Raw genomic sequence first — 144,179 nt, 5'->3', positions numbered from 1 at the left:
GGATACTTGAGCTACTTTAATATATCTGATGTATGATCCAAAATTTGATATTTCTGACATCACTGATGTGTCTGCAGTGGGCCAAAATCCCCAGATGGCTTTTGAAACATTGAAAATAGTCCCCTAGAAGCCCAAAAAAGGCCAAAAAGGTCCAGCCTATCAAATCACTTTCATTTGTATGGGTTGCTTTCCAAGCCTTTTTGGGCTTCTTTAGGCTTCCGGGGGCTCATTTTTGACATTTCAAAAGCCTTTTTGAGGGTTTTTCTCCTGCTCCAGATGTGCCCGTGATGTCAAAAATATCAAATTGTGCACTGTACGTTAGTGGGGTTATGTCATATTTTATTGTTTTAGAGGAAAGAAAAATAAAAAAATCATGAATTTCTCTCAGGGCCCCAAAATGAGCTCCCTTTTTTCCTAATGGGTTGCATCTAGAACTTAATAGCTCTTACTAGATGAGAGTACACACATGTTTGTGGACTCTTATGTAGTATTTTATAATTGTGGCCTCTCTTGGATGTTTTTTGGTACCAAAAAGCTCCGACTACTATGTCCCACTTCTCATAGGTCCCAATTATCCTTAAATGTTTCCTCAACCTTGTACTTAGGTTTTGTGCACTACAATAGAAAGTATGGGTCATCTTCCTCGTTCTCCCAAGAATCTGCAACAATTGCAAAGTTATCCCCATCTTCCAGGACAGTCAATGAGGTCCTTGAAACTCTTCTGAAACTATGGCAAGTCATTTTTCTCTCCATTGTTTGTGACTCCATCTGAACGTAGAGGAAAAACTTGAACTCAATCCCATGTCTTCGCAGTTGCAATGTTCTCACAACCATCATGATCCCCTATGATGCACGCACTATAGAAACAAGAAATTTTTCTCGTTTTGATCAGTTGGTTGTTTGAAAACCCCATATGTTGTGTAGACCACGAACTCCTTTAATTTTCTCGCAAACGTGCCGGCTTCTCCTTTGCACTTCATCCACTTTCACTTCATGGAACACTCTGTGTACTATAGTATTCTTAAGGCTTTGTTTACCAATCTCCTTCTTGTTTTGTGCTGGGGCTGTGGACTTTTTGGCCTTAGCCTTGCCTTTGGATGTGAAAGGTTAGTTGTAAGCCATGTTATAGCATCATGGGCATCATTCAGTTTTTCTTGAGGGCATGCTAATTGGTGTTTAAATAGAGCTTGCTTAATAACATCACCACATCCATCATGTTCACCCTTGCCATGGTTAGACCCAAAGAAATTCCACATCATGTCTACACCAGTCAGGGATTTGAACCTTGAGACGAAGTAGAATCCACGTGCATATTTAAATTGAGAGGCAGCACCATCTGACCACACCCAATGTTGTTTTATATTTTGTACATGGCGATTTTCCTTTTTTAGCCATTCCCAATGTAGTAGAAAAGCATGCTGCACAAATAGGGTGTCATGTTTCCTATCATATGAAATGTAGAAATGGTAAGTGCATTGCACTGACCTTAACTCCTGTGAGTCATCAAGCAGATTGGCATCAGGCATGGAAGAATCAAGTAAATGACTATACATGATATGTACAAGAATTGTTATGTGCTTGTTGTACTAGTGAGCACTTTGTATCTCATCTTATTCTTGAAAATAATATTTTTTTTCAAAATGTATGATAGATACAATAGTGTGAAGGGGAAAATTGGTAAGGCACGTCCTAAACTGCTTATCCTTCCAACTGGCCATTATTAGCTAGAAAAGAAATCAAGACAAGAGGCTAGAGGATAGGTATGGCGATGCTCGAGGGCCATAGAGGAATAGGGAACGTGAGGGGAGGAGCATTAACATGAGTGGGTAAAAGGGATTAAGAGGGGAGGGAAAGAAGAGGGGGACTATGGCACAAGGGGAGAGGGAGAGGGGAAAGATGAGTATGTACATGGGTGGAGGAATGTAGAGATGGAGACATCACGGGAAGAGAGTCATGCTTTATTTGAAAGGAAGGATGGGCAGGAAATCAAAGTACTAGCTAGGTGGCTTTACAAGAATGGGCATGTCCCATCAATAAATAGCCCCCTCCTTTTATAGCCAAGAGAGAGGGTCTCTCCTAATAAATGCATCCTCCCACATGCATGGTGTGTGTGGAAGAGTCTCCCATGTGGGCTAGGCGGTTACGCACTCTCAATTGTGTGCGACAATGCTTGACCACATTTTTCCACATATATCAACTCCCATATCCCAAGTCTATGATACTCCCTTGGTCTCTTCCCAAATTTATAATACGTTCAAACATCTAGGAGGACAAGTGGAGGGTTGGCACAAGGAATCTTGCCACCTCATCCTACTTTCCCCATTATTTAACTTGCATCCTTGGACTATCTATACCCCCCCCACATGGGCCTATCCTACATGGAGGGAATAATCCAATATAATATCCATCTCCACCTATTTCATATTACTTCTCTCATGGACTTTAGGCCATACCTCACTAAATGCAAACATGGGACTGCCTAGGTGGAGGGGTGGCACATGAAGGAACCATGCCACCTTATATTTTATAATATTACTACCATGGATTATGTACATCACACCTTATGGGTCCTCTTATGTGGAAGGGTGGCACATGGTCATGCCCTACCACCTTGACCCTGGGCCCTATGCACAACATGTTTTATTATACTATTGCCACACATACAAACACACACACATAGTTATGCCTTTTTTCCTTAGACAAATTTATCATGCAGCTCCTGAACTTGTACAGACCCATTGCTACATTCCTTGATGACTTTGTATTGACCGGTCCACAATGGAAGGAACTTCTTATCCATTTGGTGGTCCAATCTGTTATCAAAGCATAGCACAGCATCCCCCTCAGCAAAGTGTCTTTCCCATCCCTTGTGAATCTTAGCATCCAAGCGGGCCTTTTGTTGATTCTTTTGAATCTCTATTTGATGTAGGGCAAGGCGTTGGGTTTTGTCTAGCTTCTCAAGTTGCACCAACCGGGCCTCTACATGTTCATCTTCTATCATCCTCTATTCTTGTGCCAATCTCAAAGCCGGAATCTCTACCTCTAGTGGTAAAATGGCCTCAGTACCGTACACCAACTCAAAAGGAGTGTGACCTGTAGACATTTTATGAGTGATGTTGTAAGCCCATACGGCTTCTGTGACCTTCTGATCCCATTGGCTCCTGTTCCCTATAGCCATTTTTCGGATGGTTTTACAAAGGAGGCCATTGGTCTGCTCTGTTTGACCCATGGATGCTTGATAATAGATGCTAAAAGTGTGATGATCAATACCCATGTGATCCATGAGTAACTCCACTGCTTCATTTAAGAATGGACTCCCATTGTTAGATACTATTTCCATGGGTGTCCCAAACCTTGTGCAGATACGTTTAAATATGAAATTTGAAACTGACTTACCACTTGCTGTGGGGAGGGCGATAGCTTCAGCCCACTTAGTGACATACTGAGTGGCTACCAAAAGATACTTCTTTTTATGGGCAGTCATGGGCAGGGGCCCGACAAAATCTATTCCCCATTTTTGAAACGGATGGATGGACATCACTGGGTGATGTTGCCTAGGACGCAAATCCTTCCTACCAAGTAATTGGCATGGTTCACAAGTTTTGCAATGCATAGTGACATCCTTCAACAAGGTGGGCCAATAGTACCCAGCATGTAAAATCTTCTTAAACTGTATAGTCATTGGCGTACTGGCCTCCACAAAATCCATCATGATAATCCTTCAATACCTTAGGTACTTCATCTACATCAATGGCCCGTCTTAGTACCCCATCCATGCCTTGACGGTACAACACCCCATCAAAGAGGGTGTAGCGCCTACTATCTCTGTGGATCTTCTTTCTCTCATAGCTAGTACTTTTTGGAGGAAAGGAGAAAGCAGTTAGAAACCTATTGATACTGCCATATCATGGATCCCCAACTTCTATGGCCACTACAAGGGTTACATCAAGGCACTCCTCTAAATCAATCAAAGCATTCTTCAAGTTGGAACAACCCCTTTTTACAAATTGGAAAGAAAAATCATATTCTTGTAAAGCTGCAAACCATTTACAAGTTTTTGCAAGTCTAAGCGCAAAGCATCAATCTATAGGGGCCCTAATCTCCAATACTTCTAAGCCACAGGCTTTGCATCAGGCTTCAGCTCTATCTTGTCTCTATGGCAGTCACATGGCAAAGCTGGTGGTAGCTAGTTGTGAAGAGGTCAGGGAAATCTTTGAACATTTCTAGGAACTCGTCTTTCTCACTTGGAGTGAGGTCTGGGGAAAGCATAGATTAAAGCTGCTGAGGACTAGCTATTACCTTTTCTACAGGTGGTAGGGTTGGAGACACCCCCATCATGTAAACTTCCTCGTTTGGGAACTCCTCCCCCCCATCTGATCCTTCCAATGATTCAGACACTGAGGATGAGAGAGTATCACTGTCTTGCTCTTCTTCTTCTAGTTCCATGGCACCTGGTTGCACCGAGATCTTCTCCTTAGAAGCACCAAAAGACAAGTGTCCTATCTTCCAATAGCTGATTGCATTACTCTCTCTCAACCATGGTCTCCCGAGTATGGTTGGGTAACTCCTGCCTGTATCTTCGATGTCCACTACATAGAAATTCACGGTGGTGGTCAACCCATTGACAGTGATGGGCAAATCCCCAATGACTCCTAGGGTGGCGAGTCATCGACCATCTGCTACCTTGATTCAAGTAGAGGAATGCCTTGTGCATTTCAAATTCAATTTCTTCATGATTCGGGGCACCATGATATTACATGCAGCTCCCCCATCAACACACACACTTTTGACATGGCAATTATCTATGATGACATCTACTGTATGTGGGTGCCAATCAATCTCTTCAGAGATAGAAGAGACCTCTCGTACCTTTCCCTTTTTCTTGCTCCTCCTTGTTGAGAGCCCTTGCTGTAGCTCACGTCTCATCTTAGGACTTAATGTTATTAGTTGAGGGAGCATGATGCTCAAATACCGATGAGCAAGGTTCTAAATGACCAAATAGTCCTCTTGCCCCAAGTCGATTGGAAAATCCAAGGGCGACCACTTACTCCTGCAAGATCTTTTATTCTTCTCTATTGGTGGGTTTGCCATCTCAGCATCTAAGGGCTCTGAGAAGGACACCTTCTTCCTGGGGCAGCCCGATCCATGGCTTGGAGAGGGGTTTGAGGTGGTACGACTTCTTTTCCCGAGGTTAAGGATCTCTACGTCAGAATCCTCAGTGCCTGATTCACTTAGAAGATTCACCCTTGGAATATTGGGACATTCCATGCGATAATGACCCTTTTGTTGGCACTCGTAGCACACAACATTGGCACGCTCTCTTGGAGGGTAATTTGATTGATTTCTAATGCCCACCATCTCGATTCAGGGCCTTGGCTAGGTCATTGACTCCAGGTTCTTTTGCAGGAGGGGCCTCTTTAGCTGTAGGGGCCGAGGGAGTAGAAAGGAGGGGGGCTCATGGGTGAGGCTGGGGAAATCTTCCAGGATGAGGTTGAGGATATACTCCTTGTTGAGGGTAAGCATCTAAGGGAGGACCATACATTTGAGGTGGAGGCAGTGGATACATCCCTGATGAGGGGTGGAGGTATGCCCCTGAGTTAGACCCCCTAGGTTGTTATTGCAAGAATTGAGGGGGTGGGACAATCGTCTTCTTTGAAGCGGGGTCAGACTGAACTTTATCAAACTTTTGAGCAATCTCATGTGCTAGCACCATAGTTTTTGGATTCTTCCATTTAAGCTTGAGGTGGAATTCATCACGATCCTACTACAAGGTAGCCCAACACATGTTGAGTCATTCTAGCTCGAAATATGGCATTGTCCTCCTACGTGGCAATTAAATGGTCCAAGAGAATGGCCGCTCGATCCACATATCGATGCACCGTCTCACCTTCTGACTGCTTCAAGTTTGCCACCTGCGGGTACACATTCTCTGGTTCCTCTTCTTTGCTAAAATACTCAATCATTGCTGTTGTTAACCTTGGCCAGCTTTGGTGAATGTCGTCGGCTTGCTTCTCATACCACACTTGAGCCCAACCCTCTAGAAATGTGGGAAGAACCAACAACCATCTATCTTTAGTAAGAAAGTTGAGAGAAACACAATAGCACTTGAAGGCCACAAGATACTCATTTGGATTTTCTTCAACCCGTCCAAAGAACACGGGAATTTCAGCCATGCTTGGAAAATGGAAAAGAGAGAGATGAAATGAGGCTTATCTATGGGCAAACAATGGAAAGATGTAGCTTGAACTGAAAATCAGGTGAAGATACATCCACAAAGCACACATACGCAGGGTAGGGTGTGACTGGTGTATTGTGAAATACTACACGGGAAAAATCTTCAACATAGAATAGCTCATAGACAATCTTAAAAGGACCAACCCTCATGATATCCCATCCATCTTTACAAGCCAGGGTTAGAGACATGGCACTGCATGAGGTTCTTCATGAAGGCAAACCAGAATGCCATGACAAATGTCAATAGTTGGAGATCTTGCACATCTCCTTCAGCTTCTTCCAGTTCTTGTAATCGCCATGCTATTTCTTCAAGGGGTGTGCGGTCTGGCATCCTTCTTTTGAGCAATGTCCTTGAGGACCTTTCTGATGATCTTCCAAAGTCGGTAAACTCGTATCAAATATGCCCAACACTTAGTTTCATGATGACCACAATCTTTGCATTCCTTACAAATGATCACCCTCCTTCATGGCTTGCGGCTTTGTTGGGGTGTTGCTTCCACTTGCGTCATGGAGCAGAGGACCAAAGCACCAAATCCTTGAACTCGTGGAGAAGTGACATAAATATCCACCCTTCTCATGCGGCGTGTGTCCAAGGAGTGAGCTTAAAAATTTTTTGAATCTGCGATCTAGTAGGAGATGTTAATAGAGCACATGAAATGAAATACTTTTGCTTTTTACAGCAAGAGGAAACTCCTCACAGTTAGAGAGTTATAGTTCTCGAGATTTCAATATATAAGCAAAATCATTACATTTTCATCACTTCCTATTTGTTGGCCCAATGATAAGTCACCCTTTTGTGAAGGGGGAGGTTTTGGGTTCAAATCCCACTCTTTAATAAAAAGAGAGGAGAGGAGAGGAGAAGGAGAAGAGAAAGAAAAAGAGAAGGACAAGAAGAAGGAGAGAAGGGCGGGGGGGCGCAGGATCTGTTATAGTTTTGCAGAAGCCTAGAAAAACTATCCATGACCAGAAGATATAGGAGCCCAAAAAACTGTCGTGATCTATCTGCGATGCGCGCGGGTATACACAATAGACACGTGAATGTGTGTGCAGGAAGTCAGAGGGAGCACGGATGTTACAGTTTTTGCAGATGCGGCCAGTACGAGCAGAAGATTCACTAGCTAGAATACATATAGGAACCGTGAGCAGAAAAAGCAAGCAGACTGGAAGCGCAGAAGCAAGGAGGTTTTGCAGCCATAGAGACAGGGAAGGCACACAATTTGGATGTGCAAAAGCAAACAACTGCGCATGGAAGAGGCCATAGAGCCGCACCTAGTTGTAGGAGTAACAGATTTTACACCACTAGACATGGAGATTTTGATCCCAGCAGCCACACCATTTCTATTAGCCGAAAAAGAAATCAAGACAAGAGGCTAGAGGGTAGGTATGGTGATGCTCGAGGGCCATAGAGGAATAGGGAACATGAGGGGAGGAGCGTTAACATGAGTGGGGAAAAGGGATGAGAGGGGGACTATGGCACAAGGGGAGAGGGAGAGGGGAAAGAGGAGTATGTACATGGGTGGAGGAATGTAGAGATGGAGACATCATGGGAAGAGATTCATGCTTTATTTGAAAGGAAGGATGGGGGGGAAATCAAAGTACTAGCTAGGTGGCTTTACAAGAATGGGTGTGTCCCATCAAGGAATAGCCCCCTCCTTTTATAGACAAGAGAGAGGGTCTCTCCTAATAAATGCATCCTCCCACATGCATGGTGTGTGTGGAAGAGTCTCCCAGGTGGGCTAGGCGGTTACGCACTCTCAATTGTGTGCGATAATGCTTGGCCACATTTTTCCACATATATCAACTCCCATATCCCAAGTCTATGATACTCCCTTGGTCTCTTCCCAATTTTATAATACATTCAAACATCTAGGAGGACAAGTGGAGGGTTGGCACAAGGAATCTTGCCACCTCATCCTACTTTCCCCATTATTTAACTTGCATCCTTGGACTATCTATACCCCCCCCACATGGGCCTCTCCTACTTGGAGGGAATACTTCTCTCATGGACTTTAGGCCATATCTCACTAAATGTAGGCATGGGACCACCTAGGTGGAGGGGTGGCACATGGAGGAACCATGCCACCTTACATTTTATAATATTACCACCATGGATTATGTACATCACACCTTATGGGTCCTCTTATGTGGAAGGGTGCACATGGTCGAGCCCTGCCACCTCAACCCTAAGCCCTATGCACACCATATTTTATTATACTATTGCCACACATACAAACACACACACATATTTATGCCTTTTTTCCTTAGACAAATTTATCCATAATGCCGTGAAATTGTGAAGCACGTATTTTGGGATGGATTAAACCACATGACGTACAAGCTCCCTTGACTGGCTGCTCTTATATGACAGTAGCCATATCTTTTTATCGGATCCTTCAACATTGACATTTTCAAATCTCCTCCATTTTAGAGCAACGTGGTTGTCTTCCCTCATTTCATTTTGACAGACATTGAATGGCTTTTTCTTTAGCTTCAAACTGCAATGCTTGCATGTTCTGTGAATGCATTCAATCATGTGCCACTCATGATCTCCCTTTGGACAAACCACTGGCTCCCACAAAGACCTCAGGCTACAAAATATGCCCTCCCTTGCAACACATGATGAGGATCTAGGTGGCCTATAGGCTACGCAAGAAGCATGGGCATCGATCCCCATGGAGCATTTCTCCAACACGACCAAATCTCAAGTCATTCATAGCTTTCCGGGCTAGGTCAAAGTCTATGTGTGTTTTGCAACAACAAACATTCTTGTCTTTGAGTTTCCTAATGTACCAGGGCTTACAATGCTCAAAGCTCCTCTACCCAATCGAAATGTCTAGATTCTAATCCACAAACTTGAGATACAACTCCATCTGCTTACCCAACATGCGGGAACAACAAAACAATGAGCCTCCTTTTTGCTACTACTAAAAGGATACAAAATGCAGTCTAATTAAAGTATATATAATGAAGTAAAACAATTTTCAACCACCGCATTAGATTAGGGTAGTCACAATTTCAATCACCGGGCTAGTTTAGGACACGTTTAGGACTATCACAATTTCAACCATTGGGATGGTTTAGGACACTGTCACAGTTTCAACCAACAGGATGGTTTAGCCTGACAGTCTCAACTTCACATATTAGAAAATAACAAGTATATTTCTTTTCATTTATGAATTTTGCCATCAGAAAATAACAATATATTGCTTCTCATTTCTGAATTCCACGATTTAATAGTGGTATATGACCTGAATAGCAGGAAATTAAATTTAACGAATTTAAGCACCAAGAAACACAATAATTCCAATCACCGGGCTATTCAATAACTAATGTCCATTCAACCATGCTGGTTTAGGATAATCACATAACTGGTGATTGAGCTGAAGCAGCCATGGTTGCAATATGTTCCAACCACCGGGCTGGTTTAGTAAAATAATAATATATCGCTAATTTTTGCTCAACCATGCCACCGGGTTAGACAACAACTAATGTCTATTCAACCATGTTGGTTCAAGACAATCACATATTAGACAATAACAAGTATCTCTCAACTTCACATATTAGACAATAACAAGTATATTTCTTTTCATTTCTGAATTTCACCATTAGAAAATAACAATATATTGCTTTTCATTTCTGAATTCCATAATTTAATAGTGGTATATGTCCCAAATAGCACGAAATAAAATTTAACAAATTTACGTACTAAGAAACACAATAATTTCAACCATCGAGCTGGTCAATAACTAATGTTTATTCAACTACATTGGTTCAAGACAAAATCACATAATTGGTGATTGAGCTGAAGCATCCACGGTTGGATGATGTTCCAACCACCGGGTTGGTTTATTAAAATAATAATATATTGCTGTTAATTTTTGCTCAACCATGCCACTGGGATGGATAACAACTAATGTCTGTTTAACCATGCTAGTTTAAGACAATAATATCACTAACGATTGAGCTAAACTAGTCTATGGTTGCATGATGCTCCAACCATCAAGCTGGTTTATGACAATCACATTTAGTCCAAGCCTAGTTTAAGAAAAGAAACAAGTAAACTTTCCCAAAGCTCAATACAAACAACCACCAGGCTGGTTTAGGCACCACTGACTTGCATTGTATCTAGCATTTATATGATGTGCTTCTCAAACACCTTTCATCCCATCCACTTCTTACAAATGTCCTTTCTATTTGGAGAAACTCTAGTATTTTTGTGCCAAAATGTCGTCTATGTAGCAATGACTTTCGCACTTAGGCTGTCTCTCCTTTTCTTGCATTCTGTTGAAGCCCACAGACTTCTCGGATTGGGATGATCGTGCATTTCTTCTACTCTATGTTCAACCACTGGAGCCATGTTGGTCCTTCTGATTGACAAAATCTTTGACATTGTGCACCCAAGCTATTTCTCCTTTGTTTCAGGGGACACCAACATAGCTAATGTTTCCCTCTTTGTAGCTAGTTGATCTAAACTGTGCACCCCTTTCACTTTTTATAGGCCATTTCTCAGGTTAGAGAGCATCAGCTCTTGGGCGTGCATCTCTTGAGTGTTGGTAGGGTTGTTTACAAACTTTAGGGTGCAGGCTAAAGCTTATGAATACTCAAGCCTAGTAATCACTTGCATGGCTTGATGTTGCTACCTCGAATGCTCCCACCAATCATGACACCACAACTCGTGTTCTTTGCTCTAATGGCAATGATCAAATGCGTGCATCTGCAACCGCTTCTTGTTGTTGCTCTGCGAGGAGTCTTATTTGTTCTCATTGTTTCTCCCTCCACAAATGTTGCAAAAGTATCTTTCGTTGCCGATTTGATACCATGCCTACGCTTTCCTCGACCCGCACTCTGTTCCTTGTGCCTTGACCTAGCTTTTTGGCTTTGTTGTCTCGTAGCCTCTATCTGCTGCATGTTTCCATTGATGCCATGGCTAGGATTAGATTCTAGAATACACCCAGAGAAGCTAGCTGGTGAGGCAAGCAAAGAATAGAAGACAACTTACTCGAAAGAAGACAATGTGCAAGGTCACATCAAGGCATGTCCGGGTTGTAGGGCATTTGCATGGCAGGGGCAGGTTGCAGGTACTTAAATCTTCCAAGATTTGATGGGCGAGAGGTGTGAAAATTTGAAATTTGCAGGGATAGTAAAATTTTAGCTGTTGGTTTTTCCCCCTCCGACGATACACATCAGCAGAACTGGATATCCCAAACAAGTGCAATGTGGCCTCAAATGCTTCAAAACACAAAAAGGACCAAGGGAATGCTATCAAGTTTGATGCTATGTATTATTAAATTCAATGACCTTTGTCATGCTTATGAGCCATATAGCAAGCAAGTGCATGGAAGAAGAAACAATTCAAAATTGTAAATAGTGTTGAATTTATTAAAATATCTTTGCACATGCACAAATTGCACTTTTTCAACTTCTTCCATTTTAGGGTGAGTCTAGATACCAATACCAACAACTATCAATGTTTTAAGACCACCATGCACTAGTACCAATAGTTTGGATTCCAAGTTTTCAATCCGTTTTGGTTTTCAACAAATCAAAAGAAAGTTTTGGAGCGTGCCCTCAAATGGGTATGCATCACTTTAGCACAACATTAGAGGCCCATTAATGTTAAGATAGTGGGAGAGAGGGAAGGAGTTTCACTTGTGGCTTTCTCACATGAACAATTGGGGGAATACACACAAAGGTGGAGGCTGAAAACAGTTTTCCTCTTCTTAGTTGTGAAAGCCAAAAGAACTCTGGTACAAAGAAAATAGAAGAACCCTATATGTGGGTCTCAAACCAAACTCAACTAACTAAGGTGGCATACTAACTGAGCCACAAACTAGAGTAGATAAGGATAGCTATCATCCAGCTATTATTCGTGGGCGGTGTACCAACCGCATCTCCAGCTAACAAGTCGGTGACATAAATGCACAACAGTCACCCTGGCATATCGCGAGTGGAGCTCGATATCTCAACAATTAACACATGCATAATGATCTTATTTAGGTGTGTCCTTGGGTTGAGGAGAAGCTCATGTAGTGTACTTTAGAATGATTACTTGATTGCATGTATGTATAGAATAAAATTTTAATGTTTTTGAATAAATTGCTATATCTTATAGTCTTCAAAATGCATGCTTCACATGCAACATAGCAATTATAATGCTTTAACGGTCTCATTCCAAATTCTTATTCCATAATATTTTGCTCTCATGTTCAATTTTGGAATGTGTTCTAGAACTTGAAGACAAAGTTTGTCGAATTCCACTGAGCAATGCATAAGTTATGGGTAATGCAAGATACCCATATACAGAAAAGTCCCTGAACCTCACCAAAAATGGCTACACCCAAGCAAACAATGACCCCCCCTTACACTTCAACAACTTCACTGCCTCACATGGTTAAATTTTGTGATGGAACAACACATGACACCTATGGGTATGACTAATGTAATGTGCTAGAAATTGATTCTAAACAAAGAACTTGTGAATGCAACCACTTAGAACTTGAGAAGAAAATTAATCAATGTCAAAGGGATCTTGCATAGTTTAAACAATAAATTACAAGACTACTTAAGATATAAACTAACAACTTAATGAAAGGATGTGTGGATCCTTACCACCACATCAACCTACCTTACCACCACATCAATATCCTATTCTACAATTTATCTTCTCAGTTGTATAGAAAGTCCTCTTGATTGCATCTGAGTTTGTGCAAGCGATTGAAGCTTCTTTCTTATGTGGTATATATGTATGTTTAGTGCTTGCATCCTTCAAAATTACTAGTATGGCAATAATAAATTGCTATGCATCTTGTTCTTGCAATCCCATCCCAAAGATCGAATATCTTTGGGATTGGGGTCAACATCAAAACCTAGGAATGGCCCCAAGCGTCTCATCCTCCCTTAGACAAAAAATAGTTTTGATGTCATGGCGGAATAGTTACTCTTGTCCATTGTGATAATGAGTGGTCCCAATGCCCAAATTTATTGTTTCTATATTGAAGGACATTTGCTAGTTGAGGGCCCTGTGCTAAATGGGAGATTGTTGGGACTACTTTAGAGTAGTTGCAAGGCTTCCATTTTTTGCCTCTCTTCATTACCTCTTGTTAAGTAACTCTTTCATGTAGAGGCTAGAGTCCATCTTGAGGGGTCACTAAAATGTTGGAATAATAGTTAGTAGGAATGTGTGGGGATGAGGGCTTTTCTTATTGTTAGACTTCTTGAAGAAGGAAAATGAAGGTCATTTTGTAGGAAAGCGACCTAGTGCTTATGTTTCCTACCTGATGCCAAAAGAGTCATTAAGTGAAATTAGGACCTTTGTCAATCACTTTATAATATTTATCTTTCTTATTGATATGCACTTAGGAACAAACATGGTGTAAACTAAGTCAAAATTAATGCATCTTTATAGGGTATGGAGAAGAATCAATAGCACATAAACTCTATGATCCAATTAAGTAGAGGCTGATCATATCCAATGACGTTATCATCATTGATGATACTTTGACAATAGTATCTATACCAACCCATCCATCAGTTCCAATGATGCAATACCCCTTAAGATAGAGTAGAGTCAATGACCACTTCTAGAGTAAAGTCAAAGTCAAGGTCTTTTTTTTGTGACAGAGAAAATGCTGTTAAGAATTTGGGTTGTTTGTCCTTAATGGAGTCCATGAAAGGGCCAACATGTATGTAAGCAATGTGATAATAGGTGGAAACAAAGCATGCATGAAAGTTCAAATTTTGAGATTGGAATATGAAATTAGGTAGATCACTTGCAGTTATGTGATTCGAACTTCTATGTCAGCCTATATTCATTGATCTTTGGCACGTTCTACTCACCATCTTCTCTTGATTGACTCAGGTCATTATATTTATGTGATCTCATGTGATGGATCATTGTAGATGTGCATATCAAGTGTCTTTTTGGTCATGTTACTACCTAGCTCTCAAAGAAGCTTTGCAGAGATGAGGAGGTATGGTCATGACCTTCCAATATCTCTAACTCTATTGATGTTGACAGCCTTTTTCTTACCCTTCGAATAGATTGATGTCCAAGTGCTCAACTTAACATAATTGTTCAATAGACTAGGAAGAGGCTCTCTCTTGCAATCTTAAGTTTGCTTTGCTCAACTTCCTAATCACTCAATATGAACAAATAGAGACCATATGAAGGTAGGTGAGTAAAACACTCGAGCATGATACAAGTAATGCATAGAATATAAGAATTAATAATTTAAATATGTGCCATACTAGTGTTAATTGATAGATCTATTGAATTATAATCAATCATGGCCATAGAACCAGTACTGAGACACTCACTATCACTCTCGCTCAACTTGGATTGAGACACGTGACTCTGAGAATCAACATCTTGACTCAATCCTTCTAGCCTATTCTCAACAAGACATGACTAGAGCTAGTAGCTATATATCACTCCAAATCCCTACCCCTCCATGCAAATCAACAAATACTATAATTCCATAAATATTTTTTATGATAAGTCATTTTGTTATCATGCCATCAATGGACTCTACACACACTCTTGCATTAATTATTTTCTACTCAAAGCATCTTTTGTGAAAAGAAATGCACATGAAAGAAGACTTACAAATAGGTTTTGAAAGGAGACTTAACATGAAAAACATTTCATATTGTTAGAGGCAATAGTTGCCACAAATGTAATGCCAAACCAACTTCCCACCAAAATTGCTCAAACAACCTTGTGGTTTCTACAAAATTTGAAAAAGTGCCATTGGAGAGAGTTGTGGTTCATGGTGGATGCACATGTTGTGGTTTATGCAAGACCTAAGACCACAATGTATACAAAGTACATATGCTTTCAAGCCATGAACTTCCCTTTCTCAAACGTTGGACAAATTCAACACATATGCATTGTGGAATCTCACTTGTAGTCACATTGTAAGTACTTCCTGAAGGAGTTGATTCATAACTTTCAATATCAAATACAACCTTTCTAATCTAGTTAATGCTTTTCTCTTGCACAACCACAACTTCCAAATCTATTGCCTTTTTTATCTTGTCATTTGTTGAAGCAAAAAAGGTTCTTCTTTATCTTCTTATTCCCCTTACTACAACCTCGCTAGGGTTGGGAATATTTTCTAACACCAGTTATTGGCTTGGACCTCCAATATATGCCCTCCTTTGTTCAATGCATCAACTTCCTCTTGGCTCATGTTGGTTCCATTGTAACCTGGCCATTGTTGTGTGACAGTGGGGTGGATGTATAATGCTTTTGTTTAGTTTCCATGTATGAGTCATATCATTTGGATAGAATCACATGAATTGTATTGTGTCACCCCCATTATAGGATCACTTCCCAAAAAATCTTGGGGCCAAATTGTTCTCTATTTCCCTACCCAAGGTGATTGCCTTCCTACTTTTTTCTTGCCACCGCTCATGCCCATGCATATGACTTTACTACCTCTAGGAATCGCCTAATCGCACATCGAATACTACATTCTAATTTGCCATGCCTCATCTTCCATGAAGCCATGGATTTGAACATCCATCAAGCCATGGTTTCTCATCACAAGATTTCATGTCTCCCAAAATTTTATTTGAGCCATTGCGTCTTTCACTTTCATTTCACAAATGGCTATTGTTTGTAGACTTTGGTTAATCACAACAGCAAAAAGGTCTTTTAACATCATCTAAAAAGTTAATTTTCACATCAACTTAAACGTGCTCAATGTGATACCTTGGTCCAGACACATGTGTCACCATTGTTGACCACCCATGCACCCTTTCCATATGATCAAAGAAAACCCTAAAATATTGCAAATCCCCTTTTCTTTTGAATCTTGATCCTCACTAAATCAACACAAGATGTTGGACTAGTCATGGGCATTTTAAAAATGCAACATCTTTCATTGACCAAGTATCCCATCAATTGCCTATAGGAAACAAGGAAGCATGGAAGTACATACTGACAATTTGTTTTTAGCTTTAGAATAGAATCAATTGAATCATCAATTGGATTTGAAGCAAATTTGAATGTCTCTATCCATCTTCAAAGTCCCTAGAAATAAATATTTATCAATCCTTTTATGAGAGTTTGACATTGAAAATGAACTGTAATTATAACATCAAGGACCCACATACTCATTATTGCTAAAACATCTGCAATAAAGAACACATAGGAAGTAGCCTGTGTAAAATCTGTGATACCAAGGTTGTGTAAAATGTTAATGAAGCAAGCATCTATGGAGTGCATTTCTTCCCTGAGCACAACTATCTATCATGCTACTGCTTGAAGAAAGTTTCTATTCCAAGGAACTTATGAAGTTTTATTCTCTAGGACTATGACGCATAACAAAAGGCACATTGTATACAAGTGATGCATCTCTCTTCAAAATTTTTAAAACCCCCTCGTATTGTGTGTGTGTGTGTGTGTGTGTGTGTGTGTGAGAGAGAGAGAGAGAGAGAGAGAATCTTACACCCCCTTCAGCATAGCTCGCCGGCAACGAGCTATGTTGGAGGGTGCCAAAAAATAAAAGGAGAATGACTTTTGGAGACCGTTTCAACATAGCTCACATCATACTCCTTTTATTTTTTGGCACCCTCCAACATAGCTTGCCGGTGAGCTATGCTGGAGGGGGTCTCCATAAATCATTCCCATTTTATTTTTTAGCACCCTCTGACAAAGCTCGCTCGGTGAGCTATGCTAGATAGGCTCTCTGAAAATCATTCCCATTTTATTTTTTGGCTCCTTTCAACATAGCTCACTGATGCATGCTCGTATTTTAGACTACATTCTAGATATATGTTTGTTGGGTCTCATGACTTACACTCATGAGAGAGAGAGAGAGAGAGAGAGAGAGAGAGGAACATAGAGGTGTGAAGCAAAAAAGTAATGCTACCCTCTGGTATAGCTCTCTAGAAAGATATGCAAGAGGGGGAAACACAGAGAAATTTGTTGACTTTTTTTTATCCCTCTCTGGCATGGCTCACCGGTGAGCTATGTTGAAAGGGGACCAAAGAGAGAAATGTGTTGTTTTGTCAGAAATATTGTGAAACTTGTGAAGCTCGTATATGCATTTTGGGAATGGGACATTTTTAAGTTTTGTATAGTGGAAGCATAGCCACTAGTTATATGTTTCAACTACTCATACATAGCTGGACGTTTTGCATTCTTTAGCTACATTGTCATGTCTTAGATGGTGCAACATACCCAAGGAAAACTCATGATGTTTCTATTAATTGGGGTATTTTTTACTTTTGTGTGATGAAAGCATAGTCATGGCTTGAACGTAAAGCTTGAGATTGTGTGTCTTGCATATCTAGATGTTTGGAGACATTGTTCAAGTGATGATGCAACGAATCTAAATGAGAGCTAAAGCTTAATCTCATACATGTCCTTTTGAAATGGAAATTTACCTCCCCCCAACCATCATAGTAGTTATATGATTTTCTATCCCCCTTTTCTTGTACAACATAGCTAGCCACTAGCTATACATTTTGAGGATTGAAAACTTGCTATAACTCACAAAACTCACAAAAATAAAACTCGTAAAATGGCAAAACCCTTTCTGGTATAGTAGACCTCAAACTCACACTCAAGCAGTTTGAGCTATACCACCTTCCTAATTCATTCCTTCAAACTCTCTGAACCACTAACTTTGGTCTTTTTATCAACTCTCTTGACAGTTTGCCCTTCTTTGAAACTTGGAGACACATTGCCTACCTATTGGTTCCTACCAAATCTTATTGCTACCTGGCATTGTGGTATCAGTCTAAGATGGCCTACTAGCCTGAGTCATTATGACATGACCCCAGTTGCCATGCTAACTAGTGGTTAACATTTGCACTAGATTTTCTTATGCTAACCCATCTCCTTGCCAATGATATGTTGATGCTTTCTTATGCACAATCATATGTACCTTGGTCAATTTCTTGATTGTCTTGTTCAGGAAGTGCCCTCCTTGATCCAACACTAACTTGATCGAACATATAAACCATGTTACGATGTTTTGTTAATGAAATTTTGCCATGTTTTTGCAAGATAATCCCAAAATGCTTGTGATTGTGCTTGTACCCATTTAGTGTAGTAGTCTATGGCTACCAAAATGTACTTATTTCCACTATGACTTCCAGCTAGTTTAAACTCCAAAGCCTTAGCCCCATTTTTGGAATGGCCTAGTGGAAAAATGGTAGTTTGCATACTATGGTTGTCCATCTCTTTATCAATACCATCATTTCATTGTTGCAAACTCATGGGAATCCTTGATCAATGGTCAGGCCACTAGACAATCCATCTTGAAAAAAATTTCTGGCTCACTATTTGGTCTATCCCCTCTTGTACAATGTTCCTAAATCACCATAAGTGGTCTGATTTTTAGGGCCAACCTACGCCTATGGTCTTTTGTTAAATATTTTGGGGGAAATCCATCCATTATGAATTGTAAGATTCTGTCATACCAATCCATTCCACATATGGTTTCCACCTAAAACAAAGGTGCATCATGAAAATCATCTAGAACACCTTGTCTTGGATGCTCTTTGAACTGCAATCAATTGAGATAGTCTACCACAATGTGTTTCCTTCCAGGTATGTGCACTATTTTGTAGTTGAATTCTTGCAATACAAGGATCCACCGTACTATCCTTCTTGATAGTCATGGCTTATTAACCAAATACAGTAACGACTGATGATCCACATGAAAGACCACTTCATTCCCTAAAAAATAGTCTCTACTTCTCCCATCCATATCCTCCCCCATCATCTCACTCCACCCTCGCTTCCCCTTTGAAACAAGATCAACTTCTAAAGCTGCAAAGAGAGCTTGCAAGAAATAGAGACCAATTAGCTTTGATTTTTGCATTTCTCTCCTATCACGATTGGTTCGGCTCTATCTCCCACGTCTTTTTTATCGCATTTCAACTTCCATACATCTTCAATTGTAAATTTGTATGTTTAAGGACTTAGGATGAATTTCTATCGATTTCTAGGCAAATTGTTATTTAGACCTCGCTCTGGCTTCTCACATCTGTCTAAGATGAGTCAAGAGTAGGTTATTTCTTTCATGAATTAGTTGTTGCCTACTTAGAATGCTATAGCTAGGGCTACATTCAAGGAGACAAGGAGAGCTCCAGGGGGTCACTATATATGAACCCTATATATCACATGCATTCAAGGTATATTTATAAAACCCGTTACCTAAGAAATTTTCATTAATTAAATGCACCCTTTTCCTATTAAATCTACAATTTCTTTTCCAAAATACCTTTTTTGGCACTCTTTTGTCCATGAAAATGTGAGAACAAATGAAATTAAATATTCCCTTATGTTGAACTCATGTGATAGTCATACGGATTATTGAGTCAAGCTTGTGAGGGCCACATTCCCTTCTACCAATCATTCTAGACCTCCTTCTAGACACAGGTGCCTACTTTGAGACATCCTTGCCCGATCCCTGATATCATCATACATGTGAGAGGAGGACTAGGACAAGTGGAAGGTACATGTTGTGGTTGTAGATATAAGGAGGTAGTCTCCCCAATGCATGTGCAATATGCTAGTAGGTCCAATACCCTTATCCTTAGTCAATCTTTGACATGACCTAACATGCTAGTTGGGACTATATCCCTTGTTATAGTAGGTTTGTGATATAGCTTTCTAGCAAGGCTATTAGCCTTATTAATAGAAAGTATGTACTGGTAAGAAGAGTAGTGTTTATGGGTGTCAAACTCCCACACTACCATTATTACAAAGTGGATAACAAGTCACATATAAGTGAGGATGAGAGAGGCTCTTGAGTCATGACACACATGCACTAGTAATTCGTACTTACATCCAAGAGTTTCCTCCTTATCCAAAGGTTATGTGATAGCTACCTTTTTGATGTGTTGGTAAGACCATTTCTCAAGTTCCTCACTAAGCACATTGAGCTAAATAATGACAATTGCCCCCACCATTAGATATCCTGGTGCTGAAATCTCTCTCAATGTGTAAGATTTTCCACTTATCCATCTTTGATATCACAAAAGGTGAAATATTTGTCATACAATTTCCTTTTACCCAACTTGCCTATAGCCACCCAAAAAAACGTCCTTCAAACAACCCACATTATCCCCTTTTCCTATATTCTTCCCACACTCAATCTTTATGACAAGATGCATAGGCTTATTTTGCTAAATAAAGGAATTGCCTATGTAGTCCTGGCTCTGATGCATGTGTTATGCAAAATTCACCAGTACACTAAGGGAGCTCCCTCCTTTACTCCCATGGTGAGGATCAATGCAAGGCATTTGTCCACTTGTGTCCACAAGTAGCTTCCAAATTGTTGCAATCATTAGGGGAGGAATGGGGTCCCAAAGGGGACTCCAATTACTAGTTCCTAATTTCAAGGGGTTAGAGAGGGATTTGAGGTATACCAGTGAGAGTGCTCCTTTGTGTGGGGCAATGGTATGTTGAAGTGGAGGGATGGTAGGCATGCAAAGAGCCCCTATTGGCTACTCCTCTTACATTGGGGACTAGCCAAATAGTCCCCCCCCATTAACCCATGCTTGACCCTCCTCCCATGTGCACCTATGCCAGATCAGCCCCAAATCTCACTCAAGGTTATGTGGGCCCATTTGGGTGAATTTCTCTTCTCCTTTGGTGTATTGTAGGTCTATACCCTCTTTCTCTACTCCTTTGCTCTGGTCCAACTATCCTCTCCCTCCATTATGGGCCCTTTTGGACAAATTTCTTTTGTCCTCTAGCCTACTATAGGTTTGTCCCCTCTTTCTCTTCTCCTCTCCTCTTGTCCAACTATTCTCTCCCTCAATTTTTCAAAATTTGGGCTGCAACACCTCCTACAATTGATCTACTCTCTCTTCTCTTCCCCCTCCCTTTGCTTTCTCTTTCCTCCCTTGATCTAGCCCCTCTTGCTCTGTTCCTTCTTGCTTTAACATCTCCCATGTGTGCTCTTTCCCCTCCAATAGCTGCTTTCTCCCATCTTACCTTTCCCTCTCGTACAATAACTATTTTCCCTACTTACAACCACTTTAACCCTCTTGCTTTTCCCTCCCATATAGGATACAACTACTCTTTCCCCTTCTATAGCTACTATTTCTCCAATAGGCATGGTCACAAACAAAGTGACACAAGTTGGAAATATTGTGAGCTCCCATGTGTTCTAGAGGCATGGTTAGGCACAAAGTGATGCAAGCTAGCAATATTGTGAGCTCCAGTGTGTTCTAAAGGCATGGTTAGGAAACAGTGACAAAAGCTGGCAATATTATGAGCTCTAGTGTGTTATAGAATATTAAAAGTGTATTGGATGGTTGGATGACTTGAGCTTACAGCTTGACTAGCTAGACAGTCATGGAAGGTTTTGGTAAGTGTCCACACAAGCTTGACTAGCTAGATAGTCATGGAAGGTTCTACTAAGGGTCCACACAAGCTTCCTAAGAGCAAAAGAGGTGATGTTTTGCATGAGTTAAAGGTCCACATCTTGAAGCTAAATTTTGGAGAGAAAGGATGTCTTGCCACATCTTGAACTTCAAGCTTGGAGAAAAATCCAAGTTGCAACATGTATACAAGGCAAAGGACACATACCTTGTGATTCATTCTTTTTGTGTACCTTCCTTGTCTATCTTCTTTACTTGTGAGTGGCAAGAGTCTATTTGAATGTGAGGGTTTAGATGTTACTGACAATGGACTCTATCTAAGTTATGTGAAGGAATATCTTTTAGTCATGGTAGGCAAGCATCTAGAGAATTGCATTATCAATGTTCGTTTCATCCCTCATGCAACATTAAACAATGTGTTTGGCTAGTGCAAGCTCTCCATAAATTCTAGGTTGGGAATTTTAGCATTTGCATAACATTTCCTCATGACTTGTAGGACATTAAAAACAGTGATGAAATGTATTTTGATGGTTTTACTGTGTGGTTTTCTATCTAAATATTTCAAGCAACATGTCGCATTTGTTTTACAGTTTATATTTATTTGTTTTGGGATTATAAAGGGGAATCTTACTTCATTTTCTTCTAGGAACTATCATTGTGCTTTGATTTCATCATACAAAGGTCAATGAACATTTGAAGAGAGTAAAATGTTTAAATATCAATCATGATTAGAAGAGAGGGATGCATAAAAGGAGACAATGCTATCATGGTAAGCAACCCATGTATTGATTTATTTTTTAGGGTCTTTTAATCTAATTGCTTTGCTAGGTCTGCTAATGTAATAGTTGTTGAATTGTTGCAGAAGGGATTTGAGATTGATGAGTCATCTCCTCAATAGGCCAACGTTCATAGCACATTTGGTTGAAATCACACATTAGTGCACTATATCAGTATAGTAGGAGGGCCTACTTAACTACTGAGGTGTATTAAAATATTGATAGTTTGATCATTGTGATCACATGGATTCCCCTAATGCATTTGTATCCAATTGGCAATGATGGAATAAACCTTTTATAGAGGATATCCTTAATGATATTTGTATTAGGAACTTACTTGGGGATTTCAAAAGCCTCTTTTTTATGTGTTAGAGGTAGCAAAGAGGAGGTACAAGCATGAAGAGTCTTTGTATTTAAATGAAGAGATTATAATACAAACATGTATCTTTTATTACATTATCATCCTTTTAATTATTTTATTGATCTATGGTTAAATTTTGAATGCATTGTTAAGGCAATGTTGCTTTGAATTGTAGAGTATTGAGTACACCACCTCCAAGTTTGTTGTGTAGATAGGTGATCCTTTTATATAAAAACTTGTCCCTTTTCCTTCATTACAAATTTATGAATTGTGACTAATTTTTAAGGGTCTTCGATATTGAATTTTAACATTCAAGCTGTCAAATATCATAGAGCTACTCGTGCTCTAGATTTGGAACTAAAAAGCCTTGCAATAGGAGTTATAGTGCAAAAGTTATAGCTATTTTACTATATCTCTTCATATTCCATGCAATTAAATTCTATCAATATTATATATTATTTTAAATTCAATTTAGGGAAATATTATGAATATTCAAAGGTAATAAAATCTCTAGACTAAGTTTGGTCATTTTGATGACCATTTCTAGCAAATCTAGAAGGAATTTGATCACAGTGTAGAAAGCAAAGTTAATCCAGAGGTCATGGGGTGTCCAAAATGCCAAAACCCTCCACAGAGTGGATTTGTCCATTTGGACATCCTCCAAATAGCCAAATTTTTGCCATAGAGGGTTTTGACATTTGTGGACACCCCATGACATCTCGATCAACTTTTCCTTCAGTGTCGTGGTCAAATTCCTTCTAGATTTGCCAGAAATGGTCATTAAAATGGACAAAGCTGTTAAATTCCTTCATCTACCCCTTCAAAATATATATTTTTTCATCAAAATCATGAAATGCATCAACCTTTATGAGGCGATAAATTTATTTTCCAAAAATGGACATTGAAATGGCCAAATTTGTCAAATTTCTTTATCGACCACTTCAAAATCTATATTTCTTTATAGAAAATCATGAAATGCATCAACCTTTATAAGGTGATGTAGCCAACCTAAAAATTAAATTAAAAAATGGCTACAAGGTTCCTCTGTGAGCAAGAAAACATAGGAAATGCCATTTTTGCAATGTGATGTAGTGGAAGACCGAATTTGTTGAACTCCCCTTCAAAATATATATTTTATCATGTAAAGCATGGCAAAAATGGTGTTTAATTCGTAATCGACCATAAAATGCATATAGCACACCTAGGAGCATGTTTTTTAACAAATGTGCATCACATTGAGGAAAAAACAGTGTTTAATGCTTGATCGACAATGCAAAGCCTATTTGATGGGCACACTACTTTGCACGTGCCTCAACCTACATGGTATTGTTAGAGCACCGAGCAAAAAGTTATGAGCAAAATACTGCAAGGGGGCCAAATAGTCCTGAAAGACACCTATTGTTTCTACTGATGCCGACTCGGGAGAATACTCCCTCCATCCTCATACTTCATCAGTGATCCAAGTCCCATAGAGGTTTCCTAGGAGGGAGGCAAGAGCTCCCTTTGTGGCTTGAGAAATGAGCGCACTCCTCAGATCCCTCATAATGACCCCTTGATCTATACTTATAGGCCAAGCCCCGGCTACCTTTAGCTATGAGCCTATTAGTTCATTTGACCCAATGGAAATACAAAAGCATAAAGTCAAGAAAACGTTTGTGTTAAACCTGAGGATGGCAATTATGACATTGTCATTTACCTCTTTCTTGGAGTTTAAGAGGATTGAAATGTCCTCTTCATCGAATAGAAAAGTAAGAGGTTGTTTTTGAACTTGAAACCAAAAAATGACCTACCTATGTCACAATTACTTCCATGAGATGCATCATATGCAATGCGCACATTGATTTATGTTATCTATTTTGATGTGTAGATCGGCTCAGAAGTTGGTAGGTGCTATAGATGCACTTATGCAACTGGAAGGTGACTTAGAAGATCAAACAAGTATGTAACATGCCCAGCAGTGAAGCAGAATGATGGCCGCAATTGTGGGTGGAGAGTCAGATATAACTGCTTATTGCTCCTTGCTCAAATTTTTAATTTGACCGACGGTGAAACTTCATTATCGACATATACAAACTTGCATCTACACACATTTATGTCATCTACCATTAAGGCATTTATTGATAATATGGTGGATTGTCTAGAGGAAACATTGGCTGCTACACCTATAAGTTGTCCTAATGTAACCATTGTATGGATGAATGGGGAGATCTTTTGATGTTAGGGTTATCATTAGCCCAGTGACCTCAGGTTGACAATCGGTAGCGAGGAAGTTACAATCCTCTCCGACCCTTTGAAAGAGGCTAATGACAAAGTGACTATGGCCATCCTCAGGTTTGATATGAACTTCTCTTGGCTTGATACTTCAATCTTTTGATTAAATTTACTAGTAACATCTGTTTATTTATTGCTACAGTATGGTTATATCTCACTTTCCTAGATCAGTATAGAATCATGTGTGTATGCTCGATTCTCTCCTTTCAATTGTACTTACTGATACCAAGAAGATGATAAATGATGTTTGTATAATGTTACAACCTTTAGACTTGGATGGCATGCTAGTTGTCTTTATGCCATATTATGAGAAGTAAGTATCATCTCAACCTTTCTTTTACTCTTTTATTTGTAATATTGTGTCAATAAATCTTTTTTCTTGACTGGTGATGTAGCTTACATTGGAACCTGATAGTATGGGATCTTGATGACAACCATTGTTGGTTTGTCAATTCATTTAGAGGCTTTCATGGGGTGTTCAAGTAAGTGTTCTTTTATCATATCATTATGAACATGCATCTTACTATTTACTACAAAAATTCACTTTTTCATATGTCATGATGGACAGGTCTGCAAACAAGTTAGTATCTACGATTAGAAAAATCAAGTAGCATTAAGACCTACCAAATTTCTGGACACATATTGTAGTGGAGCAGAAAGACGGGTTTAGCAGTGGGTGGAGAGTTGCCTACAACTTCATGGTGTTCCTCGATGAAATTTTTGAACATGTTTCAATAGAAGGATATACAAAGCTCTAGCTACAAGATTTTATGGATTGTTCATGACCTAACTGCTACCATTGGGAAACAACATGATGTCAATGAAGAACCCAAGGGAGCCACAGAAAAACAAGAGACAATTCAGTCTCCTTGTGCATCACAATCTCAAGCAGATTTGCAACTTGCAAAGGAAGAAGAGAATGAGTCTATAGCAAAAGAATTACAATCTCCACTTGAATTAGAGACTCAATGCATTCTTCCTACATAAGAAGTAGAGACTCAATGTGCATCTACAGCATCACATCTTGCAAAGGAGGAAGAGCTTGAGTCTCAACCCTATCGCTTGTTATAGATTGCACCAAAAGTAGAAAATGTACACCATCTACATGAGACGTAGAGACTCAATGTACTCTTAGAGCATCACAGCCTTAAGAGGATTCATTAGACTCTATTCCATTGTAAAGCATGTAGATGACCTAAGAAACACGAGTCCTTGAATATTTTTACCTTGTTTGTATTGACTAATGATGGTGTTTTTTATACTTATGTTAAATGTTACAATACACTGGGATATTTACTTATGATATTTATTTGATTTGTATTATTATTTGATTATATGTGCATACATAAGGGGTATTCTCTTATGGACAAACAGTTGGTGCATGATTGCCAAAAAAAATATGAGCAATGGCTCAAGACAGTAAGGGGACTGATATTATCCATTCAGACTATTAGACTCTTAACAGGGCCCCTAAAGCCTCTCCTATCCTTGAAAGAGTGGATGAGGAAGGATCATGTGGTTCATTAGGTTGAGGCTTGCTCCTAAGGTATAGCATGTTCAAGGGGGACCTTGCATGTCTCCAAGCTACATAAGAGGACCAAATGTCCTTTTATGGCTTTGAAGAGCAATAGTTAGTGGGCCACAAGCCAATTACACAACCTTAGCATGTGGCTAGACTAGCTGCATTATTATCTACTGAGTGCAAAATACCCATTGCAACATTGTATTGGGGAAGCCAACCCTTTAGCGGGATCTCTTTGATTGGATGAATGGGCAAATGGTCACCCCCGAAGATGTGACCCTTGAGGTTGCAGAGCCCCTCGTTGAGGATCTAAATCTCCTTAAAGTGCCTCAATACTTTTAAAGTGACAACACCAACATAGTACTTCCCATATCCAACCAAAATAAGAGTGAAATGACAATCTTGGATGGAGGAGCCTATGTGAGTTTAGTCACCAAACAGTGCTAGACCAAGTGGGGATGACCCAAGATGAAAAGTTCAAACCTTGTGGTCAAGCTAGCTGATGGAGCTACAGCTCAACCAATAGGAGTGCTAAGAGATATCAAAATCAAGACTTTCAGTATAACTTATCGAGTATAGTTTGTTGTTTGTGTCCATAACCAACCAGAAGGTTATGATATCATATTAGGAAGACCTTTCATGCGCACTGTAGGATTAGTCCATGACTAGAACTCGAACATAATATACTTGCATAAGGACAAGCAGATCATGAGGGTCGACCTCAACCTTAGAAATCCCATCATATGTCTGGTAATTTATTTGTGGATACCGCTTAGCTTACCACTTCAGTGAACGTGTTCTAGGCATACAAAAAAAAGGATGTAGGAGAGGATCCGGATGAACATTGGTATGCCTCATTTCCAGAGCTGGAGCTCTCACAAAATTAGATGTGTATCCTTGTGTCCATAGATGTGCCAAATAAGAGAGGAACACAAATGGCTACTTATGATGCCAAGGTGCCCAAGACTATATTCCCCTTGAACATGATCAATATAATGAAGGTACCTAAGGAAGGAATAGGAGTAAGGAAGGGCATGGTGCTATGTTGCAAGAAAGAATGGCGACCTTGATAAGTGGTGGCCATACTTCCTTGGTATCTCTTTGGTAAGAGGATAAGAGTAAGAGATCAGCTCTATCAATGGCGCCTGATGTAATTTCCTTGTCATTGGTCCCTACTATTCCAGTAAACTCTACAAATCCTTTCTCCTCGAAGTCTCCACCTCAACCAACATAGCCACACATCAAGAAAATTTAGAAGAGGAAAGACCAAGTACCAGACCAATAGGTACTGAATGAATCCCACCGCTCGTTAAACCCATGACAATATGCTTATGGGTTCTGAATGATTCCAAGGATACTACCAAAGGCAACCATCAACTTTGGTAGCATGTTCCGATTCAACTGCAACAACAAGAATGATGATCCAAGTATAGAGAACAACCAACTTCTCGGTGCCTGCCACAGACACCGGTAGTAGAAATACAAGAACCTACTGAGGGGGTTAAAGGCCACTGTGCCTTAACCCCGGTTATGAACAATACTCAAACACATATATATATATGGATGACATAGAAGATTACAAAACTTATGTGGCTCTCTCTTCTATCTCTCCCCTCTCTTAAGAACCGTCTTCCATTCCACTTCCATTGTTGAGATCTCTCAACTGGTATCAGAGTGTGGGTGTTCTAGTTGAGCCTGAGTGTGAGCCTGGAGCTCGAAGTCTGCTGTTGCAACTCTATGAGAGGAAGAAGAAGCTCCGTTGGGTGACTTTACCTACATATTGGTGTGTAGAGTCCTTGCAAAAACCTTTGGAAAGTTCTCTGAGCAATTTTGGAGCCAAAAAGATGTTTTTTGAAAATTCCCCTATTCCTTTTGATGCGTTGAGAGTTCGGAATGACTTACAGAGGCAACCATTGCTTGCTTTTGGTGTCCATTGCACTTCGAGAGCTCAAAAACTCCTTCATTCTTGAATTTGGGATCATTTCATTGGATTTCTGACTCTCTACTTCAACGTTTTTCTGCCAACGTGTTGGAACTCAAGTTTGAAGCAACCATTCGCAAATCTGTCAGTTCCGGTGGACTCAAAAGGTCCTAAATTTCTGTGTTGCTCATCATTCATAGTATGGTGGTGTTTACAAACAAGTATGTTTGCAAAACGTTTTTTGGTCCATGTGTTGGACCCGGTGATTGGGACCATGGTTTCCAAAATCATATGTGCCATGCATTCGAGAGGCCCAAAAACCCCTACTGTCAGCTCTTGCACGATTCTGTGGAGATTTAGAGAACTTCTGTCTCTCTAAGATGCTGAATTATTTGTTCTTTGTCAAAAATCCATTCAAAGATTCAAACCTTTGATTTCTTGATTACACGTCAATTGCAAGTGTTGACTCCCCATTTCCCATTCATCGGTTGGGATTTTGGAGTTCTACCAGAAGAGAGATAGTTACAGATTCTCTTGTTGATTCTGATTATGCAATGAAGCCCATTTTTCGAGGCATCCTTGGCTCTATTTTCACTAGCGAGATCATTGTCGTGCGGTCATGATATCTTGGATATACCCATGTGCACTCATTCGTGGTTTGTAGTGGGTTGCAGTGAATGCTTGACAAGTTATTTAGATGCATTATGATCTTTGTTGGATGCGTTGATAGGCCTATTTTGCCTTGTGGGATGCTTTATTGATGGATATTTAGTACACAGATGCTATTTTATGCTGAGAGATAGCTTTGACATATTGCATTTGATGCACAGGTTATGCTATGATCTCTTGGATGAGATTTTATTGATTCTTATGCCCATGGATGGTGTTTATGCTTGAGGCATTTGGACGGTTTGCCATTGTTTTATCATTGTAGGTTGACGTTGTCTTTTGGGCCAGATTTGCTCATATGGATGCATAGTATATGCATATGAGTTAGATGCATCTTGATGCTTTGAGCTGTTGAGGTTTGGTGTATGACCTTCCATTTTGGCATACACATTTGGATGCACTCGGTATTTGGTGTGATTTCTCTTTTGTAGGTACTAGCATTTGGGATTTTGCTTTATTTGTATCATGGCATCCTCTTCCATGTCTGAAAATGAGTTTTTCAACATTAAAAAGTTTAATGGGACAACTTTTCTTTGTGGAAAGAATAGATAAGGGATGTGCTTATTCAAAAGAATTAGTTAAAACCCTTGGCAGGGATTGAAGCTAAGCCTGTAGATATGTCTGAGGATGATTGAAACGAGTGGATGCATTAGCAAAGTCTACTATTAGACTTCATCTTGCAGAGTCAGTCTATTTCACAGTAGTAAATGAGTAGACCACAAAAGATTTATGGAAGAAATTATGTGCCACTTATGAGAAGAAAACTGCCTCTAATAAAGTTTACCTCATGAAGAGTTGTTTGAGCTGCAAATGAAGGAAGGGGTCTCCATTGATTCTCACTTGAATGAATTCAATATTATTTTCAACTAGCTTCAGGCTCAGAAGATGAATTTTGATGCGGAGACTAACGCAATATGCCAAGGAGATTAGACGAAAGTCTATGGATGGCAATAAGCAGGATGTAGCCTTAAATGTGCAAAGGGGTACATCACAGTTCAGGGCAAAGTCCCAACAAAGAGGCTAGTCCCGTAGCAAATCCAGGGCACAAAACATTGAGTGTTTACCATTGTGGCAAGAAGGGCCACATAAAAAAGGATTGCTACAAGCTAAAAAGAGAGCAAAAGGATAAGAAAAAGAATGCAAATTGAGGTGCAAATAAGAAGGAAAAGACTCCAAGAGAGGACAAAGGAAAAATGAAGATCGAGGAGATCAACGCGGTCACCGATAATAGTAATAATGACATTCTCTTCATGTCTAGTATACCTACGGACTTGCTTACCACTTCAAATGATGCATATTCCTAGGATTGGATTTTGGATTCTGGTGCTTCATTCCATGTTACTCCCCATAGGAAATGGTTCTCCACTTATGATGGTGGAAAGACAGGTTTTGTGCATCTTGGAAATAACTATGCATGTGATATAGTTGGAGCAGGTGACAAAGTTTTCTTTTGCAAATGGGTCTGCATTTGTTTTGAAAAATGTGAGACATGTACCTAAGCTGACCAAGAGTCTTATTCTAGCGGGTCAGCTAGATGATCTTAGTTTTCAGATCACCTTTGGTTTTCAGAGTTGGAAAATTCAAAAGGGCTCTATGGTTTTGGCAAGAGGTGCTAAGTGTGGTACATTATATCCCTTACATGTATGAGCGGTGTCTGATCATGTTGTTGCAATAACCGAGAAATCAACTACTTCTTTGTGGCATTGCTCGTTGGGCCACATGAGCTAGAATGGAATGAAAGTCTTATGCCGTTTCGGTTATGTACTGCATTTGAGTTTTTTTTATTTTGAATTTTGTGAGCGCTGTCTCTATGGGAATCTCTATGGGAAGTAGACTAAATCAGCCCATAAAAGAAGGGGAAAGAAAGAGCTTGAAAAGCTTGATTTGGTGCATTCAGATGTATGTGGTCTCATGCCCACATGATCATTAGGCAGGGCTAAATACTATGTGACATTCATTGATGATGCAACTAGGAAAGTGTGGGCTTATCCTATAGCTCGAAAGAGCGATGTGTTCTAGGTATTTCAAAAATGGCTAGCTTTGGTTGAAAATCAGTCAAGTAGAATGCTTAAATGTCTACACACACTAACAATGGTGGAGAGTATCTCTCTCATGACTTTTAGCATTTCTGTGATACATGTGGGATCAAGAGGGAGCTCACGTCCCCTCGTACTCCCAAAGAAAAATCCAGTTGTAGAACAGATGAACCGCACCATTAAGGAAAGGTTGCATTGTATGCTTTCTAATGCAAGCCTTTCTAATGGGTTTTGGCCTGAGGCAATGAAGACTGCAATGCATGCGATCAATAGATCACCTAGTAAGAGTTTAGATGGTGGTATTCCTGAAGAGGCATGGAGTGGCAAGGAGACCTCTTACTCTCATTTGCGTACATTTGGGTGTGAGGCATATGCACATGTGCCAAAAGGGCTTCGGAAGAAGCTAGATCTTAAGTCTAGGAAATGCATCTTTCTAGGTTATGGTGAAAGTGGAGAGATGGGCTATCGTCTCTGGGATTCAGAAGCAAAGAAGATCATATGAAGCCATGATGTGGTCTTCAATGAGAAGAAGATGCATAAGACACCCATGAAGGATGTGGAAATGAGGAGAATCACTTTCCAGGATGTGAATCCACCAGCATATGTTGATAGATAGCAAGTTGTCCAGGATGTGAATCCACCAGCATATGTTGATAGATAGCAAGTTGTCCATGCACCGAATGTGCAGGAAATGGTGCCACCAGGTACTCCCACAGGTACACAATCAAGGGCAGATGATGGATCGTCTATTGGTGGAAATGATGAGCCAAATGTGGCTGATATATAGACGGGATAGCAAGCTGAAATGCCCTTGAGAAGACCCCCATCTAGAGTGGCTAGACTGTCTAAGAGATTTGTTCCAGGGGCAGACTATGTGATGCTTATTGATTGCGGGGAGCCTTCTTGCTCTATAGAGAGGCTATGATGCGCAAGGATTAGCGCAAGAGGGAGTGTGCTATGCAATTAGAGATGAATTCACTTATGAAAAATAAGACTTGGGACTTGGCTCCTTTGCCACATGGAAAGAAAGCATTGCCATGTAAATGGGTCTACAAGATGAAGGTCATAGGTGATGATGTGCCTAAGTACAAGGCCCATTTGGTTGCTAAAGGATTCAAGCAAGAGAAGGGTGTGGACTTTGATGCGATCTTCTCTTTGGTTGTGAAGATGACTACACTTAGATGTGTACTTGAACTTGTGGCAACAGAGGATATAGAGCTTATGCAGATGGATGTCAAGATAGCTTTCTTGCTTTGTAGAAAAGGATAAAGAGCATTTGGTTTGCAAGCTGAAAAAGAGTCTCTACGGTCTTATGCAAGCACCTAGAGAATGGTATCAGAAGTTTGATGCTTTCATTCGGTCCTAAGGTTTCCGAAAGAAGTGAAATTGATCACTGCCTCTACACTAAAAGGGCTTAGGATAATAGCCTGATACTCATGGTACTTTATGTGGATGATATGCTATTGGTTAGTAAGAACACTTATGAGCTGGATACCTTGCAGGCCAAGTTGCATGAGGTCTTTGACATGAAGGATTTGAGACCTGTAGGTCATATTCTTGGTATTCGCATCACGCGTGACCGGAGTAGGAAACTCTTTGGCTTTCATAGAAGGAGTATGTTACAAAAGTGCTGCAATGTTTCAATATGAAGGGGGGGAAGGTAGTAAGTATTCCATTGCCTCCATATGCGAAACTGAGTTAGGCAAATATTCCTACATCAAGTGAGGAGACATAATTTATAGATCCGAGTGTGATAGTAATTGTGGCTAATATAAAACAATTGTTAGGGAATCCAAGTCTTCCAAAAAATGAGGAGGACAATATATGTTGCTCAGAGCATGCTGAGGACAAGGTTGTATCGGTCATAGAGAATGAGGAAGATGAAAATTGCTCTGAGATGGATGTTGGGTTGGTAAGCTATATTTATTGGAGTATTAGCTACAGAACCCATAGATGTGCTGATGAGAGTATTCATCGGGGTACTTGGCTTGTTTCAATAACAAGGACAAATTAATGGGTATGCAATTTTCTTGTATTTTACGTGATGATTATAGTAGGTTTGGCACTCTATGCTTGTTAGGTTGGAGGGTGAAACCTTTTAGGTAGGTATAGGAGAAGCATTCTTAACACAGGCACTTAGAGCTTTTTGTTGGTTCGTGGACCTAGTTGGTATGGGCAGTTCCTTATGCATCAACGGTTGGGAGTCTTATATGTATGCTATGATAGTTACTAGACCAGACATTGCATTTGCAGTGGGAGTTGTTAGCCGATATATGGCTAATCTAGGAAAGAGGCATTGGGAGGCAGTTAAGTGCATCATGAGGTACATGAAGGGTACCAAGGAGATGTGCATCTGCTTTGGCAGAGGAGAGATGCATGTACTTGGGTACACAGATTGAGACTATGTAGGGCATGTGGATAGTAGGAGATCCACTTCTGGTTATGTGTTTACCTTTGCAGGTAGTACAGTGTCGTGGATTTCTTGTGCACAGAAGTGCATTGCTTTGTCTATCAGAGAGGCCGAGTATGTTGCAACCGCAAAGGGTTGCAAGGAGTCTATATGGCTGGATCGACTAGTGGGAGATTTGGGGATCGATACAGGTGTACCAACATTGCATTGTGGTTCCATGAGTGCTATTCAGCTAGCACGGGATCCGGTCTTTCATGCAAAGACCAAACACATTGAGGTCAGGTAACATTTCATCAGGGAGGTACTTGAGGACAAGCGCATAGAGCTTGTCAAGGTTCATACAAATGATAACCCTGCAGATATGCTGACGAAGAGTCTACCTAGTCATCGGTTTGAGTATTGTCATGTATTGATGGGCATTGGATAGTATGCTCACTGGCTGTTCTCCCTTAAAGGCACATTGTCCTTTAAGTGGGAGGTTGTGAGTTAAAGGCCACTGTGCCTTAACCCCGGTTATGTATAATACTCAAACACATATATATATGGATGACATAGAAGATTTGGGTGTTTTGCACCCACCAAAACTTGTGTGGCTCTCTCTTCTAGCTCTCCCTCTCTCTCACCTTCTTCCATTGTTGAGATTTCTCAAATAGTCCTAAAGAGGGGAGAGTACCATAAGAACCTAGTGTAGGGGCAACCTCGTCTTTACAATCAGGCCCTCGACAGATCTCCACCCTTCCCATCTTGAACGAAAGTGTTGCACTAGGAACCTCGAGGAGGTGGCGACACCCATTGCCCACTCAGTAGAAACACAAGAACCTATTTCAAAAAACAGGGTAGCACTACAAGAAATTACAAGGTTGGACCAGTCGGTGCATTTGGATGCAACCTTGCTACTGCGGGAAGAACATGCTGCACCAACTAAAGTCCTCATGGACAATTTAATAGAATCTATACCAAGCAATGCCCCATGGTTGTTGGCGTCCCGGTTAACCAACCCTTTTGCATCATGGTTGGCAACAAGGTATGCAACATTCCAGCACTCTTGATAAGTAAGCACCTCCACCCTCACTCTCACTAAGCTGCAGCAATGTCAACTTATGCAGGACCTGCATGCTAAAAGGGCGCGAAAATAATTCTTTTCAAGCGATTGGTGATGAACTTAATCAAAGAGCCCAAGCTGATTGAGCCACCGCAATCGAACTCGGGGAACGACTGGCCAAGGTAGAGGCCATGGGCGAGCAGCTCACATACCTTGGCCGAAGGCCTTGGGTGGCTGCAAGAACACAATCGACAAAAAGCGACTTGGACAAAAAATTACCTCCACAATAAGGTGACCCTGTACCACCCGAATGGCATACTAATCTCGTACAATAAAGTTTTAGAGTCCATGCTCATAATGCTCAATACACGTTTTAGTCACTTCAAAACCGAGTACGTGGCATATCCTACTAACTTAAGCGAGGTGGAGTCAGACACTGCACTGGCTATTTTTGTATCCACAGAGCATTCCTCTCTTGAATAAATTTGAGTCTTTTCCTAATCCCTTCTGCCCGAGGCTTCCTTCCTCATTCCCCTCCAAGCATACAAGGAAGCATGCAGCTGATCAATGCACTTATTCTCTATGCTAATACAGGAAAGAATTTGTGCTGAATACATACAAGAAGCTACTAGCAACTCTCTTTCTTCCTCTCTGTGGTGCATATGCATACGCCTCGCAGTAAGGTTTAAAGGTCTTGCTGCGATTACACGATCATTAATAGTTGCATGTTACTCTAGTCTGTGTGTGTGCGCGCGCGCGTGCACGCGCCCGCTCTTCTTTTCCCAGTCCATACAAATGATCCCTTATCAGCAAGGACACGAGAAGCCTCTAGAGTTTTCCCAGTAGACATGGTCTATCATAAAATAACACAGTCAATCAGAAAATTCAAAACAAGTTTAGAAAAACTGAAAGTATGAGCCACATTTCAGGAGTTCCCCTATTTTAGGGTCCATTATATTGTTAACGTCATGTTGGAGATTCCTGTCAGTCTAACAACTTAGTTCTCATAAAATCATGCATTATATTCCAGCTGCTTCATGGTGGCACAAATTTGATCATGTGCAAAATTCCAAAAGGGTAACCATCATAATCAAGAGGGAACCGTAGTAGAGAAGATGCAAGAGGACCAAGAAGTCTCAATTATAATTTACAGAAATCATAAGACTCTGCGTCATAAAATTTGTAGTCTTGATTTCTAGAAACTGCAGATTCCGAAATCACACCAGCTAGCAAGAGGTTCACCGTGTTATGAAGGCAACTCAGTACAAATCATGACTCAACGCAAATTCATCCGCCTTGGAGTACATTAAAATGTATTTCCATGCTTCAAGCAGGAACACCCAAAATAAGAGGAACACTTGCTCCTCGATGTACACTGAAAATGTATTTCCATGCTTCAAGCAGAAACCCCAAATAAGAGGAACACTTGCTCCTATGGATGCACTGGCATCACCAAAAGTCCCCACAACTAGACTTCTCTTTTTAGGGAAGGATAGTTTACTGCTCTTTCTTTAATATGAGCCCATGACAATCATCGCAAACCCAAAGAGTTATGACCAACCTGGATATCTTCCTGGGAGTATCGATAAAGGCACAGCATCCACATAAACAGCCCATCTTTGCAGCATTGGATTTTCGACGATACAATGCACGTCAAGGGCATGGTGTTAAATCAACACTTCAAGTGAGATATCATCTAGCTTCAAACATAAATCTTTGCTTTGGGAATATCTTGTATCTTGCAGCACAAATGTAGTCCAAATATATCCTGGCTTCTTCCAAATCACTCTCAAATGTGGTCTGAATCTCGTCCTCATGCATCTGAGCACCTGCATAGATATTTGACATCAAGACATAAGCTGCAGTATCCTCTTCATCCAATTGCAGTGCATGTCCAAAGGCCTGTCTTCCAAGCTCTACATGAACCCACTTCTGGCAAGCACCCAATACAGTATGCCATACTACAAGATTGGGTTGGAAAGGCATTCCCTCCACCATCGCTACTGCCTCTTTTAATTGGCCTGCACGGCCAAGGAGATCAACCATGCAAGTGTAGTGCTCAATAGTTGGAGAGATGCCATAGTCTTTGGTCATAGCCTCAAAGTACCTCAGACCCTTGTGCACGAGACCGGCATGACTGCATAGAGTGAGAACACTAAGCAATGTCACCCCATTTGGCTTTATGTGTTCGACTTTCATTTTCTTGAGCATATGAAAAACAAATTTACTTTCGCCTAGCTGGGCATATCCTGCAATGAGTGCAGTCCATGACACTACATCACGAACTGGCAGCTTATCAAACCCTTCCTGTGCTTTTGTAAGTGAGCCACATTTGGCATACATGTCGACCAAGGTGTTGCCAACAAAAAGATCTGTTTCCAGTTCCTGTCTGACAATCCCAGCGTGTATTTCTCCGGCCTTGTATACGGCTCCTATGCTGCCACATGCTTTCAAGCTGCAAACAAATGTGACAGGATTCGGAGAGATGCCCTCCAGTTGCATCCGTTCAAAACAATACAGTGCTTCCTCACCATGCTCAGCATATCCTGCAATTAGCGCAATCCATGAGAGTACATCTCGGACTGGCAGCTTGTCAACCATTTCCCATGCTTTTGCAAGAGAGCCGCATTTTGCATACATGTCAACCAAAGTGTTGCCAACAAAGGGAGCTATTTCCAATTCCTGTCTGGCAGCCTCACGGTGTATATCTCGGCCCTTGTCTATAGCTCCTATGCTGCCACAAGCTTTCAAGCTGCAAACAAACATGGCAGCATTTGGTAATATGCCCTTCAGTTGCATCTGTTCAAAATAATTTAGTGTGTCCATATCAAGCCCATGTTCAGCATATCCTGCAATTAGTGCAGTCCAGCAGAGTACATCTCGAACTTGTAGCTTGTCAAACACTTCCTGTGCTTTTGCAAGAGAGCCACATTTTACATACATGTCCACCAAGCTGCTGCCAACAACAAGATCTGTTTCCAATTCCTGTCTGGCAATTTCGGCATGTATCCCCTAGCCCTTATCTATGGCCCCCATGCTGCTGCAGGATTTCAAACAGCAAGCAAACATGAGAGCATTTGGAGAAACGCCCTCCAGCTGCATCTGTTCAAAACAGTTTAGTGCTTCCTCCACAAGCCCATCTTCAGAATACCCTACAATTAGTATGCTCCACAACACCACATCTCGAATTGGCAGCTTGTTAAACAATTCCTGTGCTTTGCCAAGCGAGCCACATTTGGCATACATGTCCACCAAGGTGCTGCCAACAAAATGATCTCTTTCCAATTCTTGTCTGATAATCTCAGCATGTATTTCTCGGCCCTTGTCTATGGCTCCTATGCTGCCACAAGCTTTCAAGGTGCAAACAAACGTGGCAGGATCTGCAGGGACACCATCCAGCTGCATCTGTTCAAAACATTTCAGTGCTCCAAGCCCGTGTTCAGTATATCCTGTAATTAGTGCAATCCATGAGACTACATTTCAAGCCAGCAGCTTGTCAAACACTTCCTGTGCTTTTCTAAGAGAGCCACATTTGGCATACATGTCAACCAAGGTGTTGCCAACAAAAGGATCTCTTGCCAATTTATGCCTGGCAATTTCATTGTGTGCCACCTGCTCACTTTTTACTGCTTTCACGAGACTGCAAACTGCCAATCACCAACATTTCCTGAAGCATTTGAGGCATAAGCTCCAATGAAATAGCCCAACAATTCTGAAAAATTGTTGTCCTAAAAATTCCCTTAGTGGGAAGAGTAGCACTCAAATAATCCCTTCTTGGGATACAAGACAACTTCAGAAAAACAATGCCCACTTATGCTCACTTTCTCAGCCAACCAAAGGCTCAAAATGCATCAATTGTAAGCAATCACCTTTGTTTGATATGCATTAACTTGAAGGCATAAACCCAACTGAAATCTGAATGCACCAACCACCTTTGATCAACTGGAGTCCGCCACAAGCAAAAGACGTTTTTGCTTTCAGGCCCCAAAAAAAAAAACTTCCAGTGGTTGGAATTGTAGAGTAGCAGGTTATTTTTATTGTAGATGGATAATATTCCTTCTCCCCCGCTCAAATAAGATAATAGACTATCCGAAAAGATGGGGCTGTTGAGATTCAGCATCTCCAGGCGTGGCCAGCCGACCAGCCCCCATGCAGCAAGGGGGGCCAGAGGGGGTAGGCTGGCCGACCAGCTGGTCGGCCCAGTTGGCCTGACCGACCAGGCTGGTCGGTCCAGCCAAACTGGCCGACTCCCCCCCCTTGGCCTGCCCTATAAAAGGGCCTCCTTCCCTTCATTTCCTCCATCACTTCTTGCAGCTCCTCAAGGCTCCAGCATACAGCCTGCTGCTCCTGACCATCCCCTCAGAGCCCCCTCTCAGCTGCTCAGTTGGCTGCCCACACTCCCGCAGCAGATCTTGCCTCTTTAGGGCTCTTGCCTCCCCGCTCCAGGCCTCTACAGTTCCCTTGTTCCAAGGTTCCTGCCTCTTCACCCAGGCTCCTTCAGCCTCCTCTTCTCTAGGCTCTTGCCTCCTCAGTTCAGGCTCCTCTAGCTTCTTCACTCCAGGCCCCTGCCTCTTCGTTTCAGGCTTCTCCTGCCTCCGTGCTCTCAGGCTTCAGCTTTCTTGTGTTCCCCCCTTTTTCTCTGCTTCAGTTCAGCCTCTCCTGCAGCTCCTGTTTTCTATCTTATTCAAGATATCTTGTATCTCAGTTGCTGCCCTGGTTTAAGGGCTGATTTACAGCAGATCAGTGGTGGTACATTTTGTTATCTCTAGTGTTCTCTGTGTGGCTCTATAATTTCAGTTTGTTTGCATCTTCCGCTGCCATTTTAATATGGTATCAGAGCACCAGGTTACTCTCTGATCTGGGAACTTCTATATTGATGAAGTTGAAGAAGTTTGTCCTCGTCAGCAACTCTCCTTCCCACTGACTACAGAGCTCTCTTCTCCCCTCCCTATATATATATATTTTTTGTTTTTTTCCGCTAGCCCGGGCTATCAATAGCAGCCTACTGCTTCATCAAGAGCCTCTCCCCCCCTTCCTTCATCGCGCATCGGGTCGGCTCCCGTCTTCACCCGTACGACTTTATTCAGGGGTTTCTGGCAGAACTTATTGGCTCTTGATCTTTGGGTTCGATTGTTGAGATTGGCCTTGTTCTAGACCTTGATCTTTTCACCAGCCCCGTTCTCTTCAGCCCCTTGTTGCTGTCCATTCCCTGTTTTCAGTTATGGCTGATGAAACAAAGGATTCTACTCCGGATCTTCGCGTATCCCCTATGTCCAGTTTCTTTCAAGAGTCTGACAAGCCTGTACGTATTCCCACTCTTCCTACATTTCCAGATGCTCGGCAGTTAGATGGGACCAATTATTCTCTTTGGAAAATTCAGATGGCGTCTGTATTGGAATCTTATGATCTTGCTGAGTTTGTTGATCCCGGGATCCCTCGTCCGTCACCTGAGGAGGAGCCACATGCTTCTCTTATCTGGGATAAATTGAATGCTCGTGTACGTTCGTTCATCTTTCTCAATTGTCAACCAGGGGTTCTCAATCATATCAAGCATCTTACTTCTGCACGTGCTATTTGGGAATTTCTTGATGGCATGTATCTTCGCGTCACTCCCATGAAACGTATTTCCTTGGAAGTTCAGCTTCGTCGCCTCGATCCAACTACTTCTCCTTCCATACGGGACCACATCAACAAAATGCAGAGCATGCATCAGGACATCCTCCATGCAGGCAAGGCTATCTCCTCCGAAGATATGGCTATTACTCTCTTATCTCATGTTATTACTGACAGTCGATATGCAGCATTCTATTCTTCTCTTATTACCTCTGGCCGCCTCAGCACCATCACTTGGGAGGAACTTGTCCCCATGATGATGGATCAGGAGGAACAGTTCACTAAAACCTCTGATGGTTCTTCTGAGGCTCTTGTGGCCCATCGTCCCAAATCACGATCCAAGAATGCCCCATCCTCTGCCAATAACTCATCTCCTTCAGATCCCTCCAGTGACCGTCCTGCTCCCAAAGGTAATTGCAATCACTGTGGCACTCCTGGCCATTATTGGCGCAATTGTCCCTACCGCAAACACAAACGAGCTGACGCACCTCTGGCCGCTGCGGCTGATGCTTCCCTTACCCCTACTCCTGCATTTGTTCACCTTGAGCTCTTGAATTCGGTCCCCCTTCCTGCAGCAGAGTCATTGGCTCTCCATAGCTCCGATGCTCGTGAATGGATTGTTGATAGTGGGGCCTCTCGGCATATGATCCCCTCCTCCTCACTGCTCCAGGATCTCACTCCTCATTCTGGTCGTGTCTGCATCGGCGATAAGCACTCTATTCCTGTTCATTCAGAGGGCTCTCTTGATATTATTCCTGATGGCAAAGGGGGTAAACACTCTTCTCGTGTTCTTTATGTTCCGTCTCTCGGCTTTCATCTCCTTTCGGTTCATCAGATTTGTCAAAACAATATGAAAGTTGAGTTTGAGGCAGCCTCTGTCACCATCCGCGATCGTGCCACCGGACAGCCGGTTTGGACCGGCCATTCTACTAATGGTATCTACAAGCTTGTTGCCCTTCCCTCCCTTACAGGAACCTCTCTTGGCGACCTTTGGCATTATCGGTTTGGTCATTTACACATTGATGCTCTTCATCGTGCTTTCCGTGATCAGCTTGTCCTCGGCCTCCCTAACGTCGGCACTCGCCAAGGTCTCTGTCCCTCTTGCATATTGGGCAAACAACATCGCGAGCCGTTCGCTCATCATGCCTCTCGCCGTGCTACTGTTCCGCTTGGTCTTGTTCACCTCGACCTATGTGGCCCTATGCAGATTATGTCCCTTGGGGGAGCCTCGTACTACATGCTCCTTGTTGATGATTTCAGTCGCTACTCTTGGATCTATTTTCTTTCCCACAAGGATCTGGCTTTCAGTCGTTTCCAGACCTGGCTAGCCATGGTGGAAAAAGAATCCAATCACTCCCTCAAAATTCTTCGTGCTGATAAAGGTGGTGAATTCACCTCTCTCGAGTTTGATCGGTTCTTGAGTAGTCATGGTGTCAAACGGGAATTTGCCAACACAGGTACCCCTTCTGATAATGGTGTGGTTGAACGTAAACATCGTACCGGTGTTGAAATGGCTCGGACCATGCTCACTCACAGTCAACTCCCTCAGTCTCTTTGGGCCGAGGCCATGATGACCGCCATCCATACTCTTAACCGCTCTCCGACATCAGCAGTCCCAGGCATGACCCCTTATCAGGCTTACTATGGATCTAAGCCCGATGTTTCCCATTTTCGGGTATTTGGTTGTGATGCTTATGTTCATATTCCTAAATCTGATCGTGGAAAGCTTGATCCTAAGTCCCACAAGCTCTTGTTCGTAGGCTACAACTCCGTCTCCACTGGCTATCACCTCTATGATCCTCGCCGCCGCATTATCTCCGTGAGCAAGGATGTTCTTTTCGACAAGCAGGACCTTCCGACATCCTCCGACTCTCCTCCTGTTCTTGGAGATCCGTCCGATGCCCCGGAGCCCTCTCTCCCTCCACCTGCCTCGTCCCCCGGTACATCACCTCCTATTCTCTCTCCTCCGCCTCCTTCTCCGGCTCCACCCTCGTCTGCTCCTCCTTTGGAACCCCGCTCGGTACGTGTTCCGCGATGGCTCATTGATACTCTCCGCTCCTCCGGTCTTGAGGATCCCTACTCCGAACCACCCCCTGATGATGGACCTCGTCGCTCTCATCGCCATCTCCCACCGTCCTCTTCTGATCCCCTTCATGTCAATTATGCCCTTATGTCTCGCATCCTCGCCACTCGTGAGCCCACTACCGTTCCTCAGGCTTTGGCCCAGCCTCATTGGAAACAAGCTATGGAAGCGGAAATTCATGCTCTTCTTCGGAACCACACCTGGGACCTTGTCCCTCATCCCTCACATCGTTCCGTCATTGGTGTCCGGTGGATTTTCAAAACAAAATACGCCTCTGATGGTTCTGTCGACAAGTATAAAGCTCGGCTGGTGGCTAAAGGCTATGCCCAACGACCCGGCATCGACTATGGAGAGACCTTTGCACCTACTGCCCGGATGAGCACCATCCGCACGATCCTCGCTCTTGCCGCCCACCATCAGTGGCCCATCTTTCAAATGGACGTCAAATCTGCATTTTTGAATGGTGATCTTCATGAAGAGGTATATGTGGATCAGCCGCCCGGCTTCATTAATTCTCGTTCTCCTTTCATGGTCTGTCGCCTTCGCAAGGCTCTCTACGGTCTCAAGCAAGCTCTTCGGGCCTGGAATCAGCGTATTGATACCTTCTTCTGCCTTCAAGGACTTCTTCGCTCTCTGGCTGATCCCAATCTTTATCTTTTTCATGAAGGACAGCTTCATACCTTCATCATTCTTTATGTGGATGATTTAATCCTCACCGGGAGTCATACCAATCATATCCTTGCCATTAAAGTTGCTCTTCAAACTGAATTTGAGATGACGGATATGGGCCTTCTCCATTTTTTCTTGGGTCTTGAGATTTGGCAGACTAAGAGGGGGTATTTTGTCTCTCAGCAACGCTATGTTCAAGAGCTCCTCGAAACTTTCCACATGGCTGACTGTCGGCCCATCACCTCTCCCATGGATCCCAACGCTAAACTCTCTGCTTCTGGGTCCACTGCTTATCCTGATGCCTCCCTCTACCGCCAGCTTGTTGGATCTCTTCTTTGGCTACTTAACACTCGACTGGATCTCGGCTTCTCTGTCGGCACCCTCAGTACCTTCATGCAAACCCCTTCGCTTTCTCATTGGCAAGCTGCTCGACGTCTCCTCCGCTATCTTCAGGGGACCTCTACTTTCAGGCTCTTTTATGCTGCCGGTGGTTCCTCTCCTTCCCCGCTCACTCTCCGAGGTTGGAGTGACTCCGATTGGGCTGGCGACCCCGATTCTCGCCGCTCTACCACGGGCTATGTTTTCTCCTTTGGCTCGGCGGCTATCTCCTGGTCCAGTAAACGCCAACCCACGGTCGCCCTATCTTCCACCGAGGCTGAGTATCGGGCTATGTGTAGTGCCACCTGTGAGGCTGTGTGGCTTCGGCGCCTTCTTCTCGATTGTGGTTTTCAGCAATCCACTTCTACCACACTTTTTTGTGACAATCAAAGCTGTATTGCCCTTGCTCGCAATCCGGTCTTTCATGCTCGGACAAAACACATTGAAATTCAGTACCACTACACGCGAGAGAAGGTTCTTGACGGTACCATTGTGCTCCTCTTCAGCACCACTTCCGACAATGTCGCCGACATATTTACCAAATCTGTTTCTCCTCCCCTTCTCCAACGTCATACCAGCTCTCTGGGTCTTGTGCCACACCCTGGAGCTGAGAGGGGGTGTTGAGATTCAGCATCTCCAGGCGTGGCCAGCCGACCAGCCCCCATGCAGCAAGGGGGGCCAGAGGGGGTAGGCTGGCCGACCAGCTGGTCGGCCCAGTTGGCCTGCTGGTCGGCCCAGTTGGCCTGACCGACCAGGCTGGTCGGTCCAGCCAAACTGGCCGACTCCCCCCCCTTGGCCTGCCCTATAAAAGGGCCTCCTTCCCTTCATTTCCTCCATCACTTCTTGCAGCTCCTCAAGGCTCCAGCATACAGCCTGCTCCTGACCATCCCCTCAGAGCCCCCTCTCAGCTGCTCAGTTGGCTGCCCACACTCCCGCAGCAGATCTTGCCTCTTCAGGGCTCTTGCCTCCCCGCTCCAGGCCTCTACAGTTCCCTTGTTCCAAGGTTCCTGCCTCTTCACCCAGGCTCCTTCAGCCTCCTCTTCTCTAGGCTCTTGCCTCCTCAGTTCAGGCTCCTCTAGCCTCTTCACTCCAGGCCCCTGCCTCTTCGTTTTAGGCTTCTCCTGCCTCCGTGCTCTCAGGCTTCAGCTTTCTTGTGTTCCCCCCTTTTTCTCTGCTTCAGTTCAGCCTCTCCTGCAGCTCCTGTTTTCTATCTTATTCAAGATATCTTGTATCTCAGTTGCTGCCCTGGTTTAAGGGCTGATTTACAGCAGATCAGTGGTGGTACATTTTGTTATCTCTAGTGTTCTCTGTGTGGCTCTATAATTTCAGTTTGTTTGCATCTTCCGCTGCCATTTTAATAGGGGCAGGGTGAAATTGCAGAGCAACAGGTCGTTTTTGATCATAGATGGATAATATTCCTTCTCCCCCACTCAAACAAGGCAATAGACTACTGAAACAATCTAGGCAACCTGATATATAAGGCTGAAACAGTAAAAACAAGCTAGTATATGTCAAAATACTCATGCTCCTATTGTACCCTTTGCTTCAAGGCTTGATAACGAGCCTTCTCAGTTTTAGTGTTGGGGTATGCTTCCTTCAACTTGGAGGATCATGCTCATCTCCAGTGTGCAGGTACTCAATAGACTGTTTTTTTAAACTTTGTATAGGAGCCTCCATATCCTAAAAGCAAATGCCATACCTCCGCCATTCCTTCTACTGCCTATGTTTTCTTTATCATATCGTGGTCTTCAAAATGGAGGAGATGAAGTAGGCTTACGAGAGAACTCGCCCAGTAAGTTTACGTAGCTTCTCTGCTCCACGAAACTTGAGGAAGAAGCTACGTATCCACAACAGAATGCGTTCGAATCATATTCAGCAAGTTGTTGATATGCACTAGATCAAAGCCAAGCCACACCAAATCGTGAGCTACACACTATATGCAACAAGCTTCACGATTGTCGGTTTCATGAAGAGCAGCTAGTTTTCATGAGACAGCGTCTCCACTTCACGTCTACGAGGACGCTATGAAAAACAACGATCTGTTGATCTGGAGCTCGCTAACCACGCCCATATTATGTCGTAGAGGTTCGCACTAGAAAGTCTGTAACGACTCAGAGCGATTAGGCAGGGTGATTAGTCACCTAGTATATCCGTTAAGCCACCAAAGTAAAAGAGAGCCTCGAGCATCGCAGCATGTTATGCTCTCTCTCTTACGAGAGTTTCATAAACCAGAGCTTTTAAATTCTGCCGCGATGGCTCCCGCAGATACTACATTGGTTCCTCCTATAATAGCTTGATACTTCAACTCTTGCTTTGCAGCCTGCTAGTGGAAATATGTATTGTTCTTCCGATTTCTTAGATATACGCATCTCTAGCATGGCTATCAGAAAAGCACATCTCTAGCATTCTAGCTCGATTTTTTAAAGGGAGCTACGCTTGGAGGCTCTGACGTGAGAGATTTCGGTTCTCGTCTCGGTTGAGGATTTCTCTACTACCAACTACTTTATAGCTTGGATGAATGCCTGGTTTAGGCACAATGATGCTGAAAAATCTTATCGTTGGCACTACCAACAAGCTCACATCTGGTCTACCACTTCGCTCTGTGGTCTTTGATGCTTTGCCTATAAAATACTACGTAAAGGTTGCAATATGCCTATATTCTGCTTGGCCTCTTCAACTCAATTTAGGTCCATGGTTGACGCCTACGTGATCAACGCCATGTCCAATTTTTAGTTTTCATGAGCTACGTAGTCGAAGAGCTCTGGCTGGCCCTTGCTTCTGGTGTTGAAAGTAAGTTTGCTATATGCCAGTTTTAGAAGTAGCAAGAAAGTGATTGCTTATCTCCCTTGCAAACGGAGGAGCCAATTATGGTTGTAAAGAACCTTTGGTCATGCTGCCCTGCATTGCCATTCGCCCTTAAGACCCGGTATTGTTAAGGATAGGCTGTTTACACACTTACGATAGGCTGTTTACACAAAGCTCAAGCTTCATGTGGCAGTGGTAACCAATTGAAGTGAGATGAGAGAGATCCTCAAAGTAACCACGGAGGATATTTTTCATATGAAGTAAACTACGAGTTTAGAAATGACTATGTGCCTTTTCTCTTAACATTTATTAAGATCGGGTCCCTCTATGGCATTATGATATTCTTTTGGTGTACTTTAAAGGATGCAATTCTTTGCCCTCATATATAGGAATTGATGAGGTATAAAGGAGGAGGAGATGTGTATTCTTATGCCTTCTTAAAGTTTAAGCATTTATGAGCGATGAGTGAGCGATTTCCTAACCTTATTTCATTAAGAAGAAACGGGCAAAGGTAATTACTTTGGAAATAATCTTTTTAGGCACTTTGAATTTTCTTTACTATAAAATTACAAGTGGATTATGATCTGGGGTTACACTTCACACTTTGATTGACAACATTACACTTTATACTTCATATTACTTTAAGAGATCTCCCCTGGAGTTTTATTATGACTTCATGGATGTATGTCTTTTCCTTGGGGACTGATTAGTACTTAGATGTTTCAATGCAGGTCTCACTATCCTTATGGAGGGTTTCATTAATCTTTTAATAGCTTAAGTCCTTGGACTTGTAATAGAACTTAGCAAGGATTTTTTGTGCTCCTGGACTTACAGGGCTTATGTTAAACCTTTATGGCTAACCTTTATGACTTTTATTACTATAACCATGATGCCAACACTGGATATATGAAATGTAAGGGGATGCCAAGGTTATATTTGGAAATTTTCACCATGGGCTTTCCATTTGGCTTGGTTGGAGCACCATTAAAGTTCGGACTCTTATACATTAGGACTCCTTTATGGCCATGTAACTATGAAAAGGAAATGGCCACAAGAGTCTCATTATAGGCCTTATGTTATTTCATTTAATAAAGTTTAGAACTAATTTGCTAAGCATTATTATATTACTTTGGACATATATTGATAATTGGGATTTTATAACACCTCATTGTCATGGTACTTTCCATTGTTATAATTTTGATGTGGACATGAATTTAATTATGATACTGGTAATTGGAAAATGCCAATACGAAATCAAGAAAAGGTATAAGTATATTGAGATTATATCTGGATTTTTCGATCTTGGGAATTCCCTTGGACTTGGTTGGAACACCCATACTTATGGTTTATTTGAGATTCCCACTTATTACTTGGATTTCACTAACATTTCATATGCATTTTTTCATATCGTTAATTTCCCACCTCTTATTACTATTGAATAGTAAAATGCCAAGATTTGATTATGCTAATCTAGATCGAGTGACACGGATAACAACTGTGTGTCGGCATTGAAGCCTGCAGTCCCACAATTCATAGTGTGCATGTTCTAACGTGCTATGTTTGTGGATGGATGCAGGTGAGTCGGCATACCTCTCAATCAGATTTGCATTGAAAATTCTAAGGCAGAAAGACGGTGTTGGCATCTTCGAAGCATACTCTACAACGGATTATCTCCAAGTACTGGTAAATATGATTGAACATTCTATTGGAGACTAGCCATCAATATTGTTGTAATTTTTGCAATGTTCTGACATGAATGTGAGTATAAAATTTGACTTTCACTTTGTAACTTTGTCAGAAGGAATGATATGATATGAATTATTCTCACTTAGGCAGTATTAAGAGAGTGGTTAACAATGGATTACTCTCATTAAGTGTTTGAAAAGGGCAAGAGCGGATGTTTGCAATTGATTTATTTTGACATTGGAAACTGGTCTAGTAGTCTAGTAGGATAGTTGTTTGATAGGCAACACACACACACACATAGCATTTAAAGAAAGGGAAGGGGGGGGACTACAGGCATTGATACCATGCCCCCTCCTCCCCATTCTTTAAAGGAAGAGGAATGAGGCGATGGCAGTGGTATCATGCCCCCTACTCCCCCTTATTTTGTGTGGGTGGAGGTATATAAAGAGAGAGACAAGGTGGCATGTAGATCCCCCGAGCCATCCCCTTCTTTGTTTGTTCAAAGAATTACCCCAAAAGGGCTAGATTAGGGCTTAGATGTCCAATTTGTATAAATTGGTCATAATAGGTCTCACATTACGAGGTTTGGTAGTTGTACTAATTACTTTCATTACAAGTAAGAAATCATACCATGCACAGGATATAAGTCTCCCATCATCGGTGCTATACAAAGGATACAAGAATCATGGTTTTCCATGTATATGCTTAGTTTGTCTATTGACTAGAGATTAACATACTTAATATAATCAAACTAGAGATCATCCTTAGTTTGTCTATTGAGACTAGAGATCAACTTACTTAATATAATTCGACTAGAGATCATCTTACTTAATATAATCGGAATCCCATGGAATTTTTGATGAAATAGCTAGCAATATGTTTCACGAAAGTGTCATATACTCTAGTAACAAATGATGAGATTTAGACCATAAGTACTTGATGCAAAGATCTTTAGTAGTAGACGTTGTTGGTGGGGGAGCAAGAGAAAATACAATAGCACAAGCCACCACCTGGAACAGACCTACAACTGAAAGGGCTACAAAAATTCCCTTTTATTGGCAAAAGATTCAACTATTTGATGGGATGTTGAATGAGATATCAATAATTCTATGTGACGTTGAAGTTAAGGTCCTTTTCATTGTGCTCACTACTCAAAGCGGTAAAAAGTTGATCGTACCCTAGCTTACTAGCAAGGCCATGGTAATAATTGTAGGCATGATTTGTGAGACTCAAAAACAAAGACTAGTTAATTGGTTGCACGATATTAGTAAGGAAAAAAGTGTGCAAAAAATTAGCCTAAATTTAAGAGTTTTTTTCATTAAAATTTGAAATTGATTAAAATTTATGTAATTTGAAAAAATCAAATACATAGTCCTTAGGTTTGCGAATTTCATTAAAGTAATTGAAAAGTTGGGCAATTTTTTCAGTACAATGATATTCAAAAAAGGATGAATTGTTGGAGGTTGCTACATAACCAAAAAGTGTACATGCACCATCTCACTCTACAAGTGCTTTGTCTTTTGTATCAACACCTATAGTTTCAACATCATCAAGGTTATTGTCATGATTTGTTGGCAATTCAAAAGGGGATGATCCATCTTCCTTGACACTATTAGCTAGAGCATTCTCTTTGTCTTTGTGAAGACTTGATGCTCCTTTTATTTTGCAACTGTGTGAGTCTAGAGGAGGACAATCTAGCAAGATGGGTTGCATAGGATGGAAACCTTCTAAAAAATGATTATATTGTCTTCTTCATTAGGCATCCATCATTTGTCTTCTTCCTTAGGCATCCATCATTTGAAAGTTAAAAATAACAAACAAGTATGTCTACTTCTCTAAGATCAAGAACATCCAATAGTGGCTAGTTTTTTGAGCCCCTTGTGCCCTTTTCCTCTTTGGATATGCAACTAATTAGGAACATATTTCCCTTTCAATGGATTAGCATGCATAGTTGCACAACAATGGAAGTCACTTACCCTTGCATAGAATTTTGAATTCCTTCCACTTTTGCAATCTAGAATGGATGTCATAAAGGGTCCTCTTGAGAAAAAGTTGTAATCATGGATCCAACCTTCAAAACTTGTACGAAACTTGAACACACCCAAATTCAGTAGATCTAGGGAACCTTGACAATCTTGGTCACACCCTTCAACCTCTCAGAGTTGGTGCTGGTGATAGTGAGCTAGCCAACCTGCATTTCTGTGTCAAGTATTGGTCTCCTTTTTTGATGGTCGCCAGCCTTCTTCTTGTTTGGGTGTGAGGTCTCGTGGATAGTTTCTCTCATTTATCTTATTTCTCTTTCATTTGGTGGTTGCATCATCTATTGCACTTGAATCACACACACACTACTATATTCTCTAGCTATGGGATTTATGTTCCCCAGTAGGGTCACCAAATGTTACCATGTATAAAGTGTTCTAAAGCATACCAAAACATATTAGAATTGAATGCAGTTTTCACAAACACATTCAACCACTCAATGGCAACATTTCTAGTATGATTAGAAGGATTCTGAGGTGATCTTAAAAAATTACTACGCAAAGGGAAACATTCATCAACAATTGGTAACATTGACCAATACCATCTAGCAATTTAAGAAACTCGGCATCAAGGCAATGTAAGACTAAGGGGTCTTCATTAACAAGTACCATCAATTCAAAGTTTTCATGGAAAAGGACATTAGTTTCAAAAAAATATAGTCTATGCCATTCATCAACATGCAATCTAAGAAGTAATACCAACTCATGCAAATTCGAAACAAACATGAATTTTGTGAGTATCCGCCAAACACGTGGTTTAAACACTAATATCATGTGAATTTTCTTAATATTAGTGAAGCAACCATTCAACGTTAATATTTCTTGCAATGTGTGAGTCTCCATCAGTGATCACATGCACCTACATGGGTAAGCAATGAAAGAAGAGATTTTTTGTAAGACTCTATTAGAGAGACGACAACGTGGGATAAGCCTCTAGTTGTGTGAGAATCATCTTTAGTCAGTGTAAGAATGAGAAAGTGAGCGCCTCTATAGTAACAAAATGGGTATAGTTTTAGATGTAAGAACCATAATCACCAACAGTTTCAATAAGCCTTCAACAAATTATATCCTGTACAAGGTATGGAACAAGAATCACTTCCAGTTTCAATCAATAATTACACTTTAACAACATATGGGAATGTTGTTTAGGATCTAGCACAACAGTTAAATACTTATGCCAACAACCATATTTGAAAATCCACATCCACATTAACTATCAAAATAGTTTCCAATACCTTTTAAAGCATTACCATGATTTTAATAGCAACTCATGATTATTTAGAAGAAGAAATTAATCTTTTAATCACAAAAATGGGATTCACATCAAAAAGTGGTTCCAATTCAAATGATGATAAGTCAAAAGTGGTCACCAATATGCAATATTCAAATCGAGTTGTTCTTCAAATCTTGAAGAGCTATTTCAGCAAATGATACATTGCCAGAAGTGATCATTCTTAATGAAATTATGTTAGTTTTGATAATTTTGATAATTCGACCTTTTCTCGATATTGTAATCATTATAAATTTGACGATGCATCAAGATTCAATGCAAAAAGACATCCAAAGTTACGTTTCAACACCAATAACAATGCAATTATTTTCTAAATATGAAAATCCATAAGGGTTTTGATACAAATTTGGGAATATCAATAATGACATTTATGTAGATATTCACCAAATCTATTTAGAAGCACATCCTTCACAATCAATCAACAAAGAAAATCTTAAGGATAACATTTATCAATAAGAACATTAATAGGTCAACAAAGGAAACATGGTTCTTAGTACACAAATATTCATATATTCCTTACAACTCAATGAACTTTTGAAACAAAAGTATTAAACAATCCAATTGATCACATAGTTGATCTAGATGCATATATATGCAAAACCGCATATGCATCGATCAATTTCTTTGATGAAAATGCAATTATTTTTGAAAATCATTCAATATCCAACCTCTGCTCAAGTCATCTATTAGTAATTGACAAGATCAATTAAATAAGAACATTAATATAGGTTAGCAAAGGAAACCTAGGTTTTATTACACAAGTATTCAAATATGCCTTAGACACTCAATCAAGTTTTGAAACAAAGAATGCCATAACACTTTCTCAAAAATCAATCAAGTGATTTAATGCATGTATGCAAATATAATCAACGTCAAAGTTTTTTCTTAAACATGTCTAATTAATCACAATCACATGAGTGATACAAGTACATCCATCACCATGTAGTCAACTAAACTTTTATAACTTATGACAATCCACCTTTTTAGCATGATCCAGGTTTGCTACACAATCTTGGTATATCGTTATTTAGTTACTTTTCCGTCAGCCGATGCTCGTCCTATATCAATGTATGATAATGAACCTAAAGAAAAGATGAGAGCGATTTTGACAACTTGCAAGAGATGCACACCAATGTGCATCATCAAGATACAAGTCAATCGATGGACTTATTAGAAAACAATCGTCATCAACTTTCAACCATATCTTTGAAGACATGAACAAGGGGGCACACTTTGTGTGTCCGACAACACTGCCCCCTTTTTCTATGATCCTTACCATCCATATTCTACTGCGCATTAAGCTGCATTCCTTTTGTGACATCTCGTTTAATTTCATGAATATTTCTGAAAGAAACCATTTGCTGATGAAAATAGCTTTTTGATATAATTGGAGCATATTGTTTACAAGACGAGATAATTTAAAACTTATATTTGGGCAATTCATAGGAATTTGTAAATAACGTCATAAAAACAAGGAATTGCAGCAATTTCATACAAATTACAAGGTCGAATTTTAAATCAGGGCAACCACAAAAAGAACCCTCATACAAATTTCTATGTGCCTTGATGAATAATGAAAATTCAAAGCATGTAACAACTGTAGCCTGTCCTCATATCAACCTCACCTTCATGTGACTATAGCCTGGACACATCAGGGTCGAGGCATAATTCTAATGGATTCCTGCTGCAAGCTTGGCATAACATGAAATGATCTTCACCCCGCAGTAAGGTGATTAGCATAAGATTGAGTACAATTAAGACATCCTAGCATAAGCCTAAATTCTAAAATAATGTGGCTCATTAGATACTACTGAATTCTAAACATCTTTATATATTGCTAAATCCTAAAAATACAATTGTGAGATCCAAAGGAGCATGCTTTATAAAACTCACAATGGGTTCAGGAGCATCAAACTATTTGCACATCATCCATGGAACTCCTATATTCTGGCCCACTGCCATTTCAGTCGCCCACTCCATGTAAATTTTCCCGGGTTCTCCATAATAGTAATCCACAACACCATATTCATTCTCAATCTGTTTGGGAACACAGAGAATACTTATCAACAGCCTACCTCGAAAACCATTTTTCTATGTGCTTTTCTGAGCTAACTAGCACCTGGAAATAGCATTCACTATTTGCATCTACATGGGAATTCTGGAAGTGAGTATCTTTTGAGAATGTGTATTGGATTTCAGATAAGCAGCCCCGTAATGCCTTAGCTGGGCTAAGATAATGGGACCACCCTCGGAATAGAAAAGTTGTTCTTCCTTCATCATGTCCACAATTTTGGTCGTAAACTTTTGCATTTCTTCCTGATGCATATCCCAAATAGAAGTGTGATACCCGATAATTATTTTAGAAGCTAATTAAGGTTGGATAAACTTTCAAATGAAAGATTGATGCAAACCTTAAAAAGGCTCGTTATCAGTACGAAATTCGATTCTAGGAAGGTGGTGTAGCCATACCGAGAACCCTCTACATTTTGCATTCACGTTATAATACAGAAAGTGTGTCCGGATAACATGTAGTCCACCCTCCTTAGCTTTGGCTATGAGGTCCGGCCACATTTGTTTGCACGACCCAAGACATTGATTTCGATAATGAGGCAACCAGTTGTGCAGGAATCTCACCACTCCGCTCGCTGTGCGCAAAGTCCAGCTCCTGTAGCCCCGCTATTTGTGCCAGATTTGCAGGTATGGAACCTGTGAAGTTATTGTATCACAAGTCCAGAGTGTTGAGTTCCTGCATCCTGTCGCCCAGGAAACTGGGAATACCGCCCACGAAATTGTTATGAGCAAGCAACAGATAGTTTATACTGACGCAGCTATTTGCACCCAAGAATTGATACAGAGTGTCCGGCAACGATCCTAAGAAAAAATTCTCCGACACGTCCAAATAGCTCAGGAAAGGGGGAACGTCATTGATGTTTCAGTAGTTGAAGGAGAAGACTCCTTCGAAATTATTCGCGTGCAAATCAATGGTGTTGCAGTGCGGGACGAAAGGAACGCTGGAGGATAGTAGGTTGTGGGAAACATTGAGAGTACCTTGTATAGATAGGGGATTGGTGTAAAGCCAGTAAGGTAGACTGTCATATAATTTGTTGTTGGAAAGGTCTAATGTCGACAAGCTGCTCTGCTGCGAAAGCCAATCTGGAATGGGACCCGAGAGGTTATTTGAGGACAGATTGAGCATAGAGAGCTTCCCGGTTACGTTCGGCACCACACCATGGGCGTCTAGATCGGTGAGGAAATTGTTGGATATGGTGACTATATCTATATTGCAAAGTGAGACAGGAAACTTCCCGTCAGCTGATTGTTGGAAAGATGACACTGGGGAGGAGGCCGATGGGGAAGCCAGATTGGGAGAGCTTGGTGTGAGCAGTGGAGTTGTCCCCGGGCAAGGATGAGGTAGAGGAGAGAGATGCCAAGATGGGAAGAAAAAGAATGGGGAGAAGGAAGAGGGCAAGGGGAGCCATAGCCATAGCCAGGAGCTTTGTCAAAGTAGAGATCTGAGGAGAGAGGGCGCAGAGAGCAGAAATGAAATGAAAGAAATGAGAGAAGGTCATTCAAAGTCATTGAATTTAGGTCAGCAAAAGCACGTCTATCGCATGCACAAGTCGACAACATGCATGCCAAGTAACGTTGAGATCACTCAAGTGACAACAAAACCACGTGTCAACAAAACCAAATTCAAAGGGCCATTGAAATTGATGCTATAGCCTGCCCCTTTTAGGGGCAGTGCTTACAAATCATTCAACACTATCTCAAGATGTGTATATCAATCAAGACAATGGAAAATTTCAACAAGATACAAGTAGTAATAATGAAAGTAGATGTGAAAGGAGATCAGTATGTCATCAACTTCTCAAGAAGCCAACATAAATGCCAATGTCAAAGAAAATCAGCATTCAATACACTTCAAATGTTTCATCAAGCCAATCTAAAGATACGATGCATCGACATTTCATGGAAACAACTATGAAAGAAATCAATGTACATCATCAGCACCAAAGTGGAGTTATTCACATGCAATTGACTGCAATAGACAGTATGACAAGAAATGCAATCAGATAAACTTTGTTAAAGAATATCATTCAAAGAAAGTCATCAACAATCCCCTTGCATACTCTATTTCTATGGTGATACACTCATATGATCACATAGCAACTTTCTATAATGAAATCACCTTAGTAACCCTTAATGGACAGCATCCCATCTTTACAACATTAGTTCAAAATACGTCAACCAAGGCTTCTTAATCAAATGCATATATTTGATCCACGAAGAAGACAAACAAAACCAACAAACGGTTGAAATTCCATATACAAAAGGTTTAGCCTAAACATTTCTTAGTCTCACAAATTTTATTCCACAAAGCGTATTATGCTATTTCATTAAAGCACCATCTATAAAGGAGAAGGCAAAAGACTACATTTTACTATTTTCAACAACAAGGCACAACTTAAGAGGGAGAAACATGTTGTAGTTCATGTAGGCACTATGTACTCACTCTCCTTAGTCACATACTGCTTTGATAATTTCATTTTCAATTTCATTTTTTCCTTTTAGAATCCAAAAACATTTTGCTTACTTCTGCAGTGTAATTTAAGAGGGGTATTAAGAATGGTGTAAATTGCACCAATTATTAAGGTCTAGAGAGGATCGTAAAAGAAAACCCTAACCCTAAGGGGTAAGTCGTCAATTTTTCAATAGAGTTGTACATTGTAGTTTTGGATGGTGTGCTCTCTCACTCACTCTTGCCCTATTTTCTCTTCCCTTTAACAAGGGAGAGACTGAATGATGAGAAAATGATGGAGTATGACATGATCGCTTGACATGATGGTATTAGCATAAGGAATGGAGATCCTAAATGACATAATAGGGAAGCGCATGATCTATGTCATATCGCTGAGAGATCAAAATCCAACACAACAAAAGTCACCTACACTTGCTTCTTTGTTGTGTGTGGATGGAAAAGCTCGCTTGCTTGCCAGACAAAATGGTGTTGAGCTGAAAGATCCCTTGATAACAACGACAAACTGTACCAAATGTCAATGGACTCCCATTGATGGAAATTAGAGGAGGAGAAACTAGCTCATAGCCAAAGAGGACAGATCACCTTATTGTTAGAAAGATCAAAAGGAATGAAATAATTGTCATTGTGATAGAATGCTACAACTGTACCAGAGCCCAACGGCCTCCCATCAATGGAAAGTAGAATAAGTAGCTCATAGCTTCAAATAGAAAGAGGATAGATCGCCATCGCTGAAAAGCTCAAAAGAATGAAATAATTGTCATTGTGATAGGATGTTATGCCCGAACAAGAAGTGCAAAAGCGATGAAAATTAAGGTATGTGCACATGAGACGCTCTACCTTGGCCATATGCTATAAGCATTGTAGTAATTTGTGTCCCTGTGTCAATGAGTAGGGATCAAGACTCCATTTCTCATGTAATGAGTATTGAAAGTAGGGAACATCAAGTGTTGCAGTCTCAATTACTAGAGTAGAAAGTTGCTTGCTTGGATCCTCATGTTTGAAGACTGAGGCTCCTTTTGATACTCCACTCTAGTGAATCATTGTCCATATAAGTGGGTGTGTGATTCATCAAGGTTTGAACCATCGAAGCAAGATGGACTTAAGGCCCTATGTTGGTCCATCATGTGCATGTATGAGCCATGGATGTAGACTTAGTATCTATAGCCATGAAAAACAGGAGCTAGATGCAGTGTTACGCTGAAACGCGTTTCAGAGCCCAGCCAGGCCTGAAACGCTGTTTCAGGGACGAGGCGTTTCCTGAAACGCGTTTCAGGGCCCGAAACGTTTCGGGACCCTGAAACGGCTGGCTGAAACGTTTCAGCCAGCCTGAAACGCGTTTCAGGTTGCTGAAACGCCGCGTTTCAGACAACAAATGTTGCCAGGTCTCCAATGTCTTGCGAGATGCGCCGCCAGCCCCGTTTTCTTCCTTTCTGCCTCCGATTTTTGCCTCCTTCCACTCCTTCAGCCTCATAGTTCATAGTCCATCCATCCTCAAGGTTTAGGGGCCCTCCTTCAGCCCCATTCACTCCTTTCCTCTCTTTTCTCTCTTGCAGCCTGCTTCAGCCCTCCATCATCATCTTCTCCCCTCCAGCCCTCCTTCAGCCCCCTCTCTTAGCCCTCTCTTTCAGCCTTCTGTTCCCTCCTCTTTCAGGCCCCACTTTCAAGTTTCAGGCTTCAGCCCTCTCTTTCAAGTTTCAACCCTTGGCTCTCTTTGCAGTTTCAGCCCCCCTTTCAAGCAACAAGCTTCCAAAGTTCCATGGCTTCAAGACACCCTACCCCTGAGTCTCATTTGGAGGTAGAATTCACCCAATCAGATTTTTGGTGGAGTCAAGTCGATCTCCTGGGTGGCTACGACTCCAAGAAAGGAGGCACTCGCAAGTTCATGTGCAGGCGTTGTGGATTGAAAAGAGGTGGGATTCCTGATAGGGTGAAGGCCCATCTTCTTGGCATCAAGGGAGAGGGGATTACAATATGCACTGAAATATCCGAGGAAGAGAAAGCAAGGTTGGCACGAGAGGTCGAGGCATTTCCTTCCGCGAAGAAAGCTAGGACTATTGCATCCACTGGTGGAGGAGCTACTTCAGGTGCTCATATGGCTACTGCAAAAAGGATTCCTCTTCCTTTGCTGCTGCTACTACAATTTCATATTCTGGGAGTGCACATGTTCTTGGAGCTACAGGTTCTACTCCTATTGCATCTCCTTCACCTCTCCCACCTACACGAAGGCAAAGCACTCTTTATACTGCATGGCATCCACAAAGGAAGGCACAGGTAGATGCAGCCGTGGCCCGTTTCTTTTACTCAATGTGGCACGGTCTGCTTATTTCAAGGAGATGGTGACTGAAATTACAGCCTTTGGGCCCACATACACCCCTCCCACTTTTGATGCAATGAGGGGAAAGCTTCTAGAGGATGAGGTGAAGGCAGTTAATGAGGCCATTCAGCCTGTTAAGGAGAAATGGCATAAGTATGGGGTCACTTTGGTAGCAGATGGCTGGAGTGATGTACGTAGTCGATCACTAGAGGGTATTTTGGCATATTGCAGAGGATCTTCTTTGTACATACACTCCATAGAGTGCGGAGTACAACAAAAAACAGCAAATGTTTTGATGCAGATGTGGGCAGATGCAGTGGAGTATGTGGGCCCGTCTAATGTTGTGCAGTTGGTTTCAGATGGTGAAAATACCAATAGGGCTGCAAGTGCATTATTGGAACAAAGGTACCCCCATATTCAATGGAGTTCTTGTGTTGCCCATTGTTTGAATAATTTGTTGAAAGACATTGGCAAATTACCTTGGGTAAAAATTGTAATTGATAATGCAAGAGAGATAGTTGGGTTCATTACACGCCATCATTTTTCTCTCTCTTTGTATCGCACCTATGCAAGGAAGGAGCTTTTGAAGTATGCAGAGACAAGGTTTGCATACAATTATGTGATGCTTCGCAGACTCATTGAAATGAGACCTGCTCTTAATTAGGTTGTGGCAAGCCCACAGTGGGATGCATGGCCCACTTCAAAGCAGGCTCTTGGGATATTGGTGTACGATTTGTGCATAGGCAGCGATGACTTTTGGGCTGATGCATCACACTTGTATGACTTGTGTAAGCCGATTGTCTTGTTGCTAAAAAAGGTTGATGGAGACATGCCTTTTATTGGCAAGGTATATGAGGGATGGATCGCATGATAGAAAATATCAGAGTGTTAGAGAAAGATCCCCACAGGTTGAAAGAGCTGGAGGAGTTGGCTGTGACTACGTGGAATCAGTACTACTCTCCCATTCATGCGGCTGCATTTGTGTTGGACCCAGAGTTTCAACACAAGGCAACTGCACAACAAAGTGATGCAGAGGTGGTCCATGGTTGGAACCTCACTCTTCAGAAGATGGTGCAAATGCCAGAGGCTCGCCGGACACTGAAGGACCAGCTCGCCAATTACCGCAATAAGGAGGGCATATTTGGATGGCCAGATGCCCAGCATGACAGGTAATCCTAACTCATTTAAATTCTTAAATTTTACTATTTAATGATTCATAATTTTCAGATTTCATGAGCTTTGCCATATATCTGAATTTTATGATCTTTCAAATTTCAGATTTCGAGTTGGGTCTGTTACATGGTGGGAGGATTATGGAGCTGATTCCCCACAGCTGCAAGCGCTTGCCATTCGGATTCTCAGCCAGGGTTGTAGCTCCTCCTCTTGTGAGCGCATGTGGAGCAGCTTTGCCCACATCCATACAAAGAAGAGGAACCGTCTCAAAGCACACAAGGCGAACGATCTTGTCTTTGTTAATGCAAACTTGCGTTTGCTTAACAGGATGAGACAAGAGTACACTCATGACAAGTTCATTGGTTTTCATAAGCCTGATGACACCCTCACTGATGATGATGAGGAGGGGGAGGATGATGACGACGACGATGAGGAGATGGCAGTGGAGGAGGAGGAGGAGGAGGAGGAGGAGGAGGAGGACTCTTGAGCAGCTGAGCTATCTAGATTCGAGAATCTACATTATGGATTTTGATCATATCATCAGTGATGTAGCGGTTGGCCTTAAGGCTTAGAGCCTAGGCTTTTGGGAATCTGAATTTTGTACTTTTGACTCTTGAGTCTCGAGTCTTGACTCTTGACAATGAGACATAATAATATATGAATCATATATTATAATTTATATTGCCTTTGGCATTTTGTAACTTGTCAATCTTCAGCTTTTCTCATTGATTTCAGATTTGTCATTTATATTTGTAATATGTATTATGTATTGCTCACTGCTAACTTCTAAGTTAACTTCTAAGCTCCAAGTTCTAAGTTATAATTTGTTACAGGTAGGCTGTAGGCTGTAGCATTCTAAATGTGTGTGTTCTCATCTCCAAACTCCCTTTTCTAAACCTCCCTTGCTGACGTGGCGTTTCCCCGTTTCAGCCCTCCCAGAAATCCCGAAACGTTTCCGTTTCCGTTTCCGTTCCCCGTTTCCCCGTTTCCGTTTCCCCTAACTATGGCTAGATGTAGATATCATAAGAAAGCAAGGTCTAGAATCTCGATGAAGAGAGAGTCTCCAAGATGTGATCTTGCTTGGATGAGAACCTTGGTGGTGTTCATTTGTGTATGTGTGTAGAGAGTGGTGTGAGGGAGAGATTGTGTGCGTGCGGTGTGAGTTAACTTAGGTTTGAGTGATTGTGAGTGATTGTGATTGTGATTACTTAAGAAAGATGAAATAGGTGATGTAATGGATGACGTGTGAGTGCATGACCTAAGGAATGATGTCAAAGCAAGGAAGCCCATGGGGCTATACAAGTATGTACTTGGCTCCTCTCGAATGAGCAGAGAAGATTTGAGTAAGAGACATGTTGTTCATTCTCTCTCCTCAAACTATGTTATCATTTCAACCTCCTTGAGTCTCCCTTTTTTTTCTCCGAGGCTTGTCGTTCCATACCTTACATTGCTTCATACCATATTTGAACCACTGCTTCTTTTCCTGTTGTTTGACTCAACCATCTGGACAAATGTGCCTTGCATTGGCAAGCTCTAGGAATTCTCGTAGAAAGAACGGCAAAACTGTGGATCAAATTACTTCGTGGCAACAACACTAAGCCCATCCACAATAAAGAATACCACATACTCACATAGTCCTTTTCAGTTAAGTGCCCTTGCTTTTCGGTACTCGGTTCTCCTCCACCAGCTTTGCCCACAATGGAAAGGACCAAACAGTGGAGTAAACTTTACCCTCTTCATGAAACAAGAAAAGTTGGGTGCATTGAAAGAGATAGCCAGGAAGGGTGTGCGTTTGCAATACCAACCGTAACTTGCTGCAGAAAGACTTTCAAAGGTGCCTTTCATCAATCGCCATCCATCACCATATGCTTTATAAAACAGAATTCAATCCAGGTCTTTGCCACAAGTGAAGTTGCACTTGACGCAGATAAAGGCACAAGTGAATGGCGATGACATGCTTCAACAATGGAAGGTATTAAAGACTTCTCAACTGTGATCCAAACCTATCATTGTAGTTGCATTTTCGGATCCAGAGTCTTGCTGCAGCAACTTATCCAATACCCGAGTTTCCCAAGCACGTGTGCCCAGTGCTCACTCCATGTCAAGACACAGTATGCTATACTTGAGATAGCAATGTGGATGTAACACCTTTTTGATTGCTGTTCCACCATAGTGAAAATGCAACTTAGATAGTGCAAATCTCGAAATCCATGGATAGTTGCATCCTAGGAGGCAGCAGTAAGGCCGAGTCTATGACTTCTTTCTCAGAATTTCTGTAGTGTGCAAACTCCTCGTCATCATATCACGTTGACCCAGCACCAAATCTAGATCTGGAACATGCTCTTCCACCTTCATCTTCCAGCCGAGTCACTTCAGCTTCCAATATATATCATCAACTTGCAGGTGATTCCTGTCTCCCACAGTGAAGTGTATGCCTTTCTTTTGACCTCAATACATGTTTTCCCTGGTCTCTTCTGTATATACGAGCAATTTCTAAGCTCTTCTATACCATTTGCATCCTGCCACATATCAGCACCAGCATAGATGTTTGACATTAGGACATGTCCAGCAGCTTCTCTACCATTCATGGTCAAAAGACGATCAAAGCACCATCTGCCAAGCTCTACATTGCCATGTGTCCTGCAGTGAGTGAGCAGAGACGTCCAGCCCTGATAATTAGATTGAAATGAAACGCTTTGAAGTACTTTTTCAGCCTCGTTTAAGAAGCCTGCTCGTCCAAAAAGATCAACAATGCAATTATAATGGTCTAGCATTGGTAAAATTCCATGCTTTTCTGTCATTAAGTTGAATAGATGACAGCCTTGGTCAACGAGGCCTCCACGACTGCATGCAGCGAGAAGACACACAGAAGTCACTTCGTTTGGCTTCCAACCCTCTAGTTGCATATCCTTGAAAATTTGCATGGCCCACTCATAACCATTATGAAGGGCATACCCCCCTAGCAGAGCATTCCATGTCACCAAATCTCGTTCAGGCAAGTTGTAAAATATTTTGCATGCATCCTCAAGGCTCCCACATCTCGCATACATGTCAATGAGGGCATTTCCAATTATAATGTTTAACTGAAATCCATTTTCAGCCATATAACCATGAATCAGCTTGCCCTGATCTAGCGCTGCTATGGTGGAACATGCCTTCAGGGTACTCACAAAGGTAATCGCATCTGGCACTAAGTTCTTTTCCAGCATTAGATAGAAAAGTTCTATGGCCTTTTGTCCATCCCAATGCTGGGCATATCCAGTAACCATTACGTTCCATGTCACAGCATCTCGTATTGGCAATTTGTCAAAAACAATGCATGCATCCTGAGTGCTTCCACATTTAGTATACATATCTATAATGGAGTTACCAACAAACAGTTCTGACTCAAGCCCACTTTCAACACTAAGGGCATGAATACATTTTCCCTGATCTAAATCCATTATGCTAGAACATGCACTCAGAATGTTAACAAATGTGACATCATTTGGCCACACGCCCTCACCTCTCATTTCCTGTAAAAGTTGGAGAGCCTTCCAACCATGGCCACAGTGGGAATACCCTGCAATCATCACATTTCATGTCACAACACTTCGAGTTTCCATTTTACTAAAGACTTTGCATGCATCCTTGAGGCTTCCACATTTGACATACATATCAATGAGGGTGTTGCAGACAACAACGTCTAACTCAAAACCTTTTTCAGAAATGCAAGAATGAATCCGCTTGCCCTCATGTATTGCTGCTATGCTGGAGCATGCCTTCAGGACGTTGACAAAGGTTACATTATTTGTGTCTACGCCCTCTTGTTGCATGGCACGAAAAAGTAGAAGAGCCTCTTGACCTTGTCCATGCAGGGCATATCCTGCAATCATTGAAGTCCATGTTACAACACTGCGCTTTGCCAATTTGTCAAAAACCTGACGTCCATCAGCGATATTCCCACATTTGGTATACGTGTCAATAAGAGTGTTGCAAACGATTGCGCTTTGCGGAAGCTATTTCCATTGATTTTATGCATCACCACAATGAATCCACTACCCTTACCATGGCATGGACATCACCTTCTAAAAGTAGGCACATGGTCTTTCCACATGAAGCACATAGATAGTGCCTCCACACTTTGGGCAAACTTCAAGCAAAACGTGCAATCGAATGCCTCCTGCTTTTTGCTCACGGATGCAAACGGACTACACAGACACGCAAAGGGTCGACATAAAGCGCATATCCAATAGGCCTTGCTTCTCTTGCCTAATCTTAACATGTGCCTGTCAATCCGATATAGGATTCTGTGAGATTCCAGCTGACACAACACAGGCCCCTCATTCTGATTACATCCGCTCGGAGACTTTCTTGACAGAATGCAATCTGAACCACGCATGTGTGTTTTTCACCAAATCTATATTTCAATTAAATGTGAAACTCAAACATACAAGTTTTAATTTGTGAGAATCTGGACTTATCAGAGGCTTATCACCATCATATTATTCATTTCTGTCTTATGGATACTGTTCCAGTTTCTCAATTCAGATTCCTGAGCACTACTTGTACTACCTAGGACATCATTGCCAGTATCACTGCCTAGCACTGTTGAAGAAGTGAAAGGAAAGCATCATGAAACAAGAGAATGCTTGCTTATGGAATGAAGAAAGGTGAGGTCCATATGTAGGCACCTTTACATGAGCCGCCAAGCTCCACAATCATCTCCTCAATCAGCTCCTAGAATCTCTCAATCATCCTATGTGGCATCTACCACCACCTAACAGTGCTTATGGGCACCTAACTGTGCCTCTAGCACACACACATAGAACCCAAGGTGTGCCTAAGGCATACACCTTGAGATATCCCATTAAACCCCCCCTCAAGGGAATGCCTCAGGCTATGTCAAGGATACATCTAGTCACATAGTGTCTCAAGCCATCTCATGGTGGTCAAGGATAAATCTATGGCTAGGATCTCATGCTAGCAAGGGTTCCCAAGGGTGTGAAGTCAAACAAAGGGATACATAAGACCCTCCAATGGTTATCTCCCCTGCATGTACATGCACACAATGTCTGCAGCAGGTACCATGGAGCAAAACACATAAACATGACCTACATCTGCACAGGCAAGTAAGGTGAGGCAAATATGTGACAAACAGTGTGGTGGAAGTTGATTACTATGTAGAGTTAGAAGGACGAAATGTTGGTCTTGGGTTGAGGCATCCTAGACTCATTGGTAGATGAAGGCCCATCTTGGCAGGTGGAGTTTGAGCATTCTTTTATAGAACGCTTGGATTTTGAGCGGTTTGCCATTTCCTCTCTAGAACATCAAAATGAGTCTGAGGACCATGTCACAAAATGAAGACAAAAACTTTGTAAATACTTGATTGGTAATCCATAGAAATCATGTTGAGGAAGATTGAACAAAGAAGGCCAGCTATAGTAGATGGCCAAATAATCAATCAACAAGAAGAGTGGTACATTTTTTATGGAGAAAGACACCATCTAATACCTGAAGAAGTGAACATATTTACTTGAGTTTCTATCGCCATGGATAGAAGTTCTAATCAGCGTGTGGATGTACAACGATATGCACCTCTAAGGTCTGAAGATAGCGTAATGGACCAATTGTGGGTTGGTCAACAACGACCTCATATGCATGAAGGCATATATGATAGGTGGAGAACTAGTGGCATGGTTCTTCTGAGTGGAAGACATGTTCACCCTAGGTATGGAGCCAGTAGAGTGGAAGCACCTCTAGAACAAACAGAGAAGCCCAAGTCTAGCTTCAACATCAAGGTAAAATTTCAGGACCTCAAAAGCATTGATGATGAAGACCCATATAGTCATCTTCAAAGTTTCTTGCGAGTTTGCCATATTAATATGTACCTTAATAAAAAATGCTTAGAGGTGGCTCAACCAGTTTCCAATTGTCCATTTTCCTGACTAGTATGTGATGTTAGAAGCATTCCTTCATAGGTTCAGATAGGAGATTAATGAAGAAGATGTTGGCACAAAGCTAAGTGAGCTAAAGCATAATAAAGGAGAATCCATCCAAGATTTTATACTTAGGATGTGAGTTATTATCAACCAATTGAGTATTGTGCAGGATGATAAGTCTATGCAAGCCTGGTTGATTATAGGATGCACTCAGATAGATCTGCATAAGCCAGAGATTATAAGCCAACTAAGGCTTATGAAGAGTTGCTAGAATGAGCTATTTCTCTGGAAACGAGTGAAGGCTTGAAGAGCAAAAAAACATAGAAAGTTGTTGAAAGTGAAACACCAGCAAAGAAAGACAAGTTCAAGCCCCAAGCTCAAGCCCGAGTTGAAGAAGGCCTTGAAGGAATTGGGAATTCGAGGGAAACCGGGTAGTAATGAAGAATTGTGTAATAAGTGTTCTAGAAGTGGGCACTTAGAAGAAGAATGTAAAACAAAGTATCGCAATACCTATACTAAGTTTGGGCATGATGACTCGAACTGTTGGTTCAATGGCAAAAATTGCAAAGTATTAGCAAACTAGGTGACTACCCACACTTGGCCACCAAATGGTAAGCCACCATGCCCCAAGATAAAGGACATGGGTAAGAATGTTAAGAAAAAAATAGATCCATATAAGATCAAATGCTTTTGTTGTGGAGAAAACCACCATCATTCTGATTGTCCAATTTCGGCTGAACATTTGAAATTCCTTAAAACTAATATGGAAAGGAAAAAAGTGGATCCAAAATGCCAAGCAATTGTTATCGAGATACCAGATGTAGTTGATGCCCAAGTGATTACCAGGTCAAAAGGTTCAATTGAAACTTTTGCAGATATGGGTTCCTTAGACAAAGATACTAGTTGGAAATCTCAAAAGATTTTGTTACTAAAATTGCCAAGGATATGAAGGGCAAAGCACCAGCAGCATAGATCCTAGATGAGCAGTCTTAGCCATCTGTTATTGAGCAAGGCGAATCTTTAAAATATAAGGCAAGTACTTCAAAACTGAGGACTTTATTAGATTCTAGCACAGAGCTAGCTTGAGTATGGAAAATATTCAAAAACATGCAAATCAGTTGTTCATCCGCTGAGGTGATGCAGATTGCTTTGTATTGTTAGGACTTTTTCGCTCAGCAAATTAAAGAATCATCTGAGTAGCCAAAGGGGGTGGATTCTTTAGTCCCTATACCCATCATTGATAGTCCAATAGTTGATGAAGAAGTATCAGTTATCACCATCAAAGTCAAGAAGCAAACTATACCATGTGTGATAGTAGATGGTGGTTCTAGAGTAAACATTACTTCTAAAGATTTTGCTAAGAGGTTGAAATTCAAGACTTTCAAACCATCTCCCTTCTCAAGACGTATGGCAGATCAACAGCTAGTTGACCTAAAAGGTATGCTACAAGATGTTGTCATTTCTATAGGTGGTACTTATTATATAGTCTGTTTTATTATAATTGCCATGGAGCATCATGCCTATCAAATACTATTGGGATGACTTGTCTTGTCCATGAGGATACTATGATCAATGGTGGTGTACAACATCAAGATCTCTTCTACAGTCATTGCATCCCATGCTTCCTCCCAAGGAAAGTGTCATAATCCATTGTGCTTCAACATGATCTGTGTCGTACATGTTAAGTTTGACTAGGTGTGGAGTTGATACACAGAGAGCAACTTTCTCATGCTAGTTGATTGTTCCTCTATGTAGTCCTGATGGTGACTCATGCATTGTGGTGATGTCAACTCCATTTGACTCCTATTTGGGATTAATGCAAAGGCTTCTAGGAGGCTTCTTGACTGCTAGTGTCACTCCAACATCTTCCGGACTATTGCAATGTGATTTAACGAAGAAGAAAGGGGAATGAGAGATGGGGAGAGAGAAGGGGAAGGGGATGGGAAGGAGGATAATGAAGAGGAAGTAATGAGATAGAGAGAGTGGAAATCACAAGGGCACTACAATGGAAACAAGAGCACTGTGATGCCAAAAATTGATATTTTTTATTTGGCATTGGTATTGTTTTCTTCTATGTTTGATAAGAGTTTGAGTATCAAGTGATAGCCTAGTGGCTCTCACTTATTTCTATTTTCTAAGATATTATATGGGATTGAGAGGATGAGTGGAATGGATGATTGTAAATACCATAGGTATGAATTATAAATACCTTGGTATGGGGTGAGAGTTATTTGTGTATGGGATATTATGTGGTTTTTAGAAAATAGGAAGAGTGAGTCATATAAAGAGGTGGGCTCATGTCCATGTGTTCCAATAATATAAGAGAGGCCACATGCCAAGCATGTGGAAGGCATGTGGAAGAGTGTGGAGTCAAGAGGAATCCTTCTAGAATTCCTATGTGGAATAAGGAGGATGTGGACATATGGAAAAGAGAGGGTCCCTATGGGCTCCATGTGGGGAGACTCTTGACTTTCTCAATATTTTAAGAGTCTTGAGCATCTTTTGATGGGACACATGGCAAGAGTAGCCAAATAGGACATGGATGGTGACATACGGGCTTATGTGATTCATGGGGAAAGGAATCTACAGGCAGCAATTGTAAATGGGTGGAGGGTGATAAAATCTCTATAAAAGGAGCCCTCCTCTCCCTTGTTCATCATTTCTCCATCATTAGGCCTCATGTTGCTGTAGCTCTAGTCTCCTCAAGCCTCTTCCATGAGCCTTATCTCCCTCTTGTAGATATTCTCTTATGTAGACTCTTGAGTCCATCTCTCTCTAGTTAATTCTCTCTATGAGTAGTCTTGGAGCTTTCGCTCCCTCTTGTACGTATGAAACCTCTTCTTCTCCCTTGTGTTTGTAGTATTTTGAGTTACATTGGAGTGGAGTCTCACTCTATTGACAATGAAGATCACTTTGTATTCCCTCTCTTGAGTGTCTCTTCCCTTTTCTTTCTTTCAAAGCCTTAAAAGTTCTTTCTATTTGGTCACTCATTGCACACATAGTTCATCCATTTCTACTAAGGTGCTATGGGATCTTGTTTGGGATATTAGTTGGATCTTGGTGTTTCGTTTTTGTGTTTCATCAGGTTCAGATACCCCTCAATTGCAAAAGTTGGCAATCAGGATCCTCTCATAAGTATCAAGTTTCTCTACAGAAGAGCAGAATCGGTCCACCTATGGGTTCATCCATTCACTCAAACATAATCGGCTTGTTCATAAAATAGCAGAGAATCTTTTGTATGTGCACAACAACCTTAGGCTTCTTTCTAGGAGTGACCCATCGTATAAGTCTAGCCCTTCTCAGCAATGGGATGTTCATGAGGAGGAAGAGAAAGATGGTGCACTTTCCATGTAATCTTTATTTTCTTAGTGATGTTGTAATGCGTATGTGCATTGTGCACATTTTATTTAAATGCTGGACTTAATGGAACATGTGATGTAGTTGGAATTGTGTCTGCATATGTTGTTGTAATTGCTATAGAATTCCAAGTGATATCTTGTTCTAATTGCTGCAAATTTCCTGAGTAATTGTGTGTGCACATCCACCAAAGTTTTTGCCACAAGGTGAAAACTTTGTATCCCCATTCCTTGGAAACAGGATGTGACAAAGTTTTGGCCTTGTGGCATAGACCTTTAAGGAGGCCATGTGGTAGTCCTTTGACAGGACACGTGGAAAAAAATATCATGTACATCTAATACCATATGCGTGGCTAGAAGTACAACTCTGTATGTTTTAAAAGGTGCAAGGTGTGGTAAAAAAGGAGATATGATAACAAAATTCAACACACACCCTAAAACAGGGCCTCCCAGGCTACAAGATTTTGTAATCCAATAGGATCATCAGAACATCCTCCAGCATTCCTACCTAGACTTTTCGCGTATTCGAAATTTTAGACATTCGAAAAACTCCCTTCCAGTTTGGTAAGTAGCCACTGCATACACCATTACTACTCCAGCCTCAAGTATTGATTCATCTCCCACATTATTTATGAATAATGTTGATGATGGGAGGAGCAACAATAGAAGGCTTTTGTTTTATTAAGGAATATGTTAGTTGTGGCACCAATTCTCAAACCATCTAACTGGAAGCTACCATTTCATATTTTTTTTTATGCTTCAGATATGGCCATAGGTGCAGTATTAATGCAAAAATTTGTTCAAGGGTGGTTTCATCCAATATATTATGCCAGTAGAAGATTGGCAAACACAGAGCAGATTATAGTGTTATTCATGTATTTCCTAAAACTTTTAGTACTTCTCTCACTTCTAGTTTCTTACTAGGTTTAATAAATGATCCAAAATTCTAAGGTTCCAAATTTGCAGGTCCATACTCTGAGGAATGTCTCACACATGTGATAGGTATGGAGTAGGTATGGTACCTTGTCAAAATCAAGACTGTTGTATGCATCAATAATTCTGGTGTGTGCAATAATAATTTGTGTGTGGAGAATGTAATTGTTTGTGCCGAGGTCAAGGGTGTATTATGTTTCAGTTGGTTCCATTAGGTGTGGTTAAGTTAGACTTGGGTTGAGTTATTTAACAATGGTTAAGTTTAGCTACCTAGGTTAGTTGGACCATGGTAAAGCTTGTGTAACCTTGGGTTAACTAAGCTGGGTTAAAAGGTCACCACAGTGCCACCTAAGCACATAGTACCTTGCTAAGCACTGGTTTGTAAGCATCATGTGACTCTCTATGCCACCTCATCATGCCCTCTCTTCTCCATAGAATCTTCGACAAGGCATACCTTGCAATTCAGGAGTAATTTGCACACGCTCCAAAAAGGAAAAATAACTACTTTTTTGAGCTCTACGCACCTGTCAACTTAGATTGTTTGTATGCAATTAGACACTGTCAGATTTGAAAGTATCTTCAATTGGTAAGACCTTTGCAATGACAATACACAACCCAACTATTGAGAAGTTCACCGGAGAAGGATTTCACACCTACTCTACACAAATGAGGTATCTCTTAATGCATCAAAAGCTTTGGAAGGCTGTAAAAGAAGACATACCCAGTGCACAAAATGATTCCTGGAAGGAAAAAGACAAAGCAGCACTATCACTCATTGGTTTGCACTTGGGTCCAAACATAAATCATCATATAGACTCCAAGGATCATGCCAAAGATGCATATGATGCATTGAACAGAGTGTTTTGTGCAAAAGCCAAAAACCAAGAAATCCATATTAAGATTGAATTCTATGGTTTGCACATGGGGCTTCAATGAATCTGTGCAGCACAATTTTTCAACAAAATCAAAAGCATTATGACCCAACTAGAAGGCATAAATGCAAAAGTAGGGGAAAAAGATGCACTTGTAATTCTCCTTAAAAGCATGCCTGTAGAGTACAGTGCACTGACAACCACTTTAAAGAATTTGCCAGATCCAAAGTTTGAGGAATGTGTATCCTCTCTTCTTGAAAAAGAAAGATAGTTGAAGGCATCGTTATCGACATTGATAGATCTACATCAACACATAGCAGCTATATAATGAAGAATAAGCATTGTTTAGTAAAACATCAATGAATTGTTACCATTGCAGAAGGATGGGTCACTATCAAAGTGACTACAAACTAGAGAACAAACCAAAGTGTCACCATTGCAAGAAGCTCGAACACAAGGAAGAAGATTGCAGATTGAAGAACTAGGAGGCCAACTACATGTATTAAGAAGAAAAAGCCTTTCCACCTTTAGCCTATATTCTTGTAATCAAACTTGACCACCTGAGAGTAACCATGTAAGCACCCATGGGAGGATTTGATCTTGTAGCTCACATCTAACCACCTTGCAGTAGCCAAAGGATCATGGCACCAAAGGGAGGTGTTGAGAGTTGTGGCACCATGAGCACATGTAGAGAAAAGGTATGAGTAAAGGGCAAACTGCCACATGGCATGGAGGAGATATCCCACATGTGAGCATGCATATGGATGTAAGTACCCACTCCTATAAAAAAAAGGTTCATCTGAAGTAATATCAATCAAGCACTTTGCACTATCTCAAGATTCTCTATATGAGTCCAAGCTAATCTATCTTGGAACCTAATTGACTTGAGTTATAGATCATGATCACTCTTAGGATTCATCTACCTTACATTAGTATTATCATTAGAGTAGATTAGGATCCATAGGAGAACTCGGTCAATGCGCTTTCACATTTCCCCCCTCCTAGATGAGTGGTTCATGCTTCCTCATCTATAGTATTTATAATATTTCACTAAATCTTGAGGACCCAAAATCAACTTTCTCTTCCAAAAATAGGGATTTTGCTTTACATACCCTCTTTGGTCCCAAAAATGATTTATGTCTTCTCCATAAAAATTAATCAAACTTTACAACATCAATGAAATACAAAACAGGTCCATGGCCATATAAGATGCACCGTGCAACACCTCAATTGGTACCTCGCACTAATTCCAATCCTCGCCTTTAGTTCCATCACTTGTATTCAAGACACCAATTACATTAGGTATTATGAAAATCAATTAAATGATTTACCAAATCAAATGATCCCAATATAACCACACTCAAAATATAATAATCAAGCACAACACCAATAACAATAGTGACATTAGTATTAACATGGAATCACCCACAATACTGACCATCCTGCATGACAAATCATAGAATAGTTAGGCCTCCCAAACTAAACTAGACAAAGCATCTACTAGTGCATTTAGTGCGCTCCTACGAAACACTTTGCCATAGTTACACTTGACTAAAATCAAATAATATACATAGAAAGAACTATCAGAATTACAATTTCTGTAACAATATTAGCCACTAGACAATGGCATAGCAGAGAGCTTGAACAAGACATTTTGCTTAATCATGGCTCGAACGGTTATGAACTACTTGGAACTCAAATTCGTGGTAGCACTATGAGCCTATCACACTACATACAAAGTAACCACCAACTGTAGCACCTTTAGCCTAGAGTTTGGGGTAGAGGCAATCATGCCTATGAAGTTTGTATAAGTGCCTAGCATGAGAATTACAGTTAGAGAGAGGCTATCAAAGTAGGCTATTGCCAAAAGGCTTATCAAGTTGCAAAAGCTTTATAAGACTAGAATTCAAGCTGCATATTGGCTTAAGGTTGAAAACACGCGATAGAAGAAATGGTTCGATCACAACCTTGAGCAAGGACTTCAAGGAGGGTGATCTTGCAATTTTATATAGTGTAAGAAACAAGGACTTCAAGGACTGCAAGGACGGTAGTCTTGCAATTTTTTACAGTGTAAGAAACATGAATCCTAAGCCTAAATATAGGGGCATGGTCCCCTATCAGGTTGTGGAAATAAACCCCCAAGGAGCTTGTACAATTGCTATGCTCGATTAAGTGGAAATGGTTGGATGTATCTATAGTAGCAAGCTTAAGGATACTATGGCCCGCTCATCCTTCAAACCTTTTAAGCTATCCATAAGAAAAGGAGCTTAAAACAATAGAGAGGTCACCTGCATGAAAAGGCAAGCAATAGAAGAGGCTTGAGCCCGAAATGCTAAACTTCAAGAGAAGGCCTAATGACCATTTACAAGGAAACCTGAGAAAACTTGGTTACAGCCTTGATGATCTAACAATCGACCCTCCCAGGTTGCCAAAAGTTATAGGTTTGTGGACAAAAAACACATTATGCCAAAGCCTTGGTGTATTTTGGAGCAAGCCACACCCTCATCTTGCTATAGGTAGCCTGTGGAGGACACATAATGCAACGGTGTTGCATTATAATGCAACATGCTTTAATGTGGCTAATGCAAAGGATGCCCTGCAAGACACTATGTTATAGTTATTGCTATGTCTGTCACATTGCTTTAATGCCCCGACATTGTGTCACACTTGTGTTACGGATATCGCACTAGGCATAGCATTATACTTATAATGCACTGGCATTGCATTAAGGTTTTTGCAACAGGGGTTAAATTTTTTATTACAGCATGGATAGGTGACTACCAACATAAAATGTGCATTAAATGCCAACTAACAATTGGTGAGATCAGTTTAGAGTTAGTGAGTTAATGCTACCTGGCGCTACATTATAATGGGACATGGCATCGCGCTAGCACTAATTCAATGTGGTGTCACGTTAAGATCAATGCAACATCTCTATTTCACGTAGTTCACCAACTGGAGTTTGATGATTTCCAAGTTTTAACTAATTTTGGATTTTTATGCAGATTTTGTGAGCTTCCAGGGTCCTATACTACTAATTCTACCTATTGCAAATAAAAACAATAACAAAAAACACGTTTGGGAGCAAAAATGGGTACTTTTCTATAAAGTGATTGTTTTGGTCTTCCCAAGAACTCAAAATTCACCCAAGATCATAATTTCATAGCGTGTTTTTGGGATTTGATTGCACAAACACTTAGCAATCACCTAAACCAACATTTATTATGATTTTATAACACAAAGCACCAAAAAACAACTCACGTTCACCTTGACAAGTGCTTCAAAAACCAAAGACAGCTTTTTCTCTTTCTTTTACTCAACGTCTTCCTATTCTCCAAAACCAACACTCCTAGTTAAGCTAGAAAGCATTGGGCAATGGGTAAATAATAGAAGGAGACAAAACACAATGCTAGGAAGTCTACCCTTTGAGGAAGCTATAACCCTTTCTTTCTTATTTTTCCATGTAATCCTTTCTTTCTTATTTTTTTGAATTTCAATATTATTCCTCCCGCAAGGAAAAAAACTCTACTCTGAGCTAAATCATGCTTTCATACAAAAACAACAAGTAAATCCTAATAGGTGCCCATGATGTTGGAAAATAGCTATTAGAATTTGTGGTGGGACGGGTGAGATGTGATTAAGGTAAGCTCAGAGGGAGAAATTTCGTATGATACACGATTAAGGTAAGGTGAAAGGGCAAAAATAAATGTGATGGCAGTGGGAGATATCGAGAAGGGTGGTGGTAGATATATTGCAGAAGCTTCGTATTTGAAAGCTTCTCGGAATATATAGAGGGGAAGGAGGGGGATGAGAGTGGAGAAGGGGAGTAGATGTAGGGGGGTGAGGGTAGGGGGGTGAGGGGAGAGAGAACTGGAGAAGGGGAGCAGAGGTAGGGGGGAGGGAGATGGGGAGGTGGAGGGGAGCCGTGTGGGAGGAGGAAGCACGAGTGGGTGCTGAGAGGGGAGTAGGTAGAGGGGTACAAGCTCAGGTGAAGGTGAATGTGAGGCGGAGGTTGGATTGAGCTTATGTTAATGTGGAAGATAAATTAATAGAATTTATTTAGAGGAGAGTGAAGGCCTAGAGTGCTCCGTTTAGCATTGTAGAGCTTCTTGGTTTTATCACCTCTAGAGTGTTCGAGTTTGGCTAAGCTTGGTTTTATCACCTCTAGAATGTTCGAGTTTGGCTTAGCCAATGTTTATCTTCTTGGTTTCCACGTTAGTTATATTCTCATACGCATTATACATATAGCAGTGCGAAACAAACTGTGATAAGGTGAGTTCACCAGCTTCCATATTGGTTAACATAGCAGTGCCAAATAAACTGCTGCGCACCTCCTGATATAAGGTGTGTTCACATGCAGAATTTGATGCGGTACAAGGCCATGCTTCTGCTCATTGTGCTTCTGATCAACGCAGAAGCGGCAAGGACGCAACCACGCTGCGACACGAGTGACGGCAGCCCCCTAGCACAGGATGTGGACAGTGCGCTCCTGGGGATCGATGCCTCTGCTGGCGCTGAGTGCTGCCAGGACAACTGTTACGGCTCCTCATGCACTACCATGCAGAAACTGGGCTCGGCGGGGATAATCATTTGCGGCGACTGTGACTGGTGCGTCAAATGCAATGCAGTCGTTGATCTCTTACAATTTATAAGCTTATTCTGCCGTGCGAGCGAGTCGAATGGACAGGTCAAGGTAGGAGGCGTCTATGAGTTCCTAGACCCGGACGGTTATTACCTCAAGCTCATGATCGTCGATTCCTCTGGCGTCTAAACTAAGCAACTTCACATGAATTAGTGTTTCTTAAGAGTGCACCTGTCCACTGGCCTCCTAATGTAAAAATACGATTTGACTCCATTAATTTTTCTCCGCCTATGTATTTGCATAAAGTAAACCTACATTGCTATAAATGATGGGCTTACATTGATTGGATGCATGCTTGTTCTTGGGAAAAAGGTATTGCTTGTTGGGTGTTGGTTCTCTTTATTTCGTTTTGAAATATGGGAAACCCTGGTGGCAATTGATGGGATGTGACCAATCCAATGGTGTGCTTATTTGACTGGGCATTTGTCCACATGTGGTCACTTTACTACAAGGCATTATGCTTTTTTAGATGCTATTTTGCAATGTTTTTTGGTACTTAGCTTGCTAATGCTAGGGCATCGGTACATCTATTCGAGGAAGTTAAGGCCTCGGTATTTGTCTTAGTGTTTTCCTTAGCCCTTCAAACATACAAACTTACAATTGAAAACTTAAAAATGCAATGAAATAGAGATAGGAGGTAGAGAGGTAGAGGGACGGGTCCTGACAAGGGGATTTAAAAAATCGAAGCTGATCGGTCTCTATTTTCCTGAAGCTCTCTTTGGCTTCCTTTAGCTTTAAAAATTGACCTTTGAAGTCAAGATGGAGTAGGAGGATGTGGATACGAGAAGTAGAGGGGGTCGGATAGGTAGGAACCTCATAGGGACATAGATTTGCAAGGGAGAGCACGGTAATGAAGGGAAAATAAAAATAGGCAAAATGTGTTCGACATCGTGGTTATGCCTACAATAGTGATTATATGTTCATAAGATGATATGCATTAGGAGTAGGGTTTGTCTAGATTTTGATTAGGGTTTTAACTCTCGGACCATCAATATTTTTAGGAATATTGATAGTAAGGACGGATTTTTGTCAATTTCTAAGCAAAATTTTGTCAGTTTCTATTTTCTTTTAGTAAGGTTTTTTTTTTTTCAAAGAAAGGAACCTTCTATTAATGCTCGAAAGATTTCATATAAGACAATAGCCCCGAAGGTGCTAAGTATGAAAAACCAAAAAAGGCTGAAAGAAAAACCGGCCTGTTCCAAAGAAGCCCAGCTCACTACCTAGGGGATCTCGGGAACTGGGGCTAACAGCCAAGTGGGGGGACTATACAACCAGCCAATCCCTCGCAGAGTGAAGATGTAGAAAACACCTGCAGGCCAAGCCTTATAGAAACAAGCACGCCTCTCAATATTCGCCCTAGAGCTTGGAGTCCCATGCTCCCAGGTGGACCGTAGAGTGTAAATGATATCCTGCCAGATGGCAACCAAGGTAGCCGAGGGTGGAGCCAGGTGCTCTCCCATCACGAGACTGTAGCGAGCCACCCAAATATTCCAAGCCGTGATGCTAGCTACCACCTCCCAAACACTGTCTTCCCTAAGGGAAGGAGGAGCTAGGGCGTTAGGGGGGGCTGCCTCGTGGAGTGCAATCCTCTGAATGCTCTGACCTTGTATCCGATAGGCTGGGGAGATCTCATCAATCTAGAACGCATGTCCTCCCTCTGTCAACCAAGCCACCATCCCCCAGGTGTAGTCTCTATGAGAACTCTACATGCGTATCATGATCCTGAGGGCCCTCATCCAGATCCTCGCTGTGCTACGACAGCTCCATAGGCAGTGTGGGATAGTCTTCAGGACACCATCTGAGCAGCAATGGCACTGCCCCTCCACTCATATCTACTCCAACCACGGGCTGATGGGCAAGCCTCCGTGGGCTGCTAGCCAGAAGAAGTAAGAAATCTTCCTCGGTTGCAAGCTAGACCACAACCACATCCAAAACCTAGAGCGGACATCCCGGGGCACTCTCTGGGTCTCCCAATGTCCAATATCCACCTGGCATCCGAGGTATCTCGCTCTCTAGCCCCGCAGTATCCATCTGAAACCAAAGTCACACTCCCACTCACGAATCTCTTGTGTCTCCTCAAAGCCCATGAAGAAGCCTATGGATTTTGTCCAGTTGATCCATGCCTCCAAGGCCTCACAATAGATAGCTAAGGTGCCTCTGACTCTCTCTAGACTAGCTGTGGTGCCCTCAGCATACAAGACCGAGTCATTTGAAAACTCCGAGTCAAGGAGCTCCTCCTCTTGCCTGATTGGGAGCCTAAACCCTGTGAGACCTGCCACCTGTGATCTCAAATAGTAGCCCAGAGCGTCTGCTACAAACAAGAAGAGGAAGGGAGCTAGTGGGTAACCCTGGTGAACCGAGCGAGAGAGAGGAAAGGCCTCGTATTTTTTAATTCATCACATGTCTTACCTTTTGACATCCTTTGCTTTGATGGTGTCTTGACATGGCAAAAATCTCTACGCCAAATTTTGTACAAGGTTGATCGTGAAATCATGCTCTCATCTCTGTCTTGTAAAGTTTTATTGACAGTTTCTAGGACGACCTTCCTTGTCATTCCCAAAGGAAGATGTTGTTGGCATTCGACACGTCCATCTAGCATTGTTTGTTGAAGATGAGGCTACGGTAATGCATGGTCTTTGAGAACTTGCTTTAATGTTGCAGTTGCATTTATAGTGCTTCCATAGCATTTAAGCTTGTAGGTATTTCCATGAATTGTATGAATAACTTTTTCTTTCACCTCTACCCAGATGGTCCAGTATGTACCATGTGATAGTCCAGTTAACCATTGATATCCTCGATTTCAAATGGGTCTCCCATTAACCATGGGTTTCAATCTAGGTTTACAGTGTCTTGTGCTCAAATCTTGATTAGTGCCTTGATGAAGAAAGCATGAAAACTCTTGAAGAAGATAGTTATGTCTATTAGGTGCTGTCTTACTCCAAATACCAAGGCGTATGGCTGCACAATCATCTTTCCCAACTTTTCTAATGCAAAGTCTCTTGCAACAAACTCGCATAAGCATCCTTTCCATATTATACTCGGATAGCATCACATGTCTCTTTGGTTCTGGAATTGATGCCATGATTCTTCGCCTCTTCACACTCACATACTTTCTTTTTGTAAATAGTGTCTTGCGTTTTCTAGTTGTAAGACCATCAAACCTCGCATCCATTTCCCTTGAATCTTCATCTTTATAATCAAATGTTGTGTGGGCTTGAGAATTATTTGATACCTTATAATATCTTGGAAATGGCAATCTGGTAGACATGTTCATTGATGTCAATTTGTTGCCAATGCCTCTTGAATTTTGTGGTTGAACTGTTTCTCCTTCGTAACTCAAGATTCTCCCATCTATATTCTCTGGCATGCTAGTGTTGAGATATCAAGCTCTACCCCCGATATATCTCCTGGATGACTATCATTTATGTCACCGCCTATGTTAGTTGTACTCGTGGTGTAGTTAGACTACCACGTATGTTTTTGGTTTGGGTTCACATATGAACCACGTATTCTAGGGTTTGACATATAGGGTATTTCCCTCTTCTATTGTATTATTGTTGTTGCGTGCAAAAGTGAAGAAAGGCTTCACCCTCCAACCTTGTGTCCTCTCTCTTTTGTGTGTTGTGAAGAAAGCTGAACTTGAGTCTCCTATCTCTCTCCCTTTTTCTTTACATGGTATCAGAGCCTTGTTCGTGGTAAGGAGCTCAAGAAAGCAAGCCAAGTTTGTGGTGTCCTGGTAAGAGGACCAGTGTTGCTTTCCTATTTCGAGTTTGGGAGCAAATCTCTGCAGGTAGCACAGCCAGAAGTGCAGGAGTGCACTGTTTCAGATTGAGAGGCCCTTCGCGGTGTGGCGAGAGCGCACTTTATTTTTCTGATTTGAGGCCGTTTCGGGGCCCGTTTTGAAGGCGGAAGTTCTTCGCAGGCACTCAGAAAAAGGCCTTGTTTTTCGCTTGCGCGGCTAGTCGGTGGAAAAGTGCCACAGAAATTGCATCGTATGCTTGTGTGCAGAGATATTGGGAGTTGCAGATTCATGCCTATTGCCTGTTGATGCAAAATCGTCACTAGGAAGTGACTGTGTGGTGAAATACCACTTTTGTCAGTGTTGCAGATCTGCCCCTGTGAGGCTTTTTGCAGAAGTTTTGCTATTTGCCCTTGTGAGGCATTTGCTGTGTTTACAGGTTTTGCTGTTGTAATTCATGATTTGTAAAATGTCTGAGAATCTGTCTACCATTGTCAATGAGAAGCTTGACAAGAACAACTTCCAAGCATGGAAGTTCAGGATGACAAACTTCCTTATGGGAAAGGGAGTTTGGGATTACATCAGTGGTGAAACTGCAGAACCAGTTTTGGGTACTGCTCCCACTCCTGCTGAATTGAAGGCCTTTAAAGAATGGCATGAAAAAGCCAGAAAATGCCTGTATTGGCTATCTGTTAGCATTTCAGATTCTATGATTGTGCATATACAGGATGTAGAGACGCCTAAGGAGGCATGGGATACATTGGTGAAGCTGTATAGCACAAATACCAAAGCACGAAAGATGCAGCTAAAGCAGGAGTTGCAAAATGTGCAAAGGAAAAATCTGAATATAAATGAGTATTCCTTGAAGGTGAAAGGCCTTGCAGATTCTCTTGCCTCCATTGGAGCACCTGTTGATGATGAGGACTTAGTGTCCGTGACCTTGAATGGTCTTGGGAAAGATTATGCACAGTTTCGGACATCCATTGGAGTCCGTGAAACATTTCCTGATTTTCAGGAACTTATTGCTCTCTTGCTGAGTGAAGAGCAAAGGAATGGTGGTTCAGCCACCTCAACTTCTCAAGAGACTGCTTTCTACTCGAATACAGGTAGAGGCAGGGGTAGAGGAAGAGGCCGTTTTGGTGGCCGTGCAGGAAATCAGAACCAACAGCAACAACAGGAAAACCAGTCCTATGGAGGAGGATGTGGTAGTTCAAGAGGCAGGGGGAGCCAAAGAGGCCGTGGTTCATGGCAAAGGAACCAGCAAGTAAATAGCAGCACAGAATGCTATTATTGTGGAAAGCCTGGACACAAGGAGAATACATGCTATAAAAAGCAGAATGACATCAAAAGTGGGAAGTTGCAGCAAAGCAACTATGCATCATCAAGTGGGCATGGTGACGACAAAAATGAGCACCTTTTTGTGATGCAGCATATGGTTAACTCCATGTCAGGAGATGCTGCAGCTTGCAATGATGTTTGGTATATTGATTCAGGTGCCTCTAACCACATGACCAGTCATGGTGAGTGGTTTCATGATGTTAGAAATTTGGATAAGCCAGGTTATGTTGAAACAGGTGATGATACTGCACACCCAATTACACAAGTTGGTAAAGTGCCATTGGCTATGCAGGATGGCAAAACGAAGTACTTGGCAGATGTACTTCATGTTCCAAAAATCACTAAGAACCTGGTTTCAGTTGGCCAGATGGTTGAGCAAGGTCTACAGGTTAGATTTAATCCTGATGGATGCTTTGTTGAGGACTTGAAAAATAAGTGCCGCTTGGTTGCGAAAGGCAACAAAAATGGTAGAATTTTCACCTTGGATGTTGATATGCCTGAGGTGAAAGCTGCTATGTTTGCGCATGGGAGAGGTGTCATTGCAGATATTGAGATATGGCACAAGCGCATTGGGCATGTGAATATACAAAGGCTGAAATCTATGCAAACAAAAAACATTGTTGCAGGTTTGCCTAAATTCAGAGCTGAGGGAATGCAAAAGGTATGTGAAGCATGCCAAATGGGTAAGCAGGCCAGACATGCATTTCCCAAAAATGCTAAGGTGAGCAGAAGACCTTTGGAAGTGATCCATTCAGATGTTTGGACAACCAAAGCTGCTTCTATTGGTGGATGCCATTATTATGTGACGTTTATTGATGACTACACTAGGAAGGTGTGGATTTATTTTATGAAGCACAAAAGTGAAGTGTTCAGCCATTTCAAGGCTTTTAAGGCCATGGTTGAAAAAGAGAAAGGTGTGCATATTAAAGTGCTAAGATCTGATGGAGGGGGAGAGTACTTTTCAGAAGAATTTTGTGAATATCTGAAAGAACAGGGAATTCAAAGGAAGTACTCATGCAGGTCTACCCCTCAGCAGAATGGGGTTGCAGAAAGGAAGAACAGGCATATTGCAGAAGTAGGACGGGCGATCCTAAATGAGAAAAACATGCCTGATTATTTTTGGGCTGAAGCAGTAGCAACTGCTGTTTATATTATGAACAGAACCCCCACTGCAGCTGTCCATGGCATGACGCCTGAAGAAATGTATACAGGCCAAAAACCAGATATTTCTCACTTGAAGGTATTTGGTTGCATAGCTTATGTTCATGTTCCTAATGAGAAGAGAACAAAGCTGGATCCAAAGGCAGAAAAATGCATCTTTATTGGATATGCTCTGCACCAGAAAGGGTATCGCTATTATAACCCTTCCACCCGCAAAATGCAAGTGAGCAGAGATGTTGTTTTTGATGAAATGAGCAGCTGGTATGCACCAACTGTTATGGTAGGAGATGCAGATGCAGGAAATGGGAATGCTGCAATAAATGTAGAGCAGCAATCTCAAGCCTTGAGTGGACCCAGAGAGTCCTCTACTAGTGGATCTAATGCATGGACAGGGAGATTGAGATCTAGTGAATCGTCACATGGCAGCCCTGATAGTGTTGTGCAGGTATCACATAAGGGAAAAGAAAAAGTAGACCATGCTCTAGTGTTTGATGTGTCTGCTGGTAGCTCTCATGTTGATGGAGAGTCAAGCGGCTCTGAAATGAGCCTTGATGAGGAACTTGGGATTCCGTCTGTTGTTACACCTGGTGCAAGGAAAAGCAGGCATGATTTAAAGACTCCTGCAACTGATCCAGTTGTAGGAGGTCCACTCGTATTAAGTATCCAGTTGACAGCTGAGATATGATGGGTATACAGCACATCACTATGCTTATATGGTCAAGGTTCTAGAGGAGCCAGAGCCCACATGTTTTGAGGATGCAGCAGGGCATAAAAATTGGGAAGCAGCTATGGATGAAGAGATGGCTGCCTTGGATGCAAACCACACTTGGGATTTGATGCCTTTGCCTCATGATAAGAAGGCTATTGGCTGCAAGTGGGTTTACAAAGTAAAGCACAATGCTGATGGGTCTGTTAGCAGGTACAAGGCAAGATTGGTTGCCAAAGGTTTTGCGCAGACATATGGAATTGACTATGAGGAAACTTTCAGCCCAGTTGCAAGGATGGCAACCGTGAGAGCAGTAATTGCTATGGCTGCTGTAAAGGGATGGTCTTTGCATCAGATGGATGTGAAAAATGCCTTCTTGCATGGTGATTTGCAGGAAGAGGTTTATATGATGCAGCCAGAAGGTTATGAGGATAATTCACACCCCGATTTTGTATGCAGGTTGCGCAAAGCCTTGTATGGCTTAAAACAGGCGCCGAGGGCATGGTCAGACAAGATAGGGCAATATCTTGTCACTATTGGATTTCAGATTTCCAATTCAGATTTTTCACTTTATGTGAAAAGGACAAATAGAGGGATTGTGCTTATAGTCATCTATGTTGATGACTTGATTATTACAGGTGATAGTGATGCAGACATTAATGAAGTGAAGCTGCTGTTGAAGCAGAAATTTGAGATGAAGGATTTGGGAGAGCTGCGTTACTTCTTGGGCATTGAGGTTATTAGATCCCCGAGTGGGATATGGCTGTTGCAAAGGCAATACGGTTTGGACATGCTGTCCAAATATGGGATGACAGGCTGTAAGCCTATTTCTGTTCCATTGGAGCAGAATGTGAAGCTCAATGCATAGACAGGTGAGCTTCTTGAAGATATTACTATGTACAGGCGCATAGTAGGTAGCTTGATTTACATGACTATAACCAGACCAGATTTGAGCTATGCTGTGGGGCTGGTGAGTCAGTTTATGCAGGCACGGAGGAAGCCACATTTGGATGCGGCTAGGCGCATACTGTGGTATGTGAAGTCCACATTGCATTATGGACTGTTTTATGAAGCTGGGTGTGCATTACAGGTACATGGATACACAGATGCTGATTGGGCTGGTAGTGTCTCAGACAGGAGATCTACTAGTGGTTTTATTTTTTCCCTTGGGAGTGGTGCCATCAGTTGGAGCAGCAAGAAGCAGCCAACAGTTGCCTTGTCGAGCACAGAGGCTGAGTACAGGGGTGCAGCAATGGCTGCATGTGAGGTATCTTGGTTACGGAAGCTACTTGCAGATATGGGACAGTCAATTCATGCAGCAGTTCTCATTCATTGTGACAACATTAGCAGCATCATGCTTGCTAATAACCCAGTTTATCATGCTAGAACAAAGCACATTGAGGTGCATTATCACTTTGTGAGAGAGAAGGTTCTAGCTGGTGAGATTGATCTTGTCTATGTCAGCACTGAGGAGCAAGTGGCTGATATTTTTACGAAGGCATTGGGTACCGAGAAGCTTCGCAGATTTAGGAGCTTGCTTGGTGTACGTGAGATGGATTTGAGCTTGAGGGGGAGTGTTGAGATATCAAGCTCTACCCCCGATATATCTCCTGGATGACTATCATTTATGTCACCGCCTATGTTAGTTGTACTCGTGGTGTAGTTAGACTACCACGTATGTTTTTGGTTTGGGTTCACATATGAACCACGTATTCTAGGGTTTGACATATAGGGTATTTCCCTCTTCTATTGTATTATTGTTGTTGCGTGCAAAAGTGAAGAAAGGCTTCACCCTCCAACCTTGTGTCCTCTCTCTTTTGTGTGTTGTGAAGAAAGCTGAACTTGAGTCTCCTATCTCTCTCCCTTTTTCTTTACAGCTAGCAATAATATTACGAACAACATGACAAGTCTCAGATTCTCTGCCCCTTTTGCCTTGTATTCGAGTGGTAACATCATGATCATTGTCACTAATATCATCAATTCCTATTATTGCATCACTTATCCCATCGATCTTTGCGTGTATTTTTCTTTGTGGTCCCATCTTATTATTCTCAACACAAGACAAGTCTTTTATATCAATAAGCATGTTTGAGTCACTTGCAGCACAAGACAAGTCTTCTATACCAGTGAGCCTGTTCGAGTCACTTGCAACACAGGACAAGTCTTCTATACCAGTGAGCCTGTTCGAGTCACTTGCAACACATGACAAGTCTTCTATACCAGTGAGCCTGTTCGAGTCACTTGCAACACAAGACAAGTCTTCTATACCAGTGAGCCTGTTCGAGTCACTTGCAACACAAGACAAGTCTTCAAGAAACCTTTTCTACATCAACATCTGTTACTATAATGTCCTCAATACCTGTGAACATGCCACTATGATACTCTTGATTACTACTATAGCTTCTTATCAATTTGGATCCCATTTGTGTTATAGTCTTTTTCTTATGATAATATTCCGTTGTGTCTTCCATGACATTGAAGGAAATTGTCTTGGGCAAACTTGATTTCAAGAAAGCTAACCCCCATTTACAAGTACTATGAACTTGTAGTTGAGACGTAGTATTATGGACGTCTAATTGTGAAGTACTATCCATTGCATTTTGAATGACACCTGCACTAGTCAACTTAATTATCTCCACTATACAGAGAAAACTCTGAGCATAGCCCTTAAAGTTGCCAATTGCTAAAACTTTTCCGGAGCAAGATAACATCTTTACTTTTTCCCCTTGAAAATAAGTTTTCTCGATATCTTGAAAGTATGTCTTTGGAACAATTTCGTGCTTGCATATCAAATATGTCACATTGTAAGATATCTCCCAATGTGTGGGAATTATGGTAGCCACACAAGAGGATGTGGACTACATGAATGGATGTGGGACATTGGTCACCACAAGTTGGATGTGGATTAGAGGATGCCACACAGTAGGCTTATGCCTTGAGACTCTCTATATAAGAGGTCTATCATTGTATTGTTTATCAAGCATTGGAATACATTGTTGAGTGTTGCCTACGTTGTTGTCTCTCCGTTATGGATTTTCTTGTATGGTTCAATCCTCCATGATTGTTACACTAATCTCATGTAGCCCTAGGCTTAGTGGCGGTCTCATTCAGTTTCTTAACAATATATCCAACTTGTTGCACAAATCAAGAATTTTTCTTATTTGTGCAACAATTTGATATACAATTGGGGAATATATCCAACCTACAACTGAAAAATTTTCTTGATTTGTGCAAGGTTGAGCAACAGTTGGATATATCCCCCAAGCAACAGGTTCTCAAGCAACTGGTTGGGAGGCCTGTTGTTGGATATATCTCCCAAGGTTGGGGGGTATATCCAATCTGTTGCACAAATCAAGAAAATTCTCGATTTGTGCAACAGGTTGGATATACCCCCCAACCTAGAGGCCTGTTGTTGGATATATCCCCCAAGCAACAGGTTGGAGGCCTATTGTTGGATATATCTCCCAACCTGTTGCTTGAGCAATAGGTTGGGGGGTATATCCAATCTGTTGCACAAATCAAGAAAATTCTCGATTTGTGCAACAGGTTGGATATACCCCCAACCTGTTGCTCAAGCAACAGGTTGGGGGTATATCCAACCTGTTGCACAAATCGAGAATTTTCTTGATTTGTGCAACAGATTGGATATACCCCCCAACCTGTTGCTTGATTGCACAAATGAAGAAAATTCTCGATTTGTACATGTTGGATATACCCCCCAACCTGTTGCTTGAGCAACAGGTTGGGGAGTATATCCAATCTACTGTACAAATTAAGAAAATTCTCAATTTGTGCAACATGTTGGATATACCCCCCAATCCAATCTATTGCACAAATCAAGAAAATTCTCGATTTGTGCAACAGGTTGGATATACCCCCAACCTGTTGCTTGAGCAACAGGTTGGGGGTATATCCAACCTGTTGCACAAATCGAGAAAATTCCTTGATATTTACAATAGGTTGAGTGCACCATTAACCTATTCGACTTGCAATAGTTTGGAGGATATATCAAACCTATTGCACAAATTGAAAAAAATCATAAAATTTTGATTGTATTTTAGGGTTAGGGTTTAGGGTTTAGTATTTAGGGTTAAGGATTTAGGGCTTAGGATTTAAGATTTAGTCTTTAGGGTTTCGTGTTTATGATTATATTTTTAGGGTTTAGGGTTAAAAATCTAGGGTTTAGGGTTTAAAATCTAGGGTTTAGGGTTTATGATTATTGTTTTAGGGTTTAGGATTTAGGTTTTAGGGTTTAGTATATAAGATCATGAGCTTAGAGTATAGAATCTAGGGTTTAGAATTGAAAATTAGGTTTTAGAATTTAAGTTATAGGGGTTAGGGTTTAAGATTTAGGGATTATAACTATTATATAAGTTTAAGAGCTTAGATTGTATAACCTAAGATTTATGGAACTTTAGGATTTAAGATTTAGGGTGTAAGATTTAAGATATATAGACTATATAAAATATGCATTCAAAAGTATTTAGTTTAGATGTATATAGACTATATGTAATATGCTTTCTGTGGGTTAGGAGAGCACACACAAAGGGATAGGGAGACACCAAAAGTGGTGGAGCAAAAGCTACTCCAACTTATTCCTCTTTCATATATATATATAAGTATACATGGGCACTGTATAGTGGGTGGGCACACTGCCCTTTACCCCAACAACCTCCCACTTAAAGGCAGTGTGCCTTTAAGGGAGTATAGTACACATATAAGTACACATATAATACAATCACCCATAGGCTGAAAAACAAGATGACCAGACCATCATCCTATGCCCATCGGCACTTAAAAATGTGCAAAGTGCATAGAGGATAAGCTGCTAGCAGACATCAGGTTTGCAGGATAGAAAATGACAAGTTATAGATGCCTGTCAACCAAGATCTCATGCCAGATCTCATTGGGAGAGTGAACTCTCACCATCACGTGCTCCTGTGCTAAGTCCATAGCACCCGAACTGTCACTATGCAAAGAAAATGTCTCTGTACCACCTGTGACCATAAGCACGTGCCCTACAATAGACCTCTGCTGGTCTACCCAACCTGCATCACCTGCATGCTGCTCTTGGAAGCATAAGGACCTGATGTCCACAACCGCTTCCCTACTACCAAAATCTGCCATAATCATGCTACCAACTCCCACTGCAATAGAAGCAAGAACCAGAAGTGTAGCCCCAATGGCAAACATGTGAGAACCAAGTCTCAACACAATCATGGATGCATGACGTACTATGGCTGCCATATCAACCATAACTTGCTGCTCAACTGATCTATGATCGTCAAACTTGCTGTGTTTCAAGTATGGAGCCAACATAGGCAATGGAGTACTCAGTAACTTCCCCCTCTCCATACTGAAACAACCAAGTATCTGACAAACATCATCAAGACCATGCAGCTCCCACTGCAAAGCATCCCTGTCCATAAGGAACCATATGGCAAGTAACCTCAGAAGGATAGCAACCTCCTGAATACTGAGACCATAACCTGTCTCACTGCGCATCAAATCTTGAGCTCTCATAACGGTATCAAACCTATCAAGCCAAGCTCGAGGGGATTGCTTCTGGCCATGGAGGCACTTACGAAGCAAACACATCAATGATTTCTGCCCATGCACAATATGACCCGAGTCAATAACTGCAGAAACCGCATCTGTCCTGGTATAACCGGCCAATGGATCATACCGGTCATCATTAGCCAAGGTATCCTCCTCACCATGCATAGCCTCATCCTCATCTGCAAGAGGCACTCCACATGCTGGGAGTAAACTGTAACTGTCCATAGAAGATGCATCAACAATCTCCATAGGAGTATAAACCTGTGGAATACTCGAGACATCTGACCGCGTCTCTGACCAAAATCAGGAAGTAATCGTGGCTGTCCCAACTTTATAACCTACTCACCGTGGGAAAAACCTCCCACTCCAAGGGATATGGGCTGCCCCTGCAAAGAATTCGGAGGTATCAGTGCACTTACACCCTCCTGGAACACCACTTTCCTGCTATCCATAGTCCTGGGCTGTTTAAACATAGCATCCTCTCTGAAATAGACATTATGGTTGCATATCAACTCTCTAGTTGAAGAATCCCATAACCTATAGTCCCTACTGGACTCACTGTATCCAAGGAAGATACACCTCCTCGATCGGGAGCCATGAGCATAAGCCTCGCAGCCAAACACATGTAAATGCTCATAACATGGTGCCTTGCCTGTCAAGAAGTCAAATGGCACTCTAGCCAACCTACATTTTTGTGTCAAGTATTGGTCTCCTTTTTTGATGGTTGCTAGCCTTCTTCTTGTTTGGGTGTGAGGTCTCGTGGATAGTTTCTCTCATTTGTCTTATTTCTCTTTCATTTGGTGGTTGCATCATCTATCGCACTTGAATCACACACACACTACTATATTCTCTAGCTATGGGATTTATGTTCCCCAGTAGGGTCACCAAATGTTACCATGTATAAAGTGTTCTAAAGCAATAGGGAGAAGATTTGTGTGTGTGTGGAATGCAACCAACGGAAACTGTAATATAGCCAATCTGAGTTCTAAAGACAATGGGTAGTACCTGCTACCTCTGTTAGACAAATGTAAGGTCCACGCCATTTATAAAAAGGTCATAGAGTTGTAGGAGTTAGGGTCCACTATTTTGGGAAAAGATTAGCACGTAGCCATGGGCTCTTGTAATCTAGCCATTTGGCGATGTAATAGAGAACTCACCATTCCAATCCTTTCTTGCATTCATATTGCTCTCTTGTTCAAGAGCTCATTTCATCGTGTGTCACACTTTGAATTCTCTACACTTGATCCACAATCACTTGATGAAGGGTGCCACTCATTGGTCATATGGAAATGGAAATTGCCCCACTAGCCAGACCAAATGAAGGGGCGAAGACATGATACACCAAACTAGTTCTTGCATCTACACATTTAGCATAAACATTTGGCGACCCTACTAGGGAAGGTAAATCCCATAGCTAGAGAATCCAATAGAGTGTGTGTGATTCAAGTGCGATAGATGATGCAACCACCAAATGAAAGAGGAATATGACAAATGAGAGAAACGATTCACAAATCTTCACACCCAAACAAGAAGAAGGCGAGCAACCATCAACAAAGGAGACAAATACTTGACATAGAAATGCAAGTTGGCTAGCTCACCATCACCAACACCAACTCTAAGAGGTTGAAGGGTGTGACTAAGATTGTCAAGGAGCCCTAGCTCTATTGAATTTGGGTGAATTTGGCAAGGACAAGGAAGTAGATCCTCATCACCCTCGCAAGGGAGATCAAAGCAAGTAGATAGAGCTAAAATAGAGATGAAAAAAGAGAAGAACAAAGACAATGCTAAAAATACAAGAGAAGGGAGGAAAGATGCTATGAAGGAACATCAACTATAGAGATGCACAAGTTGGTGTTACTCCGCTAGGAAGCCCAAACCATGCGGACCAAGAATAGAAATGAAGTTCCAAAACTACAAATAGAGTGAGAGATAAATTTCCTAATTCCATGTTTAAATGTTTTTGAGGATATTGATGATCCTACATATTGCTGGTGAGGAAGAGTACTTGATGCACTTTCCCACTATATTTGCCAAGAAAGGCATCGAATGGTACGACCAATATCCCAAAGGGAATTCATAATGTGGGATGACTTGAATGCCCCATTCCTAGAAAGGTTCTAGCATGAAGGCAAGGTTTACATACCGAGTTGACTAAATGGATTTATTATTTCATTTATTATCATGCCAAAGAAGAATGGCAAACTATGAGTTAGTGTCAATTACTAGAAGTAGAATGAGTAGATTATCAAAGACCCATTTCCACTACCATTCACAGACACCATCCTTAGACAAGGTAATGTACTTGTTCATGGATTAATATAGTGGGTACAATCAAATCACTCAAGCCAAAGAGGACTAAAAGAAGAAGACCTTCATCACCGAATGGTGGGATACTCCAACAAAGTCATACCATTTGGGTTGAATAATGCACCGGCAACATTTTAGCACTTCATGGTCGAGACATTCCAGGAGTAAATTGATGAATTTGTTGCAATATTCTTAGATGAATTCTCAGCCTATGGCATGAAGAGAGCACACTTAAAATTCCTCTAAAAGGTATTTAAAAAAGTAGGGAGACAAGATTTCCCTTGACTCATATAAGTGTGTTTTTTGTGTGTTCTCAAGTGTGTTGGATCACACAATTTGTGGTGAAGGCTTCATGACCAAAAATTCAAAAATAGATGTACCGACGACGATTCATCAAGAGGCTCGTAGGTGTCACCGAACCACTTCACCAACCAACCAAGGGCCAACACAAAGTTTGAATGGAGCAACAAACAATATTCAATCCCTACAAGTGATGGTGGTCAAGGCGTTGATCCTATGCAATCCTAATTGGAACATGATTTTCCATGTGCATGTTGATGCATCAAGGATGGCATTTCAGCTCCAACCAAAGGGAACTTGAATTTCCCAAACTACTATAGGAGACAAATGTTCTTTTCTGCCAGAATGAACTACTCAAAGACCAAATGTGAAGCCTTTGGAATGGTGTATATTGTACAAATGTTTTGGCATTATCTCCTCTAAATACCCTTTGTATTCTACGTGGATTATCAAGTGCGGTTGTATCTCATCCATGAGACAATCATGAAGCCCCATGACTAATTCAGTGGATGCTATAGCTCCAAGAGTTCAAATTCAAGATTGTCCACAATCCAAGTTTGTCATATTGCAGAGCCAATTTCTTGTCATGCACAAAAAATGAGAGATCCAGTAGCAAAGAGATCGATGATAGTATTCCCATTGTTGCAAATCTTTTCATGGTATCCATGTATGAAGACAAGCACAAGGATATCATTTGGTATCTCTAGACTAGTGAGCTCCCCGAAACAAGGATGAACGTAAGTGAATAGCACTAAAATCGTGGAAGTATTTGCTCATTGGTGGATGCTTGTATAGGAAGGGGGGAACATGGTCCTCCGGCAATGTTTCGGTAAAAGAGGCCAAATGTCATGGAGGAATTCCATCAAGGGGTAGCAAATGGACACTTCTACATCGAAGTAATAGAGTGAAACATTGTCATTGTAGGACTATTGTGGAACACTATTTATGCCAATGTAGTTTCACTACAACCAATTTGATGTTTGCTAAAATATTGGGAGGACAACCTTCCAAGATCAAATTCCCTACACCAATCTATTTTTGGGAGCCTTTCCAAAAGTGGGTATTAGACTTTATGGGTCCATTCCACAGGGCAACACATCTAATAAAGAACTAGTACATAGTAGGGAGGTCTAACATTTTTCGTAATAGAGGCAACATGTACTACCCACCACTGCCTTTACAACATTTTGGTGCTGGGTGTTAGGATATTTACCCATTTATAGTGGTCTTGGATTTGGTGGTGTTATGGATAAAATTGCCTAAGGAAAAAGGCATTAATATGTATGTGTGTTTGTATATGTGGCAATAGTATAATCAAATATGGTGTACATAGGGCCCAAGGTTGAGGTGGCAAGGCATGACCATGTGCCACCCTTCCATGTAAGAGGACCCATAAGGTGTGTTGTACATAATCCATAATAGTAATATTATAAAATGCAAGGTGGCATAGCTCCTCCATGTGCCACCCCTCCACCTAGGATGTAATAATTGAGATATGGCTCAAAGTCCATGGGAGAAGCAATATAAAATGGGTGGAGATGGCTATTATATTGAGTTATTCCCTCCATATGGGATAGGCCCATGTGGGGGAGGTATAGAAGGACAAAGAGAGCTAGTTAAATAATGGGGAAAGTAGGATGAGGTGGCAAGATTCCTTGTGCCAACCCTCCACTTGTCCTCCTAGAGGTTTGAACCTATTATAAAATTGGAAAGAGACCAAGGGAGTATCATAGACTTGAGATATGGGGCTTGATTTATGTGGAAAATTGAGGCAAAGGGTTGTCGCATACAATTGAGAGTGCGTACCCACCTAGCCCACATGGGAGACTTTTCCACACACACCATGCATGTGGGAGGATACATTAATGTGGAGAGACCCCCTCTTTTGGCTATAAAAGGAAGGGGCAATTCCTTGATAGGACACACTCATTCTTGTCAAGCCACCTAGCTAGTATTTTGATATTTCCCTCTCATCCCTCCTTTCCAATAAAGTATGGTTCACTTCCCTTGATGTCTACATCTCAACATTCCTCTTTCTATCATGTACTTGCTTCTCTTCCCACTCTCCCTTTCCCCTTGTGTCATAGTCTCCCTTTTCCTTCACTCCACTTCTAATTCCTTATTCACCCCTATGACATCCCTTCGCCCTCGTGATCTCCTTTTCTCTATGGCCTTTATGCGTCGCCGTACTTAGTCTCTAGCCTTTGGTCTCAGTTTCTTTTCCAGCTAAAAGTTTTGGTGTGGCTGCTGGGATACGAATCTCCACGGCTGGTGGTGAATCTTCTATTCGTACGAGTTACGTCAACAAAACTATACCATCTGTGCTCTTTCTAAGCTACTGCGCGTGCATTCGCTTCGTGCGTCTCCTGCGCTTCAGTTCTCTGGACTGCTGCGACTTCTGGTTGCGGACAGTTTTCTGCGCTTCAGTTCTCTGGACTACTGCGATTTCTGGTTGCGAACAGTTCTCTGGATTGCCGCGACTTCTGGTTGCGGACAGTTTTCTGCGCGACAATTCTCTGGACTGCTCTGGTCGCGGACTGTTTCCTGAGCCCCTGCAAAAGAGTAACAGCAGATCCCGCGCCCCCCCTATCTCTTCCCTTCTTCTTTTCCTTCTCTTTCTCTTTCTCTTCTCCTTGTCCTCTCCTCTCCTCTCTTTTTATTAAAGAGTAGGATTGGAACCCAAGACCTCCCCCTTCACAAAAGAAAGTCTTATCATTGGGCCAACAAGTTGGAAGTGGTAAAAATGTAATGATTTTTGTTCATATATTGAAATTGCGGGAGCTGTAACTCTCTAACCATAAGGAGTTTGCTCTTGTTGTAAAAAGCAAAAATATTTCATTTTATGTTCTCTATCCACTTCTCTTGCTAGATCGCCAATTCAGAACTTCTCCAAGCCCACTTCACGGACGCACGCCTCACGAGAAGGGTGGACATTTATGTCACTTCTCGACGCGTTTAAGGAATTGGTGCCTGTTCCTCTGCACCTTCGGCTACCAATGCACGAGATGTATTCCTTGATCTTCATGTCGACCTTCAACGGCTGATTGTCCAGTGCATTATTGATGGTGATGACGGGTGGAATGACACACCGTGGATGATTCAGGGTGATGAACTACTGATACGCTGGGAGGATTTTGACTTTACTTCTACTCATTGTGCGGTGATCGAACTACTTGCTGCTTCAGAGGTAATCAAAACGGTTTCCTTCTTCGAAGGGTGGGATGCTCCCCAAGCTTGGGGGGAGATTTGGCGCATCTGCTTGTTGATTCCTGTGGAAAAGCTCGTCCTGAATGGTTTATTCACAATCTCATTACAAAGGTTTCTAGGCCTTGGCTATGGTTGGTAATGTTTCGACCAAGGAATCCATTTGTACCTAATCAGCCTTTTGTGCCTCATTTCGAGCTTCAAATTGTAATTCTTTTTGGGCTTAAGATAAACTATCAACAAAGAATTGCAAGTTTATTTGGTGCTGAACGTTTGGCTCAAGTGTTGAATTCTCCCCACCCTCTCCTCCTACCTATCTTGGACTACCGAGAAACTTGGGATGTCTGAATTCTCGTCTTGGTGTGATGACATCTTGGATTCTTCAATTTGATGGAGCTTACAAACCTTCGACCAAGGCAGCTGGTGTGGGTGTGAAGCTCACTTCACCGGGTGGTGAGGAGTTTTGTTACAGCAAGTCTTCGCCCGCAAGTACTTGCAATCAAGCTGAGTACTCGGCGCTCATTTTTGGGCTACAAAAGGCACAAGAACATCATGCCAAGCAATTGGAGGTGCAAGGAGATTCTCAACTAGTGTGTGAACAAGTTAGTGGAAGGTGGAAGGTGCGGAGCAAAGGCTTGGTTCCACGACATCAACAAGCCTTGGAATTTTGCAACCAATTTGAAGAGGTAAAAATTCAGCATATCCCTCGAGCTCGAAATCTTGTTGCTGATTTCTTGGCACGTGAAGCTTGTATTTCAATCACGCATGACGCGAGTGGAAGCGCCACCCCAACCAAGCCGCAAGCCACGAAGGAGGGTGATCATTTGTAAGGAATGCAAAGGTTGTGGTCATCATGAAACTAAGTGTTGGGCCTACTTGATACGAGTTCACCGACTTCGGCAGACCATCAGCAGGAGGGTTCTCAAGGACATTGCTCAAAAGAAGGATGCCAGACCGCACACCCCTTGAAGAAATAGAATGGCGACTACAAGAACTGGAAGAAGCTGAAGGTGATGTGCAAGCTCTCCAACTGTTGACATTTGTCATGGCATTCTTGTTTGCCTTGATGAACAACCTCATGCGACGCCGCACCTCTAACCCTCGCGTGTAATGATCAAAGTGATATCATGAGGATTGGTCCTTTTAAGATTGTCTATGTGCTATTCTATGCTGAAGATTCTTCTTGTGTAATATTTCACACTACACCAGTCACACCTTACCCTGCCTATGTGTGCTTTTTGGATGTATCTTCACCCGATTTTCAGTTCAAGCTTCCTCTTACTATTGTTCGTCCATAGATAAGCCCCTCTTTCCCATCTTCCAAGCATGGCTGACATTCCCGTGTTTTGTGGATGGGTAGAAGAAAATCCAAATGAGTATCTTGTGGCTTTCAAACGCCGTTGTGTCTCTCTCAACTTTCTTACTGAAGACAGATGGCTATTGGTTCTCCCCACATTTCTAGAAGGTTTGGCTCAAGTGTGGTATGAGAAGCAAACCGAAGATGTTCGCCAAAGCTGGCCAAGGTTGACAGCAGCAATGATTGAGTATTTCGGCAAAGAAGAGGAGCCGGAGAATGTGTACCTGCAGGTGGCAAATTTGAAGCAGTCAGAAGGTGAGACGGCGCGTCGATATGTGGATCGAGCGGCCGTGCTCCTGGACCGTTTGATTGCCACACAGGAGGACAATGCCGGATTTCGAGCTGGAATGACTCAGCATGTGCTGGGCTACCTTGTAGCAGGAGCGAGTGATGAATTCCGCCTCAAGCTTAAATGGGAGAATCCAGAAACTATGGTGCTAGCACATGAGATCGCTCAAAAGTTTGACAAAGTTCAGTCTGACCCCGCTTCAAAGAAGACGATTGTCCCTCCGCATCCCCCTCCATTCCTGCAACAACAACCTGGGGGGTCTAACTCAGGGGCATACCCCCACCCCTCAGGGATGTATCCACCGCCTCCACCTCAGATGTATGGTCCTCCCTTAGCTGCTTACCCTCAACAAGGTGGATATCCTCATCCTCCGCCTCGAAGATTTCCCCAGCCTCGCCCACGAGCCCCCCTCCTCTCTACTCCCGTGGCCCCTCCAACTAAAGAGGCCCCCCTGCAACAGAACCTGGAGTCAATGACCTAGGCAAGGCCCTGAACGGCTTGAGACGGTGGGCATCAGAAATCAAGCCAACCGCCCTCCAAGAGATCGTGCTAATGTTGTATGCTACGAGTGCCACCAGAAGGGTCATTATCGCACAGAATGCCCCAATATTCCAAGGGTTAATCTTCTAAGTGAGTCAGGCACTGAGGATTCTGATGTGGAGATCCTTGATCTCGGGAAAAGAACTCGTGCTACCTCGGACCCCTCTCCAAACCGTGGACCGGGCCGCCCAAGAAGAAGGTGTCCTTCTCAGAGCCCTCAGACACTGAGATGGCAGACCCACCAATAGAGAAGACTAAAAGATCTCGCAGGAGTAAGTGGTCACCCTCAGATTTCCCATCGGCTCAGGGCAAGAGGACTATTCGGTCATTCAAGACCTTGCTCATCGTTCTTTGAGCATCACACTCCCGCAACTAATAGCATTAAGCCCTAAGGTGAGACGTGAGCTGCAGCAAGGTCTCTCAACAAGAAAGAGCAAGAAAAAGGGAAAGGTATGAGAGGTATCTTCTATCTCTGAAGAAATTGATCGGCACCCACACACAGTAGATGTCATCATAGATAATTGCCGTGTCAAAAATGTGTGTGTTGATGGGGGAGCTGCATGTAATATCATGGTGCCCCGCATCATGAAGAAATTGAATTTGAAATGTACAAGGCGTTCCTCCACTCGAATCAAGGTAGCAGATGGTCGACGACTCGCCACCATGGGAGTCATTGAGGATTTGCCCATCACTATCAACGGGCTGACCACCACTGTCAATTTCTATGTAGTGGACATTGAAGATACAGGCAGAAGTTACCCTGCCATACTCGGGAGACCATGGTTGAGAAAAAGTGATGCAGTCAGCTATTGGAAGACAGGACACATGTCTTTTGGTGCTTCCAAGGAGAAAATCCTTGTGCAACCTGGTGCCATGGAACTGGAAGAAGAAGAGGAGCATGACAGTGATACTCTCTCATCTTCAGTGTCTGAGTCCATTGGAAGAATCAGACGGGGGGGAGGAATTCTCAGACGAGGAAGTTTACATGATGGGGGTGTCTCCGACCTGCCACCTGCAGAAAAGATAACAGCTAGTCCTCAACAGCTTGAATCAATGCTTTCTCCAGACCTCACTCCAGGTGAGAAAGATGAGTTTCTTGAAATGTTCAAAGATTTCCCTGACCTCTTTGCAACTAGCTACCACCACCTTCGCCATGTGACTGCCATAGAGCACAAGATAGAGCTGAAGCCTGATGCAAAGCCTGTGGCTCAGAAGTATCGGAGATTAGGGCCCCTACAGACCGACGCTTTGTGATCAAAGTTGCAGAAGCTTGTAGAGGCTGGGTTTATTGTTCCGGTTCACAATACTGAATGGGTTTCACCAGTGGTAGTCATCCCAAAGAAAAACAACAAGTGGCAGGTCTGCATCGACTATAAGAAGCTCAATGTTGCCACCAAGAGGGATCATCATCCTCTACCCTTTCAAGACCTCATTCTTGAGAAGGTAAGTGGACATGAGATGTATACTTTCTGTGATGGTTACTCTAGGTTTTATCAAATCAGAATTGCCGAGGAAGATGTGCTTAAAACCACATTTGCCACACCCTGGGGGACATTTGCATTCAAAGTAATGCCATTTGGCCTCACCAATGCTCCTGCCACCTTTCAAAGATTCATGTAGATGGTGTTTGCTCCTTATTTGGGGGATTTCTTGGAGGTGTTTTTAGATGATTTCTGTATATTCTCATCACGTAAGGAGCACATCATGAAGGTTAGATTGGCCTTCCAAAGGGTCAATGATGCAAATGGCAGTCTCAACCCTGAGAAATGCACCATTGGAGCCACTCAAGGGAGGTTATTGGGACATGTTGTCTCATCCGAGGGCATCAAGCCTGACCCCGAGAAGGTAGAAGCCATCCTCAAGCTCTCCCCACCTACAACCAAACGTCAGGTACGCTCATTTGTCAATCTAGCAGGATACTATCGCCGCTTCATTGATCAGTATGCTACTTTGACACGGCCCATGACTATGCTATTAAAAGATGGGGTTGATTTCTCTTGGAATGAGGATTGTGATCATGGGTTTGCACAAATCAAGAATGCTCTGGCTTCAGAACCCATTCTACGCAATCCAGACTGGTCAAAGACCTTCTATATCAATCCTGGGTTTGGATAGCACACTCTGGCAGGTATTCTTCTCCAGCAAGGGGAAGATCGGTTCATGTATCCTGTTCGATTTGCTTCTCGACAATTGCTCGACACTGAGCGACGCTATTCAGAGGCCGACAAGCATGCCTTGTCTTTGGTGTTTTGCATTGAGAAATTTAAGCATTATGTGGCTGGAAGGTCCTTCTTTATACTCACTGACATTGGTCTTGCAAAGTAGGTTCTTCAATCACCAAATCCCATGGGCCGGTTGGCCAAATGGTTGGCAGTTCTACAAGAATATGATTTTTCTTTCAAAATTGTAAAAGGGGGTTGTTCCAACTTGAAGAATGCTTTGATTGATTTAGAGGAGTGCCTTGATGTAACCCTCGTAGCAGCCATAGAAGTTGGGGATCCTTGGTATGGTGGTATATATAAGTTTTTGACCGCTTTCTCCTTTCCTTCAGAAAGTACAAGCTATGAGAGAAAGAAGATCCGCAGAGATAGTAGGCGCTACACCCTCCTTGATGGGGTGTTGTATCGTCAAGGCATGGATGGGGTACTCAGACGGGCCATTGATGCAGATGAAGTGCCTAAGGTATTGAAGCATTATCATGATGGGTTTTGTGGAGGCCACTATGCCAGTGACTATACAGCTAAGAAGATTTTACATGCTGGATACTATTGGCCGACATTGTTCAAGGATGTCACTTTGTATTGCAAAACCTGTGAACCATGTCAATTCTTCGGTAGGAAGGATTTGCGTCCCGGGCAACATCACCCAGTGATGTCCATCCATCCGTTTCAGAAGTGGGGAATAGATTTTGTCGGGCCCTTGCCCATGACTGCCCGCAAAAAGAAGTATCTTTTGGTAGCCACTCAGTATGTCACTAAGTGGGCTGAAGCTATCGCTCTCTCTACTGCAAATGGCAAGGCAGTTTCAAGTTTCATATTTGAATGTATCTGCACAAGATTTGGGACACCCATGGAGATAGTCTTTGACCATGGGAGTCCATTCTTAAATGAAGCAGTGGAGTTACTCATGGATCGCATGGGCATTGATCATCACACTTCTAGCATCTATTATCCAGCATCCATGGGTCAAACAGAGCGGACCAATGGCCTCCTCTGTAAAACCATAGGAAAAATGGCTGCAGGGAATAGGAGCCAATGGGATCAGAAGGTCACTGAAGCAGTGTGGGCTTACAACATCACTCATAAAACATCTACAGGTCACACCCCTTTTGAGTTGGTGTATGGTACTGAGGCAGTTTTACCACTTGAGATAGAGATTCCGGCCTTGAGATTGGCGCAGGAACAGAGGATGACAGAAGATGAACATGTAGAGGCTAGATTGGTACAACTTGAGAAGTTAGATGAGACCCGACGCCTTGCACTACATCAAACAGAGATCCAAAAGAATCGACAAAAGGCCCGATTGGATGCTAAGATTCGCAAGGGATGGGTAAGACACTTTGCTGAGGGGGATGTTGTGCTATGCTTTGATAACAGATTGGACACCAAATGGATAAGAAGTTTCTGCCACTGTGGGCTGGTCCATACAAAGTCATCAAAGAACGTAGCAATGGGTCTGTACAAGTTTAGGAGCTGCATGAACCATATGGCAAGAAGGTGTGTGTCATAGTCTCCCTTTTCCTTCCCTCCACTTCTAATTCCTTATTCACCCCTATGACATCCCTTCGCCCTCGTGATCTCCTTTTCTCTATGGCCTTTGAGCGTCGCCGTACTTAGTCTCTAGCCTTTGGTCTCGGTTTCTTTTCCGGCTAAAAGTGGTCAGACCCTTTGCTTTATGTACAACCCACCATCACATGCTACACATATCAATTTTCACTCACCATTGTTGTTCCCTTCTTTTAATGCCTCCACTTACTTTAATGGCACTCAAAAGAACAGTTAAAGCACTAGGTTTGTGGTTCTCATGGCCCCACCCATTCCTTCAACCACTTGCTCCAAGATGTCATTGGGCAGGAGTGTTGTTTTGCCACTTTTCCCTTCACTTGGGTTTTGCCTTCATCATTTTGTGGGCTTTTGGTGTCTTCTTTGCTATTAGTTGAATTCTAGGGTTCAGCAGTGACATTGTTCTTATGCTTGCTAGCGCTTCTACCTAGCCCATGGTTTAGTGATGTGGTCACAAAAATAAGCTTGCTAGGTTGATCAATATCAACCCAATTTTGACACACTAAAAGCCCATCTTTTGCAAAATAATTTCATTGTATTTGAGCATTTTTAACAATTATTTCAAGTTGCAAATGAAGCACTGACTCCATGCATGTTTTAAAGGAAAAATATTCATAACTTCCACCAAAACATATTAGAATTGGATGCAGTTTTCACAAACACATTCAACCACTCAATGGCAACATTTCTAGTATGATTAGAAGGATTATGAGGTGATCTTAAAAAATTACTATGCAAAGGGAAACATTCATCAACAATTGGTAACATTGACCAATACCATCTAGCAATTCAAGAAACTCGACATCAAGGCAATGTAAGACTAAGGGGTCTTCATTAACAAGTACCATCAATTCAAAGTTTTCATGGAAAAGGACATTAGTTTCAAAAAAATATGTAGTTCAATTGATACCCAAGAACTTTAATAGTCAACAGTCACCATCTTCAATTGAAGAGACTCATCAACTGCATTTGAGACATAAACTTACAAGATCTTATCAATCATTGATCTTCATGTCAACATATATTTTTATATGCAATATACTTAGTTTATGTGACATTAAGATAAGTAGTATTCCTCTCAATAAACAATATTTGCAAAAATTAAAGCTTATGCTAGTGATATTTCTATCAATGTTTTTATCAACCAATTATCAAAACCTTTTGGTATCACTTAAGTGACATCATCAACAATCATTGTTTAAAATGACCAATGAAGAAACTTGCACATAGCAAGCAACTCATTTGATAGGGAAAAGGATTTCAATAATATTTTCAATAAGCAATACCAGATCAAGAATGGGAGATATATTCATCATCAAGACTTTCATAATTAATAGAGAATACATTTTCATTCATAAGCTATGCCATTCATCAACATGCATTCTAAGAAGTAATACCAACTTATGCAAATTCGAAACAAACATGAATTTTGTGAGTATCCGCCAAACACATGGTTTAAACACTAATATTATGTGAATTTTCTTAATATTAGTGAAGCAACCATTCAACGTTAATATTTTCTTGCAAGGTTTGAGTCTCCATCAGTGATCACATGCACCTACATGGGTAAGTAATGAAAGAAGAGATTTTTGGTAAGACTCTATTAGAGAGACGACAACATGGGATAAGCCTCTAGTTGTGTGAGAATCATCTTTAGTCAGTGTAAGAATGAGAAAGTGAGCGCCTCTATAGTAACAAAATGGGTATAGTTTTAGATATAAGAACCATAATCACCAACAGTTTCAATAAGCCTTCAACAAATTATATCCTGTACAAGGTATGGAATAAGAATCACTTCTAGTTTCAATCAATAATTATAGTTTAACAACATATGGGAATGTTGTTTAGGATCTAGCACAATAGTTAAATACTTATGCCAACAACCATATTTGAAAATCCACATCTACATTAACTATCAAAATAGTTTCCAATACCTTTTAAAGCATTACCATGATTTTAATAGCAATTCATGATTATTTAGAAGAAAAAATTAATCTTTTAATCACAAAAATGGGATTCACATCAAAAAGTGGTTCCAGTTCAAATGATGATAAGTCAAAAGTGGTCACCAATATGCAATATTCAAATCGAATTCTTCAAATCATGAAGAGCTATTTCAGCAAATGATACATTGCCAGAAGTGATCATTCTTAATGAAATTATGTTAGTTTTGATAATTTTGATAATTGGACCTTTTCTCAATATTGTAATCATTATAAATTTGACGATGCATCAAGATTCAATGCAAAAAGACATCCAAAGTTACATTTCAACACCAATAACAATGCAATTATTTTCTAAATATGAAAATCCATAAGAGTTTTGATACAAATTTGGGAATATCAATGATGACATTTATGTAGATATTCACCAAATCTATGTAGAAGCACATCCTTCACAATCAATCAATAAAGAAAATCTTAAGGATAACATTTATCAATAAGAACATTAATAGGTCAACAAAGGAAACATGGTTTTAAGTACACAAATATTCATATATTCCTTACAACTCAATGAAACAACTCAATGAAACAAAAGTATTAAACAATCCAATTGATCACATAGTTGACCTAGATGCATATATATGCAAAACCCCATATGCATCGATCAATTTCTTTGATGAAAATGCAATTATTTTTGAAAATCATTCAATATCCAACCTCTGCTCAAGTCATCTATTAGTAATTGACAAGATCAATTGAATAAGAACATTAATATAGGTTAGCAAAGGAAACCTAGCTTTTATTACACAAGTATTCAAATATGCCTTAGACACTCAATCAAGTTTTGAAACAAAGGATTAAACAATCCAATCGATCACATAGTTGATCTAGATGCAGATATGTGCAAAAGGGCATATGCATGAATCTATTTACTTTATGAAAATGCAGAAGAATTTTGGAAAAGCATTCAATATTCAACCTCCACTTAAATCATCTATCAGTAAGCAACAAGTACATTCGAATGCCATAACACTTTCTCAAAAATCAATCAAGTGATTTAGTGCATGTATGCGAATGTAATCAATGTCAAAGTTTTTTCTTAAACATGTCTAATTAATCACAATCACATGAGTGATACAAGTACATCCATCACCATGTAGTCAACTAAACTTTTATAACTTATGACAATCCACCTTTTTAGCATGATCCAAGTTTGCTACACAATCTTGGTATATCATTATTTAGTTACTTTTCTGTCAACCCATGCTGGTTCTATATCAATGTATGATAATGAACCTAAAGAAAAGATGAGAGCGATTTTGACAACTTGCAAGAGATGCACACCAATGTGCATCATCAAGATACAAGTCAATGGACTTATTAGAAAATAATCGTCATCAACTTTCAACCATATCTTTGAAGACATGAACAAGGGGGCACACTTTGTGTGTCCGACAACACTGCCCCCTTTTTCTATGATCCTTACCATCCATATTCTACTGCGCATTAAGCTGCATTCCTTTTGTGACATCTCGTTTAATTTCAGGAATATTTTTGAAAGAAACCATTTGCTGATGAAAATAGCTTTTTGATATAATTGGAGCATATTGTTTACAAGACAAGATAATTTAAAACTTATATTTGGGCAATTCATAGGAATTTGTAAGTAATGTCATAAAAACAAGGAATTGCAGCAATTTCATACAAATTACAAGGTCGAATTTTAAATTAGGGCAACCACAAAAAGAACCCTCGTACAAATTTCTATGTGCCTTGATGAATAATGAAAATTCAAAACATGTAACAACTGTAGCCTATCCTCATATCAACCTCACCTTCATGTGACTATAGCCTGGACACATCAGGGTCGAGGCATAATTCTAATGGATTCCTGCTGCAAGCTTGGCATAACATGAAATGATCTTCACCCCACAGTAAGGTGATTTAAAGCATAAGATTGAGTACAATTAAGACATCCGAGCATAAGCCTAAATTCTAAAATAATGTGGCTCATTAGATACTACTGAATTCTAAACATCTTTATATATTGCTAAATCCAAAAATACAATTGTAACACACTATTCAAAATTTTTGGACTTGTGTAAAGTCCAATTTGAGAAATGGACTAAAAAACAGTCCAAAAATTTTGAATATACTAGTAATGTTGTTTTTTGAACTAGATTTGCCAACTCAAAACAAAAGATTTAATGATTAAGTACTAAGAACATCAATGCATAACCAAATCTCTTACAAAGGTGGTCTACATAAACATCTTCATAACTTCACAAAAATCTCTTACAAAGTGGTCTACATAAACATCTTCATAACTTCTTGTGAATTGAGCTACTATCACCTAAGAACATCAATAGATGACCAATTCTCTTAGAAAGGTGGTGTAAATAAAACCTTTATGTATAAGTGGTGTGCACACACCTTGGATGCGTCAATTTTACGAGCAAAAACCTATGAGCAAGTTTATACGAGCGTGTTTTTCAAGAGATTTTAAAAATAGTATTTCTTTAGGAAACATGGTTTTTACACTTTTATTTTCATTACAACTAGATCCCTTTATCATAAAAATATACAAACTAGTCACTCATTCATTTTTACATAACATAAATCTTCTTATTCATAGACATCCCTTTGTACCCTTGTTATTACCTTAAAAAAGTATTGAAAAATAATTCATTTAAGAAACGTCCCTCATAATCACTCTCAACATAATAATATTATACATAAATAATTACTTATTAAACACATTTATATCATATGGCAATATCTTTCAAGTGTTTTTATAGTATTAATAACAATATATTGAAAGGAATGAGGGAGAGAGATAGGAGACTCAAGTTCAGCTTTCTTCACAACACACAAAAGAGAGAGGACACAAGGTTGGAGGGTGAAGCCTTTCTTCACTTTTGCACACAACAACAATAATAATAGAAGAGGGAAATACCCTATATGTCAAAACCTAGAATACGTGGTTCATATGTGAACCCAAACCAAAAACATACGTGGTAGTCTAACTACACCACGAGTACAACTAACATAGGCGGTGACATAAATGATAGTCATCCAGGAGATATATCGGGGGTAGAGCTTGATATCTCAACACTCCCCCTCAAGCTCAAATCCATCTCATGTACACCAAGCAAGCTCCTAAATCTGCGAAGCTTCTCGGTACCCAATGCCTTCGTAAAAATATCAGCCACCTGCTCCTCAGTGCTGACATAGACAAGATCAATCTCACCAGCTAGAACCTTCACTCTCACAAAGTGATAATGCACCTCAATGTGCTTCGTTCTAGCATGATAAACTGGGTTATTAGCAAGCATGATGCTGCTAATGTTGTCACAATGAATGACAACTGCTGCATGAATTGACTGTCCCATATCTGCAAGTAGCTTCCGTAACCAAGCTACCTCACATGCAGCCATTGCTGCACCCCCCTGTACTCAGCCTCTGTACTCGACAAGGCAACTGTTGGCTGCTTCTTGCTGCTCCAACTGATGGCACCACTCCCAAGGGAAAACATAAAACCACTAGTAGATCTCCTGTCTGAGACACTATGTCTGAGACACTACCAGCCCAATCAGCATCTGTGTATCCATGTACCTGTAATGCACACCCAGCTTCATAAAACAGTCCATAATGCAATGTGGACTTCACATACCGCAGTATGCGCCTAGCCGCATCCAAATGTGGCTTCCTCGGTGCCTGCATAAACTGACTCACCAGCCCCACAGCATAGCTCAAATCTGGTCTGGTTATAGTCATGTAAATCAAGCTACCTACTATGCGCCTGTACATAGTAATATCTTCAAGAAGCTCACCTGTCTCTGCATTGAGCTTCACATTCTACTCCAATGGAACAGAGATAGGCTTACAGCTTGTCATCCCATATTTGGACAGCATGTCCAAACCGTATTGCCTTTGCAACAGCCATATCCCACTCGGGGATCTAATAACCTCAATGCCCAAGAAGTAACGCAGCTCTCCCAAATCCTTCATCTCAAATTTTTGCTTCAACAGCAGCTTCACTTCATTAATGTCTGCATCACTATCACCTGTAATAATCAAGTCATCAACATAGATGACTATAAGCACAATCCCTCTGTTTGTCCTTTTCACATAAAGTGAAAAATCTGAATTGGAAATCTGAAATCCAATAGTGACAAGATATTGCCCTATCTTGTCTGACCATGCCCTCGGCGCTTGTTTTAAGCCATACAAGGCTTTGCGCAACCTGCATACAAAATCGGGGTGTAAATTATCCTCATAACCTTCTGGCTGCATCATATAAACTTCTTCCTGCAAATCACCATGCAAGAAGGCATTTTTCACATCCATCTGATGCAAAGACCATCCCTTTGCAGCAGCCATAGCAATTACTACTCTCACGGTTGCCATCCTTGCAACTGGGCTGAAAGTTTCCTCATAGTCAATTCCATATGTCTGTGCAAAACCTTTGGCAACCAATCTTGCCTTGTACCTGCTAACAGACCCATCAGCATTGTGCTTTACTTTGTAAACCCACTTGCAGCCAATAGCCTTCTTATCATGAGGCAAAGGCATCAAATCCCAAGTGTGGTTTGCATCCAAGGTAGCCATCTCTTCATCCATAGCTGCTTCCCAATTTTTATGCCCTGCTGCATCCTCAAAACATGTGGGCTCTGGCTCCTCTAGAACCTTGACCATATAAGCATAGTGATGTGCTGTATACCCATCATATCTCAGCCTGTCAACTGGATACTTAATATGAGTGGACCTCCATACAACTGGATCAGTTGCAGGAGTCTTTAAATCATGCCTGCTTTTCCTTGCACCAGGTGTAACAACAGAAGGAATCCCAAGTTCCTCATCAAGGCTCATTTCAGAGCCGCTTGACTCTCCATCAACATGAGAGCTACCAGCAGACACATCAAACACTGGAGCATGGTCTACTTTTTCTTTTCCCTTATGTGATACCTGCACAACACTATCAGGGCTGCCATGTGACGATTCACTAGATCTCAATCTCCCTGTCCATGCATTAGATCCACTAGTAGAGGACTCTCTGGGTCCACTCACGGCTTGAGATTGCTGCTCTGCATTTATTGCAGCATTCCCATTTCCTGCATCTGCATCTCCTACCATAACAGTTGGTGCATACTAGCTGCTCATTTCATCAAAAACAACATCTCTGCTCACTTCTCGGGGGGGTCACTATGTATAAACCCTCTATATCACCTGCGTTCAAGGCCTATATTTGAAGTCCCTTATTTGTAAAAATTTTCATTAATAAAATGTACCCCTTTTCTATACAAATCTGTAAATGTTTTCCAAAACTATTTTAAATAGTCCCTTATGTATATTTATTTATGTAAATTTTAGAAATTAAAAAAATCCTTCTGTTGAACTCACGTGATAGGGTTACATATGATGAGTGACCCCCCCGAGGCTCACTTGCATTTTGCAGGTGGAAGGGTTATAACAGTGATACCCTTTCTGGTGCTGAGCATATCCAATAAAGATGCATTTTTCTGCCTTTGGATCCAGCTTTGTTCTCTTCTCATCAGGAACATGAACATAAGCTATGCAACCAAATACCTTCAAGTGAGAAATATCTAGTTTTTGGCCTGTATACATTTCTTCAGGCATCATGCCATGGACAGCTGCAGTGGGGGTTCTATTCATAATATAAACAGCAGTTGCTACTGCTTCAGCCCAAAAATAATCAGGCATGTTTTTCTCATTTAGGATCGCCCATCCTACTTCTGCAATATGCCTGTTCTTCCTTTCTGCAACCCCATTCTGCTGAGGGGTAGACCTGCATGAGTACTTCCTTTGAATTCCCTGTTCTTTCAGATATTCACAAAATTCTTCTGAAAAGTACTCTCCCCCTCCATCAGATCTTAGCACTTTAATATGCACACCTTTCTCTTTTTCAACCATGGCCTTAAAAGCCTTGAAATGGCTGAACACTTCACTTTTGTGCTTCATAAAATAAATCCACACCTTCCTAGTGTAGTCATCAATAAACGTCACATAATAATGGCATCCACCAATAGAAGCAGCTTTGGTTGTCCAAACATCTGAATGGATCACTTCCAAAGGTCTTCTGCTCACCTTAGCATTTTTGGGAAATGCATGTCTGGCCTGCTTACCCATTTGGCATGCTTCACATACCTTTTGCATTCCCTCAACTCTGAATTTAGGCAAACCTGCAACAATGTTTTTCGTTTGCATAGATTTCAGCCTTTGTATATTCACGTGCCCAATGCGCTTGTGCCATATCTCAATATCTGCAATGACACCTCTCCCATGCACAAACATAGCAGCTTTCACCTCAGGCATATCAACATCCAAGGTGAACATTCTACCATTTTTGTTGCCTTTCGCAACCAAGCGGCACTTATTTTTCAAGTCCTCAACAAAGCATCCATCAGGATTAAATCTAACCTGCAGACCTTGCTCAACCATCTGGCCAACTGAAACCAGGTTCTTAGTGATTTTTGGAACATGAAGTACATCTACCAAGTACTTCGTTTTGCCATCCTGCATAGCCAATGGCACTTTACCAACCTGCGTAATTGGGTGTGTAGTATCATCACCTGTTTCAACATAACCTGGCTTATCCAAATTTCTAACATCATGAAACCACTCACCATGACTGGTCATGTGGTTAGAGGCACCTGAATCAACATACCAAACATCATTGCAAGCTGCAGCATCTCCTGACATGGAGTTAACCATATGCTGCATCACAAAAAGGTGCTCATTTCTGTCGTCACCATGCCCACTTGATGATGCATAGTTGCTTTGCTGCAACTTCCCACTTTTGATGTCATTCTGCTTTTTATAGCATGTATTCTCCTTGTGTCCACAGGCTTTCCACAATAATAGCATTCTGTGCTGCTATTTACTTGCTGGTTCCTTTGCCATGAACCACGGCCTCTTTGGCTCCCCCTGCCTCTAGAACTACCACGTCCTCCTCCATAGGACTGGTTTTCCTGTTGTTGCTGTTGGTTCTGATTTCCTGCACGGCCACCAAAACGGCCTCTTCCTCTACCTGTATTCGAGTAGAAAGCAGTCTCTTGAGAAGTTGAGGTGTCTGAACCACCGTTCCTTTGCTCTTCACTCAGCAAGAGAGCAATAAGTTCCTGAAAATCAGAAAATGTTTCACGGACTCCAATGGATGTCCGAAACTGTGCATAATCTTTCCCAAGACCATTCAAGGTCACGGACACTAAGTCCTCATCATCAACAGGTGCTCCAATGGAGGCAAGAGAATCTGCAAGGCCTTTCACCTTCAAGGAATACTCATTTATATTCAGATTTTTCCTTTGCACATTGTGCAACTCCTGCTTTAGCTGCATCTTTCGTGCTTTGGTATTTGTGCTATACAGCTTCACTAATGTATCCCATGCCTCCTTAGGCGTCTCTACGTCCTGTATATGCACAATCATAGAATCTGAAATGCTAACAGACAGCCAATACAGGCATTTTCTGGCTTTTTCATGCCATTCTTTAAAGGCCTTCAATTCAGTAGGAGCGGGAGTAGTACCCAAAACTGGTTCTGCAGTTTCACCACTGATGTAATCCCAAACTCCCTTTCCCATAAGGAAGTTTGTCATCCTGAACTTCCATGCTTGGAAGTTGTTCTTGTCAAGCTTCTCACTGACAATGGTAGACAGATTCTCAGACATTTTACAAATCACGAATTGCAACAGGCACTTCCTAGTGACGATTTTGCATCAACAGGCAACAGGCATGAATCTGCAACTCCCAATATCTCTGCACAAAGGCATACGATGCAATTTCTGTGGCACCTTTCCACCGACTAGCCGCGCAGTGGTCGCACAGCGAAAAACAGGGCCTTTTTCTGAGTGCCTGCGAAGAACTTCCGCCTTCAAAACGGGCCCCGAAACGGCCTCAAATCAGAAAAATAAAGTCACCAAGGGCGTCGCCCCTTTTCGCAACATATACTGCGCTCTCGCCACACCGCGAAGGGCCTCTCAATCTGAAACAGTGCACTCCTGCACTTCTGGCTGTGCTACCTGCAGAGATTTGCTCCCAAACTCGAAATAGGAAAGCAACACTGGTCCTCTTACCAGGACACCACAAACTTGGCTTGCTTTCTTGAGCTCCTTACCACGAACAAGGCTCTGATACCATGAAAGGAATGAGGGAGAGAGATAGGAGACTCAAGTTCAGCTTTCTTCACAACACACAAAAGAGAGAGGACACAAGGTTGGAGGGTGAAGCTCTTCACTTTTGCACACAACAACAATAATAATAGAAGAGGGAAATACCCTATATGTCAAAACCTAGAATACGTGGTTCATATGTGAACCCAAACCAAAAACATACGTGGTAGTCTAACTACACCACGAGTACAACTAACATAGGCGGTGACATAAATGATAGTCATCCAGGAGATATATCGGGGGTAGAGCTTGATATCTCAACATATATTTATAGACATGTTTCTACAGAAGTTTAAATTACTGTAAATAAGTATTAACTTGGGCTTATATATCACTCTCATAAAATACATGTAATATTTAATACTATATATGCAAGGTTTTCCAAAATATAGCCCCATAGATGTGCTCAAATGGGGTTTTCCGATCAATTTGAGTGGCTGAATGACTATACTTGTTAAACAATTCCTGTGCTTTGCCAAGCGAGCCACATTTGGCATACATGTCCACCAAGGTGCTGCCAACAAAATGATCTCTTTCCAATTCTTGTCTGATAATCTCAACATGTATTTCTCGGGCCTTGTCTATGGCTCCTATGCTGCCACAAGCTTTCAAGGTGCAAACAAACGTGGCAGCATCTGCAGGGACAACATCCAGCTGCATATGTTCAAAACATTTTAGTGCTGCTTCACCAAGCCCGTGTTCAATATATCCTGTAATTAGTGCATTCCATGAGACTACATTTCGAGCTAGCAGCTTGTCAAACACTTCCTGTGCTTTTCTAAGAGAGCCACATTTGGCATACATGTCAACCAAGGTGTTGCCAACAAAAGGATCTCTTGCCAATTTATGCCTGGCAATCTCATTGTGTATTTCTTGGCCCTTCTCTATAGCTCCTATGCTGCCACAAGCTTTCAAGCTGCAAACAAAGGTGATAGCATCCGAGGTGACACCCTCCAGTTGCATCTGTTCAAAGTAGTTCAGTGCTTCCTCACCAAGCCCACGTTCAGCATATCCTGCAATAAGTGCATTCCAAGATACTACGTCTCGAACTGGCAGCTTGTCAAACACTTCCCGTGCTTTTGCTAGGGAGCCACATTTGGTGTACATGTCCACCAAAGTGTTGCCAATAAAAAGATCTCTTGTCAATTCATGTCTGGCAATCTCAACGTGTAACTTTTGACCCTTGTCTATGGCCCCTATGCTACCACAGCCTTTTAAGCTGCAAACAAACGTAACCGTATCAGGAGAGACACCCTCCAGTTGCATCTGTTCCAAACAGTCCAATGCTTCTTCACACCGAGAGTGTTTAACATAACCTGTAATTACTATGTTCCACGAAACTACATCTCGACCTGGGAGCTGGTCAAAAACCTCCCTTGCTTTTATAAGAGAGCCACATTTGGCATACATGTCGACCAAGGTATTTCCAACAAAAGAATCTCCTTCCAATTCCTGTCTGGCACTCTCAGTATGTATTTCTTGGCCTTTTTCAACATCTGTCTCCCTGGCACAAGCCTTTAATAAGGCCACGAACGTATACTTGCTAGGATGTACAGAATCTTCTTTCATTCTCTGATAAAGATTGAGGGCATGATGTGATTCTCCCCATTCAATATGACCCATGATGAGAGACGTCCAAGAATGTTCAGTCCGATCAACTAGCCTGTTAAAAACATGCTGAGCATCGCAAATGTTTGCACATTCCACCAACATTGGGACAAGGTAGTTCCCAAGAGCTCTATGAGGTTCCAGCCCACTTTTGCCCATATAGGCATGCAAGCGCTTGGCATGCGATAAATTTTTCTTTTTTCTGCACTTCTGCAAGACGCATATACAATTCTCAACCGAAGGCAGCTGCGTCAACCGTTCCAAAGAAGAGAGCGCCTCCTCTAAGCTGAGCATCTCCAAGCCAGTTGTCTCTCAGTCCTTGGACTATTCACCTCTACTCCAGACCTAAAGCTGGCCTTGCAATCGCTGCCACCCTCCTCTAGCTCCTCCACCATGCCCCGGTCTTCAGAGATGGGCCGGGCCAGACAACTAGTTGATCTAGTCCCATGCATTCCCATTGTGGTTTTCGTTTTTCGTGGACTAACCTTGGTGATAACTGTATTTGAGTGTGCGAAGCATGAACACAATGAAAACCAATATGATTTTGTGCGAAGTATTGGCACATGGCATCTTTTCATTCATCCATGTGCTCTTGGTTTTTGTGCAGGTGGTTCGCTAATTTGATGTCTGGTCGTGAAATCGGCACACTTTCCTTATTGAAAAGTCCAACCATGGACCATTGCCCAGGCTCCAAATTTGATGTGTGGTCTCGAGATTGGCATGTGGCATCTTTTCATTGGTCGGTTTGGCGGCTGCCCGATTTTGGTGCTCTTGGTTTGTTGAGTGGGTTCTGGAATGTGGTGGGTTGGCATCAAGGAGCCAAAGGTCATCGATCGAACAATAAAGATTAATCCTCCTCCAACTACAAACCTTTACGCTAGAGCGAGGAAGAAACACACTAGAGAGTGTGTTGTTGTCTGATGTCAAGCACCAATTGGACAGATTCCTATTGTTCTTAGCACAGGCCTTGGGTGTTATGCCCCACTACTAGTGCGTCCAAACTTTTGTACTAGGTCTATTTCAATGGGTGTGACCAACCTCTTAATACAAGCCAGAATTATTTGTTATATTAAAAAAAAAGACAACCCACACGTGGAGGGCTTGGTGATGAGTGTTTTTGTTGTTCGTTTTCTCATTTTTGCTTGTCGACTTGTATTGAGGGTTCCTAAGACCCAAAACATAGCAGAATCACAACCAAAAAAGACCATGGCCATCACAACAAGAGGGTATACTACCCAAGGCCCATGCTACATAGCCTCTCACTACATACCCCGTATATATCTTAAATGGAGCCCTGCTAGCCACAGAATCCTTCAATCAAGTCACTACATAGGGTTCCTTCTCACCAGAGGTACCACAATAACCCATCTATCCCTCATCCTCAAATGCCGCCCTATTTTTCACACTCCATGTTGCTAATATAGATGCGCAATGTTGTCGCCACAATTGACGTAAAGCCTTGAGGGTCCCCAACCAACACCGATCTCCAATTTAGCTTTCTCAAAAACCTAGACATCATCCTACTGTGCAAATCAACCCCTCTATCCGATGCTCCTCACAACCACACACTCTGAGAACAAATACCTACTACTTTCCATAGTACACCTATTAAACAGGCACCATGGAGAAAATCTTAACCCATTTAGACAATCTACCTCTAGTCGGCAACCAATTCTAGAGCACCTTCCAATTCAAGTTGGCAATCAATTCTGAAGCACCTTCCAAAGCAAGAACTTGACTTATCTCCATGCCTCATACCCTACTTCTCATTCAGCCTCACAATCAATGACTTGGCCATTAAAGCAACCTTATACATAATATAAGTCCTTGAGTCGTATGAGTTAGGGTTGTTCTTACTACCACGGCAACACAAGTGTGTAGAGTGTAGCCTCTGAGCTAGTTGTATGATTGCTAATTTTGGCTAAGTAATAGAGGAAGGCTATTTCCAATTCATATATGTACATCCTTCTTTCTCTCTATTCATCATTCGCATTCTGAATTGTGTGTCTCGTTGAAGAGAAAACCCCCGACTGGCTACAAACAAGCATAAAAATTAAAGTGGGAATGCTAGTTGAATTGTATTCAGGACATATAAACCAACAAGATGGATTAGTAAGTGGTGCAGAAGGAATTTTTATGACCATGTCTACATACAACAACAAAGATATAATTTGGATACAATTCCCTATACTTAAGATAAGATGTAAGCAAGACACCAAAACATGCTTATAGTTTTAACAAAACAAGCTTTGGACAGTATAAAAGAAGTCCACATTGGTGTATAGAAAACAAGCATCCTAACCTGAGCCTTGATAACTATTCTTAATATAACTAGGTGTAGCAAGAACAATACATAGAGCACAAGGCTTAGAAATGGAAAAGCTTGCATTCTCACCAAGGGTATTTGTAGACAGTCTAGCATACACAGCTCTATCATGAGTTTAAAAAATAGAAAACCTATACTTGCTAGAAAACCTATTTAAAAAAGATGTGTAAAAAGAATTGGAGAAGTTGAACACAAAATCAAGATGGACAACTTTACATGAAGATTGGAGCAATGCATATATTAATACTATAATCTTTAAATATAAGGTCACTTCCTAAACATGAGACAGATGTTTATATGCTTTCTAGAAACAAGAACTCCACATTGTGGAACCACACATGCCATCAATGCATTACGGTATAAATAATTAATTTGGTGATGGCAATTGTATGTTTACACAAAACAACACACATCAATTGAGGAAACACAAATATACACTCAATGCAATAGAAATATCAAAAGCTCAAATTTTCAAGCAAACATAAAGATAATATAGACCACCAATAAAAAAGTATAACATTTTCATCCCATACATACATAATTCAATTGTATGTTAATACAAAACAACACACATCAATTTTAAGGAAACACAAACATACACACAATGGAATAGAAATATCAATATCTCAAATTTTCAAGCAAACCTAAAGATATACAATTTTCAACATTGTATAGCTGACCAATTAAAAATTATAACATTTTCATTCCATACATTCATAATCTATTAGCTAAAATAAACAATAACAAATACATCATAATGATAGGAGACTTCAACATTCGCATGTCTTGAACAACACCATAATCAACAAAACCACAAAAAACAATGGAAAAATACAACTACACTTGCAATTCAAACAAACAACTTCAGTATATTGAACACATTTAGACCACACATGGAGTAGTGTACCATACATAATACAAGATCAAGAATTGCTTAGCATATTGGACCGATCATTCAATAACTTATATATAGGCCTAATTTATGGAAGCTTTGCACCGCTTCCTTTGAATGATGAGTGTAGACAAGCAGTGGCAAGGTCTGACCATCTTGCTGTACATGTTTCTTTTGAACAAAGGAAGTTTGGATGTCAGAGAGAATGTAGTCACACATGGAAAAGCTTGCCATAGATAACACTACACATTTAGAAATAGATGCTGTGGAATGCATGATTACAGGACTTGAAGCCTTGTTAAGAGAGAGTGATCAGTGCATTGGTCAAGATAGAGAGTTGTGCATGAAAGTGTTGTATGCACTAAACTTGTCGATACAGAATCGAGATGGTGGAGGATGGTGTAGTAGTGTATGTCGTGTAGAACTTTTTAATCAATTTTTCTTCAAAATAGGATTAAGCACTATTGGATCCACAAGGTACAAACAATTCTCTCGCTTTGTCCTTTGATGGCCAATGATTCAAAACATACATTCGTTGTCTTTCACACACATATCCTCACCGATTTTACACTTGTATTGGTCAATTATATACTCAGATTTTTTAAAATACTCATTGGTCTTACACTTTGAAGTTACACATATGATCACTAGTATTAAACCTGAATAGCCAAGGAGTTGATTCACACCATTCTTCAGTAGTCTTTCATCATGGAGTCACAAATATGCTCAGTGATTTTACACTCGGATTAATCAACTATATACTTGGTGTTTTTATATACTCTACTTGGTGTTTTTATATACTTAGTGGTCTTATACTCGAGTTACACATATGATAACTAGTATTATGCCTGGTTGGCCGAGTAAATTGATAGAATAATTATGATTTTGTACTTAATTTGCCAATTATACACTCAAATGTATTATATACTTTCTAGCTCATATACTCCGAGGTTATTCATGCATTTTAGCTAAGCAAGTGGTTGCAAATACTCCTTTGGATACATATCTCTTATTCGGCATGCCTTATACTTCAAACATATATTGGGGATTACATTGTTTAACAACATCTCTATTTTTAAAGGACACATGGCACACTAATTTTTTATGATCCCAACACCATCTATCTTATTCTAAAATTTAGTTCCTCTTCCATTAATATTAATTGCATGCCTCAGCATTCCTTATTGATCATCTTGCATTGTGTACAAGATCAAGAACTTATGGCTCATTAGTAACTTCATGTACATAATTATTAGCACTAGTAAAGTTCTCATGTTTTGATAGATTCAAAAGAAGTGTTCTATTACAAGTGGACTTCATTCATAAGGGCATATTTCTTGCTTCCTAGACAATCTCTCATACCCTTGCTTTAATTAATTACGATTTTGTGGCTTCATAGGAGAGACCAATGATGGGGAAGGTGTAGCATCAATTGCAGCTAGTGCAAGTCTACAGAACACTAGTTGAGGAAGATGAAAGCAAAAGGATGATCCCAACGGGTTAGCATCCCATCTAGACTAAGATAAAGGAGTTTTAGGGAACTGATTGCCGTGTTCACTCTCTGTAGGATGGTATATAAGATAATGGTTGTGGTATTTGGGTTGCTTGTATTGTGACAAGTTTTAAGTCCATCAAAGTACATAAGAAATCTTTCCCCCTCAAGATGCCCCATGCCATCAATGGAAAATCAAAACATGGAACAAATACACAGACCTAAAATTCTCAATCCTGCACTATAGCACTACCTCTAAGGAGGCAGTGTTAATAAATACAAGGAAATGGAAGCTTATTAAGAAATGCAACCATATGAGTTTCTTTCTTTTTTATATAAATTCCAAATGTAAACATATTTGTAGTAGTAGGTAGGTCATGTGGTGCTAGTTAGCAGTTATAATTAATGCTAACGTTACCATAAGGAGGCCTTTCTTGGGAGGAATTCGATCAGATTTTGACTTACCATAAGGAGGCCTTTCTTGGGAGGAATCTGATTGGATTTTGACGATTGTTTGAGAACCAAAATCTGACTCGATTTCCGCTAGGAAATGCCAACATGTGGCCCTTTCTGGCTGTCAGGAGGGACCCGTGCCACATCATTAGCATATGTATTGCCATGTGCCATGTATTTGCTACCATTTTAACCAATCAAAGTGTGCCACGATTTCCTCCAATCAATATTGTTTCAATGTTTGTGCATGTCTCTTGGCTTATGGTTTGGTTAATGTGTTGTGTTGGTGTTGATAGCCATTTATTTTTAGGCTAATGCAATGTGTTGGCATTAATAGCCATCTATTTTTAGGCTGATGTGTAGATAGGTTGTTTATTTGATTTTGTGATGTCGCAATTTTAAGTATTAGGTTCTAGTTTTTAGGGGTTGTAAATTGTTTATGGTCGTGGAAGATTAACCCCCACCATTCGATTCAAAGATGAAATCTGTCCAACACACCATGTATGCAATAGTGAAGAGCACAAAAATCGGATAGTCAACAAATGGGCAAATGAAAAGCTGCCACGTCAATTTGTGATCAGGTTGAGAGGATTTCGGGCATGTTCCTAATCCCCTATAGGGGATTTGATGTTTCAAACCAAACTATTACATGTAGTACTTCATATCCTTTGAAGATCAGGAGCTTCGAAGCACCATCCATGGCAGGAAGAGCACTAGCGTTGGATGTTCCACGTAGAAAAGTGCCTAGAATCCGACTTGTGGGTCGCTGATCGCTCACCGACATGAGCTTGCAAGATTCTAAGCACTTTCTTATTCCCCTATAAGTAGATACAAGTACTCAAACCTGTCTACGATGGGTTTGTTCCCAATTTCATAATTTTGCAAGCATGCAATACACACCTTTGATATGACATGCTTATATTTTATATTTTATTGCGACCAAGTAATTTGTTTTTAACTTTACCATGTGGCATAGTTGTGTATGAAGAATTGATAATACGAGAAGAGATGAACATAAAAATATAATTTTTAAAATTTTAATGTAATTATATTTAAATCTTAATATAATTTCTATAATTAAGAAAATATAGAAAATTAAGAGTTTGAATATTGTATAACTTTGTTCAAGCCATAGAAAATATAAGATATCATTTTATTTTCTTTATATTTTGAATATATTTTTGCAATATCTTGAATCAACTTTATTTTTTCTTTATGCATTTTCTTTTCCAATGGTATTTGAAATTACATTTCAACTGAAATTACATATCAACTAAAATTATTCAAGAAGGCCTATGAGACATTGCATGCAAAGTCATAGAGTCCTTCACTTTTAACATTTATTGAACACATCAATCTTGTTCTCAATTGATTTATCTTTAGCATGAGGTCACTTGACTAAAGGAGACTTTGGCTTGTCTTTCTCTCCTCACAATGCCTCCTTTTAGCAAGTCTTTACCTCTACTTTGGTCCCACTTTAGCCAATAGAAGTACAACATACACATACTGCATTATGAGATAATCTAGAAGTGTTTATGTGTGTTATTTTCAGACTTGTTCTTGACTATTCAAGCATGGGTACATAGTAATCAACTTCAAAAGCTTCGCCATAGCGCCTTAGCTTAGCCATAGATGATTGCACGTTTGTAATAGAGAAAACCGCTTTGTTTTCACTACCATGCAATACCTCCCCTTTCTAAACTGAAGCATCATCACATGACACTGTAGTTAAGCAACTCTCTGATCAAAGAGCAGAGAGTAGACTTATAGTTATGTCCAATGGATTGAAGCATTGAATTTGTGAGAGCTTTGAAAGAATGTGGTTGTGATCATCCAATTGTGAAAAGTCTTTGGCTTCGAGATGGAATGATCAATGATCCAATTCAACCTTGCGTGCACACCTTCCTTTATCATCTCTTCCTCTAGCTCTCTTGCCCATTAGATAATGGATTTTTCTCCCAGCAAGAGCAAGCCATTCGATCATCGCCTGAGAGTGGTGGATTGTGCGAGGAGGAAGAAGTTTTCCAAAACAATTCTTTAAGCTATCTGTAAGAGGAAGCACTTTGATCACCATCTTCGTGATCGTTAAGGGAGAAAGCGTAAGAATTCTTCATCGTTGTGGGAGGAAGACTACAAGAAGTTCTCCAGTAGAGCAAGCAATTCTATCTTTGTCTTGAAGCACGTGCTCACTTGCTAATCTCGAGGGTTTCTGTCTGTCTTGAAGTGATCTTTCGCCGAGAAATTTGAAGCTCTTGGCAGCATCACAACAAGATTGCTAGCAAAGGAGGAGGCAAGTTTGAGAAGAGGCAAGGTGAGGAGGTCATGGAAGAGGGAATGAGGAGGGGAAAGATCATTCCAAGCCCTTGATAGGAGCATTTTTGGGAGCTTTTGATGCAATCCCAAGGTACGTGAATGCGAAGCTTTTGCTAGAGGGGAAGCTGGAAGAATCGAAGGGGATGGGAGGACATTTTGTCAAGGTGAACAAAAAGGTTGTAGATGCAACAAAGAGAGGGGGCACGATGAAAGGGGAGAAGAAGAGAGATAGCATCATGACTTTTTGTTTCTTGGAAAAGGTGGAAGGAAGAGGAGAGGACTCGAGGAGAGGAGTCGCAAGCAACTTTCATGGAAATTAGCTGATGGCATGAAACCATGTACGTTGTAGTTGTGCGTGAGGCGATGGTTATTGTGGAAGAATCAACACGTAGAGGACCCCTTATGGACATGTGGAAGAGCCTTTGCTTACGACCTCAAACTCTAGGCAGATGCACCACATGGTCAAGTTTAACGTAGTTAGATTAAGTTTATTGTAATCAGCTTTCGATGACATGGCAAGGAAGTCGTTTGATGTAACTGATTTGAGAACTCAATAAAGCCATAGTTGAAGCCCATAGTTGGGGTGCTTGTCTCATCTTGCCTTTGCAGTTTCTTGCTTTGTCTTTTGTGCATTATGTCCTTTGGTGGAGATGCTAGATAACGCACGGTGAAGATGGTTTTGATGGAGCATGATGGTAATGCGACACAATCAGAGGATCATACCAGCTTTTCCAGATCACCCCAAAAATTCTAGAGACACTGGTCAGAGCTGGTGCAGTCAAACATTAATGTGGCAGTGATAGCTATGAGATCAATAGCCTCATCATTGACTTTTCGTCCTAGTCATGACTCAAAAGTTCGCCCAAAAGCCTATTTACGGGTGCTCCTGATGAAGACATCTACATGTGGTTGGATCACTTTGATAATCGTTTGGAATACCACAAATGGGCAGATCATCAGAAGGTGGAGGAAATAAGGCCAACATTGCAAGGTCTTGCAGCTGCTTGGTACCACCAATTGGATCAATAGATAAAAGATTCATGGCCTCATTTGCGACTATCCCTTTTCTCGACGTTTAGCAACACAGATATAATCAAGGATGCACTCACTCAATCGCAGGAGCTAAGACAACTACCTTTCAAAAGTGTGTCGCAATTTGGTGTCAAAGTGACACATTTGTTGATGCTTGTTGATGACAACATGGTGGAGGATCTCAAACTATTTTTTCCTCTGGCCGAGATTAGATGCAAATATTTCTCAACATACTCAAGATCAGGGTCTAAAAAGCTTGAATGAAGTGTTGGTAGCACAACCGATCGGATTCAATTCAGCAAAGCATGTGTCCAAAGTTCCAATACTTCCTCCCATACTTCCGACCCCTACATCTGGTCCAACTCCAATGGATATTGATCATGTTCATAATGTCCAAGAGCATGCGACCACCGTTTCGAAGGCCATTTCAAGAAAGTCCAAATTACCGGATCGTGATCCTCAAGGCAAGCCCAAGTGTTTCCTTTGTAAGAAGTATGGCCATGCATGATTTTTTCAAGTTAGTTTCGTTAATAAGCTAAATTTTTATATTGGTGTCAAAAGTTTGTATGCCCTAATAAAAATTAATGTTTGAAACATTCGCCAAGATTTGAGACTTTATGCAAAAATATCTAAAGTTTTGCAGGATTTACATGTTTTCCTTCAAAACTCAAAAGAAAATATATAAAAAAGTACTACATTCTACCAATCTTGTGAAACTAAAAAAATGAGCTTGAAAACTTTTGCTAAGATTTTATATTAATATATAAGCATAGCCTCAAAAAAAACATCCCTGAGTATGGCCACGTGAAAAAAATATTGTCACCAAATTTTGGCATTGCAAAGGCAAGCTCCTATCCAAAGTGCACAAGTTCACCAATATCAACTGTCATTGATCTCGGGAAAAGATCAACTGGGGTAGTTGAGAGAGTGACCATCCCAGCTCCAAACGCATCTCTCAAACTGTCCATGTCATTTGTCATTGAGGCATATTGCAATGGTTCCAATATTTTAGTCTTGGTGGATTCAAGTAGCTCTTTGACAACAGTTCATAATTTTTTTTGAATAATTCTCTTTTGATGACTTATTCTATTCCCCCCAGTGAAGTATTGTTTGGTGGTGCACACACTTTCATTTGTTTGCTCTTGTATGTAATGTTCCAATTTGTTTCAGCTTACAAGGATTTCAAGTACACTCAATAGTGTTGATACATCAGATCTTTCCTCTCACTATCAGGTGCTATTGTCTGATAGCAAACAAAGCTATGATTGATTTCCACAATCAAGTTCTTTTGATCCTAGGTCTCTCTCCAGTCAAATGGGTCTCTTCCCTGACCAAGTATCAACCATAACAATAGTCAAAGATGTGTCGGTCCGAGCACAAATAAATCAGTTGTTGGTTCGATACCCACAAGCATTCGTAGACGAGAAGCCAACAATTACAACCGCTGACATTGTCCATGAAGTCCCTACAGCTGACACAAGGCTAGTGTCTGCAGCACAAAGAAGGTCGCTCGAATAACTAAAAGAGATACACAAACAAGTACAAATGATGTTGAAAGAAAACATCATCAAATACTCCAAAAGCCCTTAAGGCCTCTTGAGAGCCCCATCTCACCAAGAAAAATGATAACACTTTTCATTTTTGTGTGGATTTCAGACCACTCAACAAAGTTAGAGTTTCAAGTGGCCTGCCCAAACTCGAGTAATTTGTTTTTCTTATATTGTTGTGGGTGTATCCCAAGGAATTTTTACCACAATGCCTTCCTCAGGATACTCTTGGATCAATCGTGTCAAAACATTCTTCCGTTCTCTGACAAATTGAACCTGGCGCACAATGTTTAAAGAAATTGTCGAAGGAGATGTCAGCGGATCAGCAAATGGTTAACGTAGATCTTTTTGCAGTGAAAGAGAAACTTACTGTGGCACAGTATTCATGGAATGGACCGTCAGCGATGGTCAAGCTATCTGCATCTGCGTTGATGATCACAAAAGCTATCGTGCCAACAAGAGTAGAGATTGTGCCTCTTGCTGTGCGCATTAGTGACGACGCCCAAGGGACATAGATGGCAATTGTTGTCTCAGGCAGCATTGTAATGTTACAATCAAATGGCTCTCCCTTGATGAGGTTCGTAGTAGCATCTATGTGAAGTGACAAGGTTGATGTACCTCCTCCAACTGCTTTCTTGACAATCGTGGGACCTTCGATGCAGTAGAATGAGTCAGCGACTAGGCTGTCCCTAAAGCTCGACACATATGCATGCCGGACTACCGAGGTGACAGTGTCACAGTTCTGAGAATCAGTGAAATCAGCCCTTAGGCATGTGGAATATGAAACATCCCTAGCCTTGTAGGTCCCGTATTTAACCAACAACTTCCCCTCGAACGTGAATCGGAAGCGTACAAACTTGGACAGCTCAGATATCTTGAGAACTGGCAGTGAATTCCCCCCCCGCACAAAGTTATCTCCTACAGCAACCAATGCTCTAGTGGGCTCACTGCTGCACCTACGAAAGGGGTCGTTGATGGAATTCACTTCATCACCAATTTCTTTTTTCACAACAGAGTTTCTACTTGCTGTAAATATGCATATGCGTCCATTAGTGAACCACTAAACAATAAATCAAATCTGTGTAGACAAGGTCCTATGACTCCTCTTCACTAATGAAACATTGTATGGATGTGTTCCCTTTGCTAACAGCTGGAATATAACAGCAAGCAGAAACTACATGACAGGAGAACAAAGAATTAGGGAGATGAAAACTTGCAAGTTTCCCCTATGCCCACAGTAATAGCAATGCTAAGATAGAGTACTTTGTCTATGTAGGACAAAGGGTACCTATCCCAAAATCAAAGCTGCAATTACAAGGAGCCGGTTTGTATGTCTTGCAAGTACAAATGTGTGACCTCTAGCAGAATGGCAAAAAAAAATTACAGTTTCAGTGCATCAGCACTTACTGTTTTCACTGGACAAAACCTATCTGATGAAAGTATGCATATGCTGCATTGTTGTAACAGCAAACAGAAAATGCTGTGTGTGTACACAAGCTTCTACAACCCCCCTTCAGTGATCACACAGTCTACGAATTTGTTCCACTTCATGGGCAATTTTTTAAATCCCTACACAGTTCGTATCTCCTCCAAGTGTTCTTAGAATCCAACAAAATAAAAATACAGTTTCACTGCATGAACACTTATTTTTTCCCCCTGCACGTATGCATGTGTGTGCAGTAGTTGAACAACAAATAGAAACAAATGTGAGTGCACAAGCCTCTACGATCCCTCTTCAGTGATCACGCACTGTGGAAAAACTCCAATGTAACAGTCTACAAAAAGTACATGGGAGCGAAAACAAGCATTGAGGAGATGGCCCAAAGTGTATTGAATACTAAAACACAAAAAAACCTCTCTCTACAATAAATAACAACGATCTGAGAAGTCTAAACTTGCAATTTTGATAGTGGAAGAGCAAACAGAAAATGAAATATATGTGGGTAAGAGACTACGACCCCACTTGAGCAACTAGGATTGGGTCAGTTTCTTTAAATCTGGTACAAATGCAGTTTAAGAGTCATGGAAAAGCATAGTCAAGGCATGTCAAGCATTGCGCGAAGAATTTTCGATAGCTAGCACATAGTTAACTCTGCATTTAACGCACGACCAACGATCTCAGGAGCGAATGGGCAATTAAAGGCTCTTATGATCACATTTTCCTAGAACAGTTTCTATTCTCCTCGTAAACCAGATGTGATGCACACACTTGTAGTACAAATGGAAAGCGACTTGCACATTTGTAAATTTAAGCTACAAGCCCAGTACGCAACAACATATCCAGAGAAGACCGTTACAAAAGGACAACAAAGTATGCAACAATATATTCAACGACAACTATTACAAAGGACAACCATTCCTTTTCATATGTCCAATATGTGCAAGCAATGACTCCAATTCGATAAGACAAGGAAGTTTCGGGCTTGGCTAAAAGCTACTAGGAGTGCCGTTTCCTGGGAGATGCTAACATTGACTGGCCCGCACATTTCCTATACTTGCAACAGTAACAACTGAGCCTAGGGTTTGAGTAAAAAAACCTGCAAATAGGATAACGATTGCACTCCAAAGTTACCAATTCGTACCACATCAAATTCTGTTTTCTTTTTGCACAGCATAGACAGTTAAAGAAAACAGAAAAGGACATTACCTTCTGCATACGCTTGCCTTGCCACGGCAAGGAAATCTTTTCGCAAGGATTTGGCAGCACTTGCTTTCTGTATTCCACTGGCCTTTGAAATGCCACCAGGTTGAATTGCTACAGAGTACGGTCTCATGACCTTGGGCCCATTCGACGAAGCAGTGTCCTCTGCTTTATAGCAAAAAGACCAAGCGTTGACCTTATCGATTTAAAAAAAAAGGGAAGATGGAAGAGCACATTCCAGAAGTTACTGTGGACATAATTTATCAAAAAAGGATAGCAAGCACAACAATGCTGCAATAGAAAAGTATGCAAATATAAGTATGTTGCAACCCTGGCTTCAAAAGCTACAATAGATGAGGGGCAGTTGCATCTACTTCAAAGCATGGCTAGCAACAATACTATCTCCTCTAAAAGATAATTTTTGGGTCACAACTCACAAATTGCTTCTGCTAATATCCTTCTCTTCCACTAACTTGTGTGTTCAAACAAGAGGAGGGAGTGCTGGCTGGAAGTACAGCGACCATTTCAAGCCAATGTGTAATGCAACTTCACATATGATACTAGTGGGTGCCAAAACTTGAACAGTGCGCACAATCATTGGCCAACTTACTCTCAAATTCGTTCATGGGGAACTTGGATGACTGGCCAACCTCCTTCGCAGTGGTTAATGTGTGTACATATATGCGTATCAATACTTCCTTTCCTTACTGGGTTGACAGCCCTTCCTTTAACCCACCAGACAATCCAAGCAGGTTTTGTGCGGAGCTAGGACCCTTGGAACTCAGCCGGAACATTCAAGCATGCTAGAAGGCCGAGCAAAACGCAAAGCTTTTGCTGATGAGGTAAATTCTCACACAAAAAAATTAGTGATTGTTTGTGATGACAACAGGGCTAAACAACATTTCGGAGAGGCTTGCCTGTTTTCTCTCTTGTAAATATACTGCAAGGCACTTGTATATACACTGCAAGGCAGGAATATAACATGATCATGTTTTATATTCAAGGTCTCCTTGATAGCCTTTTGTGGGTGTTCTTTAGTTTCTCTTTATACTTGTCATAGTAGGATTGTTTAGGTGCAAAATTAAATTTTGTTTTATAGTGTTGGCGGTTTACCAAGCAAATGTTTCTCTTTTGTCTGATTGCAGGATGTGTGCAATATGTGCAATGTGAAGAGGCTATCCAACTAGTGGAGTTTTTGTAAATATGCAGACAATGTGTGGGCTATGGCTGCAGAATGCTTTGAGGACATGCAACAACAGGGTATGAGGCCAGATGCAATTACATTCACACGGAATGCCTTGATTACCGCGTGCAACAAAAGTATGACGATCTTCAAATCTTCCTTGTCCATCTCTAGATGTGCCGAGTTTGCAAATTCTTTATTCCACCAAAAATAATGTTGGCATTCACAAATCAAAAGACAATCAACTCTTGTTGTTTGCTACATCTATTGCATGATTGCATAACCTGCCATTTCAACTCTACATGTCTGCTATTATTTGCTGCTCTTTATTCTGCTACATTGAGCAAGGCACAGCTCATAGATGCATCCAATAGCCTCACATTAAATGTTTGCATATCTCTTGCAATTTCTGTTCATGAGCATTCTGCCACTTTGAGCTAGACACAGCTCATAGATGCACCACATAGCCTGACATTTAATGCTTGCATATCTCTTCCAATTTTGTGTTCATCAGAATTTTTTGTTCATACCACTTTGAGCCAGACACATGCATCGCATAGCCTAACATTTAATGCTTGCATCTCTCTTTCAATTTTCTATATGCATTGTGCCAATGAAGAGCCAAACATAGGCTGATAGATGCAACACATAACCTATTATGTAAGACCTCAGATTGTGTATGCATAAAATTTCAGCATCGGAAACATTCGAATTAGTGGCATATGATATCGCAGGTCCATTTCCAATTTCAAAATTAGGAAACACATATATCATTGTGCTGACTGATTATGTGACAAGGTGGGTGATTGCAAAGCCATTGATCTCAGCAAAAGCATCAGATATCGCGAACTTCCCCATTGATAACGTTATTTTGCAACTTGGTTATCCAAAGTTCATTTTATCTGATCAGGGCACGAACTTCAAATCTGAAGTCATGAAGATTGTGACAGAACTGCTCAATATAAAGCAACAACTTAGTAGTCCGTTGCATCGGTCCGATTGTAATGGGTTGACGGAGAGACTCAATAGAGCGATCAAATTAATGTTGGCAATGTACATTGATCCACAACACACAAACTGGGATGCCTCGTTTAGCAGCATAAAACACAGCTTTACAAGAATCTACACAGATCAGTCCTTTTGAGTCACTTTTTGGAAGACCTCCAAGGTTTCAGGCAGAAACTGGTATGACTCAGATCTTAGACATAAAGAATCGGGATGCGGTTCAATGGTCAGAAGTTTTGCAACAAGCTGTAGAATTCATATGCCAAAATGCTGCTGCACATCTGAAGAAAGCCCAAGCTCGACAAAAGAGATGCTATGACAAGAAACACAAGTTTATAGAATGTGAGCTGGGAGATCTTGTAATGCTGTACTGTCCGACCCGAAAGAAAGGTTTGGCCGAGAAGTTCTTAGCAAAATGGGTTGGCCCATACCCCGACGAGTAGGGCGAGCGACGTACTACTTGCTCAGATGCGCACGTGCTCGAAAGACACAAACGACTGCTCACATCGCAAATCCTAGCCTAGTGGTTAAGGAGTGTGTGTGTGTGTGTGAGTGTGCGTGAGTTCAACCCTTAGAAAAAAAAGCTGAAGCCGTTTCATTCAAGGCCTATCATCCTTTAGGGGGGTAGACGTGGCAGGTGCAGTTTAATGTAATTAGATTAAGTTTATTGTAATGAGCTTTAGACGACATGGCAATGAAGCCGTTTGATGTAACCGTTTTGAGCTTGCCTTTGCAGTTATATAAGAAGAAGATGAATCATGATACTTTGAGCCGTTAAAAATAGGATCTGATACTTTCCTATTCCCCTATAAATGATCTGATACAACTGAACTGGTAAACTTCATATCCTTGTGAAAGTTCGTTAAGATGACAAGCAGCCTGTTCGAAGCATCATCCATGGCTGCCACAACCAACGCTAATGCGGCCCCCAAGGAATCCCTCTTCTTGGTCCCCGTCTTCCCCAACGAACCGCACACCCTCCACTGCTTGCATATCGATCTCGCCTCCAAATCCCAGCAAGAAATCGCCTTCCATAACCCCCACGTCCTTGACTCCATCTTCCTCGAAGGCCATTCCTGCTTCTCTTTCGGTGCATCCGTCATGATTCTAGGAGGCTTTGCCTATGACGAGCGAAAACTTGCATCATCTGAGCTTCACATCCTTAACACCCTGGATGGCACATGGACGAGAAGGGCAAGCATGGGTTTTGCACGGGGTTAGTTCGCATGGGCGATCATGAATGAATGCCTTTATGTGGCGGGAGGCTATGGATGACAGGATATCGGTGCTAGAGTTGAAACAGAAGTTTATGATTTCAAAGCCGGAACATGGTCTCACATCACCGACATGCCCCTGCGGATGTTAGTCGATGTGTTCTTTAAATGGAGAGGGAGACTGTTTGTACGTGGATACATTCAAGAAAGCAAAACCCTGAAGTTTTTTTCGTACCAGCCGTCATCGAATGAATGGAAGGAAGAAGCATGGATGCTCAGCGTACTGAAGGATGTAAAGCCATTGTCCACAAACAAGCTTGTGGCTTCAGGCAATGAAGATACCCTTTACATGCTCGGGTTAGGGGAAACCTCGATGAGAGGGGAGTGTGAGACAGATCCAGTGTATTTGAAGATTGTAAAGCTGAATTCTGAGAATCTCAAGTGGAAGATATTTCGATGAAGTCTTGCACTACGACTGCCAGTGCACAATGGCCATGGACAGACATCCAAGCTTCCACATGCTTGCCGGAAACACGGTCCATCCATTCAGACCAGGATGAGGACATCAAGTTCAAACGCATCAAAGAGGTTCTTAAGGTTTCTTTGCTGTGTCCATCTATGTGGGATACAGCCATAATCACTACCTAGTTGTTTCCATAGCTGAAGTTGGAAGCCTGAAGACTTAGTGTTTCTTTTCTTTTGAGAGTAGATGACTGTCAGAAAGCACCTTTAATGATTGATCTTTTGATACATCTCTGAACAGAGATGGCATTTTGTTTCAAAGCTAATGAGGGTGTTGTGGTGCTCACTCATCCAAGTGAAGGATGACTTTTGATGCAAGCATCATGACCACCCATGCCCCCCGATTTCAGATTGCTACCTTTTCTGCTTCACTTGCACTATAGCAACCTCCTCTGTTATCCATAGTTTTGTGTCTTTGAGTGCTTAAGAACGTCAATCTTGTTAGTTCTAGTTCTGCTAGTAGAATATGTTTATCTCTGTTACTTTATATTGATGAGTTGGTAGATTTTATCAAGACGGCGAGGAGGGGCTAGTTCTTTGTTTGAGACATGCTCTTTGGTGTATGAATCATGTGGTGTTGACTTACTCTTCACTGGAATCGCTTTAGCAGTTGGCTGCATTGGAGTCCTAGTGTAGACAGAGGTAAACCTTTCCGGTTGAATATGCATGATTTGACAAACTAAGGGAAATGTGTACGAGGTGGTGGGAATCCACGTAACTGAACGTAGTTTTTCTTAGCCCAGTTTAGGGACATAATCTTGATAGAGTCTGTTGCAGGCCCTTTACGTACACTGTCGATATCTATGGTTCTGCCCAACAGCTATGTATAGGGCATCCTTGTAGAGAATCTATGTATAAGACATTTTTTTCGGGCCTAAGCTTAATTATACCAAGTCCGGATGTACAGTACAAAAAGTCTTTTGGAAGTCCTATTATTCAATTGTTTGTTTGGTTGCCACATGTATTCATGTAAGATCCTACATGTAAATATTCAAGGTCCATGACCTTAGCATAAACGGTAAAATACCTCTTGGCCCTTTGTACTCCCTTCTCCCTTATGTGGAAGGACATAAGGTAATATATATATATATATATATATATATATATTTGGGGGGGGGGGGTTTGTGTGCTTCATTGCCCAGCTAATAGGTGTTGTTGCATGCAAGCCAAGTTCATGCACCTCCAAGACCAAGCCTACCATCTTCCAAGCTAAGTTGTGGGGCCGAGCCAAGGACATACCCCTTTTGAGCTGAAGTTCTTTGATTCCTCTAAACCAAGTCCTTCATGGTGTTGTAGCATCTGTCATTGTAGTCGTGTTGAGCGACAAAGGTGTTGGCACTGTGGACTTCTTTGGTTGCCATGTGTATTCATAAGATCCCACATTCACATATTAAATGTCCTTGACCCTAGTATAAAGGGTAAATAAAATATCCTTGGCTCCCCAAGGGAATAATGGAGGGTTGGGGGGGGCAAGCCTCAAGACGTTGGCCACCTTGTGTGCTTCATCACCTTGCCATGGGTGTTGCTGCTCATTCTAATTCATCTACAACTATGTGTACCCCCCTCGGCGGCCCTTCTTCTCCCCACCTTTTTCTTCAAATTACATAACATAAAACATATATTTGTACTATATATTACATAACATGGTACATAGTACATTACATATACAAAACATGGTAACATAGCATATTGTAACGCCTTAGGACCTCCTTTGTAGTATATTTTCCAATGATGAGCTCTCTTATACCAACTTATAGCTATAAGTAACATGCAATAATATAGCTCTTTGTGTATCTAAATCTATATTAGATAATTCACAAGTCGCTTGGCCTCATCTTTGAAAATAGTGACTTCAATTCAAAATAATCCTTCGCTTATGGTAGATGCAATAATCAAGTTAGTGCTATCTGTGCTTGTTTCTCTTACATACATATGCAAAAACAATTTGAAATTTCAATCTTCAAAACAAAAAATTTTACTAACCTCAAACTTAATTTGCTATCAAGGCAACCCAAACACACAGGTTCAATATCATATTAGGACACCACTCCCAAAACCCACCCACCCACAGACACCTACCCACACAAAGGGAAGAAAAAAGAAGACGAATAAGAAGAAGAGGGGAGAGAACATAGGAATGGATGAAAATAACAAACCATTGTGAAGAGAGATAAAGAAAGAAATATCTATTGACGTATGCAGAAGACGTCATGGGTCTATGAGGCAAAGTACAAATGCTAAAAAGTGACTTGCTACATCTACATAACTAGAGAAATGGGGGAGTGCACAAAGCTCAACTCCTCTTGAGTTATAATTACGTTCTTGTAATATCATAAGGTGTCCATAACATCGGCTTAAGGGTGAGAGTCATTGGGTTTGGATTTGAAGTCCCTAATATATATTTGTACTATATATTACATAACATGGTGCATAGTACATTACATATACAAAACATGGTAACATAGTATATTGTATCGCCTTGGGACCTCCTTTGTAGTATATTTTCCAATGATGAGCTCTCTTATACCGACTTATAGCCTATAAGTAACATGCAATAATATAGTTCTTACATTACTCTATATTGTATAAATCCTAGTATAATTTTTCATTTTAAAGAATCTCTTTAATAACTTTAATAAATAAAAATCATTTAAATCCATGGATAAACTATGTGTGTGTGTGTGTGTGTGTGTGTGTGTGTGTGTGTGTGTGCATACGTATGTACGTATGTACGTATGCATATATATATATAAGGTCCATGCATTAGATTAATTTACCATGAGAGTCCTCTAAAATCTCAAAGACTTAATAACGGTGTTAATAAACACCTTTTAGAGTTTCGAAACTCTAAAATCTCCAAGAGTTAATAACAGTGCCAATAAACACCATTCAGAGTTTCAAAAAGAAAAAATGGTATAATCTCAAAGAACTCTATAATGGTGCCAATAAACACCTTGCAATAGTTACAAATATTTTTTAAGCAAACACCTTCAAATGACGTATCTTGATGGAGGGGGAAAGAGAGGGAAATTTGTTATTACAAAAAAAAAGTAAAATTAAAAATTGTAATTTAATTTAATTTGTTTTGTTTTGTTTTATTTTATTTTTATCACCGCCTTCATGGTGCTGATCTCTTAGACAAGGGAAGGAGGAAGGAGAGGAGAAGGGAAGAGAGAGGCAGAGAAGGGAGGAGAAAGAGAAGGAAGAGGAAGAGGGGGAACGGAGCGCAGCGCGAGGGAGAGGGAGAGGGAGGAAGGGAGGAGAGCACGATGGGAGCGAGAGTAGAAGGAAAGACTAGAGTGGAAGGAAGAGGGAGAGAGGAAGGGAGAGCCCCTTGCCCCATTCCCTCCCTCCTTCCCTCCCCCCCCCTTCCCCTTCCCCCTTCCCCTTTCCCCTTTCCCCCCATTCCTCCCCCTCTCCCCTTTCCCGTCCCCTCCCCCTCCCTTTCCTCCCTTCCCCCCTTCTCCACCCCCCTCTCTCCCCTTTTCCCCTCCCCCCGCCTTTTCCCCTCGTTCCCCCTTCCCCCCCCCCCCCCCCCCCCCCTTCCCTCTTCTCTATTCCATTAATTTCCTTTCTTCCCTACCCTCCCCAAGATAAATTTTTAAGGGCGAATATTTTCCCAAAGACGAATTTAGGAGGTTCTCCAAACTAGTGTGGCTAATCTTTCAATCTTGAAATTTGATAAATTCACCCAAAAATTAATGAAACTTTATTGTATGAGGTCCAAATTTAGCCCTCCAAGTACTCAAATCGATTGGCATAAGCCATCTAAAGTCATCTATAAGGTAAGAATTTTCAAATTCCAACTTATTAAAAACTTGTGAATGAAGTTTAATTATACTTAAACTAAATTCACAGGCTGATATTTGTAACTCTACCCCATGCCCTAAATCCTAAACCTTGATCCCCTATAGCCTAAACCCAAATTCCTATACCGTAAACATTATTTCCTATAACTTAAACCCTAAAACTTATACCTTAAATCCTAAACCCCATTCCCCCCTTTCCTCCATTCGCCCCTTCCCCCCCTTCCCCTTGTGAAGATAGTGGGAGAGAGGGAAGGAGTCTCACTTGCGGCTTTCTCACATGCACAAATGGGGGAATACACACAAAGGTGGAGGCTGAAAACAGTTTTCCTCTTCTTAGTTGTGAAAGCCAAAAGAACTCTAGTACAAAGAAATAGAAGAACCCTATATGTGGGTCTCAAACCAAACTCAACTAACTAAGGTGGCATACTAACTGAGCCACAAACTAGAGTAGATAAGGATAGCTGTCATCCAGCTATTATTCGTGGGCGGTGTACTAACCGCATCTCCAGCTAACAAGTCGGTGACATAAATACACAACGGTCACCCTGGCATATCGCGAGTGGAGCTCGATATCTCAACACTCCCCCTCGAGCTCAATCCCAATTCCTGCACACCAAACTTGCACAGCTTCTCTGCGCCCAATGCTTTCGTGAATATGTCAGCTACCTGATCCTCTGTGCTGACATAAACTAGATCAATAAGACCTAGTAAATCCTTCTCCCGCACATAGTGATAATGCACCTCAATGTGCTTCGTTCTAGCATGAAAGACTGGGTTCTTTGCCAAGTGTATGCTGCTCATGTTGTCACAATAAATGACAACTGGCCCATCTGTAGACTGATGCATATCATAGAGTAGCTTATGCAACCAAGCTACCTCACATGCAGCCATTGCTGCACCCCTGTACTCAGCCTCTATGCTCGACAAGGCAACTGTAGACTGTTTCTTGCTGCTCCAAGTGACTTCAACACTCCCAAAAGAGAACACATACCCACTGGTAGATCGTCTATCAGAAATACTACCAGCCCAATCAGCATCAGTGTATCCATGCAACTGTATCTGAACCCCAACCTCATAAAATAGTCCATACTGCAATGTGGACTTCACATACCTGAGTATGCGTCTAGCCGCATCCAAATGCGGTTTCCTTGGAGCCTGCATAAACTGACTTACCAACCCAACAGCATAGCTCAAATCTGGCCTGGTAATAGTCATGTAAATCAAACTTCCTACTATGCGTCTGTACATAGTAGGGTCTTCCAGAAGCTCACCTGCATCTGCGCTCAGCTTCACATTCTGCTCCAAAGGAACTGAAATAGGCTTACAGCCTGTCATCCCATATTTGGACAGCATGTCCAATCCATACTGCCTCTGCAAGAGCTGTATCCCACTTGGTGATCTAATCACCTCAATGCCCAAGAAATAACGTAGCTCTCCCAAATCCTTCATCTCAAACTTCTGCCTCAATAGCATTTTCACATGAAGGATATCTTCATCACTATCACCTGTGATGATCAAATCATCAACGTAAATGACCAGCAGCATAATCCCTTTCTCTGTTTTTCTCACATAGAGTGAGAAATCTGCCTTGTAAATCTGAAAGCCAATAGTGACAAGATACTATCCTATCTTGTCAGACCATGCTCTAGGTGCTTGCTTCAAGCCATACAAGGCTTTCTTCAACTTGCAAACAAACTCAAGATGAATAGCATGAACATAACCTGCTGGCTGCTCCATAAAGACCTCTTCTTGCAAATCACCATGCAAGAAGGCATTCTTTACATCCATCTGATGTAAAGACCATCCCTTTGATGCAGCCATAGCAATGGCTGCTCTTACGGTTGCCATCCTTGCAACCGGGCTGAAAGTTTCTTCATAATCAATGCCATATGTCTGTGCATACCCCTTGACAACGAATCTTGCCTTGTATCTATTCACAGAACCATCTGCATTGTGCTTGATCTTATAAACCCATTTACAGCCAATTGCATTCTTGCCTTTAGGCAAAGGCACCGATTCCCATGTAGCATTAGCATCCAAGGCATCCATTTCTTCATCCATGGCTTTCTCCCAGTTTTCATTTCCCATGGCTTGCTCAAAAGAAGTGGGTTCTGGTTCCTGTATCACTTTGACCATATAGGCATAGTGAATGGCTGTAAATCCATCATATTTCAGCCTATCCACAGGATACCTGACCCTGGTAGACCTGCGCAAAATAGGCTCACTTCCAGGTGCTCTCAAAACATCCCTGGTCTTCCTTACTCCAGGTGTAACAACAGAAGGAATACCCAACTCATCATCAATGCTCTGTTCTGAGCCACTGGATTCACCATCCACACAAGAGTGACCTGCATTCACATCAAACATGGGCTGATCTACCTTCTCGTTTCCTTTTCGTGATACCTGCGTACCACTCTCTGCATTGCTTTGAGGGGATTCTCCTGATCTCAATCTGCCTGCCTATGGCGAAGTATGTGAACCACTGGTAGAGGACACTCCAGGTCCACTGATATTTTGTGATTGCTGCTGTGCATTCTGTGCAGCATTACCATTTTGTGCATCTACATCAATCATCACATTTACTGGTTTATACCAGCTGCTCATCTCATCAAAAACAACATCTCTGCTCACTGTGAACTTTCGTGTAGAAGGGTTATAGCATCTATACCCTTTTTGCTACAGAGAATAACCAATAAAGACGCACTTCTCAGCTTTTGGATCCAACTTGGACCTCAACTCATCTGGCACATGGACATAGGCAATGCAACCAAAAATTTTCAAATGAGAAATATCTGGTTTCCTACCAGTATACATCTCCTCTGGTGTCATGCCATGTATTGCTGCAGTGGGAGTCCTGTTCATTATATAAACTGCTGTAGCAACTGCTTCAGCCCAATAATAATCTGGTAGATCTTTTTCATTTAGCATAGCCCGAGATACCTCTCCAATATGCCTGTTTTTCCTTTCTGCAATTCCATTTTGCTGTGGGGTATGACTGCATGAATATTGCTGCTTTATACCATGCTCCTGCAAGAACCTTGCAAACTCATTTGAGAGGTACTCTCCCCCTCCATCTGACCTTAGGCATTTTATTTGCAGGCCTGTTTCTTTTTCCACCATAGCTTTGAAAGCTTTGAAGTGCCCAAACACTTCACTTTTCTTTTTCATAAAATACATCCACAGTTTTCTGCTGAAGTCATCAATAAATGTGACAAAATAGTGACAGCCTCCAATAGATGCAGCTTTTGTAGTCCACACATCAGAGTGGATTAATTCCAATGGCTTTTTACTCTCTTGAACATGCCTAGGAAAAGGTTTCCTTGCCTGCTTCCCAAATTGACAGGCTTCACAAACCTTGTGCATTTCTGCAACCTTGAATTTAGGAAATCCTGCAACAATATTTTGGGCTTGCATTGATTTAAGTCGCTGTATATTAACATGACCAATGCGTTTGTGCCAAATATCAATATCTGCAACTACACCGGTCCCATGTGCAAACATTGCTGCACTCAATTCAGGCATGTCCGTATCCAACGTAAACATCCTGCCCTTCTTCTTTCCTTTTGCTATCAAGCGACCGTTATTTTTCATATCCTCAACAAAGCATCCATGAGGATTAAATCTAACCTTCAAACCCTGCTCAACCATCTGACCAACAGAAACCAGGTTCTTGGTGATGTTCGGGACATGAAATACATCAGACAAGTATTTCTTTTTCCCATCCTGCATAGACAAAGGAATTTTGCCAATCTGCACAATAGGATGTGCAGTATCATCACCAGTCTCCACAAATCCTGGTTTCTCCATTTTCCTTGCATCTTGCATCCATTCTGCATGACCTGTCATGTGGTTTGACACACCTGAGTCAACATACCACACATCATTTTGTTCTTTTGCACTTGTCACAGAATTGGTCATATGCTGCACTGTTGACTGGGAACATTAGGAAGAACAGGTTCTTCTTCATTTCCTGTAATGAATTCCCAATAGCCTTTTCCCATCAAGAAATTCGTCATTCTAAACTTCCATGCCTGGAAGTTGTTCTTGTCAAGCTTTTTAGTGACAATCTGTGAAAGAGAATCAGATGCCATTACAGAACACTGCAAAATATTCTGTCACTGCAAAAAACACAGCATTTGCCTCACACGGGCAGATCTGCAAAACTGACGAAAGTGGTATTTCACCACACAGTCACTTCCTAGTGACGATTTTGCATCAACAGGCAACAGGCATGAATCTGCAACTCCCAATATCTCTGCACACAGGCATACGATGCAATTTTTGTGGCAACTTTCCACCGACTAGCCGTGCAGTGGTCGCACAGCCAAAAACAGGGCCTTTTTTTGAGTGCCTGCAAAGAACTTCCGCCTTCAAAATGAGCCCCAAAATGGCCTCAAATCAGAAAAATAAAGTCACTAAGGGCTTCGCCCCTCCCCCGCAGCATATACTGCGCTCTCGCCACACCGCGAAGGGCGTCTCAATCTGAAACAGTGCACTCTTGCACTTCTGGCTGTGCTACCTGCAGAGATTTGCTCCCAAAGTCGAAATAGGAAAGCAACACTGGTCTTCTTACCAGGACACCACGAACTTGGCTTGCTTTCTTGAGCTCCTTACCACGAACAAGGCTCTGATACCATGTGAAGATAGTGGGAGAGAGGGAAGGAGTCTCACTTGCGGCTTTCTCACATGCACAAATGGGGGAATACACACAAAGGTGGAGGCTGAAAACAGTTCTCCTCTTCTTAGTTGTGAAAGCCAAAAGAACTCTAGTACAAAGAAATAGAAGAACCCTATATGTGGGTCTCAAACCAAACTCAACTAACTAAGGTGGCATACTAACTGAGCCACAAACTAGAGTAGATAAGGATAGCTATCATCCAGCTATTATTCGTGGGCGGTGTACCAACCGCATCTCCAGCTAACAAGTCGGTGACATAAATACACAACGGTCACCTTGGCATATCGCGAGTGGAGCTCGATATCTCAACACCCCTCCCCCCATTCCCCCTTTCTTCCATTCCCCTCCCCCCCATTCCCCATTCCCCTATTCCCCCTTTTTCTCCATTCCCCCCTTTCCCCCATTCCCCCTTAATTAGGTTAGATTAACATGTGTGCAAAGCATCGTGCCATCGAGTATGAGAGCATTCGAATAATACAGCTTAGATACTATTTTTTTGCGCTTGTGCATAACACGGTGAAAAATGGACTGTGTGACATGTTTGACCATTGAAAGCATATCCGATGGAGATGATATTTGCACGTGCCTCAACATATATTATATTGATGTGTATGCAAGGTATAGCACCCATTGGATATGAGGGCATTCGAATGACATACCTGTGCATAGTACTTGGTTAAAAAACGGGATATGTGGCAACTTTGACCATCCAGAGCATATCTGATGCGCACAATACTTTGCATACAGATCAACATAGGTTGTATTGATTAATTTACAAAGTATCGTGCCCATCGGGTATGTGTGCAATTGAATAACACACCTCAAAGCGTGTGTTTTTTATGGTTGTGCATAACACTTGGTGAAAAATGAGGTTTGTGGTGAGTTTGACCATCTAAATCATATTTGATGGACACGATACGTTGCACAATTCTCAACATCTATTAGATTGACTTGTATTAACAGTATCATACCGATTGGATATAAGTGTATTTGAATAACACACCTCAAATACTATTTTTTGATGGTTGTGCATAATACTTGATGGAAAAAGGGATTTGTAGCGACTTTGACTATCCAGAGCGTATATGATGGGCATGATAATTTGCACACATCTCAAAATAGGTTGTATTGATGAACTTGCAAACCACAGCATATTTGATGGGCAAAATACTTTGCAAAGACCTAGTATGTCTGCATTCAAATAACACACCTTTAAACTCTATTTTTTTGCAATTGTGAATAAGACTTGATGAAAAAGGCGATATGTGACGACTTTGACCATCCAAAGCATATCCAATGGGGATAACACAGTAAAAAAGGGGTTTGTGATCATGTGTTTAACCATCCAATGCATATCCGATGGAAAGATATTTTGCATGCACCTCAAAATAGGTTTTATTTTTACTTGTGCAAAGCATCGTACCCTTTGTGTATGAGCGCATTTGCATAATACACCTTAGGTACTATTTCTTGGTGGTTGTGCATAACACTTCGTGAAAAAAGGTGTTTGTGGTGCGTTTGACCATCCAAAGAATATTCGATGGACATGATATTTTGCAGATGCCTCAACACAAGTTGTATTGATGTGTGTGCAAAGTATCATGACCATTGGATATGAGCGCATTCGAATGACACACCTTAGATACTATTTTTTATGGTTGTGCATAACACTTGGTGAAAAACGGGGTTTGTGGTGACTTTGACCATCTAGAGCATATTTGATGGGCATGATACTTTGTAGATAGCTCAAAATAGATTATATTCATACACGTGCAAAGTATCATGCCTATCGGGTATGTGCATGTTCGAATAACATAGCTCAGAGCATGTTTTTTGGCAATTGTGTATAACACTTGGTGAAAAATGGGGTTTGTGGTAAGTTTAACCATCCAAAGCATATCTGATGGGTAGGATACTTTGTACAAGCCTCAACATAGGTTGGTTTGACATAAGTGAAGATTATTATGTCCATCGAGTATGTCCGCGTATGAATAACACACTTCAAATAATATTTTCTGACGGTTGTGCATAACACTTGATGGAAAATGAGGTTTGTGGTGACTTTGACCATCCAAAGCATATACAATGGGTATGATAATTTGTACGTGCATTAACATAGGTTGGATTCATGTGTGTAGAAAGTATCATGCCCATCGGTTATGTGCATGTTCGAATGACACACCTCACATACTATTTTTTGATGGTTGTGCATAACACGGTGAAAAATGGGATTTGTGGGGACTTTGACCATCAAAAGCATCGCCAATGCATATGATACTTTGCACGTGCTTTAACATAGACTTGGTTGACACATGTGCAAAGGATCATGCCCATTGGTTATGTGCATGGTCAAATAACACACCTCAAATACTATTTTTTAGCTTAAGGTCTAGGATATAGGGTATAGGGTATAGGGTTTAGGATTTAAGGTATGGGTTTTAAGAATTTAAGTTATAGGAAACAGTGTTAATGGTATAGGAATTTGGGTTTAGGCTATAGGGATCAGGGTTTAGGATTTAGGGTATGGGGTAGAGTTACAAATATTAGCCATGCTACAAATATTAGCCTGTGAATTTGGTTTAAATATAATTAAACTTCATTCACAGGTTCTTAATAAGTTGGAATTTGAAAATTCTTACCCTATAAATGACTTTAGATGGGTTATGCCGATCGATTTGAGTACTTGGAGGGCTAAATTTGGACCTCATACGATAAAGTTATGTTAATCTTTGGGCGAATTTATCAAGTATAATTAAACTTCATTCACAGGTTTTATAAGTTGGAATTTGAAAATTCTAACCCTATAGATGACTTTAGATGGCTTATGCTGATCAATTCGAGTACTTGGAGGGCTAAATTTGGACCTCATATGATAAAGTTATGTTAATTTTTGGGCAAATATATCAAATTTCAAGATTGAAAGATTAGCCACACTAGTTTGGAGAAGCTCCTAAATTCATCTTTGGGAAAATATTCACCCTTAAAAATTTATCTTGGGGAGGGTAGGGAAGAAAGGAAATTAATGGAATGGAGGAGAGGAAAGGGGGGGGGGGAAGGGGGAGGAGGAAACGGGGAGGGGGAGGAAAAGGCAAGGGGAGGGGAAAAGGGGAGAGAGGGGGGGGGAAGGGGGGAAAGGGAGAGGGAAAGGGGGGGGAGGGGAGGGGAGGGGAAAGGGGGGAAAGGGGAAAAGGGGAGAGGGGGAGGAAAGGGGGGAAAGGGGGAAGGGGGGAAGGCAGGGGGAGGAAGGGGAAGGGGGGAAGGGAGGGGGGGAGGGGGGAAGGGGAGGGGGGGGGGGAGGGGAGGAAAAGGGGGGGATGGGAAGGGGGGATTGGGCAATGGGCAATGCGGAAATGGGGGAGGGAAGTTTGAATTTTAGAGCGGGAAGTTTGAATTCCTTGAGGGAAGTATATTGACTCTCTCTCCCTCTCCCTCTCCCTTTTCAATCATACCCTCCCTCTCATCGTGTTCCCCTTCCTTCCTCTCTCCCTCTCCCTCTCCCTCTCCCTTGCATTGCATTGCGCTTCCTCTCCCTCTCCCTCTCTCTCGTGTTGCGCACCTGTTCCCCTCCCCCTCCCCCTCTCCCTCTCCTTTCTCCTCCCTTCTCTCCCTCCATCTTTCTCCCCGCGTCTCTCCCTCCCTCCCTCTCTCTCTCTCTCTCTCTCTCTCTCTCCCCTCCTCGTCTCCTCTCTCCCTCCCTTTCTTCTATAGTGTGCGGCGGTGACACACACACATCGAGAGAGAGAGAGAGAGAGAGAGAGAGAGAGAGAGAGAGAGGTTGCACTGCCACGGCAACACAGCGATGACAAGCATAGCGCAGCTCTCTCTCTCTCTCTCTCTCTCTCCATCGTTACTCTGTCTCTCTCTCTCTCTCTCTCTCTCTCTCTCTCTCTCTCCTTCCCGTACCTTCATTCCTTTCCCCTCTTCTTTCCTCTCTTTCCCTCTCTATTCTCTTTTCTTCCTCCTCATCACCCACCTATCTAATTAAATTTATTTTAAAAAATTAATACTCCCTTTTCTACTCTTCCCTTCCTCTCTCCCTCTCCCTTCCTCTCTCCCTCTTCCTTCTACTCTAGTCCTTCCTTCTACTCGGCTCCATCGTGGTCCCCTCCCTTCCTCCCTCTCCCTCTCCCTCTCCCTCGCGTTGCGCTCCATTCCCCCTCTCCCTCTTCCTTTCCTTTCTCCTCCCTTCTCTCCCTCTCTCTTCCCATTCTCCTCCCTTCTCTCCCTCTCTCTTCTCTTCCTCCCTCCCTTGTCCAAGAGATTGGCAGCGCGGAGGCGGCAATAAAAATAAAAATAAAATAAAACAAAACAAAACAAAACAAAACAAAACAAAATAAAACAAAACAAAACAAAATAAAACAAAACAAAACAAAATAAAACAAAACAAAACAAAACAAAATAAAATAAAAATTTTAATTTTAATATAAAAAAATTTCCCTCTCTTTCCCCCTCCATCAAGATACATCATTTGAAGGTGTTTGCTTTAAAAACCTTTGTAACTATTGCAAAGTGTCTATTGGCACCATTATAAAGTTCTTTGAGATTATACCATTTTTACTTTTTGAAACTCTGAATGGTGTTTATTGGCACCGTTATTAACTCTTGGAGATTTTAGAGTTTCAAAACTCTGAAAGGTGTTTATTAACACCGTTATTAAGTCTTGGAGATTTTCGAGGACTCTCATGGTAAATTAATCTAATGCATGGACCTTATACATATATATATATATATATATATATATATATATACGTATATACATACATACATACATATGTACATATGCACGCGCACACACACACACACATATATAGTTTATCCATAGATTTAAATGATTTTTATTTATTAAAGCTATTAATAGGTTAAGAAAAAGTTAAGCTTTTAAATGAAGATTCTTTAAAATGAAAAATTATACTAGGATTTCTACAAAAACTTTGAAAGGTGTTAATTGACACCATTATTAAGTCTTGGCGATTTGAGTTCCAAAACTCTAAACTCTAAAAGGTGTTTATTAACACCATTATTAAGTCTTGGAGATTTTAAAAGACTCAAATGGTAAATTAATCTCATACATGGACCTTAACTATATAAATATAAATATAAAAATCTTATGGGGCATAAATATAAATATAAAAATCTTATGGGGCATGCCCATGCCACGTGGACAGTGCAGTGCACTGGTCCCACCATATGTATCAATGGCCTTTGATCGATGAACCAAGGACATGTACATTCCATGCATGCATTGTGACTCCATATCTACCAGATTTTAGAGTTTTCAAACTCTCAAAAGGTGTTTGTTAATACTAGTATGATATCTTGAAGATTTTAGAGGACTCTCATGGTAAATTAATGTCATCCATGGGCCATACATACATACATACATGCATGCATGCATACATACATACATACATATATACATCCATCCATACATGCATGCATGTATGCATGCATCCATCCATCCATACATGCATACATACGTATAATTTTTTTATACATTTAAATTGCTTTTATTAATTTAAGAGTAATTAAACTATTATTTTTAATTACATTATTAATTTAACTTGTTATTAAGTGCAACATTATAGAGAGATATTTTAAAATTTATTACATGGAAATGACAGTGCCAAAAAGTAAACTTTTGATTCTCGAACAACATTTTCATAAAGTAAACTTTTCATTTGGGAAGTAGTTTAAGGAATAGTCCAAATGTAGACATATGAGTCCAAAATTAATGAAATAAGCGTTATTAGATAACTCATAAGTCACTTGGCCTCATCTTTGAAAATAGCGACTTCAATTCAAAATAATCCTTCTCTTGTGGTAGATGCAATAATCAAGTTAGTGCTATCTATGCTTGTTTTCTCTTACATACATATGCAAAAACAATTCTAAATTTCAATCTTCAAAACAAAAAAATTTACTAACTTCAAACTTAATTCGCTATCAAGGCAATGCAAACACATAGGTTCAATATCATATTAGGACACCCCCCCCAAAACCCACCCACCCATACAAAGGGAAGAAAAAAGAAGAAGAATAAGAAGAAGAGGGGAGAGAACAAAGGAATGGATAAAAATAACAAACCGTTGTGAAGAGAGATAAAGAAAGAAATATCTATTAACGTTTGCAGAAGATGTCACGGGTCTATGAGACAAAGTACAAATGCCAAAAAGTGACTTGCTACATCTACATAATCAAAGAAATGGGGGAGTGCACAAAGCTCAACTCCTCCTGAGTTATTATATGGCATAATTGCATTCTTGTAATATCATAAGGTGGCCTTCATAACATCGGCTTAAGACTGAGAGTCATTGGGTTTGGATTTGAAGTCCCTAATTAATGCCTGCCTAACTCGATGAGCTACCCATTTTCTTTCTTTGCGTGCTTCGGGTGTGCTTCCTTCACTTTGGTGAGTTCACTATTTCTTTTTTTGAGCTTGATTGGGTGAGATTCTCAAATATCCAAATCTTTATACCCTTCAACTTATGTCATTTTGCACCACACCCTGGTAGAGAAGCGAGGATAGATTGGTCTTAGTCCAATGAGCTCCTCAGTCCCGTGTGGAAGGGTAGCCTGACAGTGCACCCCGACTTCCACCTTCTGCTTACACTACGTAGTTTCGCACTCAATATGCCTCCATTATACTCTGTGGTTTGGCTGGAAACAAGATATGTGCAACCTGTGCAGAGCACCGGCGACCAATGACCAAATGAACATGTTTGGAGAGATGGGGAAGCCGTTGCATCCCATGCACCAGGGACTTCTGCATCTGATTACACACTGGACCCCTAAGTCCATCCGTGAAAAGCATGGAGAATGGGAGTCCTCCCCTGAGAGGACTTCGACACCTTTGCGATCTGTGAATAAGAATACGTGAAAATGTTGAGCATTGGTATATGGGTTAGTAGTATAAAATAGGCAACAACATGCTAGATATTGAGCAGAAGTTTGCTTCACGAGATATTATACGTATGTAGTCTACCCATATCTAGATTACAAGAATGTAGATACAAGACTATATTGTAGGGGGCATGGTATAAGGTAATTTGTACGTGCATTTAACTAACTTGCTGAGATTGCGATGAAGGGCCTTTGCGCCATCAAGCTTTCTGCACATAATGCTTGTCTGCGGTTGGAAATGGGTTAGAGAGTAAACTACTAACGAGTTTTTACATGCTCGCCAAATATATAATAGAACTAACAATGCAAACTTACCGTTTATACGTACTGCAGTCTAGGTGGTATGATGAGAAGAAATAAGTTAGAGTCTATAGGAAGCTCTGAGATACATTTCGCATTTAGAAACGAGAAGTATTAATGACTACAACGGATGGACATAGTGCAAAAGATAGCAATGTACAATGGTTGGGATATAGGTTGAGGACTTAATACGGGGATTGGTGATACAAACCAACCTTTAGAAATTCGCATGGTTTAGCGAGAGATGATCTCTTGCTTTAGAACATTTTTTTGATGATGGTCGATATGCCTAGACATGAGGTCACCAGACGAGGATGAGAATACTTTAGACAGACTACTTGTAAAGTATTTAGGCACAAATGTAGCCAAGGAAGGGATTTGATGCCACCGTATGTCACCATGCTCTAGGACTACTACAGATACTTTGTTTTGCTATGACCATTACCTCTATGCAATGAAGCTCTTACATAAGACAAAAAGCTCATTCTACGGCTATGTACTTTCTCCCAGCCATTAATTTAAGAGTTATACACATGTTCACATTGTTGTTTCAAATATATGCCTTCTCCTAAGCTTATTACAAGTGTGTAGACTAGGCATAATTTTTTGATTTTATTTCTAAACAGTCATTAGGATGTCCGATAACTTTTATTATTATAAGCTTCTTTATTGAATTGGTATACAAATTGGACAGACAGTTGCCCTCTCCTTGATAAATAAGGAGAATGAAGTTTGGGTAATTAAGATTAGATCCATGATCACATATAGAGGGAGATATAACTTATACAGTTTGTGACGAAGTTAGTACATTAAGAGGGAAATTGTGAACCTAATGGAACTAGATGGACCTTGTATACTGAAGTTAAGATGTTGCAGTAGTAAACTGAAATACACGTGAAGCATATAGAGGTTATCTCCTAGGTTAACATTGATATAAATAAT

The 144,179-nt window shown here is 41.2% G+C and overlaps 1 protein-coding gene and 2 pseudogenes across 1 annotated transcript; 2 read left to right on the top strand and 1 right to left on the bottom strand.

Annotated features, from left to right (window-relative positions):
* The first annotated feature begins 58,015 nt into the window (after positions 1-58,015).
* Positions 58,016-59,671, top strand: LOC147882602 (uncharacterized; annotated as a pseudogene).
* Positions 59,672-61,556: 1,885 nt separating this feature from the next.
* LOC147882601 (pentatricopeptide repeat-containing protein At3g16610-like) lies at positions 61,557-124,290 on the bottom strand. The gene is made up of 8 exons (XM_087400457.1): positions 124,237-124,290; positions 123,633-123,791; positions 121,356-122,011; positions 121,190-121,261; positions 110,324-111,140; positions 109,845-110,032; positions 62,882-63,182; positions 61,557-62,746 (listed from the first exon to the last, which is right to left on the bottom strand). The coding sequence occupies exons 1-8, from the start codon at positions 124,250-124,252 to the stop codon at positions 61,557-61,559; spliced, it is 3,399 nt and encodes a 1,132-aa protein (XP_087256583.1). The 5' UTR covers positions 124,253-124,290.
* A 2,391-nt stretch (positions 124,291-126,681) lies between these two features.
* LOC147882600 (uncharacterized) lies at positions 126,682-127,676 on the top strand (annotated as a pseudogene).
* The last annotated feature ends 16,503 nt before the right edge of the window (positions 127,677-144,179 follow it).

Source organism: Dipteris shenzhenensis, chromosome 29 (assembly GCF_047967505.1).
Source record: "Dipteris shenzhenensis isolate YYH24624 ecotype China chromosome 29, Dip_SZ_1.0, whole genome shotgun sequence".
In the NCBI taxonomy this organism is placed as follows: domain Eukaryota; kingdom Viridiplantae; phylum Streptophyta; class Polypodiopsida; order Gleicheniales; family Dipteridaceae; genus Dipteris; species Dipteris shenzhenensis.
The sequence above is the reverse complement of the archived record's forward strand: the minus strand, read 5'-3'. Positions and strand labels throughout refer to the sequence as shown.

Bases quoted from the DNA above. Each gene is read 5' to 3' on its own strand.
- LOC147882601 (XM_087400457.1), bottom strand. The intron at 110,033-110,323 runs GTGGGCTTGGTG...CACTAATTACAG, and splicing joins TATTGCAGGATATGCTGAAC to GATATATTGAACACGGGCTT. The intron at 63,183-109,844 runs GTTGGCAGCACC...CAATGGAAATAG, and splicing joins AATTGGAAAGAGATCATTTT to CTTCCGCAAAGCGCAATCGT.